General features: G+C 34.1%; 2 protein-coding genes across 2 annotated transcripts; one reads left to right on the forward strand and one right to left on the reverse strand.

The window, feature by feature from the left end:
- Positions 1-16,990: 16,990 nt before the first annotated feature.
- LOC129216952 (integrator complex subunit 12-like) lies at positions 16,991-62,212 on the forward strand. The gene is given in 10 exon segments (XM_054851173.1): positions 16,991-17,185; positions 22,320-22,492; positions 29,911-30,036; positions 35,680-35,888; positions 43,550-43,616; positions 45,448-45,540; positions 57,285-57,314; positions 57,316-57,421; positions 59,093-59,100; positions 61,656-62,212. Coding segments are annotated over 9 exon segments (1,335 nt in total). The 5' UTR covers positions 16,991-17,185; positions 22,320-22,327; the 3' UTR covers positions 62,187-62,212.
- A 17,927-nt stretch (positions 62,213-80,139) lies between these two features.
- LOC129217810 (beta-1,3-galactosyltransferase 5-like) lies at positions 80,140-96,399 on the reverse strand. The gene is made up of 2 exons (XM_054852150.1): positions 95,973-96,399; positions 80,140-80,807 (listed from the first exon to the last, which is right to left on the reverse strand). Exons 1-2 carry the CDS (start codon positions 96,397-96,399, stop codon positions 80,230-80,232), a joined length of 1,005 nt encoding a protein of 334 aa, XP_054708125.1. The 3' UTR covers positions 80,140-80,229.
- Positions 96,400-144,179: the final 47,780 nt, after the last annotated feature.

Here is a 144,179-nt window from a genome sequence, read left to right on the forward strand (position 1 = left end):
GTATTAGAAATGAATAGCAGAGAACACAATTGGTTACCTTCCAAATTTAAATTTTGAAATTAACTAATTAACAAAATGATATGAATTGTTTGGATCCATCGTCATAGCAACGCCATCCATATATTGCCGCCAGGTAGCGTTGTTGGAGTACCGGCGGAGGAACATTTTTAAACGCAAATGTGATAGGCATTTAGTATTTAGGAAGAGTTGCCTGGAGGCTAGAGCCGCTATATAGATAGGCTGACGCATCACCTCAAGTTTAGCCTGTTTGGATCGGATTTTTTATAAAAATGTTTGTGGAAAGTAGACTAAAAAGAAGCTAACAGCAAATTATTGTTATGAAATAATGCAAACTTTACCCTGTCGGCAAAATTAGGTTGCAGTATTAGCAATGGCTCACTTTTTTGAAATTTTAAAAAGTTTATAAGAAAAACAGGAAAAATACCACTGCCGATATTTTTTTTAAACGAATTCTTGGGCTAATTTGCAACGAAATACTGACTTTACTGACTAAATTTTGAAAAAACTGACAAATACAGACCAAGATGAAGAATACTGACTTGTACTGACTTTTACTGGCCAGTTTTATGCCCTAGCGTCTCAAATCTTTTTTTCGGGACTTCAATTTCGAAATTTTCCAGGGGAGAACTACCTAACACATCGCATTCTAATAACATCGAGAATCGTTTAAGAATGCTTTTTTGGAGATTCAATTTTGAAAAATTGCCGAACCCTTGACGTTACCAAATATGGTCTACAGTCACGTCTTTAAGATGTCAATTACGAAAAGTTTCCGACAAGGGCCCGAGTGCTCCTGCAGGGAATCTGAAAATAAAAAAAATCCCCCCCCCCCATTTTGAGAAATTTAAAGGGGAGAACGTTTGAATCCTTCATCACTGAATATCGCTTAAAAGCTTCGTTTTCAAGGACTTCAATTTCGAAATTTTTTGGGAGAGAGCCCCCAAAACTCTATTGCTCGAATCACTATCGAAGTTTGTATGTAACTGCGTTTTTGAAGCTTCAATTTCGAAAAATTTAGCTGAGGGATTATCGATTTAGATCGATTTTACAAAAAAATCGATCGGAGGCAGCCCCAAAAAGTCCCATCTCTTAAACTATCAAACACCTAGCTTTCTAACAACATCGAAAACCGTTTAAGACTGCTTTTTTGGAGCTGCAATTTTCAATAATTGCAGAGCCCTTAACATTATCAAACATGGTGTGCAGTCGCGCGTTAACCCTACTAGCAAAATTTCTTGCATCAACCTTGACAGATCTTGATATTATACTGACGGCGTCAATATTGACGTGTTTCATACTGCATAAAGCTTGCATAAAGATTAAAAAGCAATATTACAATAACAACACGTATGCAACATTGCATTCATCTTAAAATATCAATATTGATATTACCTTACAATAACAACATTGCATACATGTTGACGCCGTCAAGATGATATTGATTTCATGCTGTCGCCGTCAAGGTAATTAGTACACAATAGAACAGATGGACCTTCGTTGATACTTGCGCATGCGCACAGTTCTTTCTACCCAGCGTCGCTCGCTTTGCTGGCACATCTTTCTCCTTCGACCTCCGATTCAGTCGGTTCAGAGGAGCTGCACGTGGCGTTGCATTTCTTTAGGCTTCGTTAAGTTGGTTGCTTAGTTATTAGTGTGGAATCATATTGTTTTAGGAATAACTTATGAATGATTGATAACTGCTTAACTGCATTTGTTTATTAATATAGTACTAAACAAGTCATATCGCAGACGATGTGCGATCAATGTTGGAAATGGCCGAAAATAACTTTTTTCGTCCCTAGACTTTGAAACAAAGGACATGAAGCCCAGAATTTCGTATTATCACTTCAATCTCATGAGTAAGATTAATTTTATTCAATGGTTATTTATGTTATTCTTTAAGATAAATTCATGTGTTTTGTCAATGGGATATTTTCAATGCTGACATCCATTTGGAAATGTACTTTATTGTATTTATTTACTTATTTATTATTTTGCTTTCTTTACTCCTAAATGTGTTATAAAAACTTCCGCAATTATTCCTAACTAGGCATTTTACGTCTTTATAATACAATTAGAAGCATGAATTTAAAAAATAAATCAAGTATTATGCAAAACGAAGAAACGTTCATTTTTTAAATTGAATTGCGAGTACTATTAATACCCTTATATGAATTTCCGATCAGATGTCAGCTTTAAGAAAATATTCTTAGGCTAGAAAACTATCTTGAAGAATAACAGAAATAATTAAAGAATAAAATTTAATTCTCGAGTTTAAAGTGAAAATAATACAAATAAATACATAGATAAAACACCTTGCAAACGTGCTGATTTCATACTGTCATGTCAATGTATCCTGACATTTTCCTGTTATATCAATACGTATGCAATATTACAAAAGCAAGATCATCTTGCCTAGACCTTGATTTCATGCTGTCATGACAACATCTTGATATTATCCTGTCATATCAATACGTATGCAAGATTACAAAAGCAAGATCATCTTGCCTAGACCTTGATTTCATGCTGTCATGACAACATCTTGATATTATCCTGTCATATCAATACGTATGCAATATTACAAAAGCAGCCTACCTTGATATTTTCCTGATATTATGCTGCATAACCTTGTCAGGCAATATTGTGGCAGCCTGCTGACAGCATAAAGGGAGTAAAGGCCATGTCACACGTAGCGAAATTCGTTCAACCTGACGATCAACTTCGGTTCGACTCAACCGCGAGAGCGAATTCCGATCGGAAAATCCCCGTGTGCTATGCTTTCCGAGGTTGAACGTATTCCATTCAACTTTTTATCTTCTCGACAAAAAAGTTGGATCAACCTCAACTTTCAGCCAATCAGGAGGAAGCAATCCTCTGACCTGTGACGTCAAAATACAACATGGCCGCCTGTAACAACATCAACAACGCGTGCAAGGAATGGAATAAACTGCTAGAATAACTTAAGGTGAGTTATTATTACTATATTTTTGTTAAAAACAAATATAAAACGTAATATATCATAAACCTCCACCTTATTATTGTGTTAAAAGGTCAATTTCTAGTTTAAAGTCGTCCTAAGAATTTCCTTGCCAAATTCGCCAATCTCGTAGTGTGTAATCTTGCCAAATCAATGAATATTTGTAAATAATCTGAAGCAAGAGCAACGGTAATGGTCAATCCAGTAGAAATCACCCAGGCCATGTTGCTCGGCATTTTTGATTTTCCTAATTTTTTTATTAGTTAATTCTCACTACTAGGTGAATTCAAAAGTGTTGAAAGAAAAATTTTTAGGCTCGTACTTTTTTTTTAACCCGCCATTTTACATTTTAAGTTCGTTTAGTTGCCGTTTTTTGGACGAAAAACAAGTTTTACGTAAATGCATCTAACTCGGTTAATTTTACAACTATCAGGACAAAACAAAATCCTACATCACCAGAAGGATTCCGTAGATACGATTTGCTTGCAAAATATTATTTAAATGGTGAGAAAGGTGAAGAAAAAAATTAACAACTACAAACAGAAAATTATCATTAAATACGAGTTTTAGTGCTACAAAAATTAGTAAAAGGAGGAGCGTCTCAGCTCTAATTTTTTTCATCGTTTAGATATAATGTAGGACTACTTGTTGTAGAAATTTTAAACTTGAGAACTTCGTCCTTTTTTTTTTTTGCAAACTTTTTCAAAAAATGGAAAAAATTGAATTTTGGCAAAGTTTAAAGTCAAATATCTCAAATAGGACCGATTGAAAAATTATGAAACTGATACAGGTAACACCTTTGACATGAAAATATGATTACAATTTGATGACTAAGACTGAACTGGTACTAGAGTTATAGGGCATTAAAGTTGGTCAAATATTGCATTTTCGCAAAGTTTAAAGCGAAATATTTCAAGAGGGACCGAGTGGAAAAAAATGAAATTAATACAAGTAGCACCTTTTTATGATATGAACCTGTGATTACAATTTGGTGACTGAGATTCAACTGAGTTACAGTGTTACAGTCAGAGTTACAGTGCATCAAAGTTGATATATTGCATTGCACATACACCAAGTTAAAAATTAATTCATAGATAAGCTTCACTTTCCAAACATTTAACAGCAACAAAAGTTCTTCTTTAATAAATTGAATTCATGCAATAGAAATATGCACAAAAAATAAACAAATGAATAAATGAAATAAATGTTTAGCTCCTGTATCCGAAACATTTAAGTATATACACATCATAGATCAATTGTTAATAATAATAACACAATTTTTGTGCTACAATTCATCATCTTTTGCTTAAAATTTTCTTCTGCATGTAAAATACCAAACACCCCGGTTATCACATCCAGAGACTGGAGGCAGATGTTATCGTTGAGATGACATCTGCCTCCAGCTCGGTTTATTCGCTCTTCCGGACTGATGAGTTCTCATAAGAAAGAAACTGCAGTCTCTGGATATGATAACCGGGCTGTCTGGTAGATTACATGTGGTTCTGACTTAGCTCTGGGTTAGGGGAGGTAACTTACTGCTGATAAGTTTTCTTCTGACTTGAAATGTTTACTTGATTTTACTTGATATTCCTAAGAACAGTAATCAGAGAAGAGACTTTTTGGTTGAAATCGGTTGAATAGCTACTTATGCTTGAAACAAAACCTTTAAAAAAGCTTTTCAACTAATGTAATACATCTGCATTAATGCTTGTTCTTTAAAATGTAGCTTTTTTTTTAAACTTGAAGTTATTTCTTTATATCGCAGACACAGTGTGCTGTTATTGCAGATCATCTTTAGAATATTACTTTTAATATTAATTTAGTACATACATTTGCCTCCCCTGCCCCTAGAAGAGGTAAACGCATAATGTATGCATATTTCATCAAAATGAATAAATAAAATGAAAAAATTGCATTTTGACATATTGAATTCAAATTATGCTTTTCGCAAAGACGAGCTGTGTTAGGACCCTACTCGTTGGGTTTCTTGCTCCTACTACTGGTTCTTGTTCCCGAAATCAACTTTATTTATATCCGACCCTCTCTATTTTACACAATCAACCTCTGCGAGAATGTTCCTCCTCCTGGGCGGTGGCGTAAACTCGCATGATCCTGGGTCGGAAAATCAAAATATCCATCAACTACGTTCAAGTGAAGCAATTGGTTGATTGTTTAAAAACAGCACACATACCATGCCTATACTTTTCGGTAATGCATTAATTTCATAAAAGCTAGGGGTACTTTGCTTGTCCTCCTCCCTGTATAATATTCATGTTATATATACTTATCTAATTTGTTTTCATAATTTTAGATTATGGGAGAAAGAATTTCATGTTATTGTGTACAGATGCAGTTATAGAGGTTGCAGTCAAAAACTTGGTACCAGGCCGAAGTTAATTATTGTTGAACTATGAAATGTAATTGAAATTATATATTAATACATATGAGTGTATGTGTATGTAACTTATTGTAAATAAAGTTTATGTATAAATTTTATGTGTCAGTTTCTCTAAAGAATTAAATACTAAGAAAAATGAACTATTTTTTTTTCCTTTCTTGGTATAGATTATAAAAGATAATGTTTTTTCAGTATGCTCTGTAAAAACATCTATGAAGCATTGTTCTTCTCAGAGAGCAAAAATAAAACAACTCACAATTTCTTACTTAATTGAATGTACCTGCATGACTCAATTTAATCAATAGAACCATTTTAAGTCCAATGTTTCAAACTATGAAAAGTAGTTCCTACCTGCCTAAATCAGTAGAAAAGTTAGTATTCTTACGTTCTATGTAACTTATAAACTATGCAATAAGTACTTTATACTCTTCACTATTTAAAAATTTAAGTTTTGATTTTTTTTAAGTAACAAATTTCATGTGCATGTGTTGGAAAAATAAAATAGAATGGGTCATGTACAGAGGTTTCATATAAAAACAGTAGCATGTATATATAAAAGTAGAAAATTTTGTCGTTTCACTTTTTGTGCATTGCTAAAAAGATTTCTATTTTAACAACTACACTTGGTCTACATTCAATAGCAAAATAATAATACTTAGACAAGGTTGAGTTTTTGACAAAAAAAAAAAAAAAAACCTGTGTTTGACATGACATTTGTTACATTGTAAAAGTAGTTATAGATATTAAAACTGTTACATCTTGTTTTAAACGTAGTTTTGTTTTAAACTTTTTAATAACTTAATTTATTTGTAACAGTTAGATACAATTAATTTTATCAATCAAAAAGTCTTTCTGGGAAATAATTTATGAAATGTCTCTTTTCTTTTGAGTAAAAGTGAAACTAAGTTGATCAGCACTCAATAGTTAAGTATATTAATTTCTAAGTATTTTGAATGGTGCTATTTACTTTTTTTTTATGTTCTTAATTTTTTCTCTAATATAAATATTCTCTGTTTATAGATTAACTAATAGTTGCTTGATACAACCAAAGACATAAGTGTTAAAAATTAAATACCAACTTTAATAGCTTTTGTAGCGGTTATCTCTAAATTCAGGATGTCTCAGAAAAAGTTTTAGACAAAACAATATACCCCTGTTCCCCCATCAATAGAGAGGATATTCTCCAGTTTTTAATTGATCCATTCCAAACTTAGAAATGGACAATATGTGCAAAAGGGTTTGAAATTAGTATTTTCACACTGTATGCATTGAGGAGAAAAGATTTAGAGTGGAAATAAATGTAAATGTTGAATAAAGATGCACATTTTATTAAAGGTTTGCAAATTAAACTAGAAAAATGTATGCATTGCCTTGCACTTTCAGCTTTAAAAACTTTAAGGAATAAATAGTCATTGTTCTTGTTACTATTCAATATACTGCTATTTCCAAAACTTTTTATCCTATACTAATAGTAGCTCTTTTATTCATCTCTCTCATTCTACAGACACGCAGCTTGTTGAATCAACATTCAGTTTGTTATTTTTTACTAAACATATATTTTTTTTATCTAAAACAGTCGAAAAGTTTTCTTTAGTGTATGAAATCAAAGTATTTTAAACTGAGAATCATTTGTTGTAGTAATTTTATAGTAAATACAATTTCTTTAGTCAGGTTTTTGGGCAGATAGGTGTTTAAAAGTAATAACTTAGAAATGTCCATTTACTTGATCTATAATTGCTGTTATTAAATTTTTTTCACATATTTTAAAGTGGTAGACAAGTTTAATGGTTTAAAAATCACAACTTTTACATTAATAGACAAGTTATTTATAAATATCGACTCTTACTCAGGTCCAGATCTGCATGTCCGCAGGTGGGGGGGGGGGGGGGCAACGACCCAAGAAATTGGAAAACTTTTTAAATAAACGAATACACTTAAACCTTCAACGTTGCAAACACATTTTTGACATTTCTATAAAGTATCAGGATAATTAAAAAAATATATATTTTGGAAAATCAGCAAATGTGAAATAATACGTAGAATTACCTTAACATGAGCCACGAAAATGTCCGTTTCAAATAAAATTATTCAAAAACACCTATAAATACATTATGAAAAGCAGCAAGACTAATCAAAGTGTAAAAAAACGTAATAATCACATAAGAGTTACCTACATTTGCAAAAAAAAAAAAAAAAAAACCTTGCTATTGGATCCAGCACATTTTTTCACATTTTTTAATGTAATTTTTTTTTTTTTTATAACCTATTGATTTTGTAATGAACTTATACGTAAAATGAGAAAAAGAAAAATCAGGAGTGAAGAATTTCAAACTCCCTCAAAAGCTAAATACGTCAAAAAAAGAAAAAAAAAACCCTTTGTATGAAAATTAAAATAGCGAGGTAAAACATGAATAAATAATAATATTGAATTTTAAAAAAAGTGAAGAAAAGCTTCCATGTTTTTATTCAATTCTTATCGGGGGAGGGGGGATCAAAATTTATAGATCCAGGCCTGCCTTTACTCATAGTTATTAGGTAAAAGGGCTGCTATCGCTGCATTGAGCTAGTAAAATCAAGATGTTTATAAATCCCTTTTTTATAATTTTGAAAGATTGCAACTTTCAAAACTGTAATTTATTTACAGCTTTGAAATAAATTGAGAAAAAAAAAAAACCCATTAAATCCAAAAAACATTGCTCAGAGTACATTGTACTAACTCGCCTAAAATGGTAGACAGAAGTCACGTTTAGGATCAACCCTGTTCAACTTCTCCAAGAGAAAGTTGAACGAAAGCTTGAAGTTGAACGGGTAGGTTGAGCGAATTTCGTTACGTGTGACATGGCCTTAACATAACAACATTGAGGCAGCATTAATGCAAGATGATTTTTCTTGCATGTCAACCTTTATGCAATACTGAGGCAAGATATTTTGCTTACTGGGAAGACTTACATTTCGGAAAACCTTCCGGACAATAGCCTCGCGCCTGCCCCCCCCCCCCCCCAGTATAATCCAAATCGTCAAAAATCGGATTTTTAAAAACGGCAATTTGTTGAGGAGCTTAGCATGCAGTCCTCTTTAAATAGAGTGAGCTGATGTTCCCGTATGAAATCTGAATATGAAAAAACTAGAATTCTAAGAAAAAACTAAGGTGGAGACCTTTAAACCCCCACTCTAGTACGACTGAATATCGCTGAAAAACTTGTTTCAGAACTTCAATGTCGAAAAATTGGGGTGAGGGAGAACAACTTCATTGGAATTTCAAAAAGAAAAAAAAAAAAAATAGACCTAAGACAGCGCCTAGATCTCATCCCTTACTCCAACGTCTAAACCGTCTAAAACTGCGTTCTCAGGACTACAATTTCAAAACTTACTCCGGGGAGACCCCCCTAGCAGATAGGGGAAATCTTAAGCTTGCCCCCCCCCCCCCCTCAAAATCTGGTTATGCTACTGTCGGACAGTGTAGGAAGCTATGGCCGTACTTAGGACCGTAGAATTGACGAAGACAACAAACGACAAAACAACTGCATTCGAAAATCGCCTTCGCCCCATATCTAGCAACCCAAGGGGTGGCAGGTGGAAGAGGGTTAACAAACGGGGCATTAACACCTTACGCTCCAGGCGGAAACCATCGCAAAAATGCATATGAAAAAGTTTTTTTTTAAAATAAAGCTTTATTTTTAAAAATATCCCCCCCCCCTTTTTTTTTTGCTTTTTAGAAACGGTGCGCCCTTGGGTTGCTCGTCCCTGAATGACACTTTCTTTTAGGACTCGGAATTTTTCCTATAAAGACCATGGCTCCATTAAAGAAAAGTGAGGCCCAAGGTCCACAATGCTTAGGAGGCCCCCTCCCCATAGAATTTCTGCAGAAAATAGTTGTCTGTTCTGCGACGGGAGATGGCCCATCTCCCGTCGCAGAACAGATGCCTGAGCTGTAGAACAATTCTGTTCAAATGTGAGAGGAAAACTCTGACAAATTTTCTGCAGAAATTCTACATATTTCTGTGAAATTTCTGCAAATATCTTTCAAGACAAAATTTTGAAAATTCTGCAGATTTCTTTAAATTAGAACAAAATATAAAATTCTCGGAAATTGCAACAGTTTGGTGGAAAGCTCGCAAAAAATGTTGAGTTCGATGTCATCTGCAGGAACTTCAGATTTACTTTGAACTTAAAGAAATCTGCAGAATTTGTTCAAAGTTCTATCTTGAGTTGAAAGATATTTGTAGAATATTGGTAGTTCCTGTAAAAATTCCATATTCTAAATCTGAAAAAATTCTGATTTTTCTAGCGGTTTTGTGGTTCTATTTTTTCCAGTCGATCTTCATTCACTACAATTTCCTTCATAAAAGTATATTTTGGAAACATCTCAACATTGAAGCACGTCCATCGTCGTAAATTGCGTGTCTTGCTTGAGATTTCAATCCTTTTGCATCGTGAAAGTATTTCAATTATTTAGAAAGTTTTGACGTGTTTTATTATACGCTACCCTAATTCGACTCATTTTATTTAATATTTTAGTTATTTAATTATTTATTTACATTATTTTAATTTCTCCTTCATGCCATGTAAACTTAACCAAAAAAAAAAAAGACGTGGTTTGACGCCTAAGTTCGGATTTTTATAAAGTTTTGTACCTCTGCTCTTTCTATGCGTTTTAAAATATATTTTTGGAGAATATCAATCGGTTTAGGATCCACAGAAAGGCATAGCAACAGTGAAGTTTTAAAAACTGAACCCCCCCCCCCCCCCCCCCCCCCCTTTTATAATTTTTTTTTGAGTTAGGGCTCCCGATTTGTGGAAAAGGTCACGTTGGTTGCTTGTGTATACAATGCTTGAAGTACTTGCAGAACAATTTTGGTCAAATGATTTTACGTTGCAGAACATCATCAAGTATTCTGCTTTAAGGCCCATCTCTATTCTTACCTTGAGTCAACACAAAATATTGATAAAATAATGTTTAACATTATTTAAAAGAGATATGTTTTCAATTAATAAAACATTAATGTTCATTATTTTTATTTACTAAAACACGTGATTTTCGAATGTTATGCATAAGTTTTTATAAATTCAGGGACTTAGGGCCAGTTGGCCTGTGCGGGTAATCAGGCCCTGACAAGGACCCAGGTTCAGATCCTCAGCTAGTCTTGGAACACAGCATAATTGTTAGATGCACGTCAATTATTGTTTCAAATCACACTATACAAGAAAAAAAACTGCATTTATGACAAAGGTTTCTGAAAAAAGTCAGTTCATGCAGATGCCATCAACATGAACCATCCCTTTGTATTAACAATGAATAGAGAAGCCAATTTAAATTTTTATTCTAAGTGCTCACAAATTTTCCTTTCATTAAATACATTTGCTATTAGATTTGTAATAAATGCTATAAAATTTGATTTATTGTGCAAAATAATTTTAATGTTCTGATACTTTTACTGAATGTTTTATGCTTATTATGTCATTTCCTGGGAAATTTTTTTTTAACAAGGATTTTGATATTAATTTTGCTTAGCTTCAAATGACATTTTTCTAGATATAATATTATAAAATACAATATATTAAATAATCAAACATTTGCAATCTTATATTTCAAGTTTATGAAACGACTCAAATATTGGCAATGGATTCAAAATTAAACTAAACAGATTACATTTCATAATAGTTGTTTAGCAAAGTTTCAGATATAGTCTTAAATGTATGTGTCGAATAAATAATGTATTACATAAAGCAGTGTTTTAGATTTATAAAAATTATTTTAATTTTCTTAACAGTAAGGCACAAACTGTCAAGTGTATAGTATAAAGACATATATTTTCAATAAAAAGTAGTTAAGTAATAAAAATTGTCAATATTTAAATTCTTTAAAATTTATTTTACAAGTGAATTAAAAAGGAATGCTTTTATGGGCAGTAATACCTTGGAGTGATAAAATTGACAATCATTGCTTTTATTCTTACTATACCAAGTTAACTTTTCCTTTAACAGTCTACATCAAGCTGAAAATTTTCACATCTCATGAGTCAGCAATTACTAGTTGAATGAGAATCATTCTATAATAAGTAATAAATTTTGTATACTCAGTTAAAAAAAAAATCTGTAATCTTAAAAAATTAAGCATTTTTTAATGGCACTACTTTATAGAGTGCAGCAGAATTATTCATTTCTTCAATACTTAGCTTGGTGGAAATGCTTTTGTGAATGACATGGTAAACACAATACTTATCCTTATAATTGGATAATTCAGCTGCAATTTGATTATTATTTATAAAAAACTGAGAATGATGTATGTCAAATGACTTACTAGGCACATTAACTTCAATAAACCATTTAACTTTGCCCTCTTTTTTCAGCAATAAGTCATACGATTGCCCTTTCTCTCCATTTACATTCATCCAAATAATCTCCAACTTATGTGATTGCCATTGTAATGTGAATATTCCATTGGACAAATTGGATTGTGAATCTGGATGTTTATTTTTGTAGTGGTCTTGCAGAAAAGAAAACACAAATTTTTCACTTAGCCAATTCATAAAACTTGCATCACTATTTGCATCTTGAAGACATACAGATTCTCTGGTATCGATGGATAATCTGGTATCAAGCTTATTGATATCTTCTCTTGCAACAGACTGTTTTGTAACCTCAGTATATGTCATAACTTTTGGTTGATCAATAAAGGTATCACAAATTCCAATTCCTTCACCTTTAACAACATTTGGTTTCAGTAGACAAGGGTCACACACAACATTATCCACTGAACTGTCATCAGAAGAAGAGTATTCAGCATCAGAAATGTTTTCTTTTAGCAGAGTTAATTTCTTGTTACTTATTTGTTCACTGAAAGTAAGTTGAGGTTGAGCAACATTGATGACTTTAACTGGAGTTGATTTCTTTCTCTCTTCATGAAGCATAAGTTTTGGAAGCTCTTCTGCAACTATTGTGCTCTCTATGACTTTTGATCTCTCATCTTTTGGAAGATGAGGGTACTATTGTGCTCTTTATGACATCTGACCTTTCATCTTTTGAAGGATGAGGCACTATCTTGCTCTCTTCAATATTTTCCCCTTCATCTTCAGAAGGATGAGGCTGAACAATGTTCTCATTTTGAACAGGAATTAATTCTATCAAATTTTCATCTGAAGAAATCTCTGAACCAGAAGGACCAACTTCTGAATGTGAAGAAGCACTCTCTGCATCTGAAGAAGTCTCTTCCATTTCCGGAACCATCTCATTATCTTTGCTTTTCTTCTTTTCATTTTCAGTTTGAGGACACTGAGAAACACTGATGCTTGCAATAGGTGTTAGTACATCTGAATTCCTTTCTTCTTCACCAGACAGAAGCTTCTTAAACTGCTCCTCAACAAGATGAAGCTTGCGTGATTCTAATTTTTGAAAAGAAAGCCATTCCTGCTTCTCACTTTCAGAGATTGGAAATTCCATATCAATAACATCTCGTATATCAGCTTCGAGAGCTAATGCTTTCTTTAGATGATCATGAATTATAGTTTTCTTGTTACCCCATTTACCAACAACATAAATGGTTAGGTCATCAAAGTGCTGAGGGATTCTAGTAAAATCACCGAAAGGATACTTTACATCAATTTTCTGACATTGGTATAGCTTTATAGCACATATCTTAGCATACAACCGTCTTAAAATAGTATTATCATCCTCATACAAAGTTTTAGATTCTTTAACTACAATCAAGCTCAATCTTTTCAAGTAAAACTCTTGTAAAGTATCATCATATATTTGGCTTTTTTGCACAACCTCCTGTTTAAATGGTAAGATGGTAACTCCACATAAATCTGCCAGCTCTAAAGTTTCTTTATGAGACATCCCAGGAATTCTTTTCAAGTAGCATGACTCTAAATGGCAATCTGCATCCTCTTCAATAAAATAATAAAGATCTTTGGCAAGTCTTAATTTATTCTCCTTAGATAATAAGCTGAGTTGATTCTTTCTGATTTCATTTTTATCTTTTTGCCTTAGTTGGTCTAGCAAAACAGTAAACAACATCTGTGTTCTGTCTTTTCCAAATTCAGTCTTCTTATCTAGAGTTTTAAGTAATTGCTTAATGCATCTAAAATCAAGCTCCGTCTTAAAGCCAAGAAATCTCTCTAGGTCTTCAGGTAGGTTTTTGAATTGTAGTAGAAGAACAGCATTTGGATCTATCTCATACAGACTTTCAAACTGTGAAGAATATAATTCTGCTGAAGAATACAGTTTACCATTTCTTGCTAATAAACAGGATGAAGCTCTGAGTTTTTGTTGTAAACAACTGGTCTTTATGAGCCTTATTTCTATTCCAATAATTAACTAGTTGGGAGAAAAACCACCTTAGATTTTCACGATGGGTCAGATGATCACTGTACTTCTCATAAATATCAGTAAATGTAAGGTTATGTACACCAAGTTCTGCTAGAAGAGTTTTTATATAGTTTGATTGATAACCTGAAGAGACAAATTCATCGGAAGAAATAACAGATTTTAATCCAGGTATTTCTTCAGAGCAACTACCTTTTGAATAAGAAACTGACCAATAACAGGTATATGCTGCTCTAAATACATTGCCCTCTGTTAAGATAGGAAATCTTTTCAAATCATTCTTTTCTTTCGGTTTAAGACCTGATGCACTATTTAGCATATACCAGTGTTCACCAATGAATTCCAGAATATCTTTGTGATTTTCCTGAGTTACTCTTTGTCTTATCTGGCCCTCTTGAATCCACTTAAGAATAGTGCGTCGCAAGACATCCATAGGAACTATTTTTTTGGAAACTCCAATTCGTGACAGAAACTCATAAAGATTCTTAGAAATGTTTTTAGTAGATACCAATTTCTCATTTGCAATTGCAAGTTCTAAACCTTTGACTTTAGGAATGGCAGAATCAAAAAAACAAACTTCAGCTCTTTGAAATACTTGTCCACAAGTTAAAACAGGCATTTTTTTTAGTTCTGTTTTTTCAGTCTCTGTTAGATTATGATCCAGTGCAAAATAATGTAAAGCAACATACTCAATAATGGGGTTATAGTTCTTTATTGTTAATTTATGCCTTATTTCACCAGTTTTAATCCATACCAGAATACTTTTACGCAATGTATCAAGTGGTTTTATTTTACTATGAACTCCTACACGAGTAAAAAAACCCTTCAATTTATCGATATCATAGCAGGAAGAAACCTTTTCACTGTCAGTAATAACATCTGATAGTTCTTTTACAGAAACTGCATCAGGAAGATAGCATAAATTAGCCAGTTTAAATTGTTTACTTTCTGTAAGGATAATTAACCTTTCTCTTACTTTTTCTGCTTCTTTTCTGGTCAACTGTTCATAACCTTCAAAGAGATAATTTATAATCCCAACATGATTCTTCATTGTAATTTTAAGATCAAAGTCACCAGACTCTAACCACTTCAATATACTTTCTCTAAGCACCTGGACAGGTGTTGTCAATCGTTTAGCTTCTAATTGGGAAAGCCATTGCATAATTGAATCAATATTACTAACTGGCAAATAGTAATTATCAACAGGGTTTAATCTAAGGAAATCAGGAATAAGGTTGTCATTTTCTTCCAATAAAGCATTTTTAGGGGACAAGAGTTGTCCATCCTTTGCTCGAAGAAAAGTTACATTTCTCAATTTATTTGTAACCTTGGTATGAAAAGGAGGATCCTTCAACCTTTCATAGAGATAATTGATAAAACTTATATAGGCATTTTTAGTTAATTGAGGGTAGTATTTATAGGGAAATTCTCTAAATAGCTGATCATAAGTGAAACGTTTTACTTCAGCTTTAGAAGTTGATAAATAATCTTGATATTTAACATCATAGTTGATGAGATAAGGATATACATTATGATCACGAATATTTTGAAAATTCTGCTTAAAAAACTCTGTTTCATCAGTCCAAGCTTCACCTAATTTAAGCAATTGCAGTCCATGATGTGGTGGTAACCAACCAACTTTAAATTTAGTTTCCTTGAATCCTTTTAAAAAAGCCTTGCTAAAATTACCATAAAGATGATCAATTTCACGAACAAAAAACCGAATGACATAATTTTTTAAATGGTTCACCTCAGCCAAGTCTTTAAGCAAGTTGAACTGAAGCGAGCCAAGTTGGTGCAGTAAAAACTCATTCCATTCATTTTCATGTAGTTGTGTTCTATCCAAATTCAGGATGAAAAGACTATTTGTGTGGTACGGAAGCATTAAATGTAACTGTGTAGGTAATGTACTGAAACAAAGACCTTTAACCATTAAAACTTCTTGAAGGGATTCATCACTTCTCAAAGCAAAAGTGAACCGCACTTCTCTAGCTGTTTTAATTTTGTCAGGATATATATATCGACTTGCTCCCCTCACAAATTTTTGTACATCTCCAGGCACTGACCTTTTATAAGTTCTTGATAGCCAAGAGCTTTCTACTTGATTGTTTTTATAGAAGTTGATTTTGTTAAAAACACCAAACTTCTCTACTGTCCTCTCCAAAAAAATTTCTTCTTCATTCAAATTTACACTGAACTTGTTGATACGATGTAAATATAAAAGCAGCTCTGGTTGGTTAATAAGTTCTCTAAGCTGACCTTCTAGCTGACTAGCATTATTAACTCTCAGAATTAAATTTACAGGCTGATTATATGGATATTTTTCACCTTAAGGCAGTTCATTGTGCCTGCACCAAATGGGAATAACTTGCCATGGTACACTCTCCGGGTCATCAAAAAATGTTTTGTCGAAACGAAATGAATAGCCGTTGGAAACAATATAGATGCAATTAGACAAATTAAATAAAGACTTAAATCCCAGACCTTTATAGCCAGTTTTTCTCAAATCTGTCGCTTTGACTTCTTCAATCTGAGAAGCATAGTCGCATATTCTTTCAACATCATTGTAGTCAAATCCTTTCCCATTATGATGAACAGTGAGATAATTGCCTTGTAAAATAAACTTTATCTCCTTATGTTGATCCTCAAAGGCATCGTCAGCATTTTGTAAAATCTCAAACACAAACTTACTCTGACCACTTAAAGCAGTTTGAATAACAGTGTTGGACAGATTCGTGAATGACCGTAAAACACGGGTTGGAGTAGTGTATTCCTTATAAATAGAAGCGATATGCTCTTCCGGAGACATTCCTTTCTCATTAGAATACTCCATATCACATTTTGTTAAAATTTCTTGCTTTGAACCAGAAAGAAAAGTATTCTGCTAGCCATCGAATGCAACTTTCCTAACGTTATCTAACTGGTTTCAGTTTCGCTTTCTTCGAAAGAGGGGAGATTCCCGGCACTGAGTAAGGGTGTTGCCAAATCATTTTCATAAAAAGTAGCTAACTTCTTTTTTTGCAAAGTTGTGAGTCCATGGAGAACAAAAGCATGTGACATCTGCATAAAAAACATTCCAAGTTAGCGCCTAAAAATTTGATGAAGTTAAGAAATTTGTATATTTCATTTTATCATAGCGAAAGTTGCGCTTTTAAAATCTCATTTTTTTCCAATCTTAATTTTTCTCATATTACTTTTTCTTTTGTTAAATTTTGAAATGCCGACAGGCAACATGTAAACTTTTCTTTGATTAAAAACAAAAACAATGTTCAAGTTTGGTGGAAATTTTTTTTAGTAAAAGCACTACATAAATAATGTAGTTTAAATGTTTGGTTGCGATGAGAATAGAATTTCTTTTCATCAGAACTATGAATTCTTTACAAGTTTTACGCATGCCCTCCGTTTCCTGAATTTGTGTGAACCTTACTTAGTCGATTGTTCTGAAGGGTTTTTATAAATTGGTAATTACGCCGGTTTTTACGTAATTGACAAGTTTTTATTCTTTTGTTTTATCTTTACTATTTGTGAAGAATGTTAGTGAAGTGCCTTCTTTCTCACCTGCTTGAATTTTTATTTCAGTGATTATTATTTGAGTTTTCATAATCTTTTTTACTGTAATATATTTGATCCATTGCTTTGTTTCATCTTAGATATGGAAATATCACCCAAGTTATGCTCCCTTTATTCCTCTTATTTATGAAATTAGATATGTTCTATCCAAGATTTATTATAAATTGAGAAAATCCAAGTGAAAATAAAGCAAGATCGAAAAATCACGAAGTTTCACCCAATGTAGGGGATATTATGTTCAATGTTAATCTAAAAGTGAATTGGGGATGATTATCATAACTTGGAACATTTAAATTAATGCTTTTTCAGAAATATTTGCCAACTTGTTTTATTTACCTGTCAAAAAATGCTAAAATCAATAAATTTGTTTGATTTTTAAACAAAAAAATACCCATTAAACTAGCAGAAGTTCAAAAAAATTAACATAAAACTGCTGCATAATTAAGTCATTAAAATATATAATAATCATGTTTGTTAATGATGTTTCATGTTAGTTAATGCATGTTTTTTTAAGTAATACCAATTTTTTTTTTAAAAAGGTATTAACTCGCATGAAAAGTGCCATTAAGTATAGAGTTGGAGTATGAGGAGCAAAACTCGCAACCGCTCTTCCATCCAGCGAAATTTATACCGTTTGGCATGCTCACTACGATAATTCTCCCTAGGACAGTATTTAAACGATTTTTTAATGTTAATTCCCAAATGTAAATTTCTCTAGGATCACTGACGCCAGAGCATAATGGCACAGGCCTTGAAAATTTCCAAAATTATTTCCTCTTGTCAATTTTACAGCATAGTATTGAAAAACTTCATTCATAAAATGCAAATGAGACAGGAAGAAGCAAAGGGATGTAAGTGCTAAAATTAAAAATTCGAGATAGTCAGTAAAAACGGTAGGAGAACCTCTCCAAAGTTCAAGGGCAAAGGATGGTGCTAGTAGCTCTGGTGAATGCTACTACACAGCATGACTTAGAAAAAAAATTCAATGAAAGCCTACCTAGGATCTGAACTTCAAACATGTTTTACTCAAAACTTTAAAAAGTCCATTTACATCCCTTTGCTTCTCACTACCTCAAATGCAAAAGTTTGAAGCTATTTTTCAAATTCATCATCTCCTCTCTGCATTGATGTCCAGCCTTGAATTTAGCTATTGAACATTTTTGCACCACATTGCTCTTATATATAATTTATACTCTTTATTAGAGACGTACTGAGTAGCACTTTGGCGGAGTACCGAGTACTCGGCCTTTTACTACTCGGCCGAGTTTCCCAGTACCAATTATGTTGAAAGAAAGACCACCGACACACACCGATGAATTTTGAACTTATTGAAATAGTAGTATAGACCTCCTTGTCCATATAATGGTTTTTAAACTAAATTCCTGCTGAAATTTAACTACAAAATTTTGCAAAAATAATATTTTTTAAATTAAAAATGAATAAATAAAAGGTATGACTTATCAAGTTGGAATTAAAACAAATTATACAAATTTATTCATTATAGGTCTAGTTCGCTAAACATAAATAATTTTTAAAAGCAAAAAAACAACTGTGCAGGAACACTGCAGACACGTTTTTCTGTGTTACAGGGATCGTCTTTTCAGTGCATAACATGTGAACTAAAGAATAAAGGCATACGGCAAAAAATTCGACTTTTGCCGGATGCCTTTAAATCAACGAGCTCACATTTTGTGCAATGAAAAAGAAATTCCTCGTAATGCCAAAACACGTGTCTGCAGTGATCCTGCATTGTGCTTCTAACGTTGTTTTATTTCCTTTTATTTTTAAAGCTAAGGTATTTTTATACATCTTATAACTAATTTTAGTTTGTAGCAAAAATTCCATATTTGCACAATTTTTAACAAAAAAGTTTTATTAACTTTCGAGACATTCGAACCAAGATTTATTCCATTGAAGTATTTCAAATTTCATTATTCTCAAAATTTAAATTTGAATTGTAAATGGTTGCAGAAAATTATATATGCTTGAGCTTTTTTGTAAATTTTAATACATTCAATTTTTTGCAACTACTCGGCATTGGCCGAGTATCTGATCAAAATTTGGCCGAGTGCCGAGTACTCGGCATATGGGCCGAGTACCGAGTAGTTACCGAGTACTCGGTACGTCGCTACTCTTTATATTAGTTTTTTAAACACTTCTGCAGAAGAATTCAAATTGATTTGCTAGGATTTCTAATTGATAGCCAGCAAATTAGCCAATTTTAAAAAAGTCTTCACCATATTCTGAAAATCTTAGCCAAAGACTTAACTTTAATAAATTTTGTGATTTTTTTTAAATTTATTTTTATTTTATTATTATTATTATTATTATTTTTTTTTTTTTTGTCTTTTGAAAACTTTGATCAGAGAACAAAGTAATAATTAAAAAACATATTTGATTCAAGTGCTTGTATTTTAAGTTAAAGGAACACTTAGTAAACAATGCAGAAGACATTGAGTTTTTTTCGGAAATTTCTGAGAATTTTCCGTTTGCCAATGCTTTTGCTAAATATGAGTTTCTATGGCCGAATTCATGAACTTATCGCATTTGATGCGATGGCGAATGCTTCTGTGTCTTCGTTTCTTTTTTTGCATTGCAAAACTCTCAACCTCAGATTTCCAGCAATACAAATAATTCATTATGATAATTTTTGACACTGGCAAGTTTATTTATATACAGTGAAGCACCCTTTATACGTTTCTCTTTTATACGTTTTTATCAATTATCCACTATAATATTAAAATCTGTTCCCGTCCGTCTGTCTGTCTGTCTGTCTGAAGATCGATCTTCTCGAGAACCACTGCGAATCGGGAGTCAAATGAGATACCGATCAATTCGAAATTTTCCAAAGAAAACAATAGGACCAATCTCATATTTGTACGACTTTAATTAGCGTAGATATTGATTAAAACGTTAATTAACATAACGCTATTCAGGAATTGTTATTTCTTTCCTGTTGCCATTTTGCATATGGGTGAGCAAATAAAATTCTAATAATTGTGTCAAAAGAGATTTTTTAGGCTGCTGTCCAAATCTTAAAACAACGTTTCCATCTAGAATTTCATTTTTAATTAGTTTAAAATTGGTTGCTCTATTCCGATATTTATTGTCTGTCCTCTCTTATTTTTTCACATTCAACGTTCTTAACTCTTTTCAGCATATGAAAAATGTTTCTTTAGTAATGTTTATTGATTGAAGTGTAAGTTTATCATTCACCGGCCTCATATTTGGGTACATTTAGGATGTGCGACTAATTATGTTTATTTTGTTGGACTTTTTTCCGTGACATGGGTGAGTTTTCGAATTGTAATAAATCTCTTTTTCCTTCCTGTTTCGATTTTTGCAATACAGTTTGTATCGTTAAAAGAACACGTTAAATTAAGATTGTTTGGATTTCTTTAAGTGAAACAGAGTTGAACAAAAAAGATTGTTTTTAAGGATTTTAACTAAAGCTTAATTGGAATCTGATGGCTTGATATTAAATTAATGCCTATTGGTATTTAATAAGTCTTGGTGCTTTAGTTTCACGTAATCAACAAAAAAAGTGTGTGTTATTTTATGTAAAAAGCTGATTGTAATTGTACATAAATATTTCAGATATATTCTATCAGATTTAATTCAGTTTAAAGTGAGCACATATTATAGTTGAGAATGCATATATTTTCATCTTTTGTGCTAATTGAAAATACTCATAACTTGTATTATTGATAAATATGATTAACGTTAAAGAGGTTTTTGCCAAAAATATGCTCTACTGGTGTTTTGCAAACCTTGCATTACGCGTATTTATTTACTCCTTACGCTTTAGAAACTGATGTCAGAATAATACAAAAACATCAATTGAACAGCTCTTTCATTTTTTAAGTAGCCCGTGCAACGCCGGGCCCGCAGGCTAGTACGTTTTTAAAATTAGTCCCTGCAAAGTTAAATGCACATTAACCTATACCTATTATACGTTTTTTCATTTGTACGCTTTTTTCAGACAGTCCCTTCAAAAACCTATAAATGGTGCTTCACTGTATACCTCAAAAACAGAATTCATTTTGAATTATTTCCAGATTCTTTCTCATCTCATGGCTTCCAGACATCAAGAACTAACTGAAAATGGTGTAACAATACAGCATTTTTACTTATCCCAAATAATCTTCTTTTTTCATATAATAGATGAAAATAATTCCAGTTTTACTTATTTCATTAATACAGTTTATTTTGATAATTGGTATTTCTTCAAAAGGCACCATAAAAGAGCTAAACTGATCTCCCTGATCTGATTCAAGTCATGCAAAAAAAAAAAGGACATCAGTTGGGAAATATTTTAAATAGACAATTACACATTTGATCGATAATTAACATCGTACAATCTTGAGCAAAGAAGGGACCGAGGGGACATGATTCAGTTGTTTAAATTCATTAAAATGAAAGATGTTACGGGGCTGAAGTTTAGCACTGAAAACAGGACAAGGGGTCATTGTTTTAAGCTATTTAAATCTCAGGCTAACATGGATATTAGGAAAAATTATTATTTTAGCAGGGTAGTGGAACCTTGGGACAGCTTACCGGAAGAGGTGGTAATGAGCAAGGGAGTAGATAGTTTTAAGAGGGCCATTGATCTTCACTGGGAATAATAAATTGACTAGGACCAGTCTAGCTGGGCCCAGAGCCTGTTGCTGGTACTCACTTTTGTGTATTTGTATTTAAAATGCTGGGAAAATACTAAAACTCTGGAATAACAACTTCTGTGCAGAATTATTGAACTAACAATAACACATTTTTGTGAAAATAACTACATTGGTTATCATTTTGTTTCCTGAAGTTTATAAGGTTAAACAAGGCCCCCCAAAATAATATCCAAGTTCTCTCAAATCATCTCCTCCCCTCCTCCCTAAATTTCTATGGTGAGGGCTACGCTGTAGACCCTCCATTGTGCATACACCTGGGTTGGATACGTCAATATTCAAGCTGAATACTGATTTATACTCTATTCACAAAGGAAGAAGTTCTAATTGACCAAAATATGCTTTACAGCTGTGAAGATGGCAGTTTCGGACTTGGATCCACTGTTTGTGAAGGGATTGCGCCTCCTTCATTCAAAAAGCAAAGACTCTGCAGATCAGCTGAAGATGTTGTTGGATGATTTGATTGCGCAGTCTAAGCAGTCTGCTCATTCTAAAGAAAGAATTTATACCTCAGTCAAATTGGTAAGAAATTCTTCGTAAATGTAGAATTAATTGTCTAATTTAGGATTTTTAGAAATTTATTTATTCCTGAATTGTTTTGATAGCTTAACAGGTAGCATCAAACTTTTTTTTTTGGAAACATAACATTTTGTGTGATTTTGAAATTGTAGCAGTTGTCTTTTGGGATAAAAATGATCCTCCTAAATAAGTAAAATGGATTTTAGAGTTTTCATCTTCATTTACATTGTTTTGCACCTGGAGATTTGATTATGTTAAGCAAGCACATAGCTAGAACTTTGTTAAAGGGGGGAGGGGGTTTCCAAGGTTGGACAAATTTCAAAATGCTAAAGCAGAATTATGAGCTTATAATTACATTAAGATAAATCTTATTAAAACTAATTATTAAAATATGATAATTAACTAAAATTAATTAAGGAATTGAAATTCTTATAGCCATTGGTAAAATTAGCTAACACAAATTTTATATTTTGTGATAATTAATTATTGTCAGTTTGAAAAATTGACGGTACAGATGTGATATACCCCCCCCCCCCCCATTTGGCGACATCCGATTTTTTGTAGAAAATTGAAATATTTTTCTCGCCAATGAGGCAATAATTTTTTAAGCATGACATCCCTGGCGAAATCAACCTGTGTTTGGTAACCCGAAGGCAAGCTAGTTAGATCTGTTCAAACTTGTTTACTTGGTTTCACGCAGGAGAGATACGTGTTGTTTCGTGCAATATACCTTACAGGAAAGCTTATTTTGTGTTAGTTTAAAATCAGTAGTTGTGTTTTGAAGTAAAAACATTAGAAAATGCTAGTTACTTCAGACTTGAACGTTAATTAAGAGTCAACTCCAACATGGTGTGTATCTGTAACGTGCCATTGTCATATGATGTATTGTTTTAGATTGAGTGTGAGGATTTATACCATAAAAAGGTAAGTTCTTCATTTTAGAATTAGAAAAAAAAACCTCTCACTTCCGAAATTCTTTGTTTTTACAAATCCTTGAGGGGTTCTTGTAGTTTTTAACTTTATTTTTACTGTTTGTAAATTAATTTTTCAAAAATAGTACGGTTATTTTGTTCTAAAAGTTCATTCTTATCGATGCCACGAATTATTTAGACATTCTATTAACGTGCTTCCTTTAGGTACTGAATTTCTGAAAATACGTTGACTCCAGCATTTTATAAAAATATGAAGATGTTATTTTATGTAAAATATAACAGGTATTTTGAAAGCATGTCTGGGTAGCAAATAAATGTATGGTATTTTTGTACTGTTTATGTTTAGGATGTTTTGTTAAAACATTTCTACTTTTCATACATCGAAATTTGAGTAATTAAGCACTTTTTTGGCTGAAATAGATATATTTGATTTTGGGGATGTTTTCCGCTTTAAACATCGCAATTTGAATCGCTTTTCCCTTTTTTAGTTGAGTATGAGAAAAGTTTTTGTTTGATGAGATGCATGATGGAAAATAGCTTTTATTTCTATTGGTACATATTTCATTGGTGAGCTGTTATAGTAATTTGTCAATTTAAGCATTTTAAATACTTTCTTGTCATTGTTCTTTGTGTACAAAAACTTTCTAGTTTCTGGTATTTTTGAAGCGTATATTCGTGGTGTTTTTTGTTGTGGTTTTATGTTGTTTTTATATATATTGTGTTCTGAAGTGCTTTGTTCATATTTTTTATCTGATTTTTACTTTCTTCTATAGGGTCTGGTGGGGGAAAGTGGTCAATGGGGTAAAGTGGTCATACGTCAAATAAACGACTATAACTTGGAAATAAATGTTCGAATGAATGTGAAAATTTTATTTTAGGTTCAAGGAGTTAGAAACTACATTTTGAATACAAAATTTTAAAACTCGCAAAATTTTATTTGGTAAAAAAAAATATTTTCTGTAAATATGAAAATTTTAAAAATCTAAACACCTCTTTTAACTTCTTTGGGAAATTTTGTTTGTTAGAATTATGAACAGATTGACGGTACAGGAAGCTTCCTACATGTCTTAAGATCGCTTACTCATTAGCAGTTAGCTGAATATATTTTAGATAATTTTTTAGAACAATTTCAGTAAGATGGGGTAAAGTGGTCATAATATTAGGCTTAACGAATATTGTTCTTCTAATGTCACTTAATAGTGAGGTATAAAGCAGATATAAATTAAATATTAATTCCACTTAATATGTATTGTTTTTACAGTAAATGGGATTAAATATACGAGTATATACGTATGCATACGCATATACTCGTGTAGGCGCGTATATAAGCTTATTCACATACATGCACCAATAAATATGTATATGGGTATCTGTGATATAGGTATTTTTTATCTATGCAGATATACATTCGACTATACACGTATATACTTGCTTTTACTCGTATGTATACGAACACTTAAATGCTCAGGTAGACACGTATATACACGTGCGTACTCGAGTAAACACTTACATACAAGCATATGATATACAAGTACAGAGGGTGAGTTTAAACTCTTGGGAAATATTTTAAAAGGTGTTAGAGGGGAAGATAAGAAGCTAGAATGATAAGGAACATATGTTCACAAACACAATGCTGACGCACTACATGTACGCAAAGCCTAAGTCTGATGGATGCAAAACAGGTCACAAATTTGTTACACTCAGACAATTTTACACAACATTTTAGGTCGTAAGAAAGTTTTACAGCAATTGAAGAAATTTGCGGCCTACAGCTGTAATACATGCGCCGCAATCACAAAGCACTCTCTATTTTAATAACGAGACTTTTGAAAAACTTTCATCCATCGCTGCGCCTTTGTTGCGATGCGTGTAACTAGTACGAGTCGTAATTTTTAACAAGTACTCTAAATATTATCTAAAAACTAAAATTTTGAGTAAAATCATCTTTGTGTAAAAAATTTGTGACCTGTTTTGCATTCACCAGTTTCTGGCTTTGTGTGCATGTAGCGCGTCAGCGACCATAAGCTCCTTATTATTCTTTGCTTCTTATCCTAACCTCTCACACCCCTTAGATTTTTGCTCAAGAGCTTGGATTCACTCTGTAGGCATACATGTATATAAGCGTATATACTCGTGTATACATATATGTACTGGTGTATACACGTAAATGTACATATATACGTCTTTTCAGGTATATAATTGTGTTTACACGTATACATACGTACATACTCGTGCTTCCATATATACATGTATATATGTGAGTAAACACGCACAAACACGCACTGGATTCATCCACGAATTAATTCATGTATACCCGTAAAAACATTTATGTACACTTATGTATGTGTCCACATGTACACTTGTACATGTATGCGTATATACATCTACTATACACGTATATACTCAGGTATGCACGTGTATACTCGAGATGCAAGTGCATACATGCATATGACGTTCGTTTATACGCGTATATATACGTGACACGTATATAAACATGACACATATATACTCGTGTAGATACTTCAACACTCCTTTAGGTAATCACGTATACATGCTTATATACTTGTGTATACACGTATATACTTAAGTAGGCAAGTGCATGCTTGTATCTGATGTATACATGTATCTACTCATATATGAGCGTGTTTCTTCATATTTACACGACACGTATATATTCGTGTATACACACAAATATTAGTGCATATACTTGTAACCATAAACATAACTGAAATATACAAATATTAGGGTTGTTTAATATGGTTTTGCATTTGTTTTTAACTATGACCACTTTCCCCCATCCCATGGGGTAAATTGGTCATAAACACAAAGGGAAAAGAAAGTGTTATAAAACTAATTAAATCAATATATTTTTTTCTAAACTTCAATGTATTGTGTTCTTTAATAATGCAATGTAAAATAACAACAAAAAAAGTTGAAGTGTTTAAATAATTTGTTGTATTTATTATCCACCAAAGTTGAAAACCTACGAATTTATGACCACTTTACCCCACCAGACCCTATCTAATATATAGAAGAAAGTATTGGATTCGTGCAAATTTTCGAATTTCGAATTTTGACGAATTCGAACGTTTTGAGGTGTGCTGAGTCCATTTCGACTATTTTTGGAAAATGTCTGTCTGTCTGTGTATGTGTGTGTGTATATATGTGTGTGTGTCACGTCTGTGTGTGACCAGTTTTTTGTGGCCACTCTACAGCAAAAACTACCGCATGAAATCGAACGAAATTCGGTACACATATGCGCCGCTATGTGAACTTGTGCCCATTGGTTTTTGGCGCGAATCCCTCCAAGGGGGGTGGAGCAATGGGACGTTTTTTGAGTTACGCGTGCTTGCTGTTCCTCAGGAAGTAACTGGCGGAATCAAACAAAATTTGGTCCATATGTTGCCATTAACAGGAACAGGTGCTGATTCAATTTTGGTGTCAATAACTCAAACGGGGGTTGAGTTATAGAACGTTTTTTGTCGTCAATTGTGACTGCTGTATCTCAAGAAATAACAAACGGAATCAAACAAAAATTTTTTGACAAGTAGCCCTTAGTGGGTATAAGAGCTGATTTTATTTTGGTGTTAACAGCTAAAAAGGGGGTAGCGCAATCGCCCGTTCTTTTTTTCCATTGTGAGTGCATTATCTTAAGAAGTAATGCTACGTTCTGGTTGAAATTTGGAATATATGTGAATCCATACGTAAACAGGCTTTGGTTCAATTTTGACTCCAATCGCTCCAAGAGGTGTTGATTTTTTTTTTTTTTTTTTTTTTTTTTGCGAATAAAAATAGGTTTTATAAATGCAACAATAAGAAAGATAAATCATAATAGATTGTCGTCTGCGTATTTCTCGTGATTTTAATTGTATGGAAATGATCAGAAATATTATCTCAATGATTTAAAATTTTTAACTGTTGCCATCTTATGTTTGTTAATAAATAAAATATTTGTAATTAATTCAAGTAAGGCTTTTAAAGTAACTTTCAATTTTCGCTCTTTGTTTTGTTTTTGCAATAATTCAGACATTGGGATGGTCGTCAAGTTTTTGCATGTGTAATTTTGTTTTTGTTAGGAATATTGCTTCCTCGTCAAGCATGGGGAGGGATCAGAAAAAGGAAAAATATAGAAGAAAGTTTCGTGATGGCCACAACATACTAGTTTCATGTTGGCGCTAAAAAAGCATCGCTAAGACGATGTATGACATATGTCGTCATACATCGTTTTCTTGGCGACGCTTTCTTGGCGCCAACAGAAAAAAGTCACCAAGGGTGGGGTATATCACATCAGTTCCAAATTGACATTAAACTACTGTATTCCCCGCATTAGCCGGCTTGCCGCAAAATTTGAGGGTCACCAGATTTTTAATAATACTTGCCTGGTTCTTTCGGTATGCCGGAAAAATCAAGGTTAGGGGGGAAAATACTAAAAAAATATATGTTCAGCTTAAAAAATCACGCAAGAGTATAAGTATCTTATTAATGTTAATAAACAGTTTAATTTTGTAAATATATTAACCAGGGTTTCCTCTACGGTCGCATTTTTCGCAAAATGCGAAAACACTATCTAAATTGCAAAAATTAAGCAATGCATTTTCTCTTTTTTGGTCAAATAAAAAATAAATTAGTTTTTTTTAAATAAAGAAGAAATGTATGATCCTAGAGAGGAAGCGTGCATGGTGATAATCAACTTAATCTTTTTTTAAATCTTAGCTAAGATGTTTAAACTACAATTAAGTTCGATAACTATTAGTCTTATCCAGCATTATGTCCCCCCCAAAACTGCTTTATTAGGAAGAGGGGACTGCAACATTCTAAACACCAATCCTTTTTCTTTTTTTATTTTATGTTTTAAAAAAATTGCTGTTGTACTTATTTCTTCAAGGATGTCACAAATGAAATATGAATTTTATTTTCAACTGGAGATGAAACACACTGAGGCATATATAAATATATGAGAATGTGTAATATTTTAGCATTTTGCTAACATTTTTCCATCAAATTTAGCTTTTATTCTAAAGAACTTTTTAACCCAGCTTAAACCCTGATATTAACTTACAATGTCCTTTGTTATTTTAACAAGAAACATATTATTCAATAACGAACGATTTTATAAAAATTAAATTAAAACTAAGCAAACGTTTAATCAGTAAGTTACCACCCCTAAGCCAGGGCTGAAAAATTTACTATAGCTATTCAATCAATAAAAATTAAATTTACCTCGCTAAAAGGAACCAAAAAAAAGTTATTTAAAAAAATTATGAACGAATCTCAGTAACAATAGTTTGCTTTCTGATTGGAATTGATTGGGGAAATTTACTTTTGTTTTGTCACAAAATAAACCTCAAATCATCCGGCATGCCGGAAAATTCGAATTTCCTGGCATGCTGGTCAACTTCGCTTTTTCCCGGCATGCTGGCTAATGCGGGGTAATACATTAAAAGATATCCCACACAAAGTTTCCGAACATTTATAGAAATGTTTGAAGCTTCTTATATTTTGGAAAATCATTTTGCAGTTAAAACATTTTTTCTTTATTTTTAGTGATTGGAAAATGATTGTGTATCATATCATATTTTTCGGGGGAAAAATAATAATTTTGTTTACTTGTAAATTCTTACTTACCAATATAAAAACTTCGTATAATTTAATGGAATATTTTCAAAATTTTTAGATTTATAAATGTATGTCCTTGGTAGCAAAATAATTAAGGTAAAACTAAATAATTATTTTATGTGTATCACTAGGCATTGTAGCAAAAATTGTTTTTTTAATTATAATAGTTTCTGAGCTAATTGCATTTCAATTTAATTTGAATTTTGGAAACATGTCCAAAGCATAGATCAGATGGTTGAAATCCAACTTTCACAAAAGACTAATTTAAATATTCTTGTGGGAAAAAAATGTCTTTTTCTGGAAAAATTGCATCTTGTGAGTCACAGAAAGTTACGAGCAAAAGTCATGGAAAGCCAGGGAATGTCATGGATTTCAATACTATAAATGTAGCAGATACCCTGTATATAGGTAGAGTGTGAACTAATAGTGAGAATTAAACAATCTGATGTAGGTACTACATGACTTTTTTTTTAGGGCTGAGATATTCACAACTTATATTAAGATGATCGTAAGTGGTTTTTGTTTTAATAAGTGTTTTAAACAGGTTTATGGGTTCATTAAAAAAAAAGGTATTTACACTAAAATGGTTTAGGTCGAAAGTCAAATTAAACTTTTAAGCTTATTTTGATTTTCTTTTTTGTAAAACTGTTATCACCCTCATACACCCAATGTAAAAATATAAGCCCAAGCTTAATCTTTTACTGTTATTTCATATTGTATTTTTTTATCAAAAATTTTTGCCATAATTTGCATCAATTTCTTCATAATATATTTCATCTTTCTGATAGTGTGTGATCTATTGATTTTTTTTTTTTAAATGGATGAGTGAAAAATGTTAAAAGTTACTAAAATAAAGTCTTAATGTTTTTATAGGAAGGAGAGAGCAAGATCAGCATTAAGAAAGCTCCACGTGATCCTACGGAAGCATCTAGTTACAGTTCAAAACATTCGCTTAGTGACAACTGGGAGAAGAAGGTCGAGAAACGGCCTTTTGAGAAGGTAATCAGGTTCTTACACATGCATGTTTTTTTTTTCTCGACAGAATATCATTTTCACCTCGTAAAAATGATACTGTGATGGAAATTATTTTATTTTAGATCTTTTCAATCAATAAAATAAGGCAATTCTTTGTAACAATTGAAACAATCATTGCTCAAAACATCCTATAGTCTGTAAATATGTTATTCTTGCTTCAATGGTGGTGGAGAACATGAACTTTACTTTTGCATAGTACAGTATAACTTCGATTTAACAATACCCAATTCAATGATTTCCTTAATTTAATGATACATATCTCTGCTCTGGGTTTGCCAGCATTGAATGTCTATGCTCCTTGATTTAACAATAACTTTTCCCAGTCCTTTGACAATCGTTAAACCAGAGTTATTCTGTACAATGAAATTTTGAAGGTCTGCATCTGTGTTTTCTGTCTAGTGACCGACGTATGTGATTTGTCCTTTACTGTGCCTAAAAATATTACTTAAATGTCATCGTACCCGCCAACTCTCCTGAATCATTTGGGAGACTCCTGAAATTTGATACCTTCTCCCCAGCTCCCTAATAAAGTAAATATTTCCCGAACTTTCATGAAAGCAACAAAATTCCCTAAAACAAGATTTTTCAGTGGTTAGAACTTCAGGAAAATCCCTATGATGAAACAATCAGGATTGTAAAAACAGGCAATCCTTTTTGATGCATGTTTATTTCATTTAACTTTTTTTTTTTAATTTGTGTTTCCCAAAAAATGCGGTAAAATGTTCTTTAAAGAAAAGCAGTAATTTTTCTCTGAATTTCCTAAATCTTTACCTGCTGCATGGAATGTTTATTATCACTTATAAGTGAAAATAATCTTGTACACTTTTTAGATTATTTTTTTAACCTAAAAGTTATTGTTTTTTTACTTCAAAAAAGTAATAATAGTAGTATTCGTTTCCAATTTTCAAATCCTGCAAGAGTGGAGTTGGTAGAAATTCCTCAGGGGGGAGTGTCCTGCCTTAAATCAGCCAACTCTGATAATTGGAAACTTTAATTGAAGCAGGGATAATTTGATTTTAGTTTTACCTACACAGTATTGCATTTGTTAAATTTCTTAAATGATGAAAAAAGTTTTATATCTGGAATGGAATAACTTTAATTTTAATCATTACAGCTTAATTTTTAGCTTCAAGGGAGGGACCTGGACACACGGACCATCCCCTTTCCTATGCCACTGATACAGATCCAATTTAAGAAATCCCTACTTATATTTTAAAAATCCCTTTTAGACTCAAATTCTTTTGGTTAAATTCGTGCGTACAGAATGTTACACATAAGTCTCCCTAATATTCAGCTTTCACTCTAGACAGCTACACTGCTATGCAAAGCGCAAAAGTCGTATCTGCAGCCTGTTGTCTTAGCCGATGCTATAGACATCTAATATGCTTTTGTTAATATTTTGCAGAGTGTTCAGTGGTTGGAAGTTCATTGATGATGGAAACACTTTTTAAAACAATAACATTTATTTCAAACTAGAACATTAAAAATAACTTAAAACAAAAATCTGTATAAAGACCACAGGATTATTTAAACATGGCTGCTCACCTCATAACTAACAAGACCGAGCTTGAATCTAATATGACCGACTTAAATCTAATGTGGCTAACTTCTAGCACATGCTCAAGGTTTGTAAAAAATGGCTAAGCAGCCTAACCGGTAGTGAGTAGCATCTCGCTTCCTCGCCTGAGAAAAGTGAGTCAGAGAGTGAGTGCTCAGTAAGGAAACATCCGCTTATATCTGAAAACCAAATTAACATATCGATGCATGATGGGACATGAAAGTTGTCAGATGCTTCCCATATGCATGCAGACAAGGACGGATGCAAGGGAGGGGCGATGGGGGGCGATCGCCCCTCCCTTGAGGGACCCTACATCAGTAATTTTTCCGAATTGAAGTCTTTAAGAGCAAGTGTAAGCCATCTTTGATGTCGTTAAGGAAAGTAATGGGTCCGAATCTCCCTACCAGAGACTTTTCAGAATTAAAGTTTCAGAATGGCAATTTTAGACGATCTTGGCTGATGTTAGGAGGAGAAGTCTGGAGGTCCTCCCCCAGGCATTTTGCAAAATTTAAGTCTTAAAGATACTAGTGTAAACATCTCAGATAGAGTTAGAGGAAGGAATATGTCCAGTGACTTCGATGATGTTATTGAGAGGGAGTTTCTAACATTCCCCCGGGATTATTGCGAAATTGGAGTTCTAAATAGCAATTTAAGAATTTCTTTCTTAAATTGCTAAAAATAAGAATTTCTTTCAACAGAAAAAGGAAGGAATGGGTTCATGGACCTCCTTGGATAGACCTTTATAATTTTTCTATTTTAGAATTTAGATAGGAATGATGTGGCACTCCCCCCCCAAAAAAAGCACGTGTAAATCAGATGTATAGTAAGAGGTCAGTTAAAAAATCAACCGCCCGCTCTTTGAAAAAATTTCTGGATCCGCCCTTGCATGCAGAACACTGCAACCAATCATGGCTAAGCACATGTGCTAATCTGCATAATAGTCTAATACAGGTGTCGCCCTCTCATGAGCGAAAAGAGTGGGATTGCAGACTACGTCATGTGATGCAACAGAGCAGCGTTTTAACTGAATGTAAACAAAGTTAAATAAATGGTAAGTAAACAGGAGTGACAGTTCCGCTAATTCTATCACAGCCAAGTTCAAAACGAGCTATTGCCATTTAAAGTTTTGCTCCTCCATGCATTTGATGCAGATGCAACTTTTTTAGAATTTAAAAAAAAAAATATTTACCATTGGCAAATGAACATAAAACGTTGTATTTAGGTGAGATATGTGACAAAAAAGGACATGGTGAGCATAACTCAATTTTGATGAAAAGTGAGATATGACTTTTGTACTTGGGACGGCAGTATGCAATATTTCTGGGAATGTTCAAAATTTATTTGCATTGTATAGAAGAAGAGTACATATTCTTCATATAGTTCGTGCAATGAAGCAGGAACCTATCTCCTTTGGAGACTTGAAATATTTTTTCAACAATTGATGCATCTATCAAAACAGTAATTCCCATCTGCTGTTTCAAAATTTTTATGACATGGTGGAATAATAGTTATTGACTCATTCAAGCATACAGGGTTCGTACAGGTCATGGAAATCCTGGAAAGTCATGGAAAAAAAATAAGCAAATTTCAGACCTGGAATAGTCGTGGAAAATTTTAATTTTCAAAGTCATGGAAATTTATTTAAGGTCATGGAAAAATGTCCTGGGCAAAGAGAAAGTAACAGTAGCTAAAAGAGCATTAAAGCTCTTGAGTGATATAACAGTATTGCACATAAAAGCTATTAAAACTGGAAAATTGAACAATCCTCAAAACGAATCTGAATTTTGAAATCTCATTGTATCCACTTCTGTTGCAGCCGCTCGTCTTTTTTTGCATTGTGATTTTATTGCTTGCACATCACTCATTTTGAATTTACTATTATTATTAACACTTCTTACATTTTTTATTCTGTAGTAGCGAACTTGCACATTCTTGATTTTGCCACGCCCACTCAAAAATGCAATTCAATTGCATTCAAGTTCGTTTCCACCACTCGTAAAGACTTTATTTTTAAATTTACCAGAGTTTATCTTAATTTGTTGAAGATTTTAGAAAATAAAGATCTTTAGTCAGGTTATAGCATATAGAAATTGGGGAACACTCTAAAACAGTAGTGCCCAACATAAGGCCTACAAAACTCGATGTCGGGAATTTTTAAACCTATTAATTTGTATGAATTTTAATATATGCAAATAAGTAAATAAGTACATTTAAATCAGAAGATTTATTCACTACTGATTTTATTTACTTTATTATTTTTTTAGTAAATATCTGGCTTAGAAACATTAATTTACTGCAGAATGTGGCTTTGCTTTAAAGAATCAAAATACTGTGAAGTTATGTGGGTGATTAAATGCATTGTTGACACTAAAAGGCAACTTTTGAAGCAAATTTATTGAAACTTATTTAATGAGTCATTCAACCTTTGTCCCATTCATTATCATTCTGTTTGTTTACAAAAAAAAAATGTTAGACGTTAAACATCATTATATTCCATTCACTGTATTTTTACTAAATTTATATGATGAAGACAAATAAGAATAGCTTGGTTTTTATGGTGAACACTGATATTTTTTCAATCACAAGTAAGTGCTTCAATGAGGTGGTGGCATTCACGTAAAAGTTTTGCTAATGCTCATTTCCAAAAAAATTGGCAGGCTTGATAATTACATTGTACTATTCTCTTCTTGTAACAAGGTCATGAAATTTTTTATAAAGTCATGAAAAAGTCTTGGAAAAGTCATGGAATTTTTTCATCCAAATAGAGTATGAACCCTGAGCATATCAAATTAATGGAGGTCTGTTCAAATGCTCTTTGTTGATTGAAGGAAACCTATGTGATCCATGTTGGCATGCCAGGGTGAGAATGATGCTGACATTTAGATCTGTATTTCTCAATTTTTGAAATTAGTTAATATGTATGATTACAGGGTTCGTACGCTCCTTCAAAACTCCTCAAACAACCCTTCATTTAGGAAATTTTTTTGAAGGGCCCTTCATACTCCTTCATTTTGGTTTTAACTCAACTCCTTCTTTTTTAGTTCAAGACTACATAATATTCCTCTATGACAGTAAATTTAAATACTTTGGTTGACAACTTTGTCGTAAGGGAGATTGTATAAGGGCGATTATAATGTGCTAATTTCGTATATTTATTTTTTTCATAAAGATGTGATTTTCAAATTAACCAGGGAAGTCATAAAAATTGAAGGTGAAAATATTATTAGATGAATAAGACATTTCGTAAGTGAAGTAAAACATGCTTAAATCGTGCTTGACTATTTTTTCAACTTTTATGATAATTGTTTTTCCCTCCATCAAACTCTCAGTGGCAAAATTCAGGTTGTCTAATTATCATTTAAATATTTAAAAATGCATAAGTAGATGTACTGTATTAAGTGATTTCATGCCTTGAGGGGAGACGGGTTCATGAAATTGTGACAAGGGGAGACAAAGTTGTGACAAAAAGTGACATCACACAGTTATTGTAACAATATGTTTATAAAAATATGACATGTGACAAGAGGAGAAGTAGGGTGATGTGTGACACTTTGTAACAAAGGGGAAGTTGGTCAAATATGCTGAAAAAAAAGTGCAACATCATTTAATGACAACCCATTAGTACTCCTTCAAAATCTCATTTTACTCCTTAAAAACTCCTCCAAAACTCCTTCACTTTATTTCTAAAATTGAGTACAAACCCTGGATTAGAAATATAATCACATATATTAGCTAATAAAACTTTAGCTGTGCAATGAATCATTTATAGTTGTGCATTTTACTATGCTTTTACATTTATTTTATCACCAAAGAAGCTATATAAGTGCAAGTCTTAATTCCCAGCAGGAGAGTTCCTTTCAACTGTCTTTGGCACATATCCCAGATATATGCCCTTTAGATTATATCGCAGAAAATGCGATTTTGTTTTTAAAAGTTTCAGTTTTTTATTTTCTGCCCTAACTGAGAAAAACGTGCAGACTCTCTCAAGAGTCTGCAATGTACATTGCAGCGTCTTTCTGTTTTTGCTAATATTTTCCCTTCTCCTGCAGATGAAACAAGATAGTCCAGAGGGCTTTCACGAAGCCAAGATTCCTAAATTGGAATCACCCCAAGTTTACGCCTACTACCCCTCAAGTCCTGATCCCCCCAAACTAGACCAGTATGTGATGAAGGGGGAGGAGGACACAGATAGTAGTGACGAGAATGCGGATGCAGATGAAGTTGCCATGGGCATGGGGCTAGCTTGTGTCATTTGCAAGTATGTTCGTTATTCATCTCAGTTAAAGTATAAATTTGAGTATTAGTACTAGTGATGTGGATCGGGTAAATACCCGGCGGGTAGGTAAATATTTTTTGGGTATTTACCCGGGTATTTACCCAAGGCCTGGGTAAATACCCAAAAACTGGGTATTTTATAAAAAATGCAAAAAAGTGAATAAAAATTTTTTTTTAAATCTAAATATGAAAAAATTGGTAAAACTGATATATACATATGTATTACACAGTTTATAATATTTTTTATTGAAAGACTTGATGAAATCATGAAAGAAACATATCGTGAACCAAAGAATCTTTCTTTTCAATGTCATAATTGGAGAAGTATAAGCAATTCATTATGAACTTCAGGATTTCAAAATCACAATCTATTTTAGTCATATCCAAAATGAAAAAAAAAGGAAGCATGAGGGATGTTTGGAAGAATAAACTGAGAAGTTATTAAGACACTATGGTGTTATTTATTTTACTGATATTTAAGTGATAACATGGAAAATATAGAAAGTTTTCACATTAATAAGCAAAAAAAAGCGAAATTTTCTTTTATGTTGCCTTGCTCATTTGCATTTGCTCCCCTGTAGGGTGGGAAGGTAAATATTTTCTTGGGTATTTATCCGAAGGCAGGGTAAATCCTCTAGTAATTGCGCATTTTGCAAAAAAAATTTAGGTAGCATTAAAAGGTGAATATTTTCTTTTTTAAACATAAACCCTAAAATAAAAGATTAAAAATTTTAAATGTTTATGTATATTATGTGTGTGTGTGTGTATATATATATATATATATATATATATATATATAGTAAAGTGTGTAGTTTCACATACACGGGTAGCACAGAAAAAAGTGTATGTAACAAAAAGATAAACAAAAATAACAACAGCAAAAATGAACATGGAACGTTAAAAAATAAACTAGGAACATTGAAAACAAGAATTGATGAAATCATGGGTATTAAACTGCTGCTACGTTTACGAAGAGCTGGAGCAGCTGGCATATTAAATATTCTGCAAGGTTTCTGTGCGGGTCAGTATCATACATGCAGCAAAATTGATTAGAAAGTAAAAGTATATGTATTTGAATTAACGAACTAATATGTGTAGCTACTTATAAGGCTTAATATAGAAGGCAGGAATATTATCAAACGTTATATATGTTTATTTTTTGGATATATGCAATAAATTATATATATGTAAATAGTATGCTTATTAGTAATATGCTGTCATGTATTACCAACCCCCCAGCTCTGACCTGCAAAATAAAAAGAAAAAATTACATACCACATGATTTCAAACATTTCGTCGACAACTATGTCTATGTCTAGGTATCCATTTGCCAGAGACGAAAATCCGATGCCACGCCAATCGAACAGGTCGCTGGGGCAGGGCATCCAAAAAGCTTAACTGGTTACAAAAAAAAGCAAACATCATTTTTTAAGGTCCTAGTCTTTTATAACCCAGTAATATGTCCCTGCATGACATCAAAATGTAAGGAAGTGTCGCTCAATTTATTATTACTATTTATTTACCTATATCTTATGCAGAAATTTCCTCCAAACTTAGTTCAATTGTTCAGGTGTATTCTGTATCACACACACACACACACACACACACACACATATATATATATATATATATATATATATATATATATATATATATATATATATATATATATATATATATATATATATATATATATATATATATATATATGTGTGTGTGTGTGTGTGTGTGTGTGTGTGTGATACAGAATACACCTGAACAATTGAACTAAGTTTGGAGGAAATTTCTGCATAAGATATAGGTAAATAAATAGTAATAATAAATTGAGCGACACTTCCTTACATTTTGATGTCATGCAGGGACATATTACTGGGTTATAAAAGACTAGGACCTTAAAAAATGATGTTTGCTTTTTTTTGTAACCAGTTAAGCTTTTTTCTTCTTGTAGAATGACTTTTTATATCTGAAATTTGGCTATCAACATTGATTAGACATATCCAACACATTTAATGTGAATATCATATTAGATTGCTAAGCTGTTTCGCACAATAATTCTTTAAATATGTGATCAAAATACAATTTTTGGGCAAAACTTTATTGTTTTGTATATGGTTCATTGTATATATACATAATGGAATACATACAGAAAATTATTTTAGTTGAATATACATTTTTGAAATAAATACCCGGGTATTTACCCATTTTGGGTATTTACCCGGGTATATACCCTGGGTATTTACCCCTAAAAATAAATACCCGGGTATTTTACATCACTAATTAGTACAGAAAAATTGTTAGGGTGTAGATTACGGATACGTTGAGCATACAGTAAATTTATCACTGTTGGAAGCTTAAGACAGGGTGTCCGCGCGTATGGAAAGTCAGGGAAAGTCATGGATTTCAAACATGATCGAAATTGGTCATGGAAAGTCATGGATCTCAGTGTAAAATGTTCAAAAGTCATGGAAACTGACTGTTGGTTTTGGATTTCGCGCTCAAGACCGATCGCTGTTCTTACGATCTCGAAAGAACAAAATGATTTCATCGGATTTTTTTTCGTATCATAGCTTTTCTACAATGTTTTAAAAAACACACACAAACAGTAGAAATAACAGTTTGAAGTTTCTATGTTTAATGGTAAGCTTGCTTTTGTACATTACAATTGAATAACTATACCGATCGTATTCAGATTTGTTACTAACTTATCTTTAGCAATGATGACTGTGGAACTAAGTATTTTGAAGTTTGTTTTTCTGTTTAATGTATGAGTGCCTTTACTAAATTTGTATTTTACAATTTCACATTGCACTTTGGGGAGATAATGGGTTATTTTAGATTTTAAATGTTCTTAAATTCTCGTACTTATTTTTGTCTCAATAAATTGTTGCATCATTTGTTTTTCATATACATATTTAGTTGAATATTTTTTGCTGCTTTTGTTTAGATTTATTTACAAAGCTGAGATAAAAAGAATATTTTCCTAAAACAAAGTTATACTGCTTTATAGTCTCTATTTATATTTATGCGCAAATTTGATGTCACTGTCAAATGAAGTAACTTGCGTAAGTCATGGATTTGAGGAACGTGAGTCATGGAAAGCTAGGAGCAGAAGTCATAGAAAGTCAGGGAAAGTCATGGATTTCAAAACTCAAAAAGTAGCAGATACCCTGTAAAGATTTCCTACACGCTATGAAAGTCATGGATTTCGACCATGATCGAAACTTGTCATGGGAAGTCATGATTTTCACCAAAAAAAAAAAAAAAATAGAGCATGAAACTGGTCTGTAGAAGTCAGTATTCTTCAACTTGGTCAGTGTTTTCTAAATTTAGTCAGTAAAGTCAGTATATTTTGCAAATTTTCTGACAAATTCATTTTAAGAAGGAAAAAAAAAACAGTTTTATCTGTTTTGCTCGCAATGGCTTATATATGATTTAATTTTGGAGGAGATCAATATGACCAAACTTAGGCACCCCCTACACCTTTTTTTTGCAATCAGAAGTTATTGGAGGGAGGTAAAATCTGGCACCAGTGCTAGATTTTCAATTTTTCTGAGATGGAGCAAACTTAAGTTCCTAAATCAAGTTTTATTGTTTTTTTAATGTGGAAAGGAGGAGGTATTCCTAAAACATATGGTAAATTTTTGTTCACTATGTGATTCTACTGCATGAACATTAGTAATTTTGTTTTTACCATTATTTTTAACCCTTTTTGTATTTTATATTGTGTAATTGAGGAAAATCTGGCACTTGTTATTTTGCCACTCCCACTTAAAAACTTTATTATATTTGCGTATGAGTCATTTCAAACTGGTACCACTCATAAAAAATACAGTCAATTCGGGATAAATCGAAGTCCGTTAACTCGAATATTACTACAGCTCGAAGTTTTTATCAAGTCCCGATCCCTTTGTCTTTAATTCCATGCTAATTATGCTCAATATATCGAAGTTAACTTCCTTTAACTCGAAGTTTTTTCAAAGATGACTAAGAACAAAAAAAAAAAGAAAAAAAAAAGAATATGCAATTAAAGTGACTATGAGAGAAAAATCCATTCACCTTCACTTGCAATTCCTGCACAATAGACCTCTAAAGCAAAGAGAACACCTGTTGAGCGAATGTGCAATAAAGGGGTTACACATGCGGAAATGAGTATAGCTTGTTTTCTTTTGTTATATACTGTACTGTTTACACTTAGACAATTTGCTGGACTACGAATCTGCTTTTAAGCTGTCAAGTTGGCTGGTCAACTTATTGTACCTTTATTCAAAGGCGGACCTAAGTTAAGATGTGTTCCCCTTCATTTTTTAGTTCCAGCATTTGCTGATGAGCTCCCAAGAGAGAGAGATAAAGTTTTCTCTAGATGTTTAAGCAAAAGCTAAAAACCTGGGACTAAGAAAGTAAATCTTATTTATAACATTATAAGTAATCCAACAATCAAAAAGAAAGAGCATTTGGTAACATTGGAGAATGGCTCCAAATACCCTGTCAACGATATTAAAAGAGAAACTTAAAAAACGTTACGAATCCATGAATCCCAACTTGAACCAAATGAAGATGTGCACCTTTCCCGAAGTAGCATCAGTTCTATTCAAGTGGTTGTAGCAGTATCAAATTCAAGACCATGCCATTCCTATAAGTAGATGTTTGCTGCGTGAAAAAGCAACTAATTTTGCTATATTACTAAACATAGAAAATTTCCATGCCAGTGCTGGATGGCTGGAGAAGTTCAAGACCAGACACAACTTCGTCTTCAGAACTCTTCATGGAGAAACTGCAGGTTGCGCTCAAAAACTTTTAAGTTCTGTAATTTTGTCTGCTATACGTACATATTAATTAAAATAATTGATGGTTTTCATATTAATGTGTCGAAAACCAAACCTAGCAGTAAGTCAAACTTCTGATAAGTCGAAGTTTTTCGTCGGTCCCTTTAGATTCCAGTTATCGAGAATTGACTATGTATTATAAATTTTCATTAGTATCTATCTATTTTAAATTCCTGGAAGTTTTACAGAAGAGCATTGTTTTGAAAAGTTATGTTTAGAATGGTGATAGAGCACAAAAATCGTATGTTGCATTCATCGTTTTTTAGTTCTGATAATAGCTCAGAGAGTTACTAGTTGTAATAATTGGAATATTCAGAAGTATCCTCATATAAATAATAGCCGATGATGAAGTAACCTGCATGTTTCAACAATGAAACTTGCGCTTCGGCATGATAATTTGATAATGTGTTTTGGTAATGTTTGACATCCATAGAAAAGCTTTATTGTGACAAGGCAGAACTCGATCTGGCGACTTAGCAGTTTTATTGGTAAGAATGTCATTTTAGGAAAAAATGAAGGAACCAAAACAATTCGCAACTCCAATAAACTATGGGGGCGTTGCAACCACTGTCTAATGGTGGATGAAAAAGGTAAAACAAACAAATGCTGCAACTTATAACTTGCTTTGAAGATTAGTGAATGGCAGTAATTTATCATAGTGTTTGTAGAAAGCTTTCTTTTCTATTGTTCTGAAATTACATTGCACTATAAACTATCTATAGGCTGTAATTTATCCCAAAGAAAACACGTGAAATAGAATGTTTTTCCTTTTTCGGTTGCATTGTAAATCACAGCAAGCTAGCCTATTCGAGCTCTGGAGATGCGAATTGACGCTATCTACTGGAGTTTAGGGTTCATCTACTGGTTTTAGGGTTAAAATTTCAACTATCAAAATATCCTCAAACAGGCAATTGCTTTGTTCAAATGTAGAAACAATTTTCATCGGTCATACCATGACAGGCTACTTTCTAGTATACACAAGAATAATTCAGATGGTTGCAATTTTGTTTGCACTCACACTCATTTAGTCAGTTTTTACATTAAAGAGAAAACTTCCCTATTGATCCATTATAGCAACTTCAAAATTTGTTAACCTTTTAATTCTTTTATTTCTCCTTTAAGGGCTTTTGCAAATTCAAGAGAATTTGACAAATCATTTTGACCAAACAGTTAGGTCTTTGAAATGTCCTCATCCTGGTTGCAGAATTGTTTTCAGCTGTATGCGTCACTGATCAAAAATAAACTAGTATGTTGTGGCCATCACGAAACTTTCTTCTATATTTTTTCTTTTTTTTTCTGATTCCTCCCCATGCTTGACAATATGCAATATTCCCAACAAAAACAAAATTACACATGCAAAAACTAGACGACCATCCCAATGTCTGAATTATTGCAAAAGCAAAGCAAAGAGCGAAAAATGAAAGGTATTTTAAAAGCCTTGCTTGAATTAATTACAAATATTTTATTTGTTAACAAACATAAGTTGGCAACAGTTAAAAATTTTAAATCATTGAGATAATATTTCCGATCATTTCCATACAATTAAAATCACGAGAAATATGCAGACGACAATCTATTACGATTTATCTTTCTTATTGTTGCATTAATAAAGCTATTTTTATTCGCAAAAAAAAAAAAAAAAATCAACACCTCTTGGAGCGATTGGCGTCAAAATTGAACCAAAGCCTGTTTACATATGGATTCACATATATTCCAAATTTCAACCAGAACGTAGTATTACTTCTTGAGATAGGGCACTCACAATGGAAAAAAAGAACAGGCGATGCCGCTACCCCCTTTCTAGCTGTTGACACCAAAATAAAATCAGCTCTTATACCCACTAAGGGCTACTTGCCGATAAATTTTTCTTTCATTCCGTTCATTATTTCTTGAGATACAGCAGTCACAATTGACGACAAAAAACGTTCTATAACTCAACCCCCGTTTGAGTTATTGACACCAAAATTGAATCAGCACCTGTTCCTGTTGATGGCAACATATGGACCAAATTTTGTTTGATTCCACCAGTTACTTCCTGAGGAATAGCAAGCACGCGTAACTCAAAAAACGTCCCATTGCTCCACCCCCCTTGGAGGAATTCGTGCCAAAAACCAATGGGCACAAGTTCACATAGGGGCACATATGTGTACCAAATTTGGTTCGATTTCATGCGGTAGTTTTTGCTGTAGAGCGGCCACAAAAAACTGGTCACACACAGACGTGACACACACACAGACATTTTCCAAAAATAGTCGAAATGGACTCAGCACACCTCAAAACGTTCGAATCCTTCGAAATTCGAAAATTTGCACGAATCCAATACTTTCTTGTATATATTAGATATAGAAGAAAGTAAAAATTGACTACAAGATAAACTGACATTAAAATACTCATAATATCTGAATTGGCACCGAGAAATGCTTAAAAATAAGTTGTTAATGCAAGTACGGGCTACTTATGGATTATATCTCAGAAAATATAGTACAAATCTTCATTAGCAAAAATTTAAGATCTTATTTTTAAAGCAATTTTAGTTTTTTTTCTCTCCCCCAACTAAGAAATAGTCCCTGCGGGCTGTCTCAAGAATCTGCTATACAGGGCTGTTTCTCCTACAGGGATCTTTATTTGTGTTCTAAAGATTCCTTTTCACAGAAAATACAGAAAATAAATGACTTGGATTTTTAAAGTTTTTTGTGTATGTAGAGTCTCATAAGTTAAACATTTTATGATAAAACAGTTCATTAAACAAATATTTTACATTTTTAAATTTTTATTTTGTTTTGCTCATTTTTTCTTTAATTTATATTTATTTTTTATTTAGTCAAATAGATGTTACTCAAGGTAATCAACTGATAGAATGTCAAGAATGCCATAGTCTTTATCATCAAGTAAGTTTTGTCACTAGTCATTAGTTGTAATATCAATTTTATTTTTTGTTTCAGCAGTAAATGATTCACAATGTGATTTAGTGAAATTATTTCTTGCGGAAAAGGCTAACTTCTTAAAATACTTTATTTTCCGAAGTTAGGTGCGGTTGTTGTTGCTTAATCTTTCTGGTAGTATTTACAAATTTATCACAGTTTTAGTATGATTAAAAAAAAAATCTGAGAGTCCACTTGAGAGTTCGTTTAGTACAATTACAACTGTAATAAGTTTTAACTGTGGCTAATTTGCATAAAAATTGTAAAAACTTTTATACATTTGTTTTAGGATTACAGAACCCCTTTAACCGTGCAAAAGTTATGAGCTTTTGAACATAAATAATTTGAATGCTGCAAATATGAAACTTAGATGTATATTGAAGTTCTCATCATTTTGCTTTCTGTTTTGCACATTTAGAAAATTATTTTCTGGACAACAACATTGTTTCTGTTGCTGTGTGGCATTATGGTATTGTGGAACCATATGTTGAAACCACAACTCTCCAAGGTCCATGTTATCCTAATAACTAATGTCAAGCATTTTTGTTGCCAATTAAAATTATTAAACTGTATTGGTGGCCAACTATTGCTATGAGATTTTTTTTTTTTTTTTTTTAATTTTCTGTACTGCCTACTTTTCGAAGCAAGTTTTACCTTTTTTTTTTGGAAACTTGTTTTTAACGATATCTTTTTAGTTATTCATTCACTTTTGTACTTTAAAATGTTTTAAAAAGAATTTCTAGCTGCTTAATTTCAAATCATTATGTTTAGTGGTTCCATTTAACTAAAAATCGGTATCAACTAATTTCTTCTCTCCCCCTCCCCCATTCATGTTTTTTTTTTTTTTAATTCATGCTGTCTTTTTAATTGTAAATAATTGGATCTAAATATTTGTTAAGTGTAAATTAGTTTGTCGAAATTCAAAATTTTTGTTAAGTTCCAATTTTGAAGTTCTAAGGCTTCTAAAAGAACTATTTGTATGTTGTTAGTCAAAACAGGTTTTGATGTGGTCACAATTAAAAAAATAATAATGAAGTTTGAGAAATCTAATTGAAAATTTATTATATGAAACAATCATGCAACACTAAATAAAATCCAGAAAACTTTTTTAGCAACATCTAAATGTTTGAATTGACTTTCTCTTTAATTTCATGTGTTATTTAAATGTTAACATTTTGTATAAAATGCTTAATATAACCTGTGCTTTTGCTTTAGATTTAAAATCTGTTAATCAGGCTGACTCTATCAGTTAAAGTAAGAGTCAATGTTTGGAAAATCAGAGTCAATTCAGCAAGTTTAAAAGGAAATTTTTTTCTTTTGCTTGTGTAGATTATAATTTTATTTCTAAGCATTAACATGTTATTAAATTTATTAAACACTACAAAATTTATTAAACACTAACCTCAATAATATATGAGGTTAGTGTTTAATAAATTTTATAGGTGGGCAATTAAATTTTTTTACGCAGCTCCCTTCTGTGTGAGAAAATTTTTTACATAAAGGACATACAATACCTCAAGTATAAAATTTTTCATATGTCGAAATTTAATTAATAATATTTTGTTCTTTATAAACATATTATCTCTACTGCATTTTCAAAATATTTAATGCTTACATTAAGAAGAAATTTATTCAATTCTGTATTATTTAAATGTATAGTCATTAAATGATAGATTTCATCTTTCAGTATATTTTTATTCCACTAGTTTAGTTTTGGGTACACTTTTTTTGGGCAAAATTTTACAAGTAAAAGTATGTATCAGTTCAATGGTGTTATTTAAATGATTTTCTCTTTCAGGAATGTCACAGGCCTCCAGCTTCCGACTATGACGTCAATGACCCTCGTCGCATTTGGTACTGTGCCAAGTGCGTTAAAAACATGAAGAAAATGGTAAAGCTCATGTTCATTATTACAATAGATAACTAATTTATCTTATTTAGCAATACTATTGAACAGCATGAAAAAGAAAGGATTTAGTTGTTTTTGAACGTAGCTCATCAGACAATATCAGGGTTCCTACAAAAGGGGGGGGGGGATGCTTATACCTTGAATTTCTAAAGTTCCTTACAAGTACTTATTATTTTTTAATCAATAGTTTTTTTTAAGTACACATTTTCTTTTGAAGCAAATTCTATTCTTAAATTATGCATTTTTTTGCAAGTATGTTGAACTTTTTTAGCATAATATTTCCTGAGTGAACATTAACAGTGGTTTGTGAACTGGCCTGCTCGCAGAAATAACTGCAATGCATCGCTAGATAATATAGATGCACATGCCATGTGTGGATACATTTGTTGCTATGCAGATACATTTGCTGTGCATGTGTGTATTTCAGGATAATCATTAATAAATATCAATATTAAAGATTAGTTATCTTCAAAATATGAAGATACATTAATGAAAAAAGTTCACTTCTTGCTTTTATGGATGTATGATTAAAAGCAAAATGCAGTCTTACTTAAAATTTTGCTTACCCACTGTATATTGCTTTTCATACTTGCAGATAGTTTAGAGTTGTGTGCACAGATTATATTTTTTCCTTTCTATGTTGCTATGTTCAACAACTGCAAACTGTAGTGCTATTTGCAATTAAGTATTAAATGCTGTTTTCGAGTCCACTTATTTAACCATTTTAAATTGTTAAGATTGGTGACCTGAATTCATTTTCTATCATTATCTTTTTTTGTTCATGTTATCACCAGTGCAACCGGAACTTTTTTCTATCATGTATGTATATCGCACACCTAATACAACGGTACCACAAATCAAAAATTGTCAATTTTGAGTTACATACACGTCTTGTTGCATTTTATTAGTTCTATTAAAATGCAAGACATCCACAAACGGAAAAAAAGAAAAACATTAACCATATTTTTGAGATGTGTTAATGTGTTACTACAAGAATTTAAACCAAGGCGCAATTACATTTAAATTGATTTTTCCCGAAAAGTAGTTTTTGCAGATAAGGCAGTGTTGTACTAGGTGTACGATATATATATATATATATATATATATATATATATATATATATATATATGTGAATATATAAAGATATATCTATATATATCTATATGTATATATCTATATATATCTATATATATATGTATCTATCTATCTATCTATATATATATATATATATATATATATATATATATGTATATGTATAAAATAAGAATAACCGGTAAACTTAGCTTTAACCGCTTTAAGCGGGGATTTGCAATGTCTTTCAACTAAAGCACGAAGAGCTCCTAATGTTTCCTGCTTTAACCGGTAAAACTGGGTCTAACCAACCCCAGTCGATTAAAGTCCGCAGTTACGTTGTAAATTTTTATGAAGCAATTTCTTATAGGTGTAGGTATAGGTAGTACACAAATAAAAGTATATCGTAAATAAAGATATTAAGTTATCAATAAAATATAAATTAAAAGTAATTAATGAATGAGGACATCATGTTATTAATAAAAATAGAATTAAAATAATCAGAGGTATTTTTAACTTCTATTTGTTATTGCAAGTTAAACTTGAGTGGCATTTAGAGTTAAGTAAAATATTTGCCGCTTTGCAAAGACTTTTTTGGTTCCACGTTTTGTTTTACAGTGGCATTTTTTGAATCCTTGACCACCAGAAGTTGATTGTAGGTTTGCAAGTTGCTGTAAAGACTTGTTCTCGTCTGAAACATCCCCTATGTTTACAAATTGGGATTCACCTACAGTAAATTGATTTCTTGAAAACATTTCAGGAATTGTTACTTTCTCAATACCCAATTTATATGATCCGTTCTCAATACATTCAAGAACTGTTAAAATAATATTTCTAAAGTCATCCCTACCTCAATCTATGTCAGGAATTTTTACTCTTACGTCATCACCAACTTTGCAAAGTGGATACTTAGTATTGGACAAAGATATCCTTTTTTAGCCTGTTCTGCTAAGTTTGCTTTTACTTTGTTTCTATTATTATGTTATCTTTTTTAGAGCATAAATCACATAATCCATTTATGTTTTTGCACAGTTCACACTCAGCACTAAATCCATTTCTTCTTCACTTTCAGTTTCTTTGAGGCTTTGTTCTTGTTCTTTCTCGTTCGTAATTAATTCCTCTAAGTACTCTTCGCACAGTATCAATTATATTTTATTGGATAAAAGTGAACAAATCTTCCATTGATAAACATTGTTGGGACACAGGGCACAATTTTCTCTTTTCGGAAGCCAAGATCATTTGCAGACCTACAACAGTAGGTGAATTAGATTTTCTGGAATCCTTTTACATTCATAAAAAACTTAAATAATCTTTGCAATGAGTCTTTTGCTGTTCCGCATTTTTCTCCAATCTTATTCAATCTTACATGTTAGAATACGTCATATTTTGCCTCAGCACTCGCTGATAGCTGATTGGTCAATGTTTTTCCGGTTACGCAATTTAAACTCTCCCTTGACCTTGATTCATCCATTTGTACATTTCGCACTGAGGAAGGAGGCTATTGCCTCCGAAACATGTCTGCGTTTTTATAAACTTTTTATCCTTTTTGTGCTTTTAAACGTTGTTCCATTTTTATCCAATTTACCTTGCACAAAGCTATCGCTTTTCAATCATTCAAGTATCAATTATATTTCATTCGGAAGACCAAATGACTTCAAACCAACTTTCATATCACAGCCGAACATTGCTTTATATGGGTATTTTTATGCCACCATGGTAGGCTCTGTTTTTCATTAGCTGAACAAATTGAAGTCCTTCAGACCATTTTTCACAATTTTCGTCCTTCATCCAGGTCATGAGCATATTTTGAACATCCTGGTTTGCTCTTTCCACGCTACCTTGGCTTTGACTGTGACGTTTCCCGTATATTATTTTTAATCCTGTCCATAGAGATCTTGAATTTTCAACCACTTTGTTGGAAAACTCCCTCCCATTATCGGACTGCAAAATTAACGGGGATCCGAATATGCAAAAAATGTCCAACAGCACTTTAGCGACCTCTTCAGCAGTCTTACTGTTCAACTGACTAAGCTGCACAAACTTCGTCAGATGATCTTGGTATACGAGAATAAATTTATAATTGTCATCAGGATTAGTCTGCATGTCAATCAAATCTTCTTGGCAACAACTATTCATTTCATTTGATAAAATCAGTTTGATCACAACACCTTTTTTACCACATTTTAACTTCATTTGACACGACTTGCGCAGCTGAAGGTATAACATTATAGCTTCGTGAGTGATTTTTTTTTTTTTTTTTTTGAGCTTCCTTCACCATTCTCTTTCTACCACCATTTCCGATGGACATATGTATTTCATGAAGAATGTCAAACATATCTTTATTTCCCACGTAATATTTAATTACAGGGTCCGTTGTATAAACAAAAGCTATTAGTTTATCAATGCTACCAACATTACATATGTCGAAGCGCTTCACACAATGATCATGAATCATTGTTCTTTTAGCAGATTGCTTAGCTTCTTTCACATCTTCAATAAACTGATTATATTGTACACTATTCATACAAAAAGTATTATTACCTTCTTTAGAAGATAGAATCATTTCGAATTTCTAATCGAAACTTGATTTGAACATACTTTCGATCTCCATCTTTTAACTCCCTCTGCAGAAGCAAATACACATATACATTACAAACGAACTGCGTAGCAAAAATGCTCTGAAATTGCTCACGAGTTGGTAAGATCCAGTATTAGCCTCGTGATGGTTAAACCCAGTTTCATCCGGTTAAAGGGGAAAACTTTAGAAGCTCTTCATGCTTTAGCCGCAAAGCGTTGCTAATCCCCACTTTAACTGGTTAAAACTAGGTTTACCTGCTGTTCTTACTTTAGCCGTAACATATATATATATATATATATATATATATATTATATATGGAGGACTATTATTGATTGCCATTGGCTTCTAATAGTGGAGACAAAACCCCGGTGTATAGTTTTAGGTCCTAGTTCCAAGAAATCTGTGTTCATTTTTCTCATACGGTGCGTTTAGCCCTATGTATTCCTGAATGCTAGCATTTTCGGAACTGGACATCCTGCTTTAGTTTTTAGTTTTAAAAGTTTTGGGTCTGTTGACCTTAGGATGAAGGTTCCACTGCTGAGGAGTTTTGACTTCATCAACTTAGTCTCATTAATAGTTTTAGTATTCTTATTTGTTTAATTTTGTAAATCCCTTATGTGTTTATTGTTTGCATTTTGTAATATTTACCTGGCAGTTTGTTTGGCCGCTTTGCGCAACATTGGGCTTGTGGTTACTCCATTTTATTTTATTCTTTTCTAATTTTATTTTATTTCAGTATATATATATATATATATATATGTATAATAATAATAATAATAAAAGTGAAAAATATTGAAAAGACCACACCAAGAGCCCATAGATGCGCAACGCAGCAAAACTAAAAAGCCAAGTAAATATAAAATTAAGCAAACAGAATTACAAATATTAAACAAATTATAAATAACAAATGATGATAAAAAGGAAAAATGCAAACAGCTATTAAGTAGGAATAGAAAAAGAGTGAATCCAGAGCTCATCAGCCGTGGAGGATTCATTAATTATGGTCAAAAGACCAAAATTTTAACTATAAACTAGAAGAGAATGCTTAAGCTCCAGTACATGTAATATAGAGTAACAATGGGCAAACGCACCACTTGCTAAGCTAAAAACAATAAACTAGAGCTCAAACCTAAAACTAAAAGCAGGGGGTTTCGCCTCGACTAATTAGGAAAACAAGTTCCGATAATTAGCCATCCACGGGACAGTACCTGCCAATAACAAAATTGTCTTACCTTGAAATCTGCGTAAACAAATCCTGTCCATTGTTCAGCCTGATAAAAAAGCCAATCCATTTGTCAACAAAACATTAAAAACATAAAAACATATCCGGAAATCGGTCCATAGACATACCGAGTCGCCTGTTTCGCACGTGTAAAAATTTATCCACCACGGTGATTCATAAAAAAATGGTTTGTCACGGTTGTATCATACATTTACACAGTTAAACAGTTTCAAAAGAAGCGAAATGTTCATCAAAGGCTATACTTAAGCAGATGTTTTCAACTAGATTTTTAGGGAAGTTATTATGAAAAAGTAAGTTTTTGAGTACTGAAATTTCTTGCTTAAATGCAGAAATGGTATTGCAAATTCTTTTAATTCTGATAGCTTGCGAAACAATAATGCCAATAAAAACCTTTTTACTTAGGCAGGAGGAAAAATCATGTAAGCTGTTAACTGTGAAATTGAATTCACGTCTTTTATCATAGATTGTAGTGGAACAATTTGAGTCAATTTGTATGTTGATATCCAAGAAATTAAAGCTATTTTGATTATAACTGGTCTTTTTGAGTGTTAATGAACTATGATAAATAGTTTTGCTAAGTTCAGAAAAATTAGGAAAATTTATACACAAAAGAGGTCATCAATGTACAGTGAAACCTGTGTAAGTTGACCACTTGCGGTGCAGTACTTTGGTGGTCAACTTAGACAGGTGGTCAACTTATAGAGGGTAGTAATGAAAACTTTTTTTTTTTTTGTCATTTCTTGCCCCATGCATTCATTTTTCAACTAATTGGAATATTTTAAACTCACTTTCATTGTTTGATATTACTTTAAAACAATAAGAAAAAATGGTGTTTAAATATTTTTAGAGATTGTTTACCAGAAATGACGTGTAAGGTATCATACAAATTTAAAATTTCTGTAAATCAATCATAAAAAAAATCTCATTGCTTATGAAAAACTACTTACTTGAAATTAACAATTCCTAAAAATTCATAACAAGTTAAAAATGACTCAAATTCTTCATTTGATTTTTTCTTGAACGTTTGTGTGTGTGTGTGTGTACAGAGCGTCCCTGTTTGATCTGCAAAACCTCTATTTTTGCAATCGTTAGTTCTAAATGCATACTTCCAACTGAAAATGTTCAAAAATTGATGCAGCTTTAAGACATTGAAAGTTTAAAGCAAAAAAAAACTTTAAAAATACAAAATGGAACTTTTTATACAGGCCCTAGGTCTTGCAGGGCATATTTTAATGTTTTTTTTTTTTGGGCAATTGCCCACACAGTCAAATAAAATTGGCTCCACAGTCAAATAAAATTGCCCACCTACATTTTCCTTAATTTTTCCATCGGTTATGTTTTTCTATATATTTTTTATTTTTCTGTAAAAAAAAAAAAGAAAGCATGACCCCTAACTATTCCCACAAGCAAAAGTTTTTTAAATAAATAAAACTATTAACCAATGACGTCTCACACTCTAAAACTCATAGATGGCAGCACGTACCATGTAAACAGAATTTTGTGAATTGACGTCACATAATCTTCTGTAGCCATTTTTTAGGTTAAACCGGCCCCATGTGTCCTGTACAAAACTTGTAGTGCGTGATCAATTGCAGCATTCGTTTTTACGCTCTCTATTATATTCTGTGTTGCAGTTGCATTCGATCGAGTATGCAGGTATGAGTGCTAAAAGAAAATCACAACAGCGAATTTCTATTAAAGATGCATTTTTTTTGGTGAACCTAAGAAAAAGAAACTAGATTCAAATGTGAAATACACCGCCAGCTCAGTCACTTCCAGCCGAGGACTGGTAGCTAACACTACCAGCACTCTTGGCTTCCTTAAGTGGTTTTCCATCTCCAGCTCAGTCACTTTCCTATGCCGGGCTGATGAGTGCTAATAAGCACGAAACTGCAGTCCTCGGCTGGAAATGACTGAGCTGGCGGTGTATTTCACGTATTTTGCTTTAGCCCTGGCTAATGGGCGGTAATTTACTGAAGATACCTTGCCTCGCGTTCAATCTTTGAGTTGAACCGAACCATTGCTTCGGTCACTCGTCTGGTCTGCTAATTCTATATTAGCTACCAGTTTGTTTCGCACTCTTGGCTTCCTTAAGAGGTTTTCCATCTCCAGCTCAGTCACTTTCCTATGCTGGGCCGATGAGTGCTAATAAGCACGAAACTGCAGTCCTCGGCTGGAAATGACTGAGCTGGCGGTGTATTTCACGTATTTCTGCTTTAGCCCTGGCTAATGGGCGGTAATTTACTGAATATAGATTCAAATGGTTCTAATGAAGAAGCAAGCGAGATAGAAAAAACTTTAAATGCGAATGAAAACAGATTATTAATATATAAGCATCTATATCAGTGGTTGGAAAAACTACATTTTTTTTTGTAGCGAACTACAACTACTTTATTATAAATGTAGTTAACTACAACTACAACTACTTTTTTCAAAATGTAGCAACTACAAACTACTTTTGAAAAGTAGTCGCTACTTCGCTACTTTTTAAAAAATAAATTAATGAAAAGCGTTGGATTTAAAATGTGAAAGAATTCAACCTTCAAATTTTCAATTCTTTCCTGACAGTGAATTTTTAATTCAAGAAGTACAACTCGGCTACTTGAAAATATAAATAAATGCAGGTGTAATTTGATTTAAATTTTACATAGGTATACATATACATAAAATTGATTGCAGAGAAGAAAACATATTTTAAACAAAAGAGAAACATTTTAATTTCCATTATAGGAGTTGATTTTATAGGAACTTATATTTTGTAGAAGCTAAGTAATTGATTTTCAGCTTCAAGTTACAGGTCTGGACATGGACACCATCTCCTTTCTTACGCCACTGATAAAATGAATAAAAATGCTATTCAATTTTACCGAATAATCTGAAAAACTTACAATATTTAATAATTGACTTTTATTATGTTAACATGTCAAAACTCAATCAGTAAAAAAGAAAAAAAAAATAAGAAATAAAAAAAATATCCCAAACGGTCCTAGTATTAAAAATCAAATATTAATAAATATCCGAAACATGAAAAAGAACTAAGAATGTTTACTTTACTTCTATGTGTTATTTAAAACTGCCGTGGATTCGCACAGCAACGCAATTCGAAAAACGGGAAACGACTGTCTAGCGAGCTCTTCTCGAAGAACGAATTTTGAAGCTAGCGCGAAATCCTCACCTGCAACGTGAAAATTTTCAGAACTGAATCGATGAGCTTAAGTATTGCCTTTTTTAATTGGGTACTTTTTTTTTTGGTGCCGTGAATGGATTTTTTCTTTAGCATCACTGAAAGCGGAAGTTCTCACACCGTACTAATCGAAACATCGCTTTGTTAACGTATCAATCACCACTCCGTATATTTTTCATTCAAAATATGACGTTGATAAAACATAATTTCACATAGGTGGGCTGTTTAGCTAAAGTTTGAAAATGAAAGGAAGAATAGAAAGTTTCTGACAGTTTTTGAAATGCTTGAACAACTAAAAATGCGTGAAATATAATTACTGCATCTAGTGTACAGTACTATTGTTGTGGTTGTGCTGCATTTTATTATTGCTACATACTATACGTACCATACTGTTTTATTTTACGCCATTCTCTCTCATTGATTATGTGCATCCTAACAGTATTTTTATTCAATAACACAGCTTTCTCACCTGTGCGAGGAACGCATCCCTCACGTAAGATGCTGATGACATTGATACCAAAGCTTTTTGCTGAACGGGCAAAGTTTGCATGAAACGGAAAAAATTCCGTTATCATAAATTTCTATAAGACTTATATTTAATGTTAACCGGTCAAGGCCTAAAAAATTTTTAAATGTTCATCCACGGGACATTTTCTGCTGCCAGAAAGCGCAAACGTTGCACTAAATTGGCAATTATTGCTTATTCTTTTCTTTCTATGCATGCTCTATTCAAGGCGAATGATGGGGAAATTTGAACATCTCGATGCTAAACAAATTAATGGCGTCAAACAAAGAACGTACGGTATCATATGCCTGAGGGTCAGCTCGCATTTTTCAAAGTCTTATGCGAATCTGATTGGTGTAACTTTTACTCGCTAAAGACTTCCCCCAGTCAGATTTGTTTGAAACCTCGTTTCTTTCTTTTTTTTTTTTTTTTGAAACTTTATTTAAAAGTAGTTTTTTGACATTTTTAGTCGTACATTTTTTTTGTATCGAACTACTCGCTACTCTACTTATTTTTGAAAAGTAGTGCGCTACACTACAAACTACTAAAAAAATGTAGCTACTACAGTAGCGTCGCTACTTGTAGCGCGCTACTTCCAACCACTGATCTATATTTTAGAAAAGTAACATAATTTGTCCATTGTTCTATTTTTGCCATATCATGCGTTTAATACTTTCATTAGATTTTAGATTCAAAAACTCAGTGATTGTTTTGAACTATTTTATATGCTGAGTCACAGCGTTTATGTCCTTTACACTCTTTTCCTATCGAACAAAACGACCATTAACAATAATTTACCTAATTCCAATTTTCACACCCCAACTCTTTTTTGACGATTATTCAACTAACATAAACTGTACATTTACAATCCCCCACCCCCTTCCGAGGAGGTTAGAGTTGCCCACACAGTCCAAATTTCCTTAAAATATGCCCTGAGGTCTTCTAACTTATATTTAGGGAAATAATCTCCATTGAAAAATAATTCAAACGCAAAAAAGTTTGAACATTAGTACGATAAATATTCACCCAGAATGAAACGCAGCGTTTTGTTACTTACACCATTTTACAATTGCCGTCAATAACACCTTTTGGGGGAAATATAGCGGTTAACAAGTGTTTAAAATTATGTGTGTGCATAGAGTGTTTTTTCAATTTTAAAGAGCGTTTGTTGTGTGTTTTTTTCTATCCTGGCATAACATTTGCATTTATTTTTGAGGAGGAATGAAAAAAATTATTACTTTGATTTTTTTTACTTCGAGAACCTGTCATTCTTTTGAAAGGGTGAATAGTTTCCAATCTCATATTTTGTATGATCCCTTAAAACTTTGAATTATATTACCTCCTTAGGTTTTGGTCACGCAAGTTTCAAAATTTTCTGTGTTAGTAATATTTTTTCAATTGGAGATTATTTCCCTAAATATAAGTTAAGGGACCTAAGATCCGTATGAAAAGTTAAAATTTGAATTTTTTGACTCCCTTTTCTGCTTCAAACTTTTAATATCTTTTGTTAGCATAAAATATTATTTTATTTTATTTTTTATTCTCGGTCCACAGCCGATAATTTAAAGAAAATAATTTAAAGCTAAGTGTACCTACTTTAAGCCCAGTCTGGTAAAAGTAGAACCTGTCAACTAGTTGGTGCTAACACTTCAATCGACCGATTCCCCCACGCCATAATTAATGGCGACTGTTTACTGAAATCATTGGAGATTGCATGTCTCGATGTGTCGATTCAGAAAAGTTGAGTTGTCACCTGATCGACTCGAATTAATTCCACTCGTTGACCGCACGTTGCTATGGAGAGGAGTACGAATATTCGCGGCAGTGGAATATACAAATGAGTGCTGGTCGAAGTAGAAGTTAGTGTGGGTGACGTCATCGAGGCATGGAATCTCATTGGTTGATAAAACATATATATTGTGGCGAGTGGCAGCGATCACTCTCTCGTCTTCTCTTCTCTCAACGATTCCCCCAGTTGTTGTGTTTGATCGTGAAGCCTAGTCCGGCTCACGTGTGGGGGGGTTTTTTTCCCCGCGATGCTAGCGGGGGTTTTTTTGGTATGTGATATTTAATCTTCCAAGTCCTGGAATTAGTGAGTCCAGGTGAAGAACCAGTTGTGTTGTGTCCGGCCAATTAAAATGTCGGGGAAGTGTGTTCCACGTGTCTACCTGTGATGCTCACCGATCTACGAATTGTGTAATGTTGCCTGTTCAGCATGGACATTCCTGAAGTGTGATTCGGCGGACCCTTTTGTGAGTCTTCAAGCTGATCCTTCGGGAGTGGCAAGCGATTGCATCGACATTTTGGTGACATTTTTTCTTTATTTTCTGGAACCACTTTTGTTATGATATTTTGGGGGGTGTATTTTATGGGGATGTTATTCTAGTCATATTTAATAAATGTATTTTTCTGAAACATGTTTTTTTGCTTGTCTCCAACTTGACATTACACGGCCAGTTAATGTTGGGCTTAGTTTAAATATCTTAACTTTTGGATTTTAACCTTAACCTAAATTAATGCCAACAATCTTAACTCAAAATCTGATTTGAACATTTTGCAATTGGAAGTATGCCTCAGGACTAACAGTTGAGAAATGAAGGTCTTGCAGGCCAAACAGGAACACCCTGTACATATATATATGTTTATATATATATATATATATATATAATATATATATATATATATATATATATATATATATATATATTAATATATATATATATATGTATATATATATATGTATATATGTATATATATATGTATATATGTATATATATATATATTATATATATATATATATATATATATATATATATATTATATATATATATATATATATATACTGGGATTTGCAATGTGACTGAAAATAAATGATTCTAAGATTACACCAGTAACTACATCCTGCATGAGATAGACGCGACTTGTCAGTAGTTGTAAAATGACTTATAAGGTAATATTAAACATAATGTATTGAGCTGGTAAATCATACTTCACATAATTGATAGATATTTATGATGGTTAGTTTTGAATTCTCAGATGTAATTCGCTATTTTTTCCCCCTCTTACGCAACTTTTTAAACTGTATTCATAACTGTAGACTAAAGCTATTCCTCTTATGTCTAATGTTTTTACTTTTCCATTCCAGGCCACTAAAACCCAAAAAACTGCCAAATCAGTTTGTTACAGTTGCACCAAAGGAACCTGTATCTCAAGCTAAATCAGTAAAAGTTGAAAGCTCACCACCATCGCTAATGCTACCATTTCAAGCGTGCAGAGCTGAAAGTAAGGAAAGAAATTTATTTATTTATTAAGTTTTACATTTTTTACTGCCTTTTATTTTTCTGTAAAAGATTTTGATCCTCTTGGCTAAAAAACCCTGTATATTTTCTGATGTGTGAAAAATAACAGTGATTAGGTGAACTTCAATTTGTATATATATATATACTAGCATTCCCGTAACTGGCATTGCTCGGGTAATGGAATTAGCAGGGGTTAACAGTGCTTGGTGCTCCTAGTTTCGAGAATCCCCCTATAATAATTACTTATAACCTATTATTTTTTCTAATTTTGGGAGGATCCCGGGGCCTCTGGACTCCTTATACCTTGTCCTTAACCGATCTTTAACTGTTATTAACGATCCTTTTAAAGTATTGATTATCTTTTCACCTTGCCATCCACATTTTATTGTTATACCTATGTTTAAGCTAGAACTTCTTTGTATACAAAATTTTTTAGTTTTTTTTTTCTGGTGCTAAAATTATTAAGCTGCTTGATGAACTGACTTTGGAGCAAGTTATATAAAATTAGCCATGTGAAAAAAAGTCTTCTCTTGAATTGATCTCTGCTACTTTTAATATCTGTACTTGTGACTTATTAACGGTTATTTCAAAGCAAACTTTTACAGGAAACTGCACTCTTCTAAATTCAAAAAAAAAAATAGTTCGCCTGTGATGATGTTCTTAAAAACCTCGTTTCTAGTTTTGAAAAAAATGAAAGCAAAAGACAGAAATATTATTATTTGACTTGAGAAAAGCCTCGAAGAATCACATGAGAAACAAAAAAACAATATCAAATTTAAAATTCGCTATCGACCAAAAGTTGAGATGAAGTACTGAATAATGATTTCAATGGAGGAAAGCCTCTGAAAATGAGGGATTTAAAGTTCAATGAGAGGTTTTAATTTCACAGAAATTAAGGGGTTTTAATTTATTTCTCCTGAACTAATCGATATTTCGAAAAACCTTTCTTAGTGGATACTTTCATAATCATGTGGACATGCCTGCCAAATTTCAAGTCTGAAGCTTCAGCAGTATTGGCTGTGCATTGATATATATATATATATATATATATATATATATATATATATATATATATATATATATATATATATATATATATATATATATATATATATATATATATATATATCAGGACATTGATTTTTACATATTAAGATTTCTCTTGTTGACTATTCCATGTTTGCATGAAATAAAAGTACCAAATACCACATAAATAATCTGAGATTTTAATGTTTCTCTTCAGGTTTTATTTACATGTGGTTTCAATAAAATAAAAAGCAGAATGAAAGTCTTAAGTGGAAGTCCAGCTGTTCATTTTTTTTTAAATGTTGTTATTTTTTCATGGTTTGGCACTGGTGCATGAATATTTAAAAAAAGAAGAAAAGAAAGCTGCTTCTTTCTCTGCAAACTGTTTCTTCTGTTATTCCCTTTTCCCTCCCCTCACCTCAAAAATCTACTACTGGCTTTGCTGCTGATCATACTAAAGCTTTTGATGAAAATCAACATTGGTTTATTTGTCTTTTTAAAGTAAATATTGCTGTTTCAGATAATTTGCTTGTTTTCGTAAGTTTTAATAGAATTTTTTATTTTATGGGTTACCACTTGAATTTTCCTTAATAATTTCTTGCCAAAAAGTAATGTTTACTTCGTGCAGTGAAACATGTTTAGGAAATTATAGAAATTTTTATACTTGATACGTTCTTTCTTCTAAATTTATTCCTATTTTTTTAATGTTAAGTTCACTCTGTTAAGAAGTTTACTTTTCTATACTTCCTATTAATTAAATGTTTGTGTTATCTGAAACATAAAAATATTTTTTTTTTACTCTCAACTTTTTAAAAAAAATATTATTCCATTAATTAAAAGTTAAGTTATTTTATTCCAGTTTTAACCTTTTCTGTGAAATAAAGGTTGGCAAAGTGGAGATACTGAGTAACTTAGTTGACATGTTCAGTTTTATTAGTTATTCTTGATCAATTTATAGTTTCTGAGTCTTTCATTCATTTCCATATGTTTGGGGCAACAAAAAACTCCCCTCTCTACTTTAGTACTGAAGGGAACGTAAAAAAGACATAGATGAGAAAAAGTAATTCCCTTCAGAACTCCACTGAACTTTCAAAGCACGTGTGTGTGTGTGTGTTATTTTTCTTTATATATTCAAACAACCTACTATTTATCAATGAACCAAGCACAAATGCTCCCCTTTTTCTAATTTAAATTTTATTTCTCTGCCTTTGTTGAATCAGTTACTTTCAGATTTTTTTTATGATTAACACAAGTTGTTTTTATTTATTCTTTTATGTAATAACATAAAAAGGAAGGTTTGTGCATCAAAGAAAAAATTAACAATTTGCAACAAATTGGAGAAAAACTATAATGAAATAATTAATTTTCGTTTTTAAAAAATTGTAATATATTTTCATTATTTATGCATACTCCCGTGCTAAGCACAAAACTCGTATCTGCACTTTTTGTCAAAATTCAATTATTGTCACCAGATGGTTCTTTGTCACACATTTTACCCAAATTCAATGTTTTATAATCATTTGTCCGATGGTAAATATTTTTAAAAACATTCTGAAAAAGTTTTTTATGAATCAAATACATGAAGGCACACAACTTTAAATGGGGAATCTCTCATTTTGAAATCAGCTGCAGATACCACTTTTGCGCTTAGCATGGCAGTATATTAAATGCTTTTAACTAAATTTTAAATTTTGAAAAAAAAAAAGTAAAAACAATATTTTAACTAACTAATAAATAATGAATTTTAAACTGTTAGTTACTTCCTACTTAAAAAATTTCCCCGTTTGAGTCTTTTTTTTTTGAGCATTCACGATTGCTTATTGCTTTCATTTGATTGTTTTTGGCGTCCTATGATTTCATTTTCCCATCGCCACCCTCCGCACCATCACCATCAACCGGGTCCTCACAATGCTGCTCCTATAGCGAAAGCCGTCTCTAGGTTGCATCCATGTCCTACACACACGCGCATACATACACAACTACACGCACGCACACATACATACACCTACACACACATAACACCTACACTTACACACATACACAAACACATACACACACACAAACACATACACGCATACATAGAGACAAATACACACACACACATACACACAACTACCCACACATTCATGCCTGCAGACAGACACAAACACATATGCCTACACACACATACACATACCCCCCCACACACATTCATACACACAACTACACACACACTTATGCCAGCACACAGACGCAAACACACATGCCTACACACCTACACATACCCCCTACACACAAACACACATACCCCCCACACACAAACACACACGCCTACATACACACTCGTGATTGTGAAAAACATAATTTGAATTCAAGTTGTCAAAATTCAAATTAATTTTTCTTTTTTAACATAAATGGATACAGGTGAATTTTTGAGTAGGTTCCACTGTAAATGCACTCATCCAGTATGAAACAGCTCACTTAACTTTTTTTTTTTTCAAGCCTTCCATATCACAAGGCAACACCACCCAAGCTCCGGCCAACAAGCCGATAGGCTTGGCGGGGCTGGCGGCAAATTTTGGCGGCAGAACTACCACCTCGACGGCATCGTCGACCTCCAACCCATCTGCACGGCCCCTGAAAACACCCGCAGTACCAATCGGAGCGAAATCTCAAGGCTCCTTTTCTGCCGCAAGCACGGCCAAGACACCCCTGTCCGGTTCTACCACGCTGTTATCGAAGATCTCCTACACACACGCACATACATACGCAACTACACAGACACACACACGCACCTACACACGCATACATACAGATACCCACACATACACACAACTACCGACACATTCATGCCTGCAGACAGACACAAACACATATGCCTACACACACATACACATACCCCCCCACACACACACACATTCATACACACAACTACACACACACTTATGCCAGCACACAGACGCAAACACACATGCCTACACACCTACACATACCCCCTACACACAAACACATACCCCCCCACACACAAACACACATGCCTACATACACACTCGTGATTGCGAGAAACATAATTTGAATTCAAGATGTCAAAATTCAAATTAATTTTTCTTTTTTAACATAAATGGATACAGGTGAATTTTTGAGTAGGTTCCACTGTAAATGCACTCATCCAGTATGAAACAGCTCACTTAACTTTTTTTTTTTTTTTCAAGCCTTCCATATCGCAAGGCAACACCACCCAAGCTCCGGCCAACAAGCCGATAGGCTTGGCGGGGCTGGCGGCAAATTTCGGCGGCAGAACTACCACCTCGACGGCATCGTCGACCTCCAACCCATCTGCACGGCCCCTGAAAACACCTTCAGTACCTATCGGAGCGAAATCTCAAGGCTCCTTTTCCGCCGCAAGCACGGCCAAGACACCCCTGTCCGGCTCTACCGCTCTCTTATCGAAGACCCCCTCCAGCACCTTTCAGACTCTTTCTTCGACGACCACGACTTCGCTTTCCTCTTCCTCGGCGCAAAAGGCCTCTACCACGAGCTCCGTGACGAAGGGATTGGGGTTGTTGAGTAGTGCAGCAGCCACCGCATCCAATCGAGGGGCTTCTTCCTCTCAGTCCGGCAACGGCAACAGCGGCCACAAAGTCCCCAGTTGCAGTCCCCTGATGAGTGCCGATAAGAGACTGCAGATCATGAAGAAGAAGGCCTCGAAACTTCAGGAGAAGCGTAGACTGTCGTCAAAATAGCATCCAATTTGAGGGGTCACGGTACCTTTCAAACACTTTTCTTTAAATAAATTTTATATTTCTTTGAAACCATAACATGCATGCTTGTTTCGTAATCAATGATTTATTTTCAAAATTAAGAAATCTTGCCTACATTTTTAAAAAATTCAACAAGTGGAGACAAATTTCCATTTTTTAAAATCCTTATATTTCTTTGAAACCATAACATGCATACTTCTTTCGTAATCAATGATTTATTTTCAAAATTAAAAAATCTTGCCTACATTTTTTTAAAAATTCAACAAGTAGAGAAAAATTTCCATTTTTTAAAATCCTTATATTTCTTTGAAACCATAACATGCATACTTATTTCGTAATCAATAATTTATTTTCAAAATTAAGAAATCTTGCCTAATTTTTTTAAAAATTCAACAAGTAGAGAAAAATTTCCATTTTTTAAAATCCTTATATTTCTTTGAAACCATAACATGCATACTTATTTCGTAATCAATAATTTATTTTCAAAATTAAGAAATCTTGCCTAATTTTTTTAAAAATTCAACAAGTAGAGAAAAATTTCCATTTTTTAAAATCCTTATATTTCTTTGAAACCATAACATGCATACTTATTTCGTAATCAATAATTTATTTTCAAAATTAAAAATATTGCCTACATTTTTTTAAAAATTCAACAAGTAGAGAAAAATTTCCATTTTTTAAAATCCTTATATTTCTTTGAAACCATAACATGCATACTTGTTTCGTAATCAATAATTTATTTTCAAAATTAAAAAATCTTGCCTACATTTTTAAAAAATTCAACAAGTAGAGAAAAATTTCCATTTTTTAAAATCCTTATATTTCTTTGAAACCATAACATGCATACTTGTTTCGTAATCAATAATTTATTTTCAAAATTAAGAAATCTTGCCTACATTTTTTAAAAATTCAACAAGTAGAGAAAAATTTCCATTTTTTAAAATCCTTATATTTCTTTGAAACCATAACATGCATGCTTGTTTCGTAATCAATAATTTATTTTCAAAATTAAAAAATCTTGCCTACATTTTTAAAAAATTCAACAAGTAGAGAAAAATTTCCATTTTTTAAAATCCTTATATTTCTTTGAAACCATAACATGCATACTTATTTCGTAATCAATGATTTATTTTCAAAATTAAGAAATCTTGCCTACATTTTTTTAAAAATTCAACAAGTAGAGAAAAATTTCCATTTTTTAAAATCCTTATATTTCTTTGAAACCATAACATGCATACTTATTTCGTAATCAATGATTTATTTTCAAAATTAAGAAATCTTGCCTACATTTTTTTAAAAATTCAACAAGTAGAGAAAAATTTCCATTTTTTAAAATCCTTATATTTCTTTGAAACCATAACATGCATACTTATTTCGTAATCAATAATTTATTTTCAAAATTAAGAAATCTTGCCTAATTTTTTTAAAAATTCAACAAGTAGAGAAAAATTTCCATTTTTTAAAATCCTTATATTTCTTTGAAACCATAACATGCATACTTATTTCGTAATCAATAATTTATTTTCAAAATTAAGAAATCTTGCCTAATTTTTTTAAAAATTCAACAAGTAGAGAAAAATTTCCATTTTTTAAAATCCTTATATTTCTTTGAAACCATAACATGCATACTTATTTCGTAATCAATAATTTATTTTCAAAATTAAAAATATTGCCTACATTTTTTTAAAAATTCAACAAGTAGAGAAAAATTTCCATTTTTTAAAATCCTTATATTTCTTTGAAACCATAACATGCATACTTGTTTCGTAATCAATAATTTATTTTCAAAATTAAAAAATCTTGCCTACATTTTTAAAAAATTCAACAAGTAGAGAAAAATTTCCATTTTTTAAAATCCTTATATTTCTTTGAAACCATAACATGCATACTTGTTTCGTAATCAATAATTTATTTTCAAAATTAAGAAATCTTGCCTACATTTTTTAAAAATTCAACAAGTAGAGAAAAATTTCCATTTTTTAAAATCCTTATATTTCTTTGAAACCATAACATGCATACTTGTTTCGTAATCAATAATTTATTTTCAAAATTAAAAAATCTTGCCTACATTTTTTAAAAATTCAACAAGTAGAGAAAAATTTCCATTTTTTAAAATCCTTATATTTCTTTGAAACCATAACATGCATGCTTGTTTCGTAATCAATAATTTATTTTCAAAATTAAAAAATCTTGCCTACATTTTTAAAAAATTCAACAAGTAGAGAAAAATTTCCATTTTTTAAAATCCTTATATTTCTTTGAAACCATAACATGCATACTTATTTCGTAATCAATGATTTATTTTCAAAATTAAGAAATCTTGCCTACATTTTTTTAAAAATTCAACAAGTGGAGAAAAATTTCCATTTTTTAAAATCCTTATATTTCTTTGAAACCATAACATGCATACTTGTTTCGTAATCAATAATTTATTTTCAAAATTAAGAAATCTTGCCTACATTTTTTTAAAAATTCAACAAGTAGAGAAAAATTTCAATTTTTTAAAATCCCTAAGGCTTTTTTATTTTTGCATTAATTTAAAAAAAGTTTTTTGCTAAACGATCACTATGATCCTCTCTAAAAATCTGCATTCATTTGCTTTTGAGTTTAATAGAAAATTTTCTGTGATTAATTATGTAAAAAATAAAAGTTTTTTTTTAAAAAAAAATAGGTTTTTAAAGGTTTAACATGCTCTAAACATTAGAGTAATCTATGAAATGCTTATCCAATGCACAGTTTTGTAAAGTATATTATCCTAATTGCAAAAAGTATTATTTTGAATCTGTATCTTTAATAGAAAAAAATCCTTAGGGATTCTAATGACAAGAAAACACAAAAAAAAAACCATCATCGAGAAATAGTCCAATCAATAGATACATTTTACCTTGCAAAAAATGGGGTCAAAGATTTTATTTTTTTAATTTGTACATATTGGTGCCGACATGAAAAAACCAAGTTATCCAACACGAAAGACCCCGGGAGAACTTTTGGGGGCCGAAAAACCACAAAAATTTATGACTTTTTTTATTTTTTTCAAAATATCTCCGAAATGGTTCAACTTAGAAAAAAGTTTTAAATGTAAAGTTTAAAGAACATAAAATTTCCTACAACTTTTGTATTTACAACTTTTTTGTAGCACAAATAACAAGCTTGCTATAGCTCTTTGAAAATAGGCAGTTTTCCTCCACTCCTAAAAAAAAAGCTTTCACACTGAAAGCAAGGCGTCATAATTATTAGAACTTGAATAGAAACTTTAGTTTCAGAGAGTTTATCGACAGTTAGAGTAGTTTGAGTTTCTTTCTCACCCCCCCCCCCCCCCCCCGCTGGGCACAGTAGCAATTCTGGCTTACAGATTAGTCCCCACTAGACTCCAAAAACAAACGATGTATTATGAAACTGAAATACATATATACGCATTCATTTAAAGCACATACGACGATGCAATAATAATAAAAAAAACCTTCCCCACTGCTCACGAACTAACTTTTCTGATCTGACAGAGGTAGTCTTCATCAGACTCCAATAATAGATGATATATTGTTGTTTGTAACTGGATTACACAATATATACATTCATTTGAGGGATATAATTCATACATTCTAGTCTAATTATTGCAAACAAAGATGCGATTTTTAAATATTAATGTGAAGAAATGAATATTAGGCAGCTAATAAGCAAACAATCACACAGTCATGCATCCTATGCTCTGATACAATAATAATAATAAACCCTCCCCCACCGCTCACGAACTAATATTTCTAGTCTGACAGAGGTAGTCTTCAGTCAGACTCCAATCACATATGATTTATATTGCAGTTTGTAATTGAATTATATAATTTTCTCATTCATTTAAAGCACATAATTCGTACCATCTATTCTATTACAAGCGAAAATGCAATATTCGAATATAAATGTGAATGAATAAATATTAGGGTGATAATAAGCAAACAATAGACATAATAATGAATAAATAAAGGTACAATAGTAATACGTAATGAACACTTCGAAAAAAATCTGCAGAAACCGACTTTTTGAGGCATGGAAAACCCAAAAGAATTACCTTACAAAATGAAAATCCAACTGTAGAAGATTAATATATATATATCTAAATTACAGAGAGATTCATTCGACCTTAAAGCAAATAGAGAAATGACAACAAAATACGCTGTTTATCTTCTTCGAAGCCGTTTTGAAGGTCCAAGTTCTCCCGGTTCAGAATCTGTAGGGGGTAGAAAGAAGCTGTGGTCCTTTAATTGTTCATCTCCTTGTTGCGGTGATTCTTAAAGCTCCTGGAACAAATCATCTTCTTCGGCAGTCTCATCCAAAGATGAAATTTCTGCAACATTTTCACAATTTGTGCCACTGCAGTGTTTGCACGTGCTGGAGCATTTTAAACCTGCCTTGTGACAAGAACAGGCTCCAGTACAATTTTTCTTGCAGGTACAAGGTACAATCTTCAAAAAAGTCTGAGGAACTGAATCTCTTTTCGTGTCAACAGGCATTAGACCTTGCGTTCTGCGTTCCCAACCCCATTTCTCTGGATCAATTATGTTGCTCATCCAACTTTGAATTTGGCGGTAGCACCGATATGAGTGATAATTTCCAGCATTCCCCACCCCCCTCGAAAGTTGGAGGTAGCCCTGCAAGATTTATTTTGGCCCTGTATACTAGTTTTATAAAAAGATTAAATCGCAAAGTATCCAAAGATAGGTTCAAATACTTTAAGTCACCTGTGTATAATATTTTCAAAATGCTTTCTCCAGCTGCAGCTATGACATCATGATGACTGATTGGGTTCATAAATACTTCAATAGCTTCCTTAATTTCAGGAGTTTTTTTTACTATGTTTTGCAACTTAATTTTCCCTTGGCCAAAGATTGCCGAAATCGTATCACACCGACTAAATGCATGGATGAAAAGAATATTGCTGGGGTCAAACTTAAAGGATTTAGTGGGGGAAAAAAAACAAATCACAAGCATTCTCTCTTTCAGGTTTTAAAAAGAACAAGTTGCTGAAAAGCTGTCCTAAAGCTGTCATCAGCACCAACAGATTTATATCCTCTCGCCCACTATAACAACCTTTTCAATTTCCTTCGCCTTTGAAAGAACAGTAAGTAAGTCGGCATCTTCTTGAGTCTGCCTGACTTCTATGCCACACTCTTCGAAATACATATGTCTCAAGAAGTTGAATAAGACAATTCTTGTTATAATTTGCCAGAAATCTTTCTTGAGGAATTTAGTTAACATGTTAGGTTCAACCATTACTTCAAGGGAAGAGATTGATCGCTCATTGATATAGTATTTGTGACAGGCAGTGTGAATAGTCACTTCTTTTAAGTCCTACAAAAAACGCTGATGTTCTTCATTTTGACGTTTTGCGCTGCATCTTTGAAGATTTTCTATTCCCTTCTCCTTGACAATCTTTATTTCACGTTCATTCAAACTGATTTCGCAAATTAAAAAAAAAAAAAAAAACCTTGGTCAGGCGTAATCATTTCTGGAAAAAAATTGTAATACAGAACACACAGATTGATAAAACATACTCTTGCTCGAACTCTGAAGTGATCAACATGAGTAGCTATTGAGTCGATACATCGCATTTGGAAAAAAAAAGGGAGGGGGGATAGAATGAAGGTGTTTTGTTTAAGTTAAAGGGAACAGAGGCATTGACCCTCAGCTGCGAAAGACAAATGATTTCCAAGGTCAGATTGCCGGCGTTTCTCCTTTTTTCCTCCGTTATCCGATGCGCTTTCACGCACTTCGCTAAGGGGTTCAGAAAAAGTGTGACTTTCAAGAAGCTGTAACTTGCTTGCTTTTCATGCTACAAAAATGTTGTAATGACAAAAGTTACTCCTCTTTAAAATTGGATTGGAAGTTTTTTTGTAATTTTAACCATTTTTGAGATATTTTGAAAGTAACACAAAAAGTCACAAATTTTGGGGGGTTTTCGGCCCCCAAAAGTTCTCCCGAGGTCTTTCGTGTTGGATAACTTGGTTTTTTCATATTGACATTAGTATATACAAATTAAAAAAAAAAAATCTTTGACCCCATTTTTTGTAAGGCAAGCCCGTTTTTTTCTACCTATTGACTGGACTAAAAAAGCAATCTAACGTTTTTGTTTTGCATAAGAACACATAGCGAGCATGGCCTAAAACCACTCATAACTTTTTAAATATTTGAGCTAAAGCAATGAAACTTTTCCCCTGTGTTCAGAATTGTTTTTAGTTTTGAAATAAGCAATAAATTTTTTTTTTATTGTTTCATCATTTTTGAGGTACTATAACCCCTTAAGAAGTAATGTGTTTCAGCCTGGAATCTGGGTTTTCGTGTCATTGTGCCGGGAAAAGGAACAGGGAAGAAATAAAAATTTCAAGCTAGGAAAAAAATTAAGCAATGAAATTTTAGAACTTTTACAGAAATCTAGAAAGATGCAGACATTTGTATTTTATGTTTCACATACTTTTTTTTTTCAATGAAGAACTTCACTTTCTTTTAATGAGTTACTTCATAAAAAAAATTATGAAGTAACATTACATTTCGCTCAGTATTCTCCATACCTACCACTAATTGTGGTTTAACCATTTGGATGGGGCCCTGAAGTTTTTTGATCCAGATCAGAAGCTGAGCAACTCCCAGTTCATTACTCCCACAGGTATTGATTTGGAACAAATATTAGGAGGATGTTGTGACCACAACATAATTTAACTAATTTAACATGCCCCAGTTACCATTAGCAAACACAGAGGATCTTTGCCTGGCTGCCATCGACCCTTCTGTCACAAATTCGATGATTTACGGCTCAAGCCACCACGACCAATTATGCAGTTACGAGTAGGCCTTAGCAGGAGCTTAGGCAGAACTACAAGCAAATACCAAACTGCTTGCCACAGCACCCAAAGGCTGCAGTTTTCATCTTGTTCAAGATCATCAGTCTGGAAGAGATACAACAGAAAGGGTGGCAGTAAATTTCTCAGATTATCTTCTTACTGGTAGGCTTCTCACTGTCTATTCCAGGCTGTTGATCCCTAACAAGGGATGCTGTAGACAGTTGTTTGGTATTTGCTCCCCCCTAGCTTTCACCTTTTGTTTACAACACCATACCACTCAGGGGCGTAGCTAAGGGGGGGGGGTTATGGGGACAACCCCCCCCCCCGAAAAGTTAGTCTCAAAAAAAAAAGAGAAAAAGAAGAGAGAAGAGAAAGAAAAAAAAAGGAAGAAAAGGAAAAAATTCCAAGCGATTATACATATATATATATATATATATATATATATATATTATATATATATATATATATATATTTTATAGATATATATATATATATATATATATATATATATATATATATATTTTATATATATATATATATATATATATATATATATATTTTATATATATATATATATATATATATATATATATATATATATATATATATATATATATATATAAAAGAAGTAACCCCCCTCCCCCGAAAGTCGCTTCTAGCTACGCCACTGATACCACTGACGACCCTTTGCTACAGTGCTGAATAATTTTTGCTACCAGTGTTGAGGTAATCTCAGCTTACATAAGGGGTTTACTGCCTCTAACTCTTGTGACTTTTCAGACTAATGATCCTTAACAGAGGTGAAACTGCAGCCTCTGGATTCCCTAATGAAGTGTTTGGTATTTGCTTGATCTATTGTATCTCTTAAGGGGTCACAGTAAATTTCAAACATTTTTTTAAAATTTAAGTAAATTTTATATTTCTTTGAAACCATATAACATGCATACTTATTTCTTAATCAATAATTTATTTTCAAAATTTAAAAATATTGCCAACTTTTTTTAAAAATTCAAAAAATTGAAGAAAATTTCAATTTTTTGAAATCCCTAAGGCTTTTTTATTTTTGCACTAATTAATTTTTTTTTTTTTTTTTTTTGCTAAACGATCACTATAATCATCTCTAAAAATCTGTGCATTCATTTGCTTATGAGTTTATTAGAAAATTTTCTGTGATTAATTAAGTAAAAAATCAAAGTTTTTTTTAAAAAAAAATAGGTTTTTAAAGGTTTAACATGCTCTAAACATTAGAGTAATCTATGAAATGCTTATCCAATGCACAGTTCTGTCTAATATGTTATCCCAATTGCAAAAAGTATTATTTTAAAGTTGTATCTTTAATAGTAAAAAATCCTTAGGGATTCTAATGACATGAAAACACAAAAAAACCATCCTCGAGAAAAAGCAATTTAAAGTTTTTCTTTTGCATAAGAACACATAGCGAGCATGGCCTAAAACCACTCATGACTTTTCAAATATTTGAACTAAAGCAATAAAACTTTTTCCCTGTGTTCAGAATAGTTTTTAGTTTTGAAATAAGCAATAAAATTTTTTTTTGATCCTTTCATCGTTTTTGAGGTACTGTAAACCCTTAATTAGCAAAGGACACAATTTCTACCATCGTGAGGAAAATTAGCATCCTACACTCATACCATTGTTCACCTTGTGGCAATCTTTAAACTATAAGCTGAAAAGTAGGGTGTGAAGAAAGGCTTTATAAAAGTACAAGTATTATAAAAAAATATGCTTTTAGATTTGTCTTCTGTATTCTGCTATTAAATAGCTAACTGTACAATGCCTACCAAAGTTATAGCAGTTTTATTTATAGCTTGAAAAATAAAAGCTAGTAATCACGTCTGTCGTTACTTTATTTTGTCATTACTAACGATAATGATGTATAAATTATTATATATTGTAGCGGATCCGGCTCGACTTCCACTTTCTTGAAAGGACGACACAGTTCTTGAAAGAAACACAGGAGATTTATTTACACTATGTACAGGAAAGATCGTCAACAACTGCTAAATTAATCATCAGCAATTAAGCAAATATCACACAAACCGTAAACTCAACAGTTACACCCGTATTTACATCCAAATAAGCAAAAACACAGCTCAAAAGGCTTCACAAAACAGAGCAATAAATGCTCTCCAGCGTACTGCTGCAACGATTCACAAGCAGAAACTAACTCGAGACTGACTTTTTATCATGCGGCGGCTATTTATAAACATCGAAAAGTTTCCACAATATTCCAAATGCTTCTCAAAAATCGTAGACCGTTATTTTATTTCTTTCCATTCACTGATTTTATCATTCAGAAATGAGGGGACGTTATACTTCAGCCGAATGTACGGGGGCTGTATATTCATTACAAGAAACTATTTACAGGTTAGGTTACTACAATAATTTTAGATGAAAGATAATTTAATAAACGCCAAATTTAGCTAGATTACCACAAATTAATCATAAAAACAATTACTATTTACAGAATTTAACAATATCGTTATATATGATAGTTTATATATCATTATCGTTATCGGATAAATATTAGGACATAACCGTTGCATTAAATGGAAAATTGGAAAAATTAGTTTTTACTGTGCATAAATGAATGACATTTAACTGTTCGTAATAAGAGATATTCAATGAAAACACAGAACATGTTAACATTCATGAAATTTGCAGAGTTAAAATATTATTTATGTGGTTTCTAAAATTGAAATGGTATAAATAACCTTTTTTACATGTAATGTGTTATTTTCCATTCATTAAATTCTGTTTGATTCATTTCTGTTTGATTACTAATTTTAAGATAATTATTTCAGTTTCAATTAGTGATGTAAAATACCCGGGTATTTATTTTTAGGGGTAAATACCCCGGGTATATACCCGGGTAAATACCCAAAATGGGTATTTACCCGGGTATTTATTTCAAAAATTTATATTCAACTAAAATACTTTTCTGTATGTATTCCATAATGTATATATATAACCAACCATATACAAAACAAATTTTTGCCCAAAATTGTATTTTGATCACATATTTAAAGAATTATTGTGTGAAACAACTTAGCAATCAAATATGATATTCACATTAAATGTGTTGGATATGCCTAATCAATGTTGATAGCCAAATTTCAGAAATAAAAAGCCATTCTACAAAAAGTAAAAAGCTCTACTGGTTACAAAAAAAGAAACAAACATCAATTTTTTAAGGTCCTAGTCTTTTATAACAGAGTAATATGCCCCTGCATGACATCAAAATGTAACGAAATGTCGCTCAATTTATTATTACTATTTATTTACTTATATCTTTTACAGAAATTTCCTCCAAACCTATCTCAAGTGTTCAGGCGTATTCTGCATATCATTTTTTTATAAAGCCTTTAATTAAAAAAATTATAATACATAATTTTTTTAATTTTTAATCATTTTGTTTTTTTGGTTTATGTTTTTAAAAAGAAACATCACATTTTGATACCATTTAAGTTTTTTTTTTTGCAAAATGCTCAATTTCTAGGGGATTTACCCTGCCTTCGGATAAATACCGAAAAAAAAAAGTTTATCTTCCCACCCTACATCACTAATTGGGTGCATTAAAAATAGTTTGAATAAATTTTCATCATGAAGTACCGGGGAGCAAATGCAAATAAGCAAGGCAACAGAAAACAATATTTTGATTTTTTGTTTTTTGCTTATCAATGTGAAAACTGTTTCTATATTTGCCATGTTATCACTTAAACAGCAATAAAATAAATAAATACCATCATAGTCTTAATAACTTCTCTGTTTATTCTTCCAAGTTCATCATTGAATTGCTTATACTTCTCCAATTTTGACATTGAAAAGAAAAATTCTTTGGTTCACGATATGTTTCTTTTATAATTTCATCAAGTCTTTCAATTAAAAATATTATAAACTGTGTAATACATATGTATGTATCCGTTTTACCAATTATTTCATATTTAGATTTTGAAAAAAAAATTTCCCATTCACTTTTTGCTGCCTTTTTTTGTAAAATACCCAGTTTTTGGGTATTTACCCAGGCCTTGGGTAAATATCCGGGTAAATACCCAAAAAATATTTACCTACCCGCTGGGTATTTACCTGATCCACATCACTAGTTTCAATTGCATTTTTTTCAAAACTCAGCACAACATTAGACTTTAAGCGGATTCTAAGCATTTCACTGATTTTTTTAATGTAAATTATACTTTTTGTATATTTTAGACAGATTATCAAAGTAGAGAAAAGATAATTAAAATGTTTGCAGATTAGTGTAAATATTGTTAATTAAAATTACTTTTACAAGGTGAATTATTAGAGCAGATTTCAGGCAAGTGCTCATATTTTCTGCAAAACTTACACCAAAAGTTATTTAAATTTTTTTTTAAGTGATTTCCCTTTACGGTAACAGAGTTAAAAACTGAAATTAAAGTAAGCAGTGGAGTTAGCTTAAATATTTGTCAGAAGTGTAATTCAACAGTAAAAAATTGAACAAAAGTCAAATTTAATTGAAAATATAGAAAACAAAAAGTTGGCTCTGGAGATAGGGGGTAATATCTGTGAATCTGTCATAACATATGAGGCCCCTAGTTTCAAAACCGGATACTTGCAAAAAATTCGATTTTCTTTTTTTTTTTTGTTAATCTTGTAGAGAATCATAAGGCCTATGGATCTGCTCAATATTAGGTTCAAAAACCGCTTCTTTCCCCCTTGAAATGGGGCGGGAAAGTCTGCCTCAGTTTCAAAACCGGACTTTTACGTCTCCTGTAAAATTTGGTTTTCTACAAGTATCCGGTTTTGAAACTAGGGGCCTCATATAACCTTTAAATGGTGATGCGATTCAGACTAAACCTTTTTGCTGCTATGAAGCATTTACTGTACATATGTTTATTATGGACTTCTTCCTTCATAATTTCTGTATAGTTTCTTGTAATTTAACATCCAAGATGCCATCATAAACATCAAATTAACGTCTTTGAATTAAAAGTGTCATTTGAAATACATACCACACTATTATTGAATGGATGTAAATCGGAATTCCTATACAACTCAAATTTTATTTTTTAAAAATGTATGTTTATGAAACATAATTCTGACTTGCTTACTTCAAATGAGTATGCAAACCCATTTGTGTTTTGTTGTTAAAAATATTGATTGCTTAATACAGGGTTGATTGTGTTCCGGTATTTTACCGAATTTCCGGTGTTTTCGGACGTATTTCCGGTATTTTTATGTCCAAAAGTACCGGAATTATGTTTTTTTTTTTTTGTCATGCTTTTATCTCCCTACCTCCGCATTTTTTTTAAATTATATAATACTCATCAAATGTACCTGCAAGAGCCTTAAGATGGACAAATGTCAAGAAAATTTTGTATAACACCAGCTCAAAAGTAACTTTGTAACCCATTAAAAATTTAATCAAATGTACACACAATATTTCGACTCAGAACTATTTAATACTATGGCAAAGGTGCACTTAAGTAATAGGGGCCAAAGATTAACCCCCCCCCCCCCGTTCTCGCTTTGAAACTTTCAGGTATTTTTTGATGAACTCACAATCACCCCTGTTAATACTAAGTGATTAAAAAATCTTAACAAAACCTTATCATTGCTAAGTTTTTCGTCAAATTTTGAAGTTTAGAAAGCATTAATCCTAGACTCCATGAAATTTTTTTTTTTAATTCTCTCTAATTTAATGAAAGTACTGAATTGGTTTCAAAAGAACCTTCAATGCAGAATGTGTAAGTAAATTCTTTCTGTCAGGTCTCTCCTTTCAAAAAAAAAAAAAAAAGAAAGAAAAATTAATTTGAATTTTGACATCTTGAATTCAAATTATGTTTTTGAGAATCACGTGTGTGTGTATGTAGGCATGTGTGTTTGCGTGTTTGAGTTTGAGTGTAGGGGGTATGTGTGTGTAGGCATGTGTGTTTGTGTCTGTGTGCTGGCATAAGTGTGTGGGTAGTTGTGTGTATGAATGTGTAGGCATATGTGTTTGTGTCTGTGTGCAGGCATGAATGTATAGGTAGTTGTGTGTAAGTGTGTGCATAGGCGGATTTAGGACTGAATTCCTGGGGGGGGCAGGATTTTTTTTTTTTTTTTTTTTTTTTTGAGCAACATTTTTAATTGCCCTCCCCCCTCCCATGTTTTTGTCTGTTTTCTGTGATGCGTAAGGCCATTCTTTACTTTTTTATGTGTCGTTTTCATTACTGTGTGTAATCATGCTGTCCTTTTTAAATTGACCTTAAAAAAAAGGGGGCTGGTATTAAGAGAGTAACACAGTGCTCCCTTTTAAGTGGGATATAGAATGTCTCCAGTTTTAGGGGGCCCGGGGGTTACTCCCCCGGAGGAAATTATCTAAAATGGATATAAAATTCTGCATTTTGAAGTCTTATAAGGGTTAATTGGAAATAATAGGCAAATATTTTTTTTTTAAAGTTTTACGCTTTAAAAGTGCTTTGTGATGCAAGTTAATACTTTAAAAGAAATGGTGCACAGATTTAGAGTATGTTAATACTTATCAAGAGAGTAACATACTACCCATTTGAACAATTCTTAATTTATACACTTGATAAGATATAAAATTGAAGCACACTTTGCTTAGGAGTTTCAAAGACTTGTCTAATTATTTTCAAGGTTTGGTTGGTTAGATTGGGTTTTTGGTTCAAGAGCCCTTGTAGGCTATACTGCACCAAATCTTTTCAGGGATTTTAGAACCTACCAATAATTTGCACTTTCCAGCCTCTGAAATTGAGTAGTAGATTATACACTTGTACAGTATTGTTCAAACTTTGTAAGAAACGGCTATTTTAAGTTTAAAAGAAAAAATAAACTTTAATTTCTTATTCAAAAAAGAAAAAATCATGATTTTTTTTGTTATAAGATTTTGGAAGATAAGTTGTTACTATATAAACTCCTCCCAAAACTGGGGAGCATTGTCCCCTTTGCCCCCCCCCCCTATAAATTCACCCATGCTCTTCTGAAGTATTCAAAAACAAAAAAATAATGATATTTTTTTTTTTTTTTTAATTTTTGAAAGATGTGTTGTTACTACATAAAGTCCTCCCAAAACTGGGGGGGCATTGCCCCCCTCTGACCCCCCATAAATCTGCCCATGAGTGTGTGTATATTTTTGTGTGTGTATATGTGTAGGTGTCTGTATGTATGCATCTGTGTATGTATGTGTGTGTAGTTGTGTTTGTGTGTGTGTGTAGGATATGGATGCAACCTGGAGACGGCTTTTGCTATAGGAGCAGCATCGTGAAGAGCCTGGTCGACGGCGGTGCTGGTGGGAAAATAAAATGATAGCACGCCAAAAAAACAGTCAAATGAAAGTAATAAGCAATCGTGATTGCTCAAAAAAAAAAATGAAAAATTATATTTAAATTTGCAGAATTCCAGATGTTTATTTATTTATACAAGTGCCCAAATGCCAGCCTTTGGCCACTTACCCATAAGACTTTGCATTTATTGCTCCCCAATAAATACTTCAGAGCCCCAGAAAGCATTTAGAGCAGAGCATCAGTCAAAGTGTTTACTGTTCATAACTTGTCCAGAGTCATCTACATTGATATAAGGAGAATGAGAAGTGAAAACTACTTGTACATAATTTTTAAATTTACTCAAATGAAATTTACTGTCAGACAATGTAACAGGTTCATTTGCGAAAGAAGAGTTATTTTATTGTTTTTGAAGCAATTGAGGGGCTGACATCATGGGTAAGACAGTAAGTCATGAAAAGTAAATTTTAAAGGGCTAGCAAAAAATATGCCAGGCCAAGTATCGTGGACTACATGCAAGTGCCATCTTCCATCGCTAGAAGAAACTAAAACATTTTGCCGATTGACTTGTCGCTCATTCCATGCCGTTGGCTTCTCCGTTTTTCTGCTTTTTCTGTGAAAAAACGAAAACCTCGAAATTGTGACTTACTGCCTTCCCTCTTCCCCATGTCAGCCCCTTAATTAGTTACCTTTGCACAGGGTGGCGACAGATCAGGGAGATCAGGGAAAAATCAGGGAACTTTATCACTCAGGGAAAAATCAGGGAAATATCAGGGAATTTTGAAAAAAATAACAAAAATTCAGGGAAATTTTATCAAATGAAGAAAAAAAAATTTTTCCTTGCAAAACTTTAGTACTTTGACTCCCTATGATTTTTCCGCCAATTATTTGTTTTAAAAAAGTAAAGTTAATGAAGTGTGATTATATAGTGCTGCATATTTGTGCATATTTTTTCCTCAAGGTCAAAGTAATCAATCGAGCTTCCCAAGATTGCTTCTGTGTCTGTTAAGTTGTTTATTTTACATAGCTTGAATTTTCCTTCCATGCATTCCATGCTACGTAAAATAAACAACCCTACACGCAAAGAGGAAGCCGTTATTTATGACTTTGCTCCCCTGCCTTTACTCATTGTCTTGAAGTAATTAGCATACTGTTATCACGATTTCAAGAAAGAATCTTTGTTTTTTAAATTAATGCTGAAAAAATCTTAAAAGTCTCACTTGGCTTTTTAAATTTAATTGCTAAAATTGAATTCTAACTTTTTTTTTGCCATGGTATATTTTGTTTGCACTTCAGATTACACGAAGGGGTTTTATTTCACTTTAAAACTTTTATTTCAAAACCATATGCATATAGATTTTGAATTTAATAATTGTTTTTGCATTTTAACGTTGTTTGTTACTAAAGCGATCTAAGATTTTTTTTCGACAACTAATAACATCATTTGAAATTGAGTTGTGTACGTAAGTAAATATTTTAATTTTTTTAATAGTTAAAATGCTGTATTCATTCATTCAAACTTAAGTTCTTGATTAGAGAATAGCTGAATATGACTGGTTGTTGAAAGATTTCAATTTGTTTTACATAAATATGTATATTCTGCCGTGTGTAGGTAAAAAGGAAAAATTGCACATTTCTCTTTTTTTTCTCTGCATTTTTGTCATCCATTGTACGTTATCTTTTTTGTACATACCTGCTTATTTGGTTTCCGCTGAAAAAAACGCGCGAAAAAAAATCTAATTCTAACATTTTCCTATTGTTAGTGCTGAATGCACCACACATTTCTCCAAATATCTCGAAAACTATTTTCTGCAGATACTGCCGTTTACTTGCAAACGGCAGTATTACTTACGTAAGTGAAACTACATTGCCTCCATACTTTAACTATCACTTGTTTGTTATTCTTGCAGCAACAATTATACTGCTTGAAAATTCAGTTCAAGATTAGTTTCATTTAAATTTTTTAGTTTTATCATGATTAGATGTGTCTTTAAGAGTGGTTTCAATAATTTCTAAGAATTCTTATGTTAACTGCTTCCTGGAAGTAAAGTATTTGTTTTAGATTTCCTACAATATTTCTCTATCGATAATTTAATATTACAATTTTCACCAAAAAAATAAGGAGCATTTTTTCAAAATATATTTTTAATTAACAGCTTAAACCGTTTTAAACACTGCATTTTATTTAATACTAGCTGTACCCGACGCGCGTTGCTACGCCAACAAAAAAATACATCATTATACTGATTTTCATGACAATCGGTTGAACGGGGCAGAAGTTGCTACTCTGCAGTGCCACCTGGTGGCGAGTGGCTTCAATGAGCATATTATGCACCTTCTCTGTGGAAAAATACATATATATAGCAATTTTCATAATAATCGGTCCAGGTATCAAGTGAAGCCGTGGCTATACTCAAATTTTGTACTCACGCAGTTTGCAAGATCAATCAATCGCTAAAAATATCAAATAGAAAAAGTTTTAAATCCCCCCGTTGCATGAAAAGCCATAAAACAATAAAGAAAGAATTTATTTGTTCAAACTCAAGAAAAATGGCAACAGCTAACTTCTTATCAATGAGATCTTTCACGCGAATTAATTTCTGCAACCGATAATTTTATTCGTATTTATCCAATGGATTGTGACTTAAATTGGAATAAAAAAGGAACTATCGATCGGATTTTTTTCGAACTGGTCTATAAACATTCCCAGTACCAAAAATAACATACGGTGAAAGTTTCAGCCAAATCTGCCGGGTAGTTTTTGAGTTCATGGATGACATACAGACAAACATTCATTTTTAACACGCTTTTATTAGCTTCACCTGTATGTATGTATGTATGTATGTATCTTGTAACGGAATCTTGCAGCTCAAATTTCGCCCACTTCCTGCGATCGGATTCTTTTGAAATTTGTCACGCGACCTCAAACCCGATGACAATGCAATATTCTATAATCAAATTAATTAATTAACTCTTTTAATTGTTAGTTTCCTCCAATTTTAATCAATATTTTGGCATAAATCCAACAATGTGAAAAAGGAAAATTTAAAAAAAAACTACATTAAAAAAATGCTCGCAAAAATCATTTTAAAATATCTACAAAAACCTTTAATTTTTCTGCATTAGGCAAAATTTGTTCCAATGTTCCAAGGTAATTAGAACATGAAATATAATTGCTTTTAACTAATTTCATGCGAAAATTTAGGTGAGCCTTCAATTGGAAATTCATTGCTGAATCCATTGTTGAACAAAACTTTTATTCAAATGCATCTCAAATTTTCAAAGTAATATAAATATGATTTCCGCAAACATACATGGATGACTCACAGTAGCTTCCCATCGGGGTGCCCTTGTCTTAACTTTAAGATATTACCTCGCGCTCGTTTTATAAATAATTTCGTCAATTCTGGATAAATATTTCAACTGCAAGACTAAAAAACAGAAAAATAAAATAATAGTTTAAAAACTAAAAAAACACGCTTTCGTAGCAAAGTGAACTAAAAAGTGAAAAATAATCTTTGGATGATAGTAGTTGACCAATCACTTAATTTTAATGTAATACAAAAAAGCGTGGGGGGCTTTAATTTCTTCCATTTGTTGTCCAAGCAAAAATGTAAATAGACAGAGCACCCCACACTTTTTTGTATTACATTAAAATTAAGTGATTGGTCAACTACTATCATCCAAAGATTATTTTTCACTTTTTAGTTCACTTTGCTACGAAAGCGTGTTTTTTTAGTTTTTTAAACTATTATTTTTATATATATAGATGTAATGCTTTTCAGGTAGGGCAAAGAAAAGAAGCCATTATCATTGGTAACGTAAATCAGGGAAATTTGGTGAAATTAATCAGGGAAAAGTCAGGGAACTTTTTTTTCCAGTTTCTGTCGCCACCCTGTTGCACAAAACTCCCAATTCTCAAACCCAGTCCCTTGCAACATCACTTTCTGGGCATTTCTGCCTTGCCAAATCTACCATATCCTGGAATTCTTTTTGTCTTGATGGTTTCACATGATGCACTACGAACAAATACAAAAAATTGCACACTTGCCAAGGTCCGTTGTGCGTCACAAATCGCGCACTGTACGTCGGCCTCACCCTGGCAAAGTTCAAGACGTACCCCACATATGCATCCTCGTTCGGAAATACGTCCACCTTTCCAGACAGCTGCACCAGTTTGTGAAGTACATCCAGACTCATGACATACCCTGCACCGCTGACGTAAGGAGCGTATCTGGATCCCCTGTACTCTTTGTCCGATACATACCACCTGCTGGTCGGGTCCCTTATAACTGGAGCTGACCACCTTATACGTCCTGCGTATAGATTCGTTCGAATAGGATTGTACTTCCGAAGGAATTCCGTCAGGAGATGTAAGTTGACGAAACAGTCATCGTCTGTCTTCAGGAGGAACATCGGCTTGCACTGTTTGAAAGCCCATGTGAATCCATGCATAACTTTTGCTGTCAAATTTCGGTAAGTGTCCACGTATGACCCTACGGGTGAAATTTTTCATAGTATTAATTTGTATGCAAATAAAAGTACATAGCATGATGCAGGATCTGTGCTTAGTCTTTAATAAGGAACCCGAGGAGGTCAAATTTACCTAAATTCAAAGAAGCAAATCAGCTGACCAAGATTGAACAGTGAAAGTTAATCACATATACACTGTTAAAACCAGAAGTGCCACAGGGGTAAAGAATTTCACCCTAGGGGGAAAAAACGGTGCCTCAGGGAGCAACGGAGGCTAGGAAGTGTCTTCAAGGTGCTTTTGGTTCCTCAGTGGTTGAACGACGTTAACAAAAGTGCTAAAAAAGCATTCAATAGGAGAGCGACTCCTTGCGCATGCGCTCTGACTTATCGTCCAACGACAACTTCAGTTTGAATGGCGAACGAAGGAAGTTGCAACGAAATTTACTTTCACATTGAATGAAGTACAAAACTGAAAATTTCGTGGATTAATCTTCGAAATCTCGCGTAAGTAAAGGCATTTGATCATATTGTAGCTTTTAGAGCTTTTGAACATATTTAAAGTGTTTAAAGTATGTTAACAACTACTTATTGTTCCGTTACTTTATTAAACATTTAATGTCTTGTTATTTATATCCTGCAAAACTGTTACCTAAAACTATCTATGAGTACTATCTTGAACAACAACAACATTAAAAATAAAAACGTTTAAATCAGCTGGTAATTAAATAGCTAATTCCGGAATAAAAATACATCGACGCGAGCAGCCTATATGTCAATGTCTATTTCTTTTCAGTGAAATAACTACGTAGTGTAAACGAACAGAACAGCGGGGGGGGGGGGGGGGGGGGGGGAACGCGTGAAAATATATCTCTCTCCCTCAGTGTTTGACTCATGAGTTTCACATCGTGTTTTGGTTAACATATCTTAGGCACTATTGCATGAAGCGAATGTAGTTATCTACTCGTTTTTATTTTTAATCTGACGGAAAACTTGACATTGGAAAGAACGGCTTTTAGATTAGTATTTATCTTGTACGCATAAGGATACTCAAATATCGAATCTCATAATAAGTATTGATATGTTATGCTCGATTAAAATTTTAAACGTTAATGAAACGCTTTTATTTTCCCATGATTCTAATCTATAATGTTTCCTAATATTTCTGGTTGTTCCGGCAAATGATTGATAAATTCCTTCCCTGTTCATTTTCAGTACGGATCATGCAGTAAAAGTTGTCAACAACATATTAATTACTGAGCAGTCCAAGTGTGAATGTAAGAAAGTTAGTGCACGAACAGACAAAACTATGTTCGAAAGTTGAAATGTGATCAAATGCCTTCGTATATATAAATCAAAAATAAATAAAACACAATTGTATTCAAAAACTCACACAACACGGGAGATGGGGGAATCTCTATAGGAAGCAATAAAGGCCATTTTTCTCACCTAGGGTACCATCTTTCACCTACGGTGCACGTTGGGTGAAGGGAGCCAGTTTTTCACCCTTGCTAAGGGTGCAATTTCGGCTCTCTTTCGGGTGCCGCTGGTGAACAAGCGTTTCACCCCTGAAAGGTGCGAAACGCAACCTGTAGTTTTAACAGTATATATATCGTAGGATACAATCGTAGGATTCTCTTTCATACGTGTCAATGTACTAAGTCAGAAATACCAAGTTTGCCAGGAGATGAGTTTCAAGTTTTTCTTTTGTGATGATTTGTATTCTGGAATGCGATTTATGGGCATAGCATGTAAAATGAAAAAATTATTAATTTTAATCTTAGTGCTCTGTACCTCTGTATGGAAAATAAAAAGTTGAGTTTAGATCCTGATTTTTGAAAAAAAAACAGGGTGTGTTGTAAAGACACACGATAGAAGTGAGACTCGTGTATTGCTGGGAAACACTAATTATTCATGAATCACTTTTGAATAGCTTAGATTGTGTTTATGATTCATTTATTTACGTACGTGTCACTGTGCATCATCCTCTTTGTTCTTGAGAAGAGAACTTATCGGTGTATGACAGCTAAAATCTTTACTAATAATAAAGCTGAAAGTCTCTCTGTCCGAAGGATATCTGGATGTCTGGATCTCTGTGACGCACATAGCGCCTAGACCGTTCGGCCGATTTTCATGAAATTTGGCACAAAGTTAGTTTGTAGCATGGAGGTGTGCACCTCGAAGCGATTTTCCGAAAATTCGATGTGGTTCTTTTTCTATTCCAATTTTAAGAACAAAAATATAAGATGGACGAGTAAATTACAAAATTATCATAACGTGGAACCGTAACATGGGCACAAGCCAATTGGCGAGATACGAAATTATCATAACGTGGAACCGTAACATGGGTACAAGCCAATTGCCGAGAAAATTCACCATACATTATTTGTAAATATACAGGCGAACCAAAAGACCTTTTAATTTTTCTTTTGCGGGTAAAGCTGTGCGGGTACCACTAGTTAGTAATAAAAACAAAAACTGGATTCTAAATTTTCTAGGAGCTGTGAGAAAACTGCATTAATTGTTGTTCCATGACGTGTGGTTTTTTACATTCATGCACACTTGCAAGGCCCGACTAACTAAAAGTGAGGCCCAAGGCCCACATCAATTTTGAGGTCCCCTGAAGGCTATTATTTAAAAAATGTGTGTGTTTTTTGTATAGTTGTAATGCTATGCATAATTCTTTAAGTAATTTGGGGCCTCTTAGGAAGAGGGGGGGCCCCAGGCCTAGTAGGCCTGTGCGGTAATCAGGCCCTGCACACTTGTGTGCTAACAGATGCTCTGTTGATAACTAACTGCAGTGCTCAGTGATCGTCAAGCCGCACAGTGGGGCGATAATGCCAAAAAGTGCTGAAAAATGTTTTTTAAACCTCTCTCGCTTGTTTGTTTTCACAGGCATTTAATGAACGAGTTTTTTCGATTTGTTTGTGCTCAGGTTCTTAAGTTCGCAGGTTTACGCAGCTAATTCCCTTTCAGGGTCTTTCTATATGACTAATTAATATTAATTTCAAAAAGTACATAAAAGTAAATTTTTTTGTCGAGAAAAAATAGCTTCGAAAAAAATAACCTCGAAAAAAATAACGACGTTAACAAAAGTGCTAAAAAAGCATTCAATAGGAGAGCGACTCCTTGCGCATGCGCTCTGACTTATCGTCCAACGACAACTTCAGTTTGAATGGCGAACGAAGGCAGTTGCAACGAAATTTACTTTCACATTGAATGAAGTACAAAACTGAACATTTCGTGGATTAATCTTCGAAATCTCGCGTAAGTAAAGGCATTTGATCATATTGTAGCTTTTAGAGCTTTTGAACATATTTAAAGTGTTTAAAGTATGTTAACAACTACTTATTGTTCCGTTACTTTATTATCTAGTTTGCGGTGCTGAACAAAACTGATTTTCGGTTTGAATATTCGATTATTCATTTTTTTTTTTTTTTTTTTTTTTGTCCAATTGCTGTCGTTGGACACGAGATATATTAAATATACCCGCCTTTCATAAGAAAAAAAATTATAAACTGCTTAAAAGCAATTTTTTTAAATTCCCGCACTCAAGTTTCTTCATCTGTCTAAATGCTCCCTTTAGCTTTGTAGTAGACGAAGGGCTCTAAAATTCCAGTTCTGGTTGCCTAAGAGGTAGGTCTGTGCTTTGTTATTAATCCACAATTGATTAAAAACAGGAAAAACACAATTTTAAAGCGCTTTTTGCGTTTTCACCCCACTGTGCACCACCTGAACGCAGTTATACACGCAACCATGGACAACAAGAAGGAAAAATAGCGAGAAGAGCGTGTATCTCAATCTTCTCCGACACCCGAAGGCAAGCGAGACACTGCTCCCACTCTAACCGAAACAGTGTTTACCGCCACCATTTTTCGTTACACGAAAAGGTTGTGGGTGTGAATTTTAATGCCCTCGCATAAAAAGTTTCACTTTATAAAAAATAGCTCTTTGCCACCCATGATTTAGATAAGCATATATAAATCCTGAATTAAAAGGTGGTTTCCTTTTGTGGAATGAAAAAAACAAGAAGAACTTAAGTGGAATGAACAAAACATTTGACATAGATTATGTAAAAAAGATTTACAGTAAACTCCCGATTATCAGCGGATTAGGGTGGCACGGTAACCGCGGATAAGTGAAACCGCGGATAATCCGAAGTATAGGTAAAAAACAATACTGCGTATACAATAGCTGAAAAATAGGAATAAAACTCACACATTTTGAAAAGTTATAGGAAAAACAATAACACTGATTCAAAAAAATATATGAGAAAGCTAAAAACATGCAATAACATAATCGTAAGTCACCACCGTTGAAGAAAAAAAAAGTTAAAAGCCCCGCGGATAATCCGAACCGCGGATAATCGGACCGCCGATAATCGGGAGTTTACTGTATTTATTTCTCAAATGCCGGGTCTATTCACCATTAGGTCATTTGACCACGGGTTCTCCAATATCTCCGGCTACACAATTAAAAATATTTAGTGCAGAGCAATCAACCAAATGAGTAGCGTCTATGAGTTGTCTATCTTGTACATAAAGAATGGGCAGGCCGGGCTCCTGGGGTAGGCGGCCGCCTAGGGCAGCAAATGTTGAAGTCGAAACATTATTTTCAAGAATGAATATTTGTTTCAATGCCATAAAATTCACTGTTTTAATGCTAGGAAAAGAAAAGAAAAAAAGGAGTGTTACAGTGTTTGGATGGATATGCAAAACATATTCCGGAATTTAACTAGAAATTCAACTTAACTTTAGAAGCGGCAAATTGCGTGAATTTTCAAGTGCTAGAAAACTTTGGAAAAGTGTCTACAAATCTTGAATTTTAAAATTTCTAGCAAACAGGAGGGGGGGGGGAATTCCAAAATATATCAAATTCAGCTCCTTGTTGGATCATGCATCAAAAATGTAAAAATCATGGTTCTCACGCTTCTGTAACATATTACTTAAGATAAATTTTTGTGACTCATATCTTGCTATTTATTTAATCCCGAATGCAGTATTTTGGAAAAAATTTTGTTAGTGCTTGCTTTTATCTTACTTCCATTTACTACTTGTAATTGAAAACGTTGGTCTAATGAGAAATATATAGTTTATTTTTTTTTCTTTTAAACTTAAAACAGCTGTTTCTTACTAAGTTATAACGATTTTGTAAAAATATACACTCGAGTATTAAAATGTCAGAGACTGGAAAGTGCAATTGAAGCGCTTTAAATAATTTTAATTGTTCTACAGTCCTTGAAAATAATTAGATATGCCTTTGAAACTTCTAAACAAAGATTTTTTGCTTCTATTTTATTTCTTACTAGCCGCCTGCGGCGACCAGCTGGTCCGCCTTTTTACGCCAGGGGTGCCGCCTTCGGCGGCTGCTTAAACAATTTAGCGACGACATTAATCAATGTTTTTCTCTATAAATCAGTATTACCATTCGTTTTTTTACGCCAATGTTGCCGCCATCGGCGGCTGCTTAAATAAATTTCGTGGCGGTGTCAGTCAATCTATATCTATCTATATCATTAATAATTTGAATAAAATATTTTCTAGATCTGTCTCCAGTTTCGTCGTTTGGAATATTTTTAAAGGAGGGGGAGGGGAGACACAAACGACGTACTCTTCATGCAAATTTTGTCGAAAAACAACAAAAAGCACTTCCACTTTTATGTGAAAGCATTGTTTTTTCAAAGTCATGGTGTATGTGGGGGAGGGAGGGGCATTGACACCCAATGTGCAAGCAGCCACCTACGGCGGCTGTTTGGCTAACTTGTCATTTACCTTTTTACTTCAAGTTTGCCGCCTTCGGCGGTTGTTTAAATAAATTTGGCAGCAGTATTAATCAATCCATCCCTATCTTTTTTTTGTGCCATTCACATTTTTACGCCAAGATTGCCGCCTTCGGCGGCTATCTACCTTTACAATCTATCTCTGCATTTTCTTATCCATCTCTATTTATTTTGACCTCCTCACCCATTTCCTAATAAAAACAAAGAACACTCAAAAAACCGCTTTTTTTCATTTAAGTAGAGCAAAAAAAAAAAAAAAAAAGCTCAAATTCCCCGCAGTGTGCAAAAAATAGCGTTTGACAAAGATAAAAAAAATCTCGTTGTTTTTATTGAATTAATGCACACAACTATGAAATGTAACGTAATATAGATACAGCGAAAGGTCCAGCTTGGGGGGGGGGGGGGGAGGATGGAAAAAGAAATAAATGCAAAAAAAAAAAGGAAAGAAAAAAAGCAAGCGCTGCCGAAAAAACACGTGGTCATCACGTCAGAAAATGAAGTAAGCTATATAATAAAAAAAAAAGATTAACATTGCTTGCGATTAAGATTCCATCGTAAATATCGAATCGAAATCCAAGTAGTGACGTCACAGGCATAAGAGATTGAAGAACGCTTTTTTCAACCGATGCGTGAAAAGATATGATGTGTTCAGCATTAAAAAAATTGTATAAAAAAAACTATTGCGTATTTTTAAGAACTTTTTTTTCTGAAGAGGGCGAAATGTTTTTACTATTACCAACTTAAATTTTAGAAATGAGGCTTTGATTCTTCTCGCAGGATGATATTAGAAAAAAATAAAACCCAGGAAAACATGCAAATTAAAGGTTTTTTCAAAAATTCATAAAAAATACAAAAATTGCTCTATCTTCAAAATTTTTTTGTTCATCATATTTAAAATTAAATTTCCGACACTATAGTACCAAAAATATTTGTCTAGCGCGATTGGTTCGGGGTCTGTGAGGTTAAAAGTACTAAAAAGTGCTAAAAATCACATAAAACATTAAATAACTTTTTTTCTAATTAAAATATCAAAAATCGAAGCCCGAGGTGCACAACTTCAGCAAAAACTACACCTGTATACCAAATTTCATCTTTCTAGGCCTTACCGTTTTCCCGGGATGCGCGCCACACACACACAAACATCTTATTTTATTATATGTACTAGCCGCCTGCGGCGACCAGCTGGTCCGCCTTTTTACGCCATTCGCCTTTTTGCGCCAGAGTTGCCGCCTTCGGCGGCTACTTAGAAAATTTAGCGACGGTATTAATCAATGTTTTTCGCTTTTTTCTCAATATTATCATTCGCCATTTTACACCGAAGTTGCCGCCTTCGGCGGCTACTTAAACAAATTTCGTGGCGGTATCAATCAATCTATATCTATCTATATCATTAGTAGTTTGAATAAAATTTTTTCTAGATCTATCTCCAGTTCTGTCGTTTGGAATATTTTTAAAGGAGGGGGAGACACAAACGACGTACCCTTCATGCAAATTTTGTCGAAAAATAACAAAAAGCACTTCCACTTTTATGTGAAAGCATTGTTTTTTCAAAGTCATGGTGTGTGTGTGGGGGGGGGGGGGGGGTCACTAACACTCCGTTGAAATTCCTTAAATGACGGGCATGCCTCTTTCTTGCTGTCCATCTACTATATCGACCTCTACATTTGTCTATCTATCAAGCTATACGATCTGTGCATATCTACCTCCTGACAGCACAATCGTTTTTTATTTATATAAGTATTAATTCGAAAACAAAATCATTTTTTGTCCACTCAACCTCTATCTATTTCTTGCTGTCCATCTACTATATCGACCTCTACATTTGTCCATCTATCAATCTATACGATCTGCGCATATCTATCTCCTGACAGTACAATCTTTTTTTTATTTATATAAGTATTAATTCGAAAACAAAAACATTTTTTATCCACTCAACCTCTATCTGTCTTTGTATCTACCTAACCTAACCGCCAATTCGTAACAGAAACGAAGATCATGCAAAAAATCGCGGGCTTTATTTAATCAAAATAGCCCTCAAAAATAAAGGCTCTATGTTCCCCGTAGTGTTCAAAAAGTAGCGCTTGCAAAAAAAAAAAAAAAAAAAAAAAAAAGGTGAAGCGAAGGCAAACGATTTCAGTTGGATCACGTGATGAGGTAAACTCGGAACTCAGCCGGCAAGCGAACAGCTCGCGTTGTGTTCGCATATTGACCGATCCCAAGCGGTAATTCTGTAGACGTGCTAATTCTTTCGAGAACACTAGATGGCATCACTATTTTATTGTTTATTTCATGTCAGTTTAGCTTTGTTTTTAGTGTGTGAGAAGAAGATATTAAAAGTAATCAGTCAGTGCACCTACTGATGTGTAATTAACCAATTAATTAAGAAATAAAATACCTTAAAACTTCATAGCTAATATAATTACTATTTTTTTTTAAATTAAAAAATAAAAATCTTAATGTAGAAATTCAAGAGAAAATGATCTATGATACCTTATCATGTGTCGATAGGTTTTATGACGGGTACAACATATATTTAATGCTCAAAAGTTTACTTTTCATGTTGAAAATTACATTGGCTCTTTTTTTTCATATATAATGGGGCATTTAACATAAAATGAAAATGATTATTTTTTTGAAAAAAAATTCTGTTCTGTTTTATTCAAATAATCATGCTTTTAATTCTGTCCCTCCTGCTCCCCCTCAGTTCTTATATTATCAAAATTAAAAAACAAATTATGGTTCAATGTTTCTGATTATGAGCTCAAAAATAATTTCAAGAAAAGATCATCATTACCCTTATCAACTTAATATAAATAAATAAAAAGGCAAATTGAGAACCAGAAACTGGTATTGGATTGTAAACTACTAACCAGGCTGGTCTTATTCATGCAATCTGCATACATATCCTCCAGACAGCATGGTTATCCCACCCAGAGGCTGCTGTTTTGCCCTTGTTATGAACTCATCAGTTTGGAACAGTCAGTAACCATGCTGGACGCAAATATCCTCTTATTGGTGCTCAGAGTACCAACAGACTGGCAGTTAAATTAAATTAAGAAACCCAGCGAGAAACACCAGCATTGTGTTCTTGGGTATTAAGGAGTAAGTTACTGCCTTAAGCCAGAGCTAAGGCAGAACTACAGTTAAACCTCTTGTTAAACCGCCCCTCGAAAAACCACCACAGTCGTAATTCGCCAAGGAAGATTATTTAAAAAAAGTTGTGCATAGAAATGTAATACAAATTCTCTCATTAAATTGCCACCCCTCTGTCCAGTACTGGACAACACCGCAGTCTCTGGATGAGATAACTGGGCTGTTGGTATATTGCATGTAGCACTCTTTCGAGATTTTTTTTATGAAAGCTGCTGAATTATTTCATAAACATATATTAATAAACATATTATATATACATTTAATTGAAAGTAACTTGCCTTTGTATTGTAATTGTCAATTTAGCAGTGCATCCTGTACAGAGCCTGATCATTCTGATATTGGACATGGGGCACAATTCTATTTCAGGGCCCCCTTAAGGCCCGACAAAGGTTTTTGAGAACACTGGGCATGAAATTCATTTTGTGCTCCACCCCTCCTATTCCTGCTTATTCTATGTAATGAAGCTATAAAATATTTCGATACTTGCGTATTAGCACAGCCATGCTAAATTTGGTGGTACCTCATGTCAAAATATAGTACTATATATTTAACAAGTAGAAGTGATATAGTATACAATAATTGTTAAAGATGTAGTTGCACTTTGCCCATTGCAGTAAACCGTAAATATTCAAGTTATCTATGATATAACTTTTAATAGTAAATACAGACTAAACTTGGAGTGGTTTTAGGATTTGCACAGAGATCAAGTTTTTAAGGGGAATTATTATCAACAAATAAGAGATTTTTTTCCTTGTCTTAGCATTTGCAAAAATATCAATGACATCATTGCACTCTAGATTCTGAGGAAAATTATTATTTATTTTGAATTAGCATGATAAATAAAGGGGATTTTGGGACCCCTGAAATCTAAGAGGAGGGGCCTGTGCCACGCATGCCCCTGCGGTAATCAGGCTCTGATCCTGTATGCTTTGAAGGACCATCCCCTGGTCTTATGTCTGTCTTATGCACACAGCGATAGCTGATTTTGTATTTATTAAATCTCCCTTATTTCGGATATGTTGTTGCAACACGCCAAGTACTTTTTGTATCTTCACTGTATTGCTGTAACCAGTTCTGTGTATAAAATTAACAAGCATATTTTAGTTAAATCTGTATAAGCCGTTCAAAAGAGAAATTAATTCAATTTCTATTAAAACACAAATACAATTTTAAAAATCTTTAACCTAAAAAGGCCCAACATAGCAATTAAGTAACGAACGTGTAAGTATTGGTGAAAAAACAACAAAACGTAAAGAACAAACTAAACAGAAAATTAATTTTAAAAAATGCTGCAAAACATGGGTAAATAAAACTAAGGGGAATATGTTCCCCTCTCCCCCCAAAAGGAAGCGATCACACCCCCATCACCAAATATATATATATATATATATATATATATATATATATATATATATATATATATATATATATATATATATATATATATATATATAGTGTGCGTGTGTTTCTTGCAAAATAAATAAATAAATAAATAAACTAGAAAGCCTATTGGAGTACTTTTGTAAAAGAGCTGTTCTGACTTACATTTTCACACTATATATATGTACTTCCCCCCAATACTGCATATAATGTTATCTAATTGATATAGTTGTAGCAATTTAGACCGTTGATTAAATTATTAATTACAACGTTAAACCTATAGGCACATGGATTGTCACATTTTTTTCAATTCCAATAATTTAAATCGGCTGTTCTGTCCCTTTAATAACATTTTTTTTTTCGGGATTATCCGCAATTAAATTAAGAAAAAAAATTAAAACTTACATTTGCAGCATTTTTATCAGTGATTTCTTTGACTCTGAAAGTTAAATTTTCATTTTGATCGTTTGTAATATTAATATTTGAATAAGTAAAGCCGGATGGTAGGCTATCCATGGTTAAAATTTCAAAAGACATAAGACATTTTTGAAAAGAGCGCAAAAAATGATGAAAAAGTAGTGGCGCCATCTATCGAGCACGCAAGAAACCAAGCCGTCTTACATAACATAGCGTAGCTTACAGAATTACCGCTTGGGAACGGTCGATATGCGTTGTGTTCTGCCATTAAAAAAATTGTAAAAAAAAAAACTATTGCGTATTTTTCAAAACTTTTTTCTTCTGAAGGGGGCGGAATGTTTTTACTATTACCAACTAAAATGTTAGAATTGAGGGTTCAATACTTGTCGCAGGATGGGTTTCGAAAAAAACTAAACCCAGAAAAAAATGTACAATAAAGGTTTTTTCAAAAATCTATAAAAAAGACAAAAATTGCTCTATCTTCAAAATTTTTTCATTCATCATATTTAAAATTAAATTTCCTACACAATAGTGTAAAAAATATCCGTCTGGCGCGATTGGTTCGGGATCTGTGAGGTCAAAAGTACTAAAAAGTGCTAAAAATAACATAAAACATTAAATAACTTTTTTTCTAATTAAAATATCAAAAATCGAAGCCCGAGGTGCACAACTTCAGCAAAAACTACACCTGTATACCAAATTTCATCTTTCTAGGCCTTACCGTTTTCCCGGGATGCGCGCCACAAACACACACACACACACACACAAACATCTTATTTTATTATATGTATAGATAGATAGATAGAAGATCAAGTAAATAAATTTTGAATTATTTAAATGCGCACAGTAAATTATTTTCTAAATCTGTACAAAATTTCTTTTGAAGCATTTTTTACTATTGATCTTTTTATATTTAATGCAGTGTTTTATTTGTCGGAGGGTTGAAAGGGTGATCAAAAACTAATTTTACCGAAAGCCGATTGAATACATTACCTTTTTTCCTCCCTGAATTCTCTCTGTTTTGATTGCTCTTATTTGTTAGTCGAATCAAAAACAAGTTTTACTGTGCATTTGCAAAAAAGCATATACCTTTTTTAGAAAAATTGTTTGCCTATTTTTTCCTGATATTTTGTAGGGCCCCATTCCTGAAATAGCTTAGGGCCCCGTTTGGTCTAAATCTGGCCCTGGCCAAAAGATGCACTACTTTTGGCAAAAAAGATAATTTAAAGTGTACCAATGCTTGGATATGCAAAACCCAGTTTGGAATTTAACTAGAAACTCACTTTGATTTTAAGAACTTTACTATTATTACTTTCTTCTATATCTAATATATAGAAGAAAGTATTGGATTCGTGCAAATTTTCGAATTTCGAATTTTGACGGATTCGAACGTTTTGAGGTGTGCTGAGTCCATTTCGACCATTTTTGGAAAATGTCTGTCTGTCTGTGTGTGTGTATGTGTGTGTGTGTGTGTGTATGTGTGTGTGTCACGTCTGTGTGTGACCAGTTTTTTGTGGCCGCTCTACAGCAAAAACTACCGCATGAAATCGAACGAAAGTTTGTACACATATGTGCCCCTATGTGAACTTCTGCCCATTGGTTTTTGGCGCGAATTCCTCCATGGGGGGTGGAGCAATGGGACGTTTTTTGAGTTACGTGTGCTTACTATTCCTCAGGAAGTAACTGGCGGAATCAAACAAAATTTAGTCCATATGTTGCCATTAACAGGAACAGGTGCTGATTCAATTTTGGTGCCAATAGCTCGAACGGGGGTTGAGCTATAGAACGTTTTTTGTCGTCAATTGTGACTGCTGTATCTCAAGAAATAATGAACGGAATGGAAGAAAAATTGATCGGCAAGTAGCCCTTAGTGGGTATAACAACTGATTTTATTTTGGTGTCAACAGCTAAAAAGGGGGTAGCGCAATCGCCCGTTCTTTTTTTCCATTGTGAGTGCCCTATCTCAAGAAGTAATGCTACGTTCTGGTTGAAATTTGGAATATATGTGAATCCATATGTAAACAGGCTTTGGTTCAATTTTGACGCCAATCGCTCCAAGAGGTGTTAATTTATTTATTTTTTCGAATAAAAATATTTTTATTAATGCAACAATAAGAAAGATAAATCGTAATAGATTGTCGTCTGCGTATTTCTCGTGATTTTAATTGTATGGAAATGATAGGAAATATTATCTCAATGATTTAAAATTTTTAACTGTTGCCATCTTGCGTTTGTTAACAAGTGAAATATTTGTAATTACTTCAAGCAAGGCTTTTAAAATAACTTTCAATTTTCGCTCTTTGCTTTGCTTTCGCAATAATTCAGACATTGGGATGGTCGTCAAGTTTTTGCATGTGTCATTTTGTTTTTGTTGGGAATATTGCTTCCTCGTCAAGCATGGGGAGGGATCAGAAAAAAAAAAAAAGAAAAATATAGAAGAAAGTTTCGTGGTGGCCACAACATACTAGTTTTTATTTTATTAACATATTATTTAATAAAGTTATTTTAATTCAATAGGGGGAGGGGAGGGACGGCACTTGTTAATATCGCCTAGGGCAATACTAGAGCCGGCCCTGAGAACGATTTGGAGAATCCGTCAGGTAAAAAAAGAGTACAAATAGGCATTTTGACAATCGTGTCTCGTTGAAAGTCTATAAAAACAACCACAGTAGTGGTTCGAGGAGAATTCGAATGTAAAACGTTTCGCACAATTTTCTCCAGGATTTCCCCAAATTTCGTCAGTTGACAGGGAAGCAACAGACAAACGATGTAAAATAGATTTTGTTGTTTGGGTATTTTGAAGGTACGTTTTGAAGGATTCAAATAAATGCAAATTACAAGCATGCAGAAAATTTAAAGAGAAGATTTAAGATAAAAAGAAAGAGGAAATTTTAAAGATAAAATTAAAAATTGAAGTATGCGGAAGAATGGCTTCGAAGTCGAAATATAGGTCTGGGGGGGGGGGGGGGAGTTCCTGAAGCTCATACGATGAAATGAGCGTTGTGCGGTCCATTTACTGATTGTATGACTGTTGCCCTGATTTTGCTGGGTGACTATTAGAACTAATATTTCGCTCAAATGACTTTTAGGGTCATATTTCGCTTCAATAGCTATTAGGTTTGGTTAAGGTAAATAAACACAACTCTATTGCCGAACTTGTGATCATTTTTGAAACTAAGTCATTGAGAAATAGAGATTAGGCAACATAAAGAAAACATTCTTAAAGTTTCGCGTGTTTACAAACAATAGTGTAGGCGTCATCGCTCTCTGAAGAGGACACTGAAAAAAGTTGTTTTTTGAAGCTAAGATATCCTCCATTTTCCTCTCCAGCAAGTTTATTTAAATGCGAAATAACTGGTTTCGTTTCAACTAGTTTGATTCTTTATGCGAAAGGTTGCTAAGAGCATTTAGTTATGAATTTCATCTTTCGTGCTTTTTTGATGCGGAATTTAGGTGTTTTCATAATCCATGTACAGCGTGCATGCTGTACTCTGAGGAAAATGGAAACAACTGAGTTTGTCACTTTCATATTTTTTTGGAAGAATAAATGTTCTTGTAAATGACACTTTTGTGTGTATTTTACATAAATTTAAGCGCATAATTAATTTTTTGTCTGATTTTTCTTTTTAAATGACCTATGGGCCGCATATTGAATGTTGTAGGTACAGAAACTTTAAAGTTTCTAAACTGATTGCATATATCGCCATTATCTACCACATGAAATTCATTGAGAAATAAACCACTGTTTCCGCTTTCCCACGGACAGCGGTGTAGTTAGATAAAAATTGGGTGGAAACTCATCCTGGGTTTGGTGTAACTTGACAACAGAAAAGGTGCTCTCTCATTTCAGCTCTAGCAAAGAGCAGTAGATTTAATATTGCCAAATCAGTTGCCTTAGTTTGAAACCTCACCATTCTTTTTTGAGTCAACCTGAATTGGTACTTACGCAAAGGCATCTAGCTAGACTTTACAACTTGCTCTTTCATTGAAGCTCCACCAAAGAGTTGTAGATCTAATATTCCCTAATCAGTAGTTTATAAAACCTCACCATTCTTTTTGAGTCAACCTATTTACTTACGCAAAGACATCTAGCTAGACTTTACAACTTGCTCTTTCATTCAAGCTCCACCAAAGAGTAGTAAATCTAATATTCCCTAATCGGTAGCCTTATTATGAAATGAAACCTCGCCATTCTTTTTGAGTCAACCTGTATTGTTACTTACGCAAAGACATCTAGCTAGACGTAGCAACTTGCTCCTTCATTCAAGCTCTACCAAAAAGTTGTAGATCCAAGATTCCTCTTATTATGAAACCCCCTGAATCAACCTATACGGTTGTAAGACATCTAGCAAAACTTAACAACTCGCTCTTTCATTCAAGCTCCACCAAAGAACTGTAGATTCAAGATTCCTCTTTTTGAAACCCCACCATTCTTTTTGAGTCAACCTGTACTGTTACTTACCTAATAAGACATCTCCATATTGCTCATTTTCATTCTGTGTTAGGACGTTCAGAAACTTCGTTGTGGATAGACCTATGAGGAACACCGTCTTAGCATGTGTTCGCGTGATCCAATGCTTCTGTCTCTCGGAACCAGCCCAAGTTTTCCTGATCGCATTTCTGCGTTCGAAGTTTTCTGGTGCTGACGCCACCAGTACCAGCAGAAAGGGCTTGCTGGAGCAGTGAGGCTGTTCCTCGAAAAGATCTTCGATGTGCCAAATCGGTGTCTTAGTCGCGACCGAAAGGACTTCTACAGAATGGTTGAGATTAGCCATTTCCTTCGGTTCCATCGTGGTTTCATTCTTGAGGGTCTTCAGGTAATGCATCAACATGTGGCCTTGCAACGCTCTTTGATTGAGCAGGTTGTTGATCGATATCAATCTTCGCATTTCTATCGATATGAATGAAACGATTGTCAGAACTGCCATGGCCAACATGATCCAAGCTATCGCTTTTCGGGGCATAATGCACAAAGCATTTGGTGCCACTTTTGAATACCGTTTCATGATTGAGTGTGGTGGTATGGACGTGTGATTTCGTATGTCTGATCGAAGTTTTCTTATTTTTTCATTCTGTTGATCCATTATTTCTAAAGGAATTTGTTTACTCTTTCTACAGTATAATTACTAATTTTCACCTGAGTTAAAGATTTAGTTTCTTACGAAGTAGGCAATGTTCATACATAAATATTTCATCGTTACTACAGTTCTAAGTTGTTCGTATGTACTTTTACATCAGGTACGAAAGGTTGAACTTTGTTAAGAATTTTTTTTTCATTCCCTTTAAGGTTTTTTAGCGCAAATGTGAAGAGTCACTATTAATACCTTCACAGTATCTGCGATGTATTTATTTTCCTCTTACGTCAAAGTAGTTCTGGTAAGCACATCAATACTTCGGCATCAATTACAAAAAATATTCAACTTCAAAATTCCATATTTTGATTCTAAATTCTTTTTAACTCTCGTTTTAAATTTTCTGTGATAACAAATGCCCTTTTCTACCTTCAAAGTTTTATTTTTCAAAACATCTCTTTTTTTTTCATTAAAACACTTTTTATGAATCTAAAAAATTTTCGGGCACTATTTTTAACTGCAATTGCCTTTGTATTTAACTCCAATTTTATTTATTCCTCATTGAAATATTTTCCACGAAAGAGAGCTCCGTTAATATGACGGCCTTGTTACACGATTTAAGACTCTGAAGAGCCATTTGATGCTTGTATCTCCAGATTAGAATATGTAATTTTTGCTATAGTTTAAGAAGTTAATGTGCACAAGCAGTCGATTTTCAGGAACTTCAAAAACACTTGAGTGGAAAGCGAATGACTAAATCGTTACAAATTGATCATTCACATTTTCAAAAAGAGAATTCTCGACGTGATCTTTGCACTATGAATTGTGGCTGATCTCATTTCCTTCTTGAAATCTAAAAAATAACGAAAAAAATTATTTCTTGAAGTTTTAAGGAGCAAAATCTAAGCTGCTACAAAACTTCTAAAAGTCTACTCATTTTTTCTATGTTTTTACTTCCTTTTACAAACTAGTATGTTGTGGCCATCACGAAACTTTCTTCTATATTTTTCTTCTTTTTTTTTTCTGATCCCTCCCTATGCTTGACGAGGAAGCAATATTCCCAACAAAAACAAAATGACACATGCAAAAACTTGACGACTATCCCAATGTCTGAATTATTGCAAAAGCAGAGCAAAGAGCGAAAATTGAAAGTTATTTTAAAAGCCTTGCTTGAATGAATTACAAATATTTTATTTGTTAACAAACATAAGATGGCAACAGTTAAAAATTTTAAATCATTGAGATAATATTTCCGATCATTTCCATACAATTAAAATCACGAGAAATACGCAGACGACAATCTATTACGATTTATCTTTCTTATTGTTGCATTAATAAAAATATTTTTATTCGCAAAAAAAAAAAAATAATAATAAAAATAAACACCTCTTGGAGCGATCGGCGTCAAAATAGAACCAAAGCCTGTTTACATATGGATTCACATATATTCCAAATTTCAACCAGAACGTAGCATTACTTCTTGAGATAGGGCACTCAAAATGGAAAAAAAGAACGGGTGATTGCGCTACCCCCTTTTTAGCTGTTGACACAAAAATAAAATCAGTTCTTATACCCACTAAGGACTACTTGCCGATAAATTTTTCTTTCATTCCGTTCATTATTTCTTGAGATACAGCAGTCACAATTGACGACAAAAAACGTTCTATAGCTCAACCCCCGTTTGAGTTATTGACACCAAAATTGAATCAGCACCTGTTCCTGTTAATACCAACATATGGACCAAATTTTGTTTTATTCCGCCAGTAACTTCCTGAGGAATAGCAAGCACGCGTAACTCGAAAAACGTCCCATTGCTCCACCCCCCTTGGAGGAATTCGCGCCAAAAACTAATGGGCACAAGTTCACATAGGGGCACATATGTGTACTAAATTTCGTTCGATTTCATGCGGTAGTTTTTGTTGTAGAGCGGCCACAAAAAACTGGTCACACACAGACGTGACACACATACATACACACACACACACACACACATACATACATACACACACACACACAGACAGACAGACATTTTCCAAAAATGGTCGAAATGGACTCAGCACACCTCAAAACGTTCGAATCCGTCAAAATTCGAAATTCGAAAATTTGCACGAATCCAATACTTTCTTCTATATATTAGATATAGAAGAAAGTAAAAATCACGAGAAATACGCAAACGACAATCTATTACGATTTATCTTTCTTATTGTTGCATTAATAAAGCTATTTTTATGCGCAAAAAAAAAAAAAATATATATATATACACCTCTTGGAGCGATTGGCGTCAAAATAGAACCAAAGCCTGTTTACATATGGATTCACATATATTCCAAATTTCAACCAGAACGTAGCATTACTTCTTGAGATAGGGCACTCACAATGGAAAAAAAGAACGGGCGATTGCGCTACCCCCTTTTTAGCTGTTGACACCAAAATAAAATCAGCTCTTATACCCACTAAGGGCTACTTGCCGATAAATTTTTCTTTCATTCCGTTCATTATTTCTTGAGATACAGCAGTCACAATTGACGACAAAAAAAAACGTTCTATAGCTCACCCCCCGTTTGAGTTATTGACACCAAAATTGAATCAGCACCTGTTCCTGTTAATGGCAACATATGGACCAAATTTTGTTTGATTCCGCCAGTTACTTCCTGAGGAATAGCAAGCACGCGTAACTCAAAAAACGTCCCATTGCTCCACCCCCCTTGGAGGGATTCGCGCCAAAAACCAATGGGCACAAGTTCACATACGGGCACATATGTGTACCAAATTTCGTTCGATTTCATGCGGTAGTTTTTGCTGTAGAGCGGCCACAAAAAACTGGTCACACACAGACGTGACACACATACATACACACACACACACACACATACACACACACACACAGACAGACAAACATTTTCCAAAAATAGTCGAAATGAACTCAGCACACCTCAAAACGTTCGAATCCGTCAAAATTCGAAATTCGAAAATTTGCACGAATCCAATACTTTCTTCATATATTAGATATAGAAGAAAGTAAAAATGCTTACCTGCAATGACTTTCTCTGCACACTTTTCAGAATATGTATTCCTTCAATGCATGCATATTATTCTTTTCCCCAACAATTCGATGACATTATTTTTTGAAGCATCGCTGTAAAAAGTTAACTCCAAATTAATTCGAATGACTCGAAACAAATCATCACAGTTCCATTGCATTTCAAAACAGTTCGGCTTGGAAATTTTTTGTCCAATGATGTTCAATCAGCACCCGTCTGAATATGAAATTCATTTTTTTTTGTCCTTTTATTTCATAAAGAAGAGAAAAAAGAAATCGTTCTATCTCTCTTTTTCTGAGTTTAATTGAAGCCTTCCAGGAAATCTTACAAGTGCCGCCGGAGCTTGTTGAAGTGGTTCTTGCAGTGCCACATTGTTTTCAACGCGTTGACTCTCTGATGATCTCTGCGCTTTGGTTGTCAGAAAAAAGTCCATTCAATAAGGGTTTGCAGATCAAAGCTCATAATAACGATTTTACACTATGATGAAATGGGGTCATATAATAAAAGATCATTGTCTTTAATTACGTATATATTGTTACAAATTCTGTAAATAGTAATTATTGTAGTAACGTAACCTGTAAATAGTTTCCCGTAATGAATATACAACCCCTTTTCATATGGCTAAAGTATACGACCCCCCTATTCCCTTTTTGTTCATTGATAAAATTTGATAACGGTCTACTATTTTCCAGAAGCGTGTGGAATATTTGAGAGATTTCTTTTCGGTGTGTATATAAACCGTTACGCTGGATAAAGAGGGGAGTTTCGATTGAGATTTCGAACTGAGAGCGTATTTGCTCTGTTTATAGCGAGGCATTTCGCTGTGCTGTTTTCGTATTTGGAAGTAAATACGTGTGTAACCGTTGAGTTGACGGTGTGGTGTGATATTTGCTTAATTGCTGATGATTAATTTAGCAGTTGTTGACGATCTTTCCTGTGTGTATGCACGTTGGCGTGTGTTTATGTGTGTAAAGGTGCGTGTGCATGTGTGTGAGCGTGTGTATGTGTAGGACATGGATGCCACCGACCAAGAGAAGCAGCTACACGTACGAATGCACGTAGGCATGTGTGTAGTGTATGTGTGTAAAGGTGCGTGCGCATGTGTGTGAGCGTGTGTATGTTATGGTGAGCGTGCGTGTGTGTGTAGGACATGGATGCCACCGACCAAGAGAAGCAGCTACACGTACGAATGCACGTAGGCATGTGTGTAGTGTATGTGTGTAAAGGTGCGTGCGCATGTGTGTGAGCGTGTGTATGTTATGGTGAGCGTGCGTGTGTGTGTAGGACATGGATGCCACCGACCAAGAGAAGCAGCTACACGTACGAATGCACGTAGGCATGTGTGTTGTGTATGTGTGTAAAGGTGCGTGCGCATGTGTGTGAGCGTGTGTATGTGATGGTGAGCGTGCGTGTGTGTGTAGGACATGGATGCCACGTAGGCATGTGTGTTGTGTATGTGTGTAAAGGTGCGTGCGCATGTGTGTGAGCGTGTGTATGTGATGGTGAGCGTGCGTGTGTGTGTAGGACATGGATGCCACCGACCAAGAGAAGCAGCTACACGTACGAATGCACGTAGGCATGTGTGTAGTGTATGTGTGTAAAGGTGGGTGCGCATGTGTGTGAGCGTGTGTATGTTATGGTGAGCGTGCGTGTGTGTGTAGGACATGGATGCCACCGACCAAGAGAAGCAGCTACACGTACGAATGCACGTAGGCATGTGTGTAGTGTATGTGTGTAAAGGTGCGTGCGCATGTGTGTGAGCGTGTGTATGTTATGGTGAGCGTGCGTGTGTGTGTAGGACATGGATGCCACCGACCAAGAGAAGCAGCTACACGTACGAATGCACGTAGGCATGTGTGTAGTGTATGTGTGTAAAGGTGCGTGCGCATGTGTGTGAGCGTGTGTATGTTATGGTGAGCGTGCGTGTGTGTGTAGGACATGGATGCCACCGACCAAGAGAAGCAGCTACACGTACGAATGCACGTAGGCATGTGTGTAGTGTATGTGTGTAAAGGTGCGTGCGCATGTGTGTGAGCGTGTGTATGTGATGGTGAGCGTGCGTGTGTGTGTAGGACATGGATGCCACCGACCAAGAGAAGCAGCTACACGTACGAATGCACGTAGGCATGTGTGTAGTGTATGTGTGTAAAGGTGCGTGCGCATGTGTGTGAGCGTGTGTATGTTATGGTGAGCGTGCGTGTGTGTGTAGGACATGGATGCCACCGACCAAGAGAAGCAGCTACACGTACGAATGCACGTAGGCATGTGTGTAGTGTATGTGTGTAAAGGTGCGTGCGCATGTGTGTGAGCGTGTGTATGTGATGGTGAGCGTGCGTGTGTGTGTAGGACATGGATGCCACCGACCAAGAGAAGCAGCTACACGTACGAATGCACGTAGGCATGTGTGTAGTGTATGTGTGTAAAGGTGCGTGCGCATGTGTGTGAGCGTGTGTATGTGATGGTGAGCGTGCGTGTGTGTGTAGGACATGGATGCCACCGACCAAGAGAAGCAGCTACACGTACGAATGCACGTAGGCATGTGTGTAGTGTATGTGTGTAAAGGTGCGTGCGCATGTGTGTGAGCGTGTGTATGTGATGGTGAGCGTGCGTGTGTGTGTAGGACATGGATGCCACCGACCAAGAGAAGCAGCTACACGTACGAATGCACGTAGGCATGTGTGTAGTGTATGTGTGTAAAGGTGCGTGCGCATGTGTGTGAGCGTGTGTATGTGATGGTGAGCGTGCGTGTGTGTGTAGGACATGGATGCCACCGACCAAGAGAAGCAGCTACACGTACGAATGCACGTAGGCATGTGTGTAGTGTATGTGTGTAAAGGTGCGTGCGCATGTGTGTGAGCGTGTGTATGTGATGGTGAGCGTGCGTGTGTGTGTAGGACATGGATGCCACCGACCAAGAGAAGCAGCTACACGTACGAATGCACGTAGGCATGTGTGTAGTGTATGTGTGTAAAGGTGCGTGCGCATGTGTGTGAGCGTGTGTATGTGATGGTGAGCGTGCGTGTGTGTGTAGGACATGGATGCCACCGACCAAGAGAAGCAGCTACACGTACGAATGCACGTAGGCATGTGTGTAGTGTATGTGTGTAAAGGTGCGTGCGCATGTGTGTGAGCGTGTGTATGTGATGGTGAGCGTGCGTGTGTGTGTAGGACATGGATGCCACCGACCAAGAGAAGCAGCTACACGTACGAATGCACGTAGGCATGTGTGTAGTGTATGTGTGTAAAGGTGCGTGCGCATGTGTGTGAGCGTGTGTATGTTATGGTGAGCGTGCGTGTGTGTGTAGGACATGGATGCCACCGACCAAGAGAAGCAGCTACACGTACGAATGCACGTAGGCATGTGTGTAGTGTATGTGTGTAAAGGTGCGTGCGCATGTGTGTGAGCGTGTGTATGTGATGGTGAGCGTGCGTGTGTGTGTAGGACATGGATGCCACCGACCAAGAGAAGCAGCTACACGTACGAATGCACGTAGGCATGTGTGTAGTGTATGTGTGTAAAGGTGCGTGCGCATGTGTGTGAGCGTGTGTATGTGATGGTGAGCGTGCGTGTGTGTGTAGGACATGGATGCCACCGACCAAGAGAAGCAGCTACACGTACGAATGCACGTAGGCATGTGTGTAGTGTATGTGTGTAAAGGTGCGTGCGCATGTGTGTGAGCGTGTGTATGTGATGGTGAGCGTGCGTGTGTGTGTAGGACATGGATGCCACCGACCAAGAGAAGCAGCTACACGTACGAATGCACGTAGGCATGTGTGTAGTGTATGTGTGTAAAGGTGCGTGCGCATGTGTGTGAGCGTGTGTATGTGATGGTGAGCGTGCGTGTGTGTGTAGGACATGGATGCCACCGACCAAGAGAAGCAGCTACACGTACGAATGCACGTAGGCATGTGTGTAGTGTATGTGTGTAAAGGTGCGTGCGCATGTGTGTGAGCGTGTGTATGTGATGGTGAGCGTGCGTGTGTGTGTAGGACATGGATGCCACCGACCAAGAGAAGCAGCTACACGTACGAATGCACGTAGGCATGTGTGTAGTGTATGTGTGTAAAGGTGCGTGCGCATGTGTGTGAGCGTGTGTATGTGATGGTGAGCGTGCGTGTGTGTGTAGGACATGGATGCCACCGACCAAGAGAAGCAGCTACACGTACGAATGCACGTAGGCATGTGTGTAGTGTATGTGTGTAAAGGTGCGTGCGCATGTGTGTGAGCGTGTGTATGTTATGGTGAGCGTGCGTGTGTGTGTAGGACATGGATGCCACCGACCAAGAGAAGCAGCTACACGTACGAATGCACGTAGGCATGTGTGTAGTGTATGTGTGTAAAGGTGCGTGCGCATGTGTGTGAGCGTGTGTATGTGATGGTGAGCGTGCGTGTGTGTGTAGGACATGGATGCCACCGACCAAGAGAAGCAGCTACACGTACGAATGCACGTAGGCATGTGTGTAGTGTATGTGTGTAAAGGTGCGTGCGCATGTGTGTGAGCGTGTGTATGTGATGGTGAGCGTGCGTGTGTGTGTAGGACATGGATGCCACCGACCAAGAGAAGCAGCTACACGTACGAATGCACGTAGGCATGTGTGTAGTGTATGTGTGTAAAGGTGCGTGCGCATGTGTGTGAGCGTGTGTATGTGATGGTGAGCGTGCGTGTGTGTGTAGGACATGGATGCCACCGACCAAGAGAAGCAGCTACACGTACGGATGCACGTAGGCGTGTGTGTAGTGTATGTGTGTAAAGGCATGTGTGTGTATGTGTATGAGCGTGCGCGTGTGTAGGACAGGGACGCCACCGACCAGGAGAAGCGGATTCCGATGCCATAGCTTAGGACCGGAGGAGCCGCGCTGCAGAGGACGGTGGGGTTAAAAAAAGTACCGGAAAGGATGGTCAAGTGAAATCAATTAGCAATCGTGATTGCTCAAAAAAAAAAAAAAACTGGGTTCTTGTGCAAAATCACGTTTTTTCAGGAAAAACACCTATAAACATGAACTTAGATAGTCAAACTTCATCTGAATACAATATTTCCAGATTACTCATTTTTATCATTTAAAGTAAAAAGTAATAAAAATTTCATAACGGTGTTCGCAGTAAATATATTTTTTTCGATAATTGACCATAATGACCATATCTTAATTACCACATCCTAATTACCATTTCGTTTTTGATGGGCGTGCGTCGTATCATGTAATCTCGAAAATGACCCGTCATAACATGACTTTTAAATAGAAACAAGAAACACAATCAGGAGTGTCCTACCGCCATTCGTGATTGCGAAAATCATAACTTAAATGCAAGACATCGAAAGTCAAATGATATTTTTCTTCCACAAGATATACTTGTTTCAGCTTTTTATGATGTCCGCTAAACTCAAGAAAGTGAAGTTGTAATGCTTAATTTTAGGGGGTGATTTAATTAACTACAGAGATAGTAGTTTTTATTTTTAGTTAAAGTAGAATTTCGTATTTATGATAGAAATGTTTTGAATTGCTCGAAGAAAGGAAGGTAAAGCGCCATATTCGGAGACCTTAAAACAAACTAAATCTATTTCTATTTCTATTCAAGAGTCACAACTGACTACAACTGTATTTATGTCGAGGTCTGCATACTAGTGCCTTGCCTCCATTATTTTATATACCGATAGATGGCAGCACCATCACCGAATCGAACAGTTAATGAGAATTTAGAACTAGTCCAAGAGCTAATAGCTACCTGGTACTAGCACCCCCAGAGGTATCGTTTCACTTGGAGGACATTGAGACCACGAGCATATTTAACGTCGCCCAGTCCCCTTTAATGACGACGGTGGGTCTTCGACCAGCGGGGATCGAACCCGAGCCCCTCCGGCCCCGAGTCCAATGCCCTACCGATCAGGCTACCACGGCCCCAAACTAAATCGTCAGCTTTAAAAGAAGAAGAAGAAGAATATTCTCAATGTGCACTAAACCAGAAACTATCATATGGCTATGCAAAATGAGGTTGCAGTTGAAGAATGAATTTTTAACATTTCTATCGAAAATCAGCACTGCTAAAGCAGAGCCTTGAAAAGGAAAAGTACATGCAGAATAATGTGTTGTTTTGTTGGCTATTAAAACAGTAATAACAGCAGTGACAATGCCTGAATGAAACGAAACTTAACAGAAAAATTTTGAATTTCAGACTTAACGAATTATTTATTTTTGTAAGTTTTTTTCTCTGTCTCTCCCTGTAACTTTTTCGTTAGAGCCGCTATATAGACGGGCCTTATTTTTCGTATTATTTGATCTGTCGTTTCAAGTGCAACACTTGCTTTGAGGACATTTCGATAATTGGGAATCTGGCGCGGTCGTCTCATTTTTGGCGTAAATAATTTTATTTTGGTAACACTGCTGATTTATAGTAACCCTATGTGAATAGATGTTTCCGATATCTTTGTTTTGATTTGCAAAGAAAAATACCTCTCGCGCGTGCGCCGGAGCCAAAAACTGACGCCAATGAAGAAAGATCGCCAGATTCCCAATTATCGAAATATCCCCCTTGCTTTCTTTTCGTGTTTACAGGATAGCAGACTAAGTAAGGGGATACTTACACTGTCCAGTATCCATGGCTTCGTAAGACCGCAGGTAGCAATGCACTGTCACAATCTCCAAATTTTTGCCCATAATAAGGTTATGCTGGTCCCTCCAATTTCTGGATTTTTCCGTGTTTTCCAGATATAATCCCAAGTAACCCAAATTTTCATTTTTCCCTTAACATGTAATGACTTTCCACGTGTTTTTTGAAACGGGGATATTTCGATAATTGGAAATCTGGCGCGGTCGTCCCACTTTTGGCGCAAATATTTTTTTTTTTTTTTTTTGTAACTCTACTGGTTTATAGTAACCCTATGTGAATAGATGTTTCCGATCTCTTTGTTTAGATTTGCAAAAAAAAAAAAAAAAACCTCTCTCGCAGGCGCTGGAGCCAAAAATCGACACCAATGAAGAAAGATCGCCAGATTCCCAATTATCGAAATACCCCCCAATAACAAATTTAATTCTAATAAATCCCAATTTTCCCCCTTAGCAAAATTTCCGATATTTTCATCACCAAGCAGAAACATAATTTTTGCCTAAGCTTTGGAGCCAAAATGTCCGAAGACATTCAAAAACGTCGCCAGTTTTCTCAGTTATTGTAATTCGTCGCTCATGAACATTGTTGATAATATATTCGACACCAAGAGTCGTGGACAATCGTTTTGGGAAAAGTGCCACTAACTGGAGAGAGAAGAAATCACGCGCCACTTACATTATTTTACCATACTGTTCTACACGAAAAGTTTCACATATAGGTTTTGAAAAATTACTAAGATCTGATGAAAGTTTTCGAAAACAGTCATTTTATTTGACCATATCAGCAAGGTCAAAATGCTGATATTGCTAAATCTTGACTATCCACAACTCCAGACAGAGTTCGAATACGCTACCTTTTTCGGTGATAAACAATACTAAAGAAAAAGGAAAAAAAATTCTATTCCACGTGTTTTCTTTGAGGGAAATTACAGGCTTCAGACAGTTTGTGGTGTAATGTAACTTCGGAAGAATAGAAAAGAACGCTTCACACAAACACGATGAAAAATTATTGTCATTCACTAAGTGTCAAAGCAAGTTATTAGTTACGGCGTGCGTTTGTTTTACATTTTTCATCCTCCATTAGACAGTGGCTGCAGCGCCCCCTACAGTTTGTTGGAGTTGCAATCGTAATAAGAATATGAATTATAAATTTACTGTTACATTATTAGTTTAAAAAAAAAAAAAAGATCGCCAACTATCGAGAACATCATCAATTGCCTTAAGATAGAATTCGGCGTTTCATCTGTGTGTTGGCTAATTTCGGTATCACAGAGAATAAACTAACTAAATTATCACATTTCGAACAGGACTGTCACGTAACGAAGAACCAGGATGTGTCTGCAAAAATGAAAATGACCTGAAAAGGTGAGGGGAAATCACACGTTTCTGACATTTCTGGAAAGTCAAGAATTTGTGTTTCAATTTTCCAAACTCATCATTTACGCAAACCACTAGGGCACCCAGAATTTACCTTCTGCGGGAAAGGGTACACTGTGGGGCGAACACACCGTTTCAAACTTACTATTTGGGTAACACAGAGTTTCCTTTTACGGGGTGGGTGAACATTCCTTGGAACAGTAACAGTACTTACGAGATAAACTACCAGGATCAGTAATAATGTTTGAACCAAGAGCTCGGAGGGGTTGACTCTCAAACCTTCCTTCGCTACGTTACACAGGGGTGATTGTGGTCCGGTATTTTACCGAATTTCCGGTATTTTCGGACGTATTTCCGGTATTTTCGTGTCTGAAAATACCGGAATTATGTTCTTTTTTCGTAATGCTTTTATCTCCCTACCTCCGCAATTTATTTTAAATTATATAATACTCATCAACTATACCTGCAAGAGCCTTAAGATGGATAACTATCCCTTAAGATGGACAAATGTCAAGATAATTTGTATAACACCAGCTCAAAAGTAACTTTGTAATCCATTAAAAATTTAATTAAATGTGCACGCAATATTTTGACTCAGAACTATTTAAAACTATGGCAAAGGTGCACTTAAGTAATAGGGGCCAAAGATTACCCCCCCCCCCCCCCGTTCTCACTTTGAAACTTTCACAATCACACCTGATTACAGTAGGAGCAGACTCATTTGTATCCACCAGGACGAGACAACTCCATTGGTTAGGCATAGAGCTCTTGACTGAAGGGTCACGAGTTCGATACCGGCCAGTCTAAGACCCTCTATCTACGTTAATTGGGACTGGTGTACATTAAATCCGACGTGTTCACAAAGTCCTTTACCCTCCCATTCCATATCAACACCTCTGGGGTGCTAACAAGGATATTTGGAATTCTTCTGCTTTTGGTTTGGATTAAAAATTATCGAAACGTTAATAGATGGTGCTTCCCCCTATCGTGTGCTGTCTGAGTAAAATCGGACTTCTACCTCAGTGGTGCTCTGTAAACAGAAGGCTTTTACATGACTTAAATCAGGAAGCAACGTTAACTCGATTACTCTGGTGGCTTAAAGAATAACAACAACTCATATGTCTTCCAGGGTGTATTATATATATATATATATATATATATATATATATATATATATATATATATATATATATATATATATATATATATATATATATATATATATATATATATACTTTCCTGCTGCGTTCTTCCAGCTATTTGTTAATGAGAATATAAATATCGTTCCTCGTGATCTACAGTTTTGATTTTACACTACAAGCTTACAATAATATTAACATCTGTGTTGTTAAATGATACCATTGATGGAAAATATTCTGGTTCGACAATAGAGAGGTATACTGTACGAAATACATTTTAGGATAAACTTGTAATATTTCACAAGTGAGCAGCGTTGATTAAATTGGTTTAGTGACGACGTTTAAAATTTATAAAATTTGATTTGACTTCGTAGTTCCTCGAAATTGTGGTGTTTTAAAATTTAAGTACTAAGAAAAATAGTACTATTTTATTTCGAAATAGAACCCCAATCTGTTCTGAATGCCAGGCTCTTGGGGGGGGGGGGGGGCACTAGATTCATGGCCTCCCAAGGCTCCCTTATCTGATCACGCAGTGGACCCTCATGCAGTTTTGTCAAGCTTAGAAATATGTTGTTTTACAATGTATTTTAATCTCCTCTGAGCCTATTTTAAGCCCTATTGCTCTATACCCTCTTGCTTCCTCCGCGTGGGAGAAATGACTAGATCTGTAAAAAATAAAATCAATTATCAACCCCTTTAGAGACAACCAAATAAGTTGCAAATAACTAAGCTGAACCTGATTTATCACTAAATTCGCTGCTAAAAGAAGTTTTAAACATTTTCAATGTGACAAACACTCTGAATTGCCTTACAATTGAAAATTTTCCAATAGAATTGAACTCACACGAGAAAATGGCTGAAAGGAATTCGGAGACAACCTCGGCACATCCGACCTGCCTCTGCGAGATGTGTATTTGTGGCAATCACGAATGCCCCCAGCAAATGAGCCTCAAGTTGAAAGGAGATTTTAGGAGAGAACTCAGTGCCGACACTAAACGTAAACCGGAAGAACGAAACCTGATTTGTAAGGTAAAAAACAAATTTTTATCAGCTCTACTTTTAATACCAGGTTGAGTCAAAAGTTTTTTCGTATTTTCCTTGTCTTGTATTGGCAGGCCTGAATGTAACATTTGCAAATTACAGTTCCTACGCAGCTAATCTAAAATGATAGAGCGGAGTTTGACCTTGATAATTTTTTATCAGTTGCTGTGATTTCTTCGACGTTGCAGTCTCTTAAAATGGCGGATGATAAGCTAGCAATTCGTCTTATTTTGCGTTTCTTCAGGAAAAAAGGTCTTAACGCAAGGGCAGCAGCAAAAGAAGTTAATGATGTTGAGGGTCCAGGTTCTGTGAATGAGCACACTGCTCAAAATTGGTTTAAGCGTTTCAAGGAAGGTGATACTACCCTTGAAGAGAAACCAAGATCTGTTGTCTATAGCAAAATTTTGCTCGTAGCTATCCAATACCAGCCGAGTTCTAGCACCCGAGCATTATCAGCAGAACTTGGTCCTCCCCAAAGTGCCATCAATCGACACCTCCACCGACTGGGGCTCGTTGTGCATTTCTTTTGTAGGTGAAAATACGAAAGAACTTTTGACTGAACCGCAGTACAGTCTTGAGCAAAGAAGAGACCGAGGGGACATGATTCAGTTGTCTAAATTTATTAAAATGAAAGATGTTACGGGGCTGAAGTTTAGCACTGAAAACAGGACAAGGGGTCACTGTTTTAAGCTATTTAAATCTCAGGCTAACATGGATATTAGGAAAAATTATTATTTTAGCAGGGTAGTGGAACCTTGGAACAGCTTACCGGAAGAGGTGGTAATGAGCAAGGGAGTAGATAATTTTAAGAGGGCCATTGATCTTCTCTCTGGATTGTAAATTGACTAGGACCAGTCTAGCTGGGCCCAGAGCCTGTTGCTGGTCGTCACTTTTGTATTTGTATATTTGTATTTGTATTTAGTAGCTGTACGAAGTTAACTCAATTCAAGATCTCCAGCTCGCTCCCCTCTAAGAACCGACACTGACTTATTATTTCAACGTGCTTGTTAATCATCGAGTTTCAGATTGTGGCAAAGTCTACCAAAATAAACGTCATATCAACGCCGCTAAGGTCATGCCATGTACCAAATAAACTTGATTCCACTGGCATTACATGACTAAAAGGAAAAGAAGCCGAGTCAACATCCCGGATGCTTGCAAGCATCATCGTTCTTTCCAGTTACAAGGCGTTCTGCAACACTTAACCTCCGGCTCTAGAATAAGAAGCATATGAGATAGTAAGAGAAGTAAAGGGATTTTTTTTTCTAATGGGGGCTGCGTTCGAACGCTATTTAGCCTTTAGCAAACCTAGTGCGATCCCCCAATACGGCATCCAGTCTTTCATGTGCCACCATTAAGGCGTTGGATGTCAATGGCACGGATAATTTGGACCCCCAGTTTCCTCCAGATGGAGGCACCTGGACTCTCTTTTGATGCGAAATTGCAATAGGAATTTAATCTAGCCGAGGGATGTTCTAAGCCAAACGAATACCCAAAGGATCTTTTATATGCCGCATTGTCATACGACATGGGCGCTAAAGATTTTCTGCATCTCGAAAATCCACCGACTTGGAACCCCAGGTCAGAACCTGGGGTCCATAGGCGAAGGCCAGCGCCTAACCATCACGCCACCAGCCGGGCTAGAAGCAAAGGGATATAAGTGGGCATTTTCAAGTTTTGAGTAAAATGTGTTTAAAGTTGTGGGGTTCGGTAGGTTTTCATCGAACATTTTTTTCTAAATCATTCTATACAGCAGCACCTACCAGGGCTACTAGTACTATCTCGGGCCCCAAGACAGAGGAGAGGTTCACCTACCCTTTGTAGTGGTTACCTCCAAATTTTTCATTTTGCCACTTACATCCCTTTGCTTCTTACTGCCTCATAATGGAGATAGATGAGGCATCCTAATGGAGATAGATGAGGCATCCTAATGGAGATAGATGAGGCAGTGAGAAGCAAAGGGAAGTAAGTGGACTTTTTTAAGTTTTGAGTAAAATGCGTTGAAAGAAAACGTCCTAGGAAGGCTTCCATTGAAAATTTTTCCTCAATCATGCTGCATAGCAGCACCTAACCAGAGCTACTAGTAATATCTCTTGCCCCAAGACAGAGGAGAGGTTCCCCTACTGTTTGTACTGGTTTTCTCCAAATTTTTCATTTTGCCACTTACATCCTTTTGCTTCTCACTGCCTCATAGAACGTTTATTCTCAACACTTGGTCACTCATTTGTAAGCTGTTCGTTTGCTTACAGGGTTACAGCAACTTGCCAGAAAGCGATCTTTATCACAACACTACATACAAGCAAGCCTACTGTTCCCACAGAAACGTTGTTGACGTATTCCCTTTGGAACAGTTCAGACATGTCGCCAATCTGAAACCAGAAGCGGGGGACATGGAGAAGAGGAGCATTAGTTCCAGAAGCTATGTTCCTTGGCACCCCGAAGAGATAGAAATCTGCAGAGCAAAACTGCAAAGACCTATCAGTGAGGTCCACGAAGATTCGAAGCCGATAGCTGATACCAAAAAGGTTGTGACAGGTATTGCAATCAGTTTTCGTTGGCCATGACGTACACATTTTCAAAATAACTCTTAATATACAGACAACAGGTACAAAGATTTACCCAGAGGTGCATCTTTACCGGTTTTTGAAAACGATGACATTTGGGACTCTATGTTAGGTTCCAAAATCAGCTAATACAGATACGAAGATTTCTTTGTGCTCTAAAGCATCTATTTTCTGATTTTGGAATTTTGTAGAGCATCAAATATTATCTCTAAAACCGAAAAAGATGTCCCACTTGGCTAAGTAGTCCCAATTGATGGTAACTCTACATTACATGATTCAATCAAGATAATTTGAATTGAATGGTGCTTACGGCAACCTAAATACACTCACTGGCCAATGAATTAGAAGCCTTGGAGAGAAACTTCTTGCCTTGTTCGCACTGTGCAAGGGTCTGGAGGGAGTATCATGATATGGAGCACGTTCTGCTGGCATAGAAGTGGTGCCCTGGTGCCCCTCGAGGGTAAACAAAAAGTTATGCGATGCCTAGATATACTGGCAGATCAAGTGTACCCTGCGATGTAGCATTTTTATCCTGCCTGATAACGATGGATAATGCAACTATACATCGTAAGTGTTGAAAATTGGTTCGCTCAGCATCAGTCTGACTTCCAACACCTTCCCTGGCCACCGCATAGAGCACAGATCTTAACTCCTTAGAAAATGTGTGGGACATGGGGGAAAAACGCATCCGAAAGCACTCTTTACTTCGGCCCCCACTTAAATCTGCTCTGCCCTTGATTCCTTTTGTTTCGACGAGCTAAAATATAAATATTACATTGTCAAGTCAATTTTGGATCGTAAGGACTCCAAGAAAAACAGAAAACAAAATCGGAAATGGGTCCACAGAAGGAAAAAGTTTGTGAACCTCTGCTATAGACAATAGTTTTCATCACTGGTTACCTAAAAATTCCGTAAGGACGGGCTGCTCGTCATTTAGGGATGCCAATGGGGGGGGGGGGGGTCCATTGTCCCCCATGGGTTTGAAAAATTAATGTCTTTATGTAAAATAAACGTTGTTTCTGCTGTTTTCTGGTGAAATTTTTCCATTCAGTATACACATATTGCCCCCCTCCCCCTCTGTAAAAATTCGAAATGACGTACCTAAAGGACCCCGATAGAAAAGGAGTTGTGTCAACTGCAGATCATTTATTCGTCCGTACCACGATGTCTAAACAGATAACAACTAAGTGCAACATCCCACAGATTTATTTCGCCCAAACCAACAATCCTCTGGTCTAATTCAATGAGTACTTGAAATTTATTTATTTTATTTATTTATTTATTTTTTGCATTCTGTTTCAGATGACATGCTTTTGTATTATTTCCCACCGCACTGTGCTGGAGATGAATTACCTTCGACTGAGAATGTCCTGGCCCAGTACAAAAGGCAGTTTAACCTCGGCCCGCCTTCCAAGAAGACGCAAGAGTTCGATGTAAAACCCCGGAAGCCGTTCTCGAAGTTCACTAGCTATAAGTTGGATTATGTGCCCCATGAATGTGCCATGAGGTGAAAGAATTAAAAGCGATAACTCAGTGTCCTCACATACAGGATGTGTCACAGTTCCCAGTGGGATTTGGAAGGCTTGCTAAAACAAACATATTAGCAATGCAGTAGCAGCTTTACTGGAGAAAACGAGAGGATGTGTGCATCACATGACTTCTTTTTACTCCAATTTAATGTCATTTCCCCATTATTGGCAATTTTAAGGTGATTCAATTGTTTACTTTCTAAATATCACCAACAGTGGACAAATTGAAACTTAAAAAAAAAAAAAAAAAAAAAAAAAACGCCAAATTTGTCGCCAAGTTAGCGACAAAAACTTGGCGACCAAAAGACTGGCGATAAATCGCCAGGTGTCCAACAAATTATAAAACAACTTGAGTTTACACCGAAATTAACAATGATTTCCCCCCAAAAAGGGGCAAAAGACCCTCTTAAGAAAATCCGAATGCAACCAAAAGGAAAGGTGCACAACTAGACCCAACTTGGAGTCGACGTACCAAATTTCAACTTTCTAGGACATACCGTTTTTGAGTTGTGCGAGATACATACACACATAACACATAAGCACATACGTACATACGGACGTCACGAGAAAATTCGTTGTAATTAACTCGGGGCTCGTCAAAATGGATATTTCGGGTGTCTGTACGTTCCTAGGCATATATCCACGTGTGGTCGGGTCGAAAAAAAAAAAACTCAAAATTCATTCGGGGGGTGAGAAAAATGGAAATTAAGGCCGATTTTTGAGTGAAAATTTTTTCGCGAATACAATACTTCCTTTTTTGTAAAAGGAAGTAAAAATGTTACAAGTTTTGTTTCACAAACGGTCGATATATGTGAACGTTTCGTGATGAAGCAGATGTCAAGTTTAAAGTATAATTCACGTTTCACTAGCTGTAACATGCAGTGACCAATGGTCATTTATTAAAAACAACTTGCCCCCCCCCCACACACATTATCTAAGAGACGACCGCCATTTTCTCAATAACAAGCTTCCTGGTCGTTGAATTGGATGAGGGTCTGACAATCGACTTCCTAAGCGGCCCTCATGATCTCGAGACCTAGCTTCTTCCAAATTCTTTTATGGGGTGCATCAAATATCGCGTGTTCGTTCCCCCGATGCCACGCGGTTTACAAGATTCACACGGAAAGATCACAATCGCATTTGCTACCATTGATCGTAACATGCTACAGCAATGAACCAAAAATTACGTCCAGTGAACCAATATTTCGAGTACGACTTGTTTAGTGAAACAAGGATAAAACTTGATATCTGCCGCAGTACGAAAGGTTCACAAATCGACCATTAGTGAAACAAAACTTGTAGAGTTTCTTGCTCCAGTAAGTCGACGTTGTAGCTGCATTTGAAATATGTTTGCTTTAACAAGCCTCCCAAACCATGCAGGAAATTATGCCACACCACCTCCCATATTTGCTTAAAGCAGTAGATCTCCCAACCTCAAACTTTTTCTCCTTTCAGACCTTTTCTAAAAGCCGAAATTAAAAGGAAACATATATGAATAGGGAAAAAACAACGCGAATATGTTATTTTGAAAATGTTCCTGTAAATTAAATGATGGCAACTTAATCTACAAACTCGACGAGGAGCGGGCATGCGCAAGCAAGGTTGTGGCAGTGGAGAGGTGAGGGTCTTGTCAATGTGTAAAATACTGAAACAGCCGATTTAGTCTGAAGGTAGTTGTTGGGAGGTATCAAAGAGAAGAGTTTCGTTTTCATCGTTCTAAAAAATGTTTTCCAAAGATGTTCAGGGATCGTAGCTTAAAATCGAGGTGGCCAGTGGCAAAAATGCAACTGAATGATATCGAGGATTGCAGGAAGCCTGTGGTAAAAATACACGATAATCCTGTGGAAAAAATGCATTACCTTGCAGTTGCACGATATTTCGTTTTAGTTAAAATGAGATTGCGGATTTACGACACACAGGTCGGCTCTCCGTTCCTCAAGATCAGATTGACATGAACATGAACATATGACTGTTTCTGGAACGCCTGGAGCTTAGAGCTCCTAAATTCCCTTGGTGGTCTCCTTTTCATAGAACGTCAATAGACTGTTCAGGATCTCTGCTTAGATATTAGTCTCCGTCATCATGTGTCCCGAGTATGAGGGGTTTTCTAAAATTGATTTATATCTATAAGGTTCATTCAAATGAAACCCGGTCAGTGTGTCTAACTTCACATTAGACGTTAGATGGTGTCACGTAACTGCGTGTATAGAGCCACCATCTATTGGTAGATTGACTAACGCATGCGCAACGTTTGATGTTGCACAGCGACAGTGTGGTTCCGCACGCATATTGACCGTTCCCAAGCGGTAATTCTGTAATCCACACTATGGCTTGGTTTCTTCTATGCTCGATAGATGGCGCCACTACTTTTTCATGATTTTTTTGCTTTCTTTTTAAAAATGTCTTGTGTCTTTTGAAGTTTTAACCATGGATAGCCTATCATCCGGCTTTACTTATTCAAATATTAATGTTACAAACAATCAAAACGAAAATTTAACTTACAGAGTAAAAGAAATCACTGATGAAAATGCTGCAAATGTAAGTTTTAAATTTTTTTTTTCTTAATTTAATTGCGGATAATCCCGAAAAAAAAAAGTTATTAAAGGGACAGAACAGCCGATTTAAATTATTGGAATTAAAAAAAAATGTGAAAATTCATGTGCCTAAAGGTTTAACGTTGTAATTAATACTTTAATCAACGGTCTAATTGATACAACTATATCAATTAGATAACATTATATGCAGTATTCGGGGGGGGGGGAGTACATGTATATTTATTTATTTATTTATTTATTTTTTTTTTGAAAAACACAAAGACACACACACACACACACACATATATATATATATGTATATATATATATATATATATATATGCCAATGATTTTTTTTGTGGTGGGGGGGGGTGATCGCTTCCTTTTGGGGGGGGGGGGGACACATTCACCCTTAGTTTTATTTACCCATGTTTTGTAGCATTTTTTAAAATTAATTTTCTGTTTAGTTTGTTCTTTAAGTTTTGTTGTTTTTTCCACCAGTACTCAGTGGCGGATACAGCCGGCGGGCAACCGGGAATTTGCCCGGTGGGCCGGTCATGCTTCGGGCCGATCAACTAACAGCAAAGTATTTCGGGCCCGTCTATTAGCATAAAATGTAAATTTTGTGCTCATGTGTTTAGAATAACGCAAATTCGCAAAACATAGCTTCAGCTCCTCTTTACGCATGGGCTAAAGCTTGCGGGTGGAGAAAGGCAGAACCATCACCAAGAGGCGGTGGGAGGGGGAATTTCTGAAATGGGGCTACCCAGGGCCTGATTACCACACAGGCTGCCTAGGCCTGGGACCCCATGTTCCTAAGGGGCCCCTAATTTTTCAAAGAATTATGCATAGCAACGATATGAAAAATACATGTATTTTTTTTTTAATTGTGACTTATTAATTAGAAAAAAACTTCTTTAAAGGGGAATTTTTAATAATTCTGCCAGTAACGAATTTCCTTGGTCATGCTTATGAGGGTTCCCAAAGGGGATTCATAAATGTACATAAGTGATTTATACATAGTTGTGTGATTAGACAAAAAGGCCTCCAAAAGTGCACTCGTGCTTTAAAAATGTAAATGAAATACTGCATAGTCTTCAGGGGGCCTCCAAATTAATGTGGGCCTAGAGCCTCACTTTAAGTTAGTCGGGCCCTGAGGCTGCCAATATATTTTCAGTGGTGTAATAAAAAAATAAATTAAAAAAAAAACACACAGGGTAAAATGTTATAAGACTTGGTTTCTTTGACTCTTTTATTTATAAGTCACAATTCACAATTGCTCTAAAATGCAACTTATAACAGGGGCCGACGTGAGGTCATGTCAGCTTAGTTGGAGAATAGGGGCCCGGCTTGGAATCGAACTCGTGCAGAGGATAAAATATCCTAATGGTGAAAGGTGTAGAAGGGAGCCTGTGAAAAAAAATGACCTATGTCATTTTTTTCCCTTTTGCTATCGGCGATCCTGTTTATAACTATTGGAATAAAAGCAACAAAATATTTTTTTACGTAAAATTATTGTAAAAAAAGCAATTTTAAAATACCCTTGAGGAGCATGAACGACTCTACATTATTAAGATTATCAAAAGTAGGGAGATAAGGCCGGTTCTGCCCCAAGAGGCGGCTCTGCGGCTATGAGCCGCCTCCCAACTGACCTCCCCCCCCCCCCCCTCCCCCAGCCGTTCCCTCCCTCGCCGCGTGAGTTGAGTTGTCCGTGAAAGATTACGAGGTTTCTGGTTGTCATGACAACCAGAGTTTTGGGATGGCAACACTTCGTAGAAGTTTTCGGATGGCAACACTTGTTTTTCGTAACCTTTTACGAGTTTTGGGATGGCAACACTCAACGTTTCGGATGTGAATATTTTTACGCGAACTTTGAAGATTTTATTTTTGCAATGCTCCTGGCGCCATCTATTGAGAGGTTGATTTTTTTATTTCCGAACTTTGAATAATTTCGACGAATGGTTGTCAAGACAACCAAAGTATCGCGAATTTAATTATTTTTATTTTTACAGAGTGTCGCTGCTCGGAATCGAACACCCAAACTTTGAGTTAGCAAAAACGTATGCTAACCACTATGCTATATTTTTCATTACTCTTTCAGTCTTAATGTGAATCTGTACCATGACAACGAATATTACAATTAAATTAATTTTAAAACCATCAGTTAATTCACTCTTTAGTACTAATCATGGCATATCATTAACTGTATTTCAGCTCATAATTGAAACTATCATCATTATTATTATTTTTCATAATAACAAAGTTTTCACTTAAGTAAAGATTTATTTAAATACAACCCATTCGAGATTTTAGATTTGGTTCAATGCTTTATGGACTTGAAATATATTTTAAACTTTGATTTTCTTTTTCATGCATTTCAAACTTTATCATTTTTATTTTTTTCTAACTTGTTAAATTTTCTTAACTAATTTCATTTTTCTTTGTCAAATTTACAAATATTTTTTCTAACTTGTAAAAATTTCGAAGAAATAATTTTCTTAACTAATTTTTTTTTTTGACTTTCATACAACAAAATATTTTTTCTTACTTGTTAAATTTTCAAAGAAATAATTAACTTAAATATTCTTTCACACATTTTGAACTTTAACGTTTTTTCCTGTCATTTAGCACTTTGATTTTTTTTTCACTATTTTAGCGTTTTTCAATTATTTTCAGTCTTTAACTATTTTCTTTTTAGTCTTTAACTAATTTCAAGCATTTCAGACTTAGATTATTTTTTCGTGATTTCGATTTTTTTTAGTATATTTTAGAGTTTGATCATTTTCTCGCTTGTTTTTACTTTATCGTTTTTTTTTCCGATATTTTTAAACTTAGAAATTTTTCACAAGTAGTGACAGGAATCGAACCTTCAAATTTTTCAAAACGTTATCATGTCTTCAATTTTTGCAATCATGTCAAACTTGCAATCAATTTACTCGTAGTAGTAATTAACACTTATCATTAACAAATTTTCTCAGATTTTAAAAAATCAACTTAATTAATTTTTTCCAGTAAGCAAATTGCGCACTCAAGTTACATTCCAACACTGCATATATGTTTCAAGAGTTTCATTGAATTTATCACATTCCATTTAATTAACTCTAATAATTACTTTTTCATTAATACTTAACTTAATCATTTTATCATACATTTATTCCAGTTACAAAATTATGCTTAAAAGTTATTTATTTTTCTTAGCACAAGAGATTTTAACATGTTCCTACTAAAATGCTTTTCACTCTAGTTTGAGTTTACTAAAATAGCAACTCATTTACGATTTAGATTCATTTAATCGTCTTTGATTCTTTTTTCATTGTTAATATTTTAAATTATCACATACGTTATTATTTTTATACATTTATCCATTTAATTTTCGAAAATCTACAATCAATTTACTTTTCGTATTAATTAACACTTATCACTATCAAATATTTTCATGAATTTTAAAAAATTATCTTCTTAAATAATTTTTTACTGTAACCAAATTTCCCACTCAAGTTATATTTTATCACTACATATGCTTTTCATGAGTTTCACTTAATTTATCGCATTTCATTTAATTAACTCTAATAATTATTTTTTATCATCGATATTTAAGTTAATCATATTTTCCTTTCTTTATTTTTTTTTTCATGCAAACACTCTTGATGGAATAAAACAAAATTTTCAACTTTCATGAATTAAATCCCCTCTGAATATTTTATTTTACTTTACCATACTTTACTATTTTACTTACTGCGTTTTACTATTTATCATTCATTACAGCTTTTCCAAAATATTACTTTACAACCAACCAATTTCATTAACAGAATTTTCATTACAATTTATAAATTTCACTTTTATTTAATTATTTTTACCTACGGTAAAATAAAACACATAACACAAAAATGTTAAACATCAATGAAGTACCCAAGAAATGTTAAAATTATAAGTCGAGTATCAAAACTTCATGTCAGCAAATTTTAAAAAATAGACTTACCGAAAAATAACTTCTACTGAAATTCATTTCAAAACTTGGAATCAATTTACTCTTAGCATTAATAAACACTTATCATTAAGAAATTTTCATGGATTTTAAAAATCAACTTATTTAATTTTTTTCCAGTAAGCAAATTTCGCACTCAAGTTACATTTCATCACTTTATATGCTTTTCAAGAGTTTCATTTAATTTATCACATTTTATTTAATCAACTCTATTAATTATTTTTTTGATTAGTATTTAACTTAGTCATTTTATCGCATAGTGTTTTACTTTATTATTTTTTTTTTTCATACAAGCACTCTTGTTAGAATAAAACAAAATTTTCAACCTTCATGAATTAGAATCACTTTGGCTATTTCATTTTCCCAATAATATTTTACTTTAACAACTAATTTCTTTAACAAAATCGATATCATTTATTTTAGTCTTTATCCTTTTCGAACGATACATTCAAATGGACAGCTATACGTTAAATTAAGAAACTTAATCTAAATTTTGACAAATTAAGTTATAGTTAAATACTGACTAAAATTAAGTACAAAAGACTAACCTTTTTTGGGGTGAAATCCCTCAAGTACCAGCTATCGCGAAGTTATTTAAAAACAGTGAATGAAATTGTAATAAGTGGATTGTTAATTATAACTCAATCTCACAAAATTACAATTACATGCATGTTTTATTTGAAATCGCTGCATACGACTGGCTGCCCATCGTCGATTTGCAGAACGCATGCCGTGATATCGCAAATCAACTCGGCTGTTGAAAAAAACTACCGTAATCCCACAGCACTTCGGATCGTCCACACACACACATCGAGGCGAATTGAGAAAATGACTTTATCAATATTGCTATCTACCCCTTTACCGATAACAGATAGCAAACCCCACGTGCTAGTATTATTCACCACCTGGCCTACGTCTTTCAAGTGATGTCACTGTTTCTGACCAATTAAAATTAGTTCACGTTTCTCAAATATCAAGCACATAGATCGGCAATAGCCTGATGTCAGGTTTTCCAAACAAAATTTTAGATTTTAATTCGTAGTTTCGAATTAATTTCTTTTTCATTTCAAACTTATAAAAAAAATTTCCAGCTTGTAAGAATATTTCTTTCAAAAACAGATTTTTGATTCAAAACAGTATTTTTTCAAACTTGTAATATTTTTCTACTTAGAAAATGAAATCAAAAATTTTTGTTTTCTTTAATCATATAAAATGTTTTTAAGAAATAATTTCTCAAACTTGTAATATTTTTCCACTAATTAAAAAAAATCAATTTTTTTTTTTCAATCATATAAAAATAAATTTTTAATCTTACAACAGTAAATTTTTCCGCAAAAATATTTTTTTCAAATCAAAATAATAATAATATTTTTGTAACATATTGTTTTTTTTCCTTTAAATCTTTTTTTTTTTTTTTCAAAAATTTTCAAACTTACAAAATAAAATTTTTTCAACTGAATCTTCAAACGAAATGCTTTAATTAAATTTAAAACTCAATATCACTTTACTCTTAGTATTAATAACCAATAGCACTTAACCATTTACTCTTTGCACTCTAAGTATTAATTAACACACACGCATTAGAAATAATAATAATAATGTTTAAGATACTTACAAATCATCCACTCAAGCTTTCAAATATCCATCTAGCATGTTATTGTTCATTCGTGTGAGGGAACTTGTAATAAAACTTTACTTATCAACCGAAATTATAAGCGAAAATATCGCATTTTTTAGCACTTAATATAATCCTACAATTAACAAATTGGTTTTAACTTTGAATTTAAGAAAAATAAAAACTATTACACACTTAGTAACATATCTATCGATGTATATTATTTCATGACAAATCACAAATAGGTGAGGATCTTTTATCGATCATGTGACCAACTAAGTTAAGAAAGAGCGTTCTTATCTCATATGAGAATTTATAAGTCTTTAATATTTCTCTTTAATGTAAGTGTATTGATACGTACGAGTTTGTGTATGTGAATATAACTGTGTATTGTTTTCAAACCATTGTCATGTTTAAGCTTTACGGTTCTAATTTTGACTTTCCACTTAGCATTATTTGAAGTCCTTCGCATGCATTAAACTATAGAAATATTACAAAAATTATATTTTCATTCAGTCTTAATTACAAAACCATACAATAAGATGAAGACAACACCGATAGTATAAAGATTACTTACAATAAAGTGCATATAAAAAATATATGTAAGAGTGATTTCAAAGTATAATCCATCAACCATATTCAACAACTCAATCAAAACACAAGTCTCTTTTAAAATGATAAACACAATTTATTCACACACACAGTAAAAGACAATTAAAAAAACTTTCATCTTTAAGTAAAACTCTTCAAAACTTTCAAGCGTATTTTTAACATCGATTGCATCAAATAAATCAGACACATGACATTTTAAACATGGACTATCAACATTCAAAGTAACGAAGTCACGAGTCAAGTTTTCCCAATTAACATTAAAAAGAGCCCGTTCGAAAAAAGTGTCGAACTTTCGACCCCTTGTTAATGATTCACATTCATGCACTCTCATGTAAAAAATGAATCCATTTTTACAATCCACACATTCTTTTTTAGAAAGGTAGTTTATGTTGCATATGAGCTCATCAAATAGTCACTTACGTAGAGAATCAGCCAGTTTACGAACTTCTTGTGATGTATATGTGCTGATTTTATCACATCGACAATCACAGGGATATTTTTTCTCAATTTCCGAAAGGATGTACTCTTTTAGAGTATAAGTCATAAGTTTGTCTTTGACACCACGTGAGATACAAGGGGACGCGTAGCACAATTTGTCAATCTGGCTTTCCAAAAGTAGAACTCTATCAGGCATCAACTGGAACACTTCTCGTTTCAGTTTGAACAATCTTTGCACACTAACACAGATGTTACCATTCGCACTCGACTCTCCTTTTTTATAACAAAAGCGAAATCACGGTCTTCGATTAATTTTTGATTTACATTTTTACGTAGGCTTGAAATAAGTGATCTCCACACATCTGGTTCTAAGGAAATACCATCCATAGTTGGTCGAAAAATACCATCTTTCCCACACGTATATCTTCTAATATGCACGCGTGTACGTTTCCGAAAAGTATTCACCTAAAGTGAAAATACAATCACCCAAGTGTATCATATCATCAGGCTGTGGAGAAGCCTCAATGTTCATTTTCATGTTCGTTGCATCCCATCTGTTCATCTTCAGGCTTCAAAGTTTCAGAATGATTTTTACCAGCGTTAGTCATTCTTAACTCTCATAGGATTAGGAGTCACAATACTAAAACAACTTCCTGTGAACTTAAAAAATAAATCAAACTAGGTTTTAACACTAGCTGGTGAAGAAAAATCCTAAGTACATAGAATAAAATTTCACGATCTCTTTCAAAGCTCAGAATCACCCTGAAAATGATTCTCCAAACATCCACTATAAACCAATGAATATTCACTTTAACCAATGAGAAGTGTACATAAATCTCTTGCTACTGACGTCATAGAATATCACATGAACTTTTGAGCAGAATTGAGTTGTTTTACACAGTATTCAGATTTTTAGAAAATGCCAACACTTTGACTTCCAAATTCATCCTGACCTACTACGAGTAATTTTAAGATGGTAGCAGGTTTTCACATCACATCGAATGCCGATGACGGTTTCGCATCTCATGCAAATTGACATGATCAATTACACGTGATTGATCATGTCATGCGTGAGATGCGATTTTTCTTCACCAGCTAGTGTTAAAACCTAGTTTGATTTATTTTTTAAGTTCACAGGAAGTTGTTTTAGTATTGTGACTCCTAATCCTATGAGAGTTAAGAATGACTAACGCTGGTAAAAATCATTCTGAAACTTTGAAGCCTGAAGATGAACAGATGGGATGCAACGAACATGAAAATGAACATTGAGGCTTCTCCACAGCCTGATGATATGATACACTTGGGTGATTGTATTTTCACTTTAGGTGAATACTTTTCGGAAACGTACACGCGTGCATATTAGAAGATATACGTGTGGGAAAGATGGTATTTTTCGACCAACTATGGATGGTATTTCCTTAGAACCAGATGTGTGGAGATCACTTATTTCAAGCCTACGTAAAAATGTAAATCAAAAATTAATCGAAGACCGTGATTTCGCTTTTGTTATAAAAAAGGAGAGTCGAGTGCGAATGGTAACATCTGTGTTAGTGTGCAAAGATTGTTCAAACTGAAACGAGAAGTGTTCCAGTTGATGCCTGATAGAGTTCTACTTTTGGAAAGCCAGATTGACAAATTGTGCTACGCGTCCCCTTGTATCTCACGTGGTGTCAAAGACAAACTTATGACTTATACTCTAAAAGAGTACATCCTTTCGGAAATTGAGAAAAAATATCCCTGTGATTGTCGATGTGATAAAATCAGCACATATACATCACAAGAAGTTCGTAAACTGGCTGATTCTCTACGTAAGTGACTATTTGATGAGCTCATATGCAACATAAACTACCTTTCTAAAAAAGAATGTGTGGATTGTAAAAATGGATTCATTTTTTACATGAGAGTGCATGAATGTGAATCATTAACAAGGGGTCGAAAGTTCGACACTTTTTTCGAACGGGCTCTTTTTAATGTTAATTGGGAAAACTTGACTCGTGACTTCGTTACTTTGAATGTTGATAGTCCATGTTTAAAATGTCATGTGTCTGATTTATTTGATGCAATCGATGTTAAAAATACGCTTGAAAGTTTTGAAGAGTTTTACTTAAAGATGAAAGTTTTTTTAATTGTCTTTTACTGTGTGTGTGTGAATAAATTGTGTTTATCATTTTAAAAGAGACTTGTGTTTTGATTGAGTTGTTGAATATGGTTGATGGATTATACTTTGAAATCACTCTTACATATATTTTTTATATGCACTTTATTGTAAGTAATCTTTATACTATCGGTGTTGTCTTCATCTTATTGTATGGTTTTGTAATTAAGACTGAATGAAAATATAATTTTTGTAATATTTCTATAGTTTAATGCATGCGAAGGACTTCAAATAATGCTAAGTGGAAAGTCAAAATTAGAACCGTAAAGCTTAAACATGACAATGGTTTGAAAACAATACACAGTTATATTCACATACACAAACTCGTACGTATCAATACACTTACATTAAAGAGAAATATTAAAGACTTATAAATTCTCATATGAGATAAGAACGCTCTTTCTTAACTTAGTTGGTCACATGATCGATAAAAGATCCTCACCTATTTGTGATTTGTCATGAAATAATATACATCGATAGATATGTTACTAAGTGTGTAATAGTTTTTATTTTTCTTAAATTCAAAGTTAAAACCAATTTGTTAATTGTAGGATTATATTAAGTGCTAAAAAATGCGATATTTTCGCTTATAATTTCGGTTGATAAGTAAAGTTTTATTACAAGTTCCCTCACACGAATGAACAATAACATGCTAGATGGATATTTGAAAGCTTGAGTGGATGATTTGTAAGTATCTTAAACATTATTATTATTATTTCTAATGCGTGTGTGTTAATTAATACTTAGAGTGCAAAGAGTAAATGGTTAAGTGCTATTGGTTATTAATACTAAGAGTAAAGTGATATTGAGTTTTAAATTTAATTAAAGCATTTCGTTTGAAGATTCAGTTGAAAAAATTTTATTTTGTAAGTTTGAAAATTTTTGAAAAAAAAAAAAAAGATTTAAAGGAAAAAAAACAATATGTTACAAAAATATTATTATTATTTTGATTTGAAAAAAATATTTTTGCGGAAAAATTTACTGTTGTAAGATTAAAAATTTATTTTTATATGATTGAAAAAAAAAAATTGATTTTTTTTAATTAGTGGAAAAATATTACAAGTTTGAGAAATTATTTCTTAAAAACATTTTATATGATTAAAGAAAACAAAAATTTTTGATTTCATTTTCTAAGTAGAAAAATATTACAAGTTTGAAAAAATACTGTTTTGAATCAAAAATCTGTTTTTGAAAGAAATATTCTTACAAGCTGGAAATTTTTTTTATAAGTTTGAAATGAAAAAGAAATTAATTCGAAACTACGAATTAAAATCTAAAATTTTGTTTGGAAAACCTGACATCAGGCTATTGCCGATCTATGTGCTTGATATTTGAGAAACGTGAACTAATTTTAATTGGTCAGAAACAGTGACATCACTTGAAAGACGTAGGCCAGGTGGTGAATAATACTAGCACGTGGGGTTTGCTATCTGTTATCGGTAAAGGGGTAGATAGCAATATTGATAAAGTCATTTTCTCAATTCGCCTCGATGTGTGTGTGTGGACGATCCGAAGTGCTGTGGGATTACGGTAGTTTTTTTCAACAGCCGAGTTGATTTGCGATATCACGGCATGCGTTCTGCAAATCGACGATGGGCAGCCAGTCGTATGCAGCGATTTCAAATAAAACATGCATGTAATTGTAATTTTGTGAGATTGAGTTATAATTAACAATCCACTTATTACAATTTCATTCACTGTTTTTAAATAACTTCGCGATAGCTGGTACTTGAGGGATTTCACCCCAAAAAAGGTTAGTCTTTTGTACTTAATTTTAGTCAGTATTTAACTATAACTTAATTTGTCAAAATTTAGATTAAGTTTCTTAATTTAACGTATAGCTGTCCATTTGAATGTATCGTTCGAAAAGGATAAAGACTAAAATAAATGATATCGATTTTGTTAAAGAAATTAGTTGTTAAAGTAAAATATTATTGGGAAAATGAAATAGCCAAAGTGATTCTAATTCATGAAGGTTGAAAATTTTGTTTTATTCTAACAAGAGTGCTTGTATGAAAAAAAAAAATAATAAAGTAAAACACTATGCGATAAAATGACTAAGTTAAATACTAATCAAAAAAATAATTAATAGAGTTGATTAAATAAAATGTGATAAATTAAATGAAACTCTTGAAAAGCATATAAAGTGATGAAATGTAACTTGAGTGCGAAATTTGCTTACTGGAAAAAAATTAAATAAGTTGATTTTTAAAATCCATGAAAATTTCTTAATGATAAGTGTTTATTAATGCTAAGAGTAAATTGATTCCAAGTTTTGAAATGAATTTCAGTAGAAGTTATTTTTCGGTAAGTCTATTTTTTAAAATTTGCTGACATGAAGTTTTGATACTCGACTTATAATTTTAACATTTCTTGGGTACTTCATTGATGTTTAACATTTTTGTGTTATGTGTTTTATTTTACCGTAGGTAAAAATAATTAAATAAAAGTGAAATTTATAAATTGTAATGAAAATTCTGTTAATGAAATTGGTTGGTTGTAAAGTAATATTTTGGAAAAGCTGTAATGAATGATAAATAGTAAAACGCAGTAAGTAAAATAGTAAAGTATGGTAAAGTAAAATAAAATATTCAGAGGGGATTTAATTCATGAAAGTTGAAAATTTTGTTTTATTCCATCAAGAGTGTTTGCATGAAAAAAAAAATAAAGAAAGGAAAATATGATTAACTTAAATATCGATGATAAAAAATAATTATTAGAGTTAATTAAATGAAATGCGATAAATTAAGTGAAACTCATGAAAAGCATATGTAGTGATAAAATATAACTTGAGTGGGAAATTTGGTTACAGTAAAAAATTATTTAAGAAGATAATTTTTTAAAATTCATGAAAATATTTGATAGTGATAAGTGTTAATTAATACGAAAAGTAAATTGATTGTAGATTTTCGAAAATTAAATGGATAAATGTATAAAAATAATAACGTATGTGATAATTTAAAATATTAACAATGAAAAAAGAATCAAAGACGATTAAATGAATCTAAATCGTAAATGAGTTGCTATTTTAGTAAACTCAAACTAGAGTGAAAAGCATTTTAGTAGGAACATGTTAAAATCTCTTGTGCTAAGAAAAATAAATAACTTTTAAGCATAATTTTGTAACTGGAATAAATGTATGATAAAATGATTAAGTTAAGTATTAATGAAAAAGTAATTATTAGAGTTAATTAAATGGAATGTGATAAATTCAATGAAACTCTTGAAACATATATGCAGTGTTGGAATGTAACTTGAGTGCGCAATTTGCTTACTGGAAAAAATTAATTAAGTTGATTTTTTAAAATCTGAGAAAATTTGTTAATGATAAGTGTTAATTACTACTACGAGTAAATTGATTGCAAGTTTGACATGATTGCAAAAATTGAAGACATGATAACGTTTTGAAAAATTTGAAGGTTCGATTCCTGTCACTACTTGTGAAAAATTTCTAAGTTTAAAAATATCGGAAAAAAAAACGATAAAGTAAAAACAAGCGAGAAAATGATCAAACTCTAAAATATACTAAAAAAAATCGAAATCACGAAAAAATAATCTAAGTCTGAAATGCTTGAAATTAGTTAAAGACTAAAAAGAAAATAGTTAAAGACTGAAAATAATTGAAAAACGCTAAAATAGTGAAAAAAAAATCAAAGTGCTAAATGACAGGAAAAAACGTTAAAGTTCAAAATGTGTGAAAGAATATTTAAGTTAATTATTTCTTTGAAAATTTAACAAGTAAGAAAAAATATTTTGTTGTATGAAAGTCAAAAAAAAAATTAGTTAAGAAAATTATTTCTTCGAAATTTTTACAAGTTAGAAAAAATATTTGTAAATTTGACAAAGAAAAATGAAATTAGTTAAGAAAATTTAACAAGTTAGAAAAAAATAAAAATGATAAAGTTTGAAATGCATGAAAAAGAAAATCAAAGTTTAAAATATATTTCAAGTCCATAAAGCATTGAACCAAATCTAAAATCTCGAATGGGTTGTATTTAAATAAATCTTTACTTAAGTGAAAACTTTGTTATTATGAAAAATAATAATAATGATGATAGTTTCAATTATGAGCTGAAATACAGTTAATGATATGCCATGATTAGTACTAAAGAGTGAATTAACTGATGGTTTTAAAATTAATTTAATTGTAATATTCGTTGTCATGGTACAGATTCACATTAAGACTGAAAGAGTAATGAAAAATATAGCATAGTGGTTAGCATACGTTTTTGCTAACTCAAAGTTTGGGTGTTCGATTCCGAGCAGCGACACTCTGTAAAAATAAAAATAATTAAATTCGCGAAACTTTGGTTGTCTTGACAACCATTCGTCGAAATTATTCAAAGTTCGGAAATAAAAAAATCAACCTCTCAATAGATGGCGCCAGGAGCATTGCAAAAATAAAATCTTCAAAGTTCGCGTAAAAATATTCACATCCGAAACGTTGAGTGTTGCCATCCCAAAACTCGTAAAAGGTTACGAAAAACAAGTGTTGCCATCCGAAAACTTCTACGAAGTGTTGCCATCCCAAAACTCTGGTTGTCATGACAACCAGAAACCTCGTAATCTTTCACGGACAACTCAACTCACGCGGCGAGGGAGGGAACGGCTGGGGGAGGGGGGGGGAGGTCAGTTGGGAGGCGGCTCATAGCCGCAGAGCCGCCTCTTGGGGCAGAACCGGCCTTATCTCCCTACTATCAAATCAGATGCCAAATTCTGACGAAATGTGAGTTTCAAACATTTTTTGACGAAACATAAAGTAATCTGTATGCTGTACAAACTCACGGTTTCGGGCCTCTCGGTTTAAAAAGAAAGTAAGTTGATAAAAACCAATGTCGAAAGAATTCCGGTGATCCCTAGACCCTCCCCCCCCCCCTCCTAATATCATCGAAGATCGTATAAACTTTAAATTTTTGGGCTTTAATTTTGAATAACTTCATAAGAGAACAGCCGAATCCATTCATGCCATAACATGGAATTCCAGTTTTGAAAATTTGCTGGAGGAAAGCACTCGAACCTCTCCCATTTTTTAAACATTCCCAAAGATGGTCTAAAACTGTGTTTTTAAATTAATAGTATCAAAAATTTTCTGGGAAAGTGTGCCGTCTCCTCCTCTCTCTCGGCATCATCAATGAAGAACGTTTTAAATCTCGTTTTTAGTGCTTTAATTTCGAAAATTTTCCGGGGTGAGCCTCCTGAAAACTCCTTTTCCTAACATCACTGAAGGTCACCAAAAATTCCGTTTTTAGAACTTAACTTTCGAGTAACTGCCGGTGCCCTTATCTTTACCAAAAAAAAAAAACACTTTTAAGACTTCAATTTGAAAATTTTCTGGTGGATGGCCTCGGAATCTATCTCGATTTAAAATCACCAAAGTTCTTCTAAAACTGCGTTTTCAGAGCTAATTTTTTTTTTTTTATTTCAGAGGAGAGTCACCGGAATCGCTCTTCATAGCATATACTCGAAGATAATTTAAAATTCTGTTTTTAGATTTTCACTTCTGAAAAATTGCAGCAGGAGAAACCCTGAACCTACGCTCCCCTAACATCACCAAATATTGTCTAAAATTGAGTTTTTAAGGCTATAATTTCGAAAATTTTTCGGGGGAGAGGCCCCCTGGACCCCCCTATTTCAGGCTTAAGGTTAATCTTTCCATTAACTTTATATTGCTAGTACTTTAATGACTCCCAGGAGCCAGAAAACTGAGTTCACACTCTCTCTCTCTTTGCATTGATACATGCGTTTGAAAAAAAAAAAAACGGGGGGGGGGGCTGCCAAACTCGTACCTGACTCCTCCCACAAGATTTTTGACCTCGCATCGAGTTCGGGGGTCGTCAGGGTATGGCAGTATAAAAAAGGAAATGTTAATGACAGGGCCCAGTAATGTATGTTTGTGTCGAGGGACCCATCACGTTCTAAGACGGCCCTAGTCTTTCACCCATGAACATCGCTAGATCAGTTTCATATAACAGGGCAATTAAGTTACTTGTTATGACTGCAGAAAAGGACATACTAACCAAACAGTGTTATCATTACGGAAATATTCAATCAAGTTCGAGGCATCATAAAAATACTTAAATGGACAATTACAATCACAATTTTCCCCCAAAATAAAGTTTAGCTAATACTGTATCAATTTGTTCACCATTAAAGCGCAGAAGTGTTCCTATCTGTTGAATTTTGTTTAAATAAAACATATTTAGTTGTTATGAATAATTTCTTGATATTTAAGTGATATCCCAATCGTTAGGTAAAATTTAATACCTATAAGAGATAAGGGGCCGCTATACATCTACTAATGCCAGGGCCGATTTTTTCAACCAATCCGCCACTACCAGTACTTACATGTTCTTTAATTAATTGCTATGTTGGGCCTTTTTTGGTTAAAGATTTTTTAGATTGTATTTGTGTTTTAATAAAAATTGAATTAACTTCTCTTTTGATTGGCTTATACAGATTTAACTTAAATATGCTTATTAATTTTATACACAGAACTGGTTACAGCAACACAGTGAAGATACAAAAAGTACTTGGCGTGTTGCAACAACATATCCGAAATCAGGGAGATTTAATAAATACAAAATCAGCTATCGCTGTGTGCATGACAGACAGAATAGTTTCTGGGGATGGTCCTTCAAAGCATACAGGATGCACTGCTAAATTGACAATCACAATACAAAGGCAAGTTACTTTTAATTAAATGTATATATAACAGGATTTGAAATAGGGTTCAATTTCTAGAAGGGGAATGTCCCCCGTTACTTCAGATTCCAGGGTGGATTTTTTGAATTTCGGGGAGAATTTTTATAAGTTCTGAAAATTTGTTTACAATTTTTTTTTATAATTCATTTTTATTTCATTTTTCTATTTATTCATTTTTAAATTATAATTTTTTTGGTGTAATATCAGTCCCACATTTTCAAATAATTATTCCTTAATTTTGCAATTTTACTTTATTATTTCATTTTCAATAAAATATTTTACAACTAAGTAACATCACATACACTCAATTATTTTTTTTAAATAGAACATTTTCTGGTTCTAATTATCCGAATGGGGTTCGGTCCCGATTGTTTAGAAAAATATTTCTACTGAACAAAGACTTTTTTTCTGGCGATCAAAAAAATAAAGTAAAAAATTGCCTATAATTTTCCAAAACGGACTGTCGTTTCCAGCAGTTTTCGGATCGCATTTCGACCGGCGAATCGGAATTAGTTGATTTGGCGGATCGGAATCGGTTGATGTAACCAGTTCTGTGTATAAAATTAACAAGCATATTTAAGTTAAATCTGTATAAGCCATTCAAAAGAGAAATTAATTCAATTCTTATTGAAACACAAATACAATTTAAAAAATCTTTAACCAAAAAAGGCCCAACATAGCAATTTAGTAAAGATCATGTAAGTACTGGTGGAAAAAACAACAAAAGTTAAAGAACAAACTAAACAGAAAATTAATTTTTAAAAATGCTACAAAACATGGGTAAATAAAACTAAGGGTGAATGTGTGTCCCCCCCCCCCCAAAAAGGAAGCGATCACACCCCCACCACCAAAAAAAATCATTGGCATATATATATATATATATATATATATATATATATATATATATATATATATATATATATATATATATATATGTGTGTGTGTGTGTGTGTGTGTGTTTTGCAAAAAATAAATAAATAAATAAACCAGAAAGCCTATTGGAGTACTTTTGTAAAAGAGCTGTTCTGACTTACATTTCACACTAGATATATGTACTCCCCCCCCCCCGATTACTGCATATAATGTTATCTAATTGATATAGTTGTATCAATTAGACCGTTGATTAAATTATTAATTACAACGTTAAACCTTTAGGCACATGAATTTTCACATTTTCTCTTAAATTCCAATAATTTAAATCGGCTGTTCTGTCCCTTTAATAACATCTTTTTTTTTTTCGGGATTATCCGCAATTAAATTAAGAAAAAAAAATTAAAACTTACATTTGCAGCATTTTTATCAGATTTCTTTTACTCTGTAAGTTAAATTTTCGTTTTGATCGTTTGTAATATTAATATTTGAATAAGTAAAGCCGGATGGTAAGCTATCCATGGTTAAAACTTCAAAAGACACAAGACATTTTTAAAAAGAAAGCAAAAAAAATCATGAAAAAGTAGTGGCGCCATCTATCGAGCATGGAAGAAACCAAGCCATAGCGTGGATTACAGAATTACCGCTTGGGATCGGTCGATATGCGTTCCGCACCGAAGAGAAGGTGTTACAGAAGTTATCGCCCATTACGGAACATGTCCTTTTTTTTTTTTTTTAACCTCAAGGGCCCACTGCTTGTCGAGTTCCTGGAGCGGGAAATCACCATCAATGTACAGTGCTATCCAACCACTTTACAGAATCTTAGACAGACCATTAAGTCGAAACGGCCAGGCATGTTGTCCAAAAGAGCCCACACGGTCAATGCGGTGAAGGTGATATTGCAGCAGTTTCGGTGGGAAACATTGGAACATCTTCAGTACAGTACAGGCCAGGGGCGGACTGGCCCATCGGACAGCGGGCCAATGCACCCTCCCGTCTATGCACCCTCAAGGCAGAACACCTATTATTATTATTATTTTTATTTTATTTTATATTTTGGTGCAACTTCCTTTTATTTATTTATTTATTTATTTATCTTTTTTGGCGCTAACAAACCTGTGCGACTTCACTTCGCTTTTTATTCTTTTCTTTAAACCTTATCTGTTTATCATCGTTTTCTTTTCTTTCTTTCTTTCTTTTTTTTTTAATTTTTGCCTTTTATTTATTTATTTATTTTTTTGTTCCTTTTTTTTCTTTTGCACCTTTTTTTTTGTGCTCTTTGGAGGCCAAGGTTGGCACCCTTTTACGGGACCCAGTCCGCCCCTGGTACAGACCTTTCACCATGTGACTTTCATGGGTCCGTGTGACTTTCAGATGTTTCAGAGGTCAGATGTTTTTGGACTTCTGAAACAAGCTTTTCGCGGACATCGATTCACAATGGACGACGAAATGTGTGACTGACTCACGGACTGGATCGAACAGCAGCCTACTTGCTTCTTCAAAGATGGAATCGTCCGACTAATGTCGTAAAGGGATAAATGTGCCAACTGCCAACAGTTTCGGCAACTATTTTTGAGTTAATAAAATCGTTACCGTTACTTTACACTAGGGACCGGGTTTCATTTGAATGCCCCTTATATTATGTTGCCAAAACTAAAATTACAACCCTCACCCTCGAATAACACTCTCTAAAGGAGCACCGGTTGGGTCATTGCTTTATATAAGTGCCGTATTTATGTATGGATAGGGTTTTAACCCTAGGTGGTAGCCTTTTAGGGTCGGCATCTATTTTTACTGGATTTAAAAAAGAAAAGAAAAGAATTTTTAAAAAAATGGAAGGAAAAGAAATTGTGCACCAGTACTATTTTCATTTCGAAATTCAGGGTAACATTTCTTCTGTTCGTTGTCAAATTTTCGCTAAGTTTAGTAAAATACTCTGAGTGCTGTAAGCTAGTCAAAATAAAGTGCTTAACGCCGGGTACGGGAATGCTAGTGTAAAATAGTTCTCCAAATAAATGCGTTAAGTCATGAAAAAGCATTTAAAATGTAAAACTAAATCATGAGGAGAAACAAATGACAGTAGCAATTTCAGCAATGGGAGATTTTTCGATAATTTTTGTCTTGTCAACGTTGTGTTTACTACTGTTACTTTGTTGCATAAAGGTGTTTTTTGGCAAAAGTGTATTTTGAAAGTTCCACGTTTGTTAGTTCGACCCAAAATTTTGTTGGACAATCTTTAAGTTTAATGCAGACAAATTTGTTTTAAAAATAGGTATTTTATCGACAGGAAACCGAAGACAATCCAGAGTCCAAAACGCTCTTCCGCACCCATGTCCTCTGACACGACGCATCAGTCCGATTACTCTTATGCACCTCAAGATTTTCAAGCAGCAAGACCTTCGAGATCAGAGCCACCTGCAGCCACCTTGGGTCTTGGGAAAGGTCCGATGGAAGTGGTGTCCAGCGCCATGTTGGATTATGTGGACCACGATGTGGCACAGCGTCCCTCTATGAGACCTAAAAGGGAAGTCTTTGAACCACCAAGGTGCAAACTGGAGGCTAAAACGACGCATAATTCTGATTTCCAATGGTGGGATGAGGTACCCGTTCAGGTAAGTATAAACCATGGTGTATAAACTCAAACTGAAGAGGAATAATAGCTATTAATTCACTTCAATCCAAGAACAATCGAAAGCGGAGCCGCTTTCACGTATCTTGGGTTTGGGGCGACAGGTCCAATTTGGAAGCGATGTTCAAGGCCATGTTCGATTGTGTGGGCTACGATGAGGCACAACACAGCGTCCCTCCGTGAGACTTAAAAAGGAAGTCCCCAAACCACCAAAGGTATAAACTGGACGCTAAAATGACGCACACTGATTTCCAATGGTGGAATTAGTTCCCCGTTTATGTGTGCTTAAACCCCAACTGAAGTTGACTTGAAGCAATAAGTTCACTTCAGTCTGAGAATCGTAGTGTTTTTGACTTTCTTGTTTAAGGTTGATAATCCTTTTGAAGTTAAGAGCCCTTTTTCCCAGATGTGAAAAGTTTTGTTTTTTAATGCTTGTACTGTACATATACTGGTGTGTAAAATTTAAGGATGAAGTTGAAGAATCAAGATTTCATCGGAACAAAAAGGCAGAGTGGAGTGAAAGACGAATCAGGAGATCTACTAGGGTCAGATGTGTTAACACGTGTAAATACATGTAGCTGAACATGCCCATGATATGTCAGAATGGGGTAATTAACGCTGGCGGTTTTCATCACTAAATGTATTTCATAATTTGTTTTTATGATGGACATAGTTGAAAATAATTGTTCACAGCAGTGAGAAGATCCAACACTTATTAAGGTTCCATGCAGAACGCGTCCTTTTCTGCCATCCACAGCAGTGTCCGGATATCTCAATTGCAGTATATTCATGCATGCAGCGCATTTTCGTGTGTGCAGGGCAATGACAACACAGCAACTAACTTTTCAATACTATTAAACTACTCAAAAGCCACAAATACAGTTCTCCTGAGTCGCAGCATGCCGATTCCTGCTTTAGCTAGATGTAACTTTTGCAGTTAGTTATCTTCTAGTTCTCGTCTGAAAAAAAAGAATGTAATGATTTCGTATTTGTGCAAACCCTTTGGAATAACTTTGAGAATTTCGGTCTTTAATTTCTGAAGTTTCATCTTATCCAAAACTTGAACTATAGTTTGGTGCTGTCCAGCCCCAGAGCCTGATTTAAGGGAGGGCAGGTGGGGCTACTGCCCCGGGGCCTCCACAATAAAATTTTTACAAAAATCCTAACTTTCACCGGTCGAAAATATCGGATATATACATATATACCAAAATATTCTGATATATATCAAAGTATCGGATATTTTCGAAAATATGATGATCTTTTCGAACCCTGATTAGAGGCTTCCACTCTTTCGTTGCCCCGGGGCCTCCACACTTCCAAATCCGGCCCTGTCCAGCCCTGTAACGCTCTAGCGTGTAATGCACCCAAAGAAACCAAGTAACCAATTATAAGATATTTTGTAGTAAATCTACATATCCCGGATGAGTTAAAAACAACAATTCTTCCTTTTTTTTTCATGTAGCCGGAAGTACCTGATCAACTACGCAGCTCTGTTGGCAACAACGTTTCTGGAAGCAAAGACAATAGACACCTTGTGACAACGTATCAGGAAGACTTCGACGGCCTACGAGCTGCCCTCTGTCCCGCTGGTCGAATTCTTACCCATGGTCCGAAAGTGTTGGAACCGAATTATCGATTACTTTCTGCAAAGAACGACCATGAACGCTATCAAAAAATAGGTCCAGCTTAACATAGTTTCAATGCAGAATTCATTTTCTGTTCTTCTTTCCTGTTTATACTGAGTTGTAAAATACAAACGATGATGAAATTCGCTAAGCGTGTGCTTTGTTTCAATAAATGGCCTTTTTTTGAGCAATCACGATTGCTTATTGCTTTCATTTGACCGTTTTGATGTGCTATCATTTTATTTTCCCACCAGCACCCCTGCAGCATAACCGTCGACCGGTCGCCTCACGATGCTGCTCCTATAGCGAAAGCCGTCTCCAGGTTGCATCCATGTCCTACACACACGCGCATGCATACACAACTACACACACACACGCACACACTCACACATACACCTACACACATGCACAAACACATACACCTACACACTACACAAACACATACAAACACACACACAAACACATACACACAACTACCCACACATTCATGCCTGCACACAGACACAAACACATATGCCTACACACAGATACACATACCCCCTACACACAAACACACATACCCCCCACACACAAACACACACGCCTACATACACACACTCGTGGTTGCGAAAAACATAATTTAAATTCAAAATGTCAAAATTCTTTTTTTTTTTTTTGAGCAATCACGATTGCTTATTGTTCTCATTTGACCGTTTTTGGTGTCCGTGCCTTTTTCAACTTGGACCAGAAGCCTTTGCAGCACCACCGCCCACCGTCCTCTGCTGGCGACGCGGCGCGGCGCGGCTGCTCCGGTTTTGAGCTATCCGCTTCTCCTGGTCGGAGGCGTCCATGTCCTACACACACGCACGTTCACACACACACGACTTCACACACATACACTCACACACACCTACGTGCATACACACAGGTCTACGCACACACACAACTATGCACAAGTAACCGCCCAGGAGGAGAGGCAGGCTTGGGGAGGGGGGACAGGAGCCGTTTGTAGAAACAATAACTCCAATGAGTAGGGTCCTGTCTCAGTTCGTGATTGCGAAAAACATAATTTGAATTCAAAATTTCAGAATTCAAATTAATTTTTTTTTTTTTTTTTTTTTGTTATGGTCTATTTATTGTTCAGTGTAGAAATATATTGCTTAAAATGATTCAGCAAACGCCAAAGGATGATATCTTCCTCGACAGAAAGTTTTTTTACCATGAAGGAAACTAGTTTCTTCTGAACGTTCAGGTACAATTTTTACATAAAATATTATTCTTCTAAAAGTAGAGTCGTCCAGTATTAAAACATGACATTATCCACTCTGCTGATTTTTAAAATGGGAATTGAATTCACTTGCTGAATAACGACAACAGACCACAACAGGGGATCCTGAAAGGGAAAAAAAAGATTATATGAAAAAAAAAAGCATATTTAAGAATAACAGAAAGATAACCTGATGCTCTTAGGTAGGGATCACCAAACTATGGCCCGCGATCATTTAAAATTCAACCCGGGAAAAAGGACTCATAAATCAAATAGTAAGTATAAGTATTGTTACGGATCCGGTGCGACTTCTAACTTCCTTGAAAGAACGACACAGTTCTTGAGAAAAACACAGGAAATTTATTTACACTATGTACAGGAAAGATCGTTAACAACTGCTAAATTAATCATTCGCAATTAAGCAAATATCAATCAACACCGTAAACTCAACGGTTACACACGTATTTACTTCCAAATACGAAAACAACACAGCGAAAATGCCTCGCAATAAACAGAGCTAATACACTCTTAGTAGAAATTCTCAATCGAGACTGACTTTTTATCATGCGTAACGGCTTTTTATAGACATCGAAAGAGACCTCTGAACTACAGGGCGCGGAAAAAGTTCCCACAATTTTGTTTAAAACGTTTTTTTAGCGTTAAAATCGTATGTTGGCGATTTATTTGGCACATATTGTTTATTGGCATTAAAAGTATTTGAGGTTTAATCATTTGTTCTGAGTTAGTGAGCTATGAATCGTGAAAATGTGCGTGTTACTCTCGTTGGATTACACAAGAAGGGATTGAAAACAACCGATATTATTCGAACGACTGGATTCAAGAGTAAAACAGTCTATGACGCTGTGAAACGCTACAAGGAGACTGGAGGGACTGCCGACCGTCCACGGAGTGGTCGTCCAACCACTGCAACGACTCCAGCGAATGTGCAGAAGATTTTAATAAAAATTAAGGATTCCTTAATTTTAATAGAAATTAAGGATTTCCCTCAATTTAAGAAAGAAAAAAAAAGTTCGGAAAAAGATACTGAAGAATATTTCTAAAAAAGTCAATAGCAAAGTTAACAAGATTATACAAAATTCTAAATGGTAATGAATGGATTTTTCTCACAAATAATTACTAATGATGATTAATTAAGAAAATTTAATGTCATACTGTTGGTAGCTGCTAAAATAAACCAATTTGGAATCCACTTTCAAGTAAGTTTGTTTACTTAATGTTTTACCTCAACGAATGGTAGTTTTGATGCTAAAAGATGAAAATGGTTAGAAAACATTACCTTATTGTTATGCAATAAGTTACCACTCTTAAGCCACGGCTACGGCAGAACTACATGAAAGTTCGTCATTTCAATTTTTTCCAGGGGATAGAACAGGGTATATGCTCCAATTGAGTAATTCAATGCATTTTATCAGAAAACAGCAGAAACCATGCCCACTTGAGAATAAAAACATTCCTTTCAAAAGTCAGGAAGAGTCAATTGACCCTCCCCCGCTCCAAAATGACGCGCCTGATTATATATGCCATATACCTACAGCCCGGTTACGACATCCAGAGACTGCAATTTCGTCCTTGTTATGGACTCATTAGCAGAACCTGATTACCACACAGGCTGCCTAGGCCTGGGGCCCCATGTTCCTAAGGGACCCCACATTTTTAAAAGAATTATGCATAGCATTGCAACGATATGAAAAATACATGTTATTTTTTTAAAAAAATAAAAAATATTACTCATTAACACTCCGTCGGGCGCAATATGTTGTAGAACATGATCGGGCGCATTGAGCCTGGGAAGCACACTTTGATCTACTGATCTTTTCTACGCATGTTCACATTTTCTTACGAAAAAAATGTCAACTACAAACACCAAAGAAGAGAAATAAAAGTTTTTCATGATTTTCGAATGTAACAAGTTTATTTGAGAAAATTAATATACATTTTTCCATAAGCTATTGAGGGCGCGTGGCTAACTAAAGAATTCGAGGTGTGCCTAATAGATCAGTTGCGCCCGACGGAGTGTTAATGGAAAAAAACTTCTTTAAAGGGGAATTTTTAATCATTCTGCCAGTAACGAATTTACTTGGTCACAATTATGAGGGGGCTGAAAGGGGATTCATAAATGCACGTAAGTGATTTATACATAGTTGTGTGATTAGACAAAGAAGCCTCCAAAAGTGCATTCGTGCTTTAAAAATGTAAATCAAACACTGCATAGTCATCACGGGGCCTCCAAATTAATGTGGGCCTAGGGCCTCACTTTTAGTTAGTCGGGCTTTGCTCATCTGTCTAGGATAGTCAATAAACGAGCTGGAGGCAGATGTCATCTCATTCAAGCTGAGAGTGACTACAAACTGGTAGCGAATTATAACATCTGCGTCCTGCTCGGTTATTGACAACCCAGGCTGATGAGTCCATAACAAGGGCAAAACTGTATAGTCTCTGGATGTCATAATCGGGTTTTTGGTACATTGCGTGCATTATCTTTTTGATTTAAAAAAAAAATACAAGGAGGATCGGCCCCCTGCTCGTTGAGGCTCACCAGCCCCCGAAGATTTGTTCGCTATCTAACTTGGTAGCGCGAAAATTTAATTCATCTGTATTAAGAATCAGAATGAAATACACGTTAGAAATAGAACAAATTGGAAATCTCAATCTCCCTCCCCTCCTTCAATTTTGAACAGTTCAAATCTCTTAACATTAGTTCCTACGGGGAGACTGAAAGTCAATATTGTTACAAATCCTGTAAATAGTAATTATTGTAGTAACGTAACCTGTAAATAGTTTCCCGTAATGAATATACAACCCCTTAACATTCGGCCGAAGTATACAACCCCCCTATTCTTTTTTTTCTTATTTCATTCACTGATTTTATCAATGAAAGTGTAGTTGTAGAACGTTGTAGCATTTTCTGGAATCTTTGAGAGCTCTCTTTTCGGTGTGTATATAAACCGTTATGCTGGATAAAGGGGGAGTTTCGATTGAGATTTCGAACTGAGAGCGTATTTGCTCTGTTTATAGCGAGGCATTTCGCTGTGTTGTTTTCGTATTTGGAAGTAAATACGTGTGTAAACGTTGAGTTTACGGTGTTGTGTGATAATTGCTTAATTGCTGATGAATAATTTAGCAGTTGTTGACGATCTCTCCTGTACATAGTGTAAATAAAGCTCCTGTGTTTTTATCAAGAACTGTGTCTTCATTTCAAGAAAGTGGAAGTCGCACCGAATCCGTTACAATATAGATTCCGAAATTAAAGGCGAATTTACTTCAAACAAATTTTGTTGGAAATAGCTCTTGACGACTTACGCTCGACTCAGACTCCCCACTTCGACACTGACTTCGTAGCTTTGGTAAAAATTTATACACGGAGGAAAAATGACTGACTCCGACCCTTGGAAATTCGACTCTGACTCCTGTATCAAAAAATAACTCCACAAACATTGGCAGAGTTGCGGACTTGAAGGGAAAATGACCGATTCCAACTCCGAGTTTTTGATTAAAAAACTTTCGGCTCTCAAATTTGACTCTTATGTCCCACAATCAGATTGATTTCGACTCTGCAGTCATGGTTTTTACCGTGAAATAATTATTTTTGATATCATTTATTTTTATTTTCATTCTAAAGTTTTAATTCATGTATTCAGTGTTTGGCGAAGAAATTTGGAGTACTTTATGTTTCTACATAAAGATATGCGCAGACGGTTTTTTTTCCACAATGAAAATTATTTCTTTAAGTAGACATTTTATTGTTTTATTTATTTTTGAAAGTACATTAGTTAATTTTAAAAATTATTAAATTAATGTTTTTTCCCCTTGATAGTATTTATTTTAATGCGCTTTTAATTTTATTTCTTTTTTTCTTCGTTTTGAAAACGGTTTGATTTTTTTTTTTTTTTTTTGATGGATAAAAAAGCATTAGCTGCTTTGTTTAAAAGGTGTTGCTACTTTATTTGTTCGTTTACTTATTTTTTACGCATCTAATTCTTTAGATGAGCGAGGCATATTTTGTTTTTAAAAATCCGCTTAAAAAATCAAAATATTACGTTTGAAATAATTTGCGATTTTAGTTAATTTTGAGAATATTGATCATATACAAGAAAGTCGATATTGGTATACGGGAAAGTAGGCTCGTTTAGTTGTAGACGGATTTTCTTGTTAACACTAAAATTTCAAGAAATCCCCTCTTCGTTCCTTAACATGCTTAAAGACAATCTACAAGTACATTTTTGGAGTTACGATTTCAAGATTGCCGCAAAGGGCAATGGAACTTCTCTGCCAAACATTACCAAAGATCATTTAAATTTGCGTTTCTAGACCTACAATTTCAAAAAAGTTTAAACAGGAACCCCTGAACTCCCTTCTCCCTATCGTTACCAAAGATCGTGTAAAACTGCTATTGGAATTTTCTTTTCGAAAGTGAGTGCCACCGAACCAACTCCCCCCCCCCCAAACATTACTGAAGACCGTCCAAAACTGCGTTCCAGTACGACAAATTCAATAAAAATGCGTGGGAGAGCTTACAAACCCCTTCCCCCTCCTAACATCATCGAAGGTCGGCTAAAATTGTGTTTGGAGAGCTTCAGTTTTGAAAAATTGATAGCTACCTAACTTTGCCAAATATGGCTTTCAATTGCGTTTTTAACACTTTAATTTCGCAAGTTTTCCAAGAAGACCTGCCGAACCTTCTTTACCTAACATAATCGAAGACAATCCAAAGATGTGTTTTTGGAGGTCTCAATTTCGAAGAATTGCCGTGGGAGGGTCACCAAGCCTCTCCTCTGCGAACTTTACCAAATATCGTCTAAAACAGCTTTTTAGAACTATGATTTCAAAAACATTCCGGGGGAGAGCCCCGCGGATCCCCCTTTCTCCCTCTAACATTACCAAGCCATTGTTTAAAACTACGTTGTTGGAGTTTGAATTTCGAAAAATTGCCGCGGAAGTGAAACGGAAACCTTTCCTCTGGGAGGATAAAATTTGAGTAGGTTAGTTTTAAAGGCATCTCTACACTTCTATAAAATTTCATCCAAATTGGAGATGGTCGAGTGGGGACCCCTAGGTCACTTGATATGGAATATTACTCTTCTATACAGTGGACACCGGTTGATTGAATCAGTGGTTAATTGAATCAGTGATTAATTGAGTCAATGGTTAAATGAATCAAAAACTTTAATAAATCAAATTGTCAAAAACAGAACAAAATCCAGCTTTATTGAATCAGCCGCTTTGTGGAATCGAAACTGTTTTTAGTCAAACGAGAGTCGTATAAGCGGCGACCACTGTATTTACTAGTAGTCAAAATTCGTGAAAATGCATAAAAGGTCAAAATGTTTCATTCTTTTTCCGAACATTGTTCTGAAGTTAAATTTTAATTTCGTATTTCATATCCTCCCTCCCGAACTGAAAACAACGCAATTTGGATACTAGCCTTTATTTCATCAATTTTACATCTCTTTCGGATTCCAAAAGTTTTCTTTGGAATCATATTTTCTGTCACATTATTTCACATTAATTTTGTAATTACTTATAAAAATCTCGAACTAACTTATACAGCTGAGTGACACTCTACGTCGGGTTATGTTTTAGGAGAGAATAAACAAATAACAAAAAACATTATTTATCGACTATTAAAACAAATTTCGCACAGGGCCCCTAAAACTCTAAGAACGCCCCTGTTTCTCTCTCTAACATTACTAAAGGTCGTCTAAAACTGCATTTTTGGAACTACAATTTCGAAAAAGTTCCGAAGCAGAGTCACTGAGCCACCCTTTTCATTCATCGAAGCAATTTGCAGTTGTGTTTTTAGAGTTTCAGTTTTAAAAAATTTCCACGGGGGGGGGGGGGGAAGGTCACCAAGCCTCTCCTCTCCCTAAAATTAG

This window comes from Uloborus diversus, chromosome 2 (genome assembly GCF_026930045.1).
Source record: "Uloborus diversus isolate 005 chromosome 2, Udiv.v.3.1, whole genome shotgun sequence".
Lineage (NCBI taxonomy): Eukaryota > Metazoa > Arthropoda > Arachnida > Araneae > Uloboridae > Uloborus > Uloborus diversus.

What these genes read in the sequence shown, in the direction of transcription:
- LOC129217810 (XM_054852150.1), bottom strand. Translation starts at nt 96,399, where the DNA reads ATGCGAAGATTGATATCGATCAACAACCTGCTCAATCAAAGAGCGTTG. An exon ending in ATATGGAGATGTCTTATTAG is followed by an intron (nt 80,808 to 95,972) that starts GTAAGTAACAGT and finishes TTTCACCCGTAG; the next exon opens with GGTCATACGTGGACACTTAC.